The sequence below is a fragment of the Lathyrus oleraceus genome, chromosome 6, assembly GCF_024323335.1.
Source record: "Lathyrus oleraceus cultivar Zhongwan6 chromosome 6, CAAS_Psat_ZW6_1.0, whole genome shotgun sequence".
Classification (NCBI taxonomy): domain Eukaryota; kingdom Viridiplantae; phylum Streptophyta; class Magnoliopsida; order Fabales; family Fabaceae; genus Lathyrus; species Lathyrus oleraceus.
This window is the reverse complement of record NC_066584.1, coordinates 350,403,398-350,547,576: the sequence shown is the minus strand read 5'-3', so window position 1 is coordinate 350,547,576 and position 144,179 is coordinate 350,403,398. Positions and strand designations below refer to the sequence as shown.

General features: G+C 38.5%; 3 protein-coding genes and 1 pseudogene across 3 annotated transcripts; 2 read left to right on the top strand and 2 right to left on the bottom strand.

Annotated features, from left to right (window-relative positions):
* The first annotated feature begins 88,858 nt into the window (after positions 1-88,858).
* On the top strand, positions 88,859-95,564 carry LOC127091915 (ABC transporter B family member 21-like; annotated as a pseudogene).
* Positions 95,565-98,472: 2,908 nt separating this feature from the next.
* LOC127095584 (uncharacterized) lies at positions 98,473-126,504 on the bottom strand. Its single transcript, XM_051034255.1, has 3 exons — positions 126,275-126,504; positions 99,361-99,433; positions 98,473-98,694 (listed from the first exon to the last, which is right to left on the bottom strand). Exons 1-3 carry the CDS (start codon positions 126,502-126,504, stop codon positions 98,473-98,475), a joined length of 525 nt encoding a protein of 174 aa, XP_050890212.1.
* A 5,061-nt stretch (positions 126,505-131,565) lies between these two features.
* Positions 131,566-132,888, bottom strand: LOC127095583 (uncharacterized). The gene has a single exon (XM_051034253.1). The coding sequence runs from the start codon at positions 132,886-132,888 to the stop codon at positions 131,566-131,568; it is 1,323 nt and encodes a 440-aa protein (XP_050890210.1).
* Positions 132,889-133,367: 479 nt separating this feature from the next.
* On the top strand, positions 133,368-135,089 carry LOC127095582 (uncharacterized). The gene has a single exon (XM_051034252.1). It carries the CDS (start codon positions 133,368-133,370, stop codon positions 135,087-135,089), a length of 1,722 nt encoding a protein of 573 aa, XP_050890209.1.
* The last annotated feature ends 9,090 nt before the right edge of the window (positions 135,090-144,179 follow it).

The window sequence follows — 144,179 nt, the reverse complement described above, 5'->3', positions numbered from 1 at the left end:
AATGTGTGCCTTGAGGAGTAATAATCACTGCCCCAATACCATTTCCATATTGATTTACAGTGCCATCAAACACCATGCTCCATCAAGAACCAGGCTCTGGCCCTTCATCAAGTGTAGGCTCATCGCAATCTTTCATTTTCAAATACAGAATCTCCTCACCTGGGAAGTCGTACTGAACTGACTGATAATCCTCAATTGGTTGATGTGCCAAGTGGTCAGCCAAGATACTACCTTTAATAGCCTACTGAGCTCGATACTCAATATCATACTCAGACAACAGCATCTGCCAACGGGCAATCCTTCTAGTTAAAGCAGGCTTCTCAAAGATATACTTGATTGGATCCATTTTGGATATCAACCAAGTTGTATGATTCAACATATACTGGCGTAAGCATTTAGCAGCCCAAGCCAAAGCACAACATGTTTTCTCAAGCATTGAGTATCGAGACTCACAATCAGTGAACTTCTTACTCAGATAGTAGATGGCATATTCTTTCTTCCCTGATTCGTCTTGCTGACCCAGGACACAACCCATTGAGTCTTCAAGGACTGTCAGATACATAATTAAGGGTCTCCCTTCCACGGGTGGAGACAGAATCGGAGGCTCGGACAGATACTCTTTAATACTGTCAAAGGCCTTCTGGCAATCCTCGGTCCAATCATGACGCTGATCTTTCCGGAGGAGCTTGAATATCGGCGAACACGTGGCAGTCATGTGGGATATAAATCTGGAAATATAATTCAAGCGGCCAAGAAAACCTCGGACTTGCTTCTCCATTTTGGGCGCAGGCATTTCTTGTATTGCTTTGACCTTGGCAGGATCAACTTCAATACCTCTTTCACTGACAATAAAGCCCAATAACTTGCCGGAACGGACTCCAAATGTACACTTGTTAGGAATCAGACGAAGCTTATACTTCCTCAAACGCTGAAAAAGCTTCAACACGTGCTTCACATGTTCAACCTCCGTTCTTGACTTTGCAATCATATCGTCAACATATACCTCGATCTCCTTGTGCATCATATCGTGAAACAAGGTAGTCATAGCTCGTTGATACGTGGCTCCGACGTTCTGCAAACCGAAGGGCATCAGTCGATAATAGAATATTCCCTAAGGTGTTATGAATGTTGTCTTCTCCATATCCTTAGGTTCTATTTTAATTTGGTTATATCTGGAAAATCCGTCCATAAACGAGAAGACATTGAATTTAGCTGTATTATCTACCAACATATCGATATGTGGTAGAGGAAAATCATCTTTTGGACTAGCTTTATTCAAGTCTCGATAGTCCACACACATTCAGACTTTTCCATCTTTAATAGGCACGGGCACAATATTGGCCACCCATTGAGGATATGTAGAAGTCACCAGAAACCCCACATCAATTTGCTTCTGAACTTCCTCTTTAATCTTCACTGCCATATCAGGATGAGTTCTTCTGAGCTTCTGCTTTACAGGCACACACTCAGGCTTCAAAGGTAGGAAATGTTGCACGATATCAGTATCCAAACCAGGCATGTCTTCATATGACCACGCAAAGACGTCGACGTATTCTCGTAGCAACTCAATCAACCCCTTCTTTACAGATTCTTCCAGGAATGCCCCAATCTTCACTTCACGAACACAATCCTCAGATCCCAAGTTGACTGTTTCCAGATTCTCAAGATGTGGCTGAATGATCTTCTCTTCGTGCTCAAGTAGACGGGTAATCTCGTCAGGAATCTCTTCAACATCATCTTCCTTGGCCTCAAATACAGGGAACTCAAAGTTGGAAGATGGTGTTGGATCATTATGTTCAATGGGTTTGATCAACCTGCATAATGATTTTGGATATAAAAGAGATTTTAGAATTCAAACAAGGCAAATCATTGTGCAGATGAAAAGATTAATTTTATTCTATTTTTAGGGTTTTATGTGATCACCAATTTCATGCAAAAAGCAAAAAGTGAAAATAATTTGGAAAAACAAACATTTAACATGAGTTTATTGAATGAAATATCATTGTATTTATGAGCCAACAATGTTATCACTCCTCCTTTTGGCATGGGAGAAGGGTTTTTAAACAAAATGAACATTACGTTGACTTATGGACAACTGTCGGAACATCAACAGCGACCCAGTTATTGCAGACCCATCCAGGGATGACAAAGTTGCCAGAATCTTCCTCTGCATCCTCTTCCACAATAGCAACAGCTTCCTCGTCTAGGACGGTGTGGATGAACCTACCACTCTGAAACAGCCCACGCTTGTTGAAAGCGTCAGAAGAATACCTTATGCTAGCTCGGGATTTATTGTCTTCTATCTTGATCATTTTCCCTAAACCAGTAGTTGTGCCATGCTCAATGGCCAACTTCGCATCATTGTAGGACGCAAATGAAGAAGTTCCTTTCTTAGAAGGCTCAACAATAGATAAAGCTTGGAATGGCGTTCCAACTTCATCCTCGGCGTCAATATAAGAAAAGGAAGACAAACGGATAACCAGGAGAGCCTTCTCTCCCCCTACCACCACCAGCTTTTTGTTCTTGACAAATTTCAATTTCTGGTGTAGGGTGGATGTCACGGCGCCTGCCTCGTGAATCCATGGTCTGTCCAACAGACAGCTATATGATGGGTGGATATCCATGACCTGAAAAGTGATCTGGAAATCACTTGGTCCAATCTTGACTGGGAGTTCAACCTCACCAATCACAGTCTTGTGGGATCCATCAAAAGCGTTTACCACCACTCCACTCTGCCTCATGGGAGGGCCCTGGTATGACAATCTGGCCAGAGTGGACTTTGGCAGCACATTCAGGGATGATCCAGTGTCTACCAGCACATTAGACATGGCATCATCCTTGCAGCTCATAGATATGTGAAGTGCCAAGTTGTGGTCTCTTCCCTCCTCAAGGAGATCAGCATCACAAAAACTCAAATTGTTACAAGCAGTACTGTTTTCTACAATACTATCGAATTATTCTATTGTGACGTCATGGTCTACATACGCCACATCCAACACCTTCTGCAGAGCTTCACGGTGTGGTTCTGAATTCATTAGCAAAGATAGCACAGAGATCTTTAACGGTGTTTGTAGAAGTTGATCTGCAACGTTGTATTCACTCCTCTTGATGAGCCTCAGCATCTGATCACAGTCTTCTTTCATTGTGCCATTCTGGCCAGCAGAGACAGGAGTTCTTACAACGGTGGCAGGTTTATTGGCAACAAGTGTCGGATTCGGAGCAACAACAGCGTTTCCAACCGGACGAACAACGCAATCAGCAACATCAGCCCTTCTGATGTCAGCCTGGGGTTTCGGAGGAGCCGAGAAAACGCGACCACTGCGGGTTAGGCCGCTGACATCAGCGATATTAACAACAGAGATAGAGGGCAGGGGCACCTCCTTCCCATCTTCCAATGTCACAACATTGTAACGATAGGGGACCGCCTTATCAGAAGAATATGGCACAGGGCCAGCTGGTTTAATTATCAGAGAGGGAGAAGCCTTCTATTTTCTACCATCATATTGGATGACAACAGGCTTTGGGATCCGAAATACTGGTGATATCACATTGACTTCATCATCTTCATCGCGATTCTGAAGTACTTCAATTACACCTTCATCCAGCATTTCTTGGATGTCTTTACGACTTAGCGACATCCCCTCTGATTGACAGTGCAGACACGGCATCTGTCATGGTCGTGCTCATAGTGATTGTATTCACACAACAGTCTGTGCATCTCGACCAATAATTGTCGAATATGGCTGACATATTTGACCTTATATTTACCATGGCAGCCCTGGACCATATTGACAGCAGATTTCCCATGCTCGGGTAATGGGTTCTTCTTAACATTGGGACCTACGTCCTCGAAACACAAGATACCACTTCTCACAAGGTCTTGAACCTTGGTCTTCAGTGGGTAGCAATTTTCCACGTCATGTCTGGGGGCACCGGAATGATAGACACAATGTAGCTCGGACTTATACCACCATTGAGGGTTGGTAGGTATAGCCGGTGGGTCACGTGGAGTAATCAGTTTTCTCTTTATCAAAGAGGGATATAGCTCTGCGTAAGTCATAGGAGTAGGATCAAAAGTGACCATTTTCCTCTCATAGCTTGTACTGGTCTGATTATTGTTTCGAGGCTGGTAGGTCTGCTGTTGAGGACGGTGTTGTTGTTGTTGATATTGTTGATGTTGCTGTTGCTGGTTATTATTATGCTGATAGTGCTGGTTTTCCCTGAAAACAGGTGCTATGTGAGCCACTTGATGCTGATTACCGGCGGGACGCACGGTCTTCCTCCTCACAAAGGGTCTTTTGGGTTTGACATGGGAGGTCACAGCATGTGCCTCACCATCTTTCTTCTTTCCAAATGCCCCATATAGTTTGGCAGAAGAGCCTTCTTCTCTAGTCAGGCGACCTTCCCTGACTCCTTCCTCCAAACGCATCCCCATGTTCACCATCTCGGTGAAGTCAGAAGGAGCGCTGGCAATCATCCGCTCATAATAAAATGAGCTCAAGGTCTTCAGGAAGATCTTGGTCATTTCTTTTTCTTCCAGCGGAGGCACAATCTATGCAGCTAGTTCTCGCCACCTCTGGGCGTACTCTTTGAAAGTTTCCTTGTCCTTATGGGACATGGCTCTCAATTGATCCCTATCGGGAGCCATGTCCATGTTATACTTGTATTGCTTGACGAAAGCTTCGCCAAGATCATTGAAGGATCGGATGTTCGCACTGTCCAAGTGCATGTACCATCTCAGGGCAGCACCGGACAAGCTGTCCTGGAAATAATGAATGAGGAGATGATCGTTGTCGGTCTGAGTCGACATCTTCCTTGCGTACATAACCAAGTGGCTGAGAGGACAAGTATTTCCCTTGTATTTTTCAAAGTCAGGTACTTTGAACTTCGCAGGGATCTTGACATTCGGAATTAGGCAGAGTTCAGCAGCAGACTTGCCAAAGAGGTCCTTTCCTCTGAGAGTTTTAAGTTCCTTGTAGAGTTCAAGAAACTGATAATTTATTGCATCCATATTTTCATAAACATCTGGGCCCTCAAACGGCTCAGAGTGGTAGATGATGTCGTCTACTCTTGGCATAGTATGCACGACCGGAGGCGGAATGGCAAGGACTGGGCTAGATGCCGGCAGAGAAGCAAACGTTGGGGCAAGACCCTCGGGAACAAAGTTTGCGGGCATCCCCTAGGGAAACCCGACTGGCATAGCAGTTGGCGCGAAGTGGGCGCTGGCAGCAGACACTATTGAAGAGACAATCTCAAAGATGACTGTCCTCTGGGGAGGAGTTGAAGGCGTTGGAGACGACTGGCTTTGGGCGGCCATGAAAGACTCCATCAGGGTAGTCAATCTGGCCACTTCCTCCTTGAGTTCTCGGTTCTCTTGTTCTAGATGATCCATCAGTCTTGAAGTGTTGGCTCGAGTGTAGTATCGGTGAGTCAGCTTGTCTTCAAAATAAATGAAGAACACAGAGTTAGACCATTGAACAAGAAGCCTGGAGCAAAACCTGCTTATGCACATGATGCATGCAATGCTTGTGCATATGATTTATTTTATTTATCAGAGGAACTTTAGAGTCCTATTTGCAAATATTGAAAATATTAATCATTTAGACATATATGATAATCTTATATCAATAATATCTGGAAAGCATTTTTACACCAAAGAAGTACAGTCTTGGTAACCAAATATAATACAAGAGAGAAGGAAAATGAACATCCTATGGAACCCTAGACACAATCGTTTAAAGCTCTGGAGACTGGAAGATAAGCTGCATGAAGCCTCTTCACCTCCCTCTCGTAGGCTGCCTCCATATCCGCCTTCTCTTTGGAAGATAGGCTGTCTCCAAAACTTGGAAGACTGAGGAAGAAGAGAAGTCACCACATCATCAGGCTCGTCGATAGCCTGATGCTCAAGAAACTCTATCAATGCATCCTTATCTCTAAGCTGCTGAAGTAGCTCTTCTCGTTCGCGGATCCAAGCACGCGAACGGTCTTCGTCTCTCAACTCCTCTACTCCTTGGTTAGGGAGGGTTGAAGGCCCAGCCACAACCAAAGGTGTAGGTCTTGGATACTCATAAAGGCATAAGGTACTCGGAAGCTCTCCCCCTCATCCACGAGGTATAGGGTTCCAAAGCAATACAGTTCTTCGAACCAAGCTCTTTCCTTCCCTTCCTATGAATCTTGCGCCAAGCGCGGACCATCCTGCCCTTCAAGCCTTGGGGATCTTTACCCTCCTAAAAGAATACACCCTCTAACAGAATGTTATTAGGTTTATCCTTTAAGGGGAACCCAAGCTGACGACGTGCCAAAATAGGGTTGTAGTTAATCCCACCACATGTACCAAGAAGAGGCACATAGGAGAATTCACCACAAGAGTCAATAATCTGCACACCATCATATACACGGTTGTACCAAAAGATATCATCATTAGTGAGAGACATGAGCCTCGTGGACCACCGTAGACATCCTTTGTTCTCCTTGAAGGCGACCGTCTGCGGCAAGTGCGAAATAAACCACTTGTACAACAGAGGCAAATAGCACACAATGGTACCACCACCCTTCGCATTCCTCATATGCAAAGAGAAATAAGTGTCACCCAACAGAGTCGGAACGGGATTAAGAGTAGAGAAAATCCTAATAGCGTTCACATCCATAAATTTGTCGATGTTGGGGAATAACACTAGCCCATAGATGAGAAGTACAAATATGGCCTCAAAGGCGTCCTCACTCATGGCCTTCCCATACAAAGTAGCTTGAGCAATGAGGAAATCAGAAGGGAGACCTTGAATTCCACCTTTGGTAGTCATATGAGCACCAACCAGAGATTCATCTAAATGCAGCATATCAGCAATCTCTTTAGAAGTAGGAACTCTCTCTAAGCCACTGAACGACAATTGATCCAGGATAGGTATACCTACAAGGTGAATAATATGAAGGAATTCCCATAGCAAGCAACAATGTCGAGGGTGTAATAAAGGTGAAGGTTGAACTTAATAAGGAGTTCGATATGAAGGATTTGGGAGAATCATCTAGGATTCTTGGGGTTGATATCCAAAGAGACAGAAAGCAGCCACAATTATGCTTATCTTAAGAGACGTGCCTACGAAAGATTCTCAACAAGTTTGGTATGTCGAATTAAAAGCATGTTGTGACTCTGACAAACCCTCAATTCAAGTTAAGTACAGATCAGTGTCCCAGTACTAAGGTCGAAAGAGCTTATATGAATAACATCTCATATGCTAACATAGTAGGTTCTTTGATGTATGTTATGGTTTGTACTAGACCCGACATAACATATGCAGTAAGTCTTGTAAGCAGGTACATGGCAAATCCTGGAAAAGCTCATTGGCGAGCATTGAAGTGGATTCTAAGGTACATGAATGGGTCTCTGAACAGAGACCTGATTTATGGTGGAGCATGTGGTGAAAATAGTAAAGCAAAAATAGAAGGGTATGTCGACTCTGATTATGCAGGTTGTATGGATTCTAGAAAATCTATTTATGGATATGTCCACTATGTTTGACACAACAAAAAGTTGGAAAGCAACACTTCAGAAGGTTATTTCCTTATCAATTACTGAAGCGGGATATATCACCCTCACTGAAGTTGTGAAATAAGCATTGTGGCTTGAAGGTTTTGCTAAGGAACTAAAACTTCAAGGTTGAGTTATCACTATTAAATGTGATAGTCAAAGTTTTATACACCCGTAGAAGAATTCAACCTATCATGAGCGAACCAAGCACATCGATGTGAGGCTGCATTACGTCAGAGGGGTAATTGTAGCAAGGTATTCGTTACCTTTAGATTTATTGACTAAATCAAAAGTAAACCATACAAGTCGAGTCGCCACCGCACTTCTATTTATCCAAAGGAAAGGTTAGAAAGCGAACAAAAACCGAGAAGTTTTATCGAATCAAAAACTAATAAAAATGTCAGAGATCGGGGTAAGGGGGTTGGTTATGCAATGGGAAGGTTTTAAGCATCCAAAACATCCTAGGTACTCCTAGGGAGCCCTTTTCAAAATTGTTATAAGGTAGGTTGGTATTTTGTGAAAAATTATTTGTGCAAACATGATTGAGGAGATGAGAGAAGAATGTACAAATTATTTACAATTTTGTGTTTGAATGGATAAACCCATTGCCTACGTACCATCTTAGAAAAGATTAGGATCAAAACCTCGTAGTTCGGGGTAAAAATCTCAAAACAAGTTGGTGGATTGATTGGTCCAAAATCCTTAAGGTCTTTTGTTATCAAAGGGAGAAAACTCAACCTAAAACCACAAATCCACCATGTGAGGATAGCTTCAACATGCTAGTGAGGGGTTAACCCTATAATAAGCATGGAAGACTCATTGTCCATCACTAAGGATATAGGTGAGTATTATATTTACCTCAAGGATAACTCAAACCTAATAGCTAAAGTTTATGAAACGTTTTGATAAGAAAATGGCCATTGAAACCACACAAGAAATATTTGAATGAGTTATATTTACCAATGAAAAGTATTTACAAAATATGGTCAAAGTTGACTTAAGGATTCAATTCAAAATAAGTGTTATAAAAAGAAAGTTTGAAAATCAAAAGCATAATGCTTAGGTTTCTAATGTTTGAAAACAAATGTTAATGTTTGCACAAAAGTTTTGGCTTGGGTTAGAGTGGAGGGAAGAAGAACAATGGCTAAGTCCTATACATACAAAGATGAAGGAAGAGAAATAAAACCACAAATGGAGTTCCCTTCTTGAGATCATATTGATGATCCAAGTAGCTTCCATCCTTTGGAATAAGCGAGAAAATAAGTGTATACTCAAGAAATCAATTAATCAAGCAAGCTCTTAGGGATCCTCCAATGGCTCTTATATCTCTCACTTTAGAAGCTCATGACAATGGTTCTTCACTTAGGCTCAAGTTGGAATCCCTAGCACAAGAACACACACATCAAAAAGTTCTATAAAGTAAACAAAGAATGGATAAGAGGGAGTTTAGAGAATATTTCCTTTCAATTCCTCTTCAACATTAAGCATTCTAAAGGCAGGAGGCCTAGTTGCTCTTTGACTTTTATAGCATTCTAAAGGCACAAGGCCTAGTTGCTCTTTGACTCCATTTTTGCATAGGGAATGTCCTAAAGTCTAAGTCCTTTTGTCCATTTTTGCAATTGGTTCACAACAATCAAAAGAAAATACAAGCACAATAGTATATACACAATTATGTGCTCAAGTGAGCAAAAGGAAAATTGCATTAACATAAACATGTGCTCAAATGAGCAAAGGGCAAAAGAAAATGAATAATATGTACAAGAATAGTATATTGCATAAATGTAAAGTGCAATAATTAAATGTTAATGGTCAATAGTTAGTGTTAGTGTGCCATAAGGCAATTTAGCGCTATGTTAAGCAATCGTAAGTGGACTAATGTAGTAGTCACACCTATCTGAGGTCGGTCAATAAAATATAGGCAACAAACACAAGTTAGAGATCTTGATTAGTGAATCAAGCTCCTACAACTTGTCATGCCAAAAGAAGATGAGAAATGATCTTGTATTGATTTAGGTTCTTTGCTTGATTAAGAAGCAACCTATCCTTAATGCAAAGCCATTCACTTGATCTATGATCAAGATGAATTAGATTTGAATCAAGGAAGGTTAAACCTCCCATTCATCAAGACTAACCACCAATCTTTAACTCATTGATCAAAAAAGAAAAAGATGAAGAAGGAGATGAATAAGAATGAACATTAATTGAAAATTCAAATGAAGTAATCAACATACATTGACCAAAGATAGATGGAATCAAGGTCAAACATTAGTAAACAGAAGCAAGATGAAGTTTAGAAGTCAAGAAACAAATAAAATATTTTTGGTATTTTTCAAAATTAAAATAATACTTGAATTAAAATAAACAATTAAAGGTCAAACTTCAAATCCATTTCAAATCAACTTTGAAAAGTCCAAATGGATCATCCTAAGTTCAACAAGGTCAAACAAAGTTTGACAAAAAATTTCAGCATTTTTAGAAACCAAAAACTATTTTTAATCAATTAAAAATGCATAAAAAATAACCTAATTGAATTAAAATCTCAAATAAATCTCAAATCAATTAATAAATTGATGAGAATATTTTTCATATATCCATCAACATTCAAAGAGGTTGGGAAAATATTTTTGTATTTTTTGAATATCAAAAACTATTTAAAATGAATTAACAACAACCAGAAAAGAGAAAATTCATAAAAAATATCAAATGATAAAATAAAAAATATTAAAAATCATTTTTAGAAACTAGAAATTAAAAGAGAAATAATGCAATTGGTCTCAAATTTTTTGGACCAATAATGAGTGAGATATGATTTTTTGAAATGAAATGGAATAAAAGAAATAAAATGAAAATTAAAATCATAAATTAAAAATAAGAAAAATTGTGAGGCGTTGGATCAGGAGCTCATTAATTGAGCTGGCACATCACACGGATCATATGCGCGCATCCACCATACACTCAAGTCAAAGCGAAACATATAGCATTAAAAAAAGTCATAAAAGGGAGTGGTCAAGATTAGATCTGGAAACAAGATCCAACGGCCACGACTTAATCTGGCAACCAGACGGTGGTGTACACCACCGTCTTCTCCGGCGAGACCTTCAACTCCGGTGAGAGTTGCAGAGATCAAAGCTTCACCGTATGAGGCGATCTATACAGCAACGGAAAGTTGGGCTGATGTACATCACCCCTGTGCCAACTATTTCCACTCTAGACTTCCATGGAGAGAGAAATCAGAGGTTGAAATTCATGGTGTTCAACTGAAACTTAGTGTATTTGCATAATTCAAAGCACAGTTATGTTGCCTCTGATGAGAGGACTTCAACCAACCCAATAAATGCAAGAAAACAACAATAATCAAGGATTTTCGAAGAAAATAAGTTTGAGCATAAACCTATGAAATGAGGATCTTGAGAGCATGATTCTTCAAAGCTTTTGGTTGTAGTGTGATGTTAGGATGAAGATGAAGCAAGGCTCAGGAACTATGAGTCTGAAAATCAATCAATGAAATTGAAATTCAGATCTGAAAATTTGAAGAGAAAAGAGAAAGTTCCTTTAAGTGAGGCTATGGAGGGATTCTTGCAGCATAACAGGCGCCTTCAGGTTGCCCTATTGTGAAGCCATGCACTCCTATATATAGCAATTGGCAAGGTAGAAGCATGAACAAAGCATGTGCATGGATGAAGAGGGCCTCCATGCATGGGCCTGTACAGGCGCATGAAGGGCCCAATTCTGATTGGAAATGAATGCTGGTATCATATGGAATTAAAATGGACGTGCAGAAGTAATGTAATGAGCTCATGCAATGTGTTTTCAATAAGTTTCCAAAAATGCACTAAAACTTTCTCCTCTTCGAAAATGACATTTCCAAAAATGAAACATAGCCTTATGGGTAATGGTTGGAAAGCTCTTGGCATGAGGATCAATTTTTATGTTGGGCAAAACTTCATTTGGAATTGGGAAATTGGTGAAAATTGATCATAAAGTGCAAGGTGCAAAACATGTACATGTGAAAATTTCCAAAATGGCCAAACTTCAAACCCTTCTGTTTTAGTTATGAAAGTTCCAAATGACAAAACCTTTAACATAAAAGTTGTATATCTTTTCAAGACAATCAATTTGGACTTAAAGTTTGCATCATTTGGATTTTTGATGAGAAAGTTATGGGCACTTGAAGTTGGACTTTTTCACATTTCAATGCCTTTGGTCCAAAGTGACCTATAATGTTTTGCATTATCACATGTATTTCTTTTAGGATTATGAAAATTTGCTAAACATAAAAAATGAATTAGACAGCTTAAACTTTCCAATTCATTTTATACCACCCCAAAATCATGAAAAATGAATGAGTTATGTTCTTGGGAAGTTGACCCAAAATTAGGGTTTCAGTCAAAATGACCTATAATGTTTTGAAATGGATGATGACTTTCCAAGCTTCAAATAAATTTTTGGTGAACATGAAAGTTGTTCATATGGTTCTTAAGAACATTTTTCGTCTTGGTATCATCTCCATTTGACAAACATATCAAAAGTTAGATCTCAGTGTACTTCAAAATAGTTAGATGAATTGACTGATCAACTTCTCAAGTCCATACCTCAAATCTTGATGAATTAATGATTGAGGACACTCATATAAGCTCAAATATGTATGAAATGATGAATGAAAGAACTCCCTTTTATTGTATTTGATCATGGGTTGAGGTTGCTTTATGAGCAAGGCATAGTTGATGCATAGATGAATTAGGGTTTCCTTGGGAAACAAGCCTCAAGCCCTTTGGTTTGCTTTTATCAAAATGATGATTTGAGATACCTGGGAGGCATATTTGATGGAGGAGAGCTTTGGGAACAATTGTTATGCTTGATTTCATCTTCACCTAGCCATATCAATGAGCATAGGGGCTTCTATGAGCCTTGGATCTTGTGATTGCTCAAGCTACAAAACAAAAGATGTTAGTGACATATTTTTGTGCTTTTGGTTAGTAAACAAAATAAGAAAAGAAATAATATACAATTCAAGCATGCTTGGTGATCTCAAACCAACTCACAAGTGTTCCCACCCAAGGGTTAAGGAGCCAAGATGCTAAGATCCTTGAGGCAAGATGCAAATGCAATGTTATGATGCCATGAGGGATCTTAGGGTCAAAATTGGGGTCTTACAGTAATCGAGCATGCAGAAGTCAAAGTGTTGAAGGTTTCGACAGAACACAATGTTGCTGATATGATCACCAAGACATTACCAAGTTGAAAGTTTTTCCACTGTATGTAGTTGATAAAGCTGCATAAAAAAGCTAGTTTGTTCCCTTGATGTTATAGAGTTTGTTTCAAGGTGGAGATTTATGAGATATTGGATCGAACTCTAGTATGGTCGAAGGGTAGCTTCTTGGTTCGACAATTCGACAGGACCTTAGCATGTCGTCTAAGTCTGTTCACATGATGTATTCGAAGTATGTTGGGATTGTTAGCATGTCAAATTGGGTATGTGTGTTATGCCCAATTGTTTAAGTTAGCTTGTTCTCTAAGTTAACTTGTGTAATGGTCATGTGTGTAAAAGCCCATTAGTTTAGTATGTTAGTTTTCTTATAAATAGTATACTAGTATTCCATCATCGAAAAAATGCAAATCCTAATTAGGGTGAGAGAGATTATTTGCTACTCTATAACACTTGTAATCTTGTTTCAAAGAGAAAGTAAATAATAGCAGTTTATAACTAATTTCATTGTGTTCGTATTGTTTTCTTCTTTTCTACCCTTGTGGGTTTCTTCCCGATCAAGAAACCAATTATACTTTGTAATTACGACATCGTTTTCACAACATAACCTTATGCACCTTCTGTAACTTGTGTTAAAAATAAATGTGAGGGAACCATATTTATAGCTACCAAACCTTAACGTTGAAGGTGCAAGAAACACAAAAAAATGGAGGTTTGAATTAAGTTTCAAGATTTAAAACTTGTGTTACCTAATATGTCAAACAACAAGAATAATGATAAAGATAAGAGCACAAGTATGTTTATTCTAGTTCGGTGTTAACGAAGTTAGGTCGAGTTCACCCACCTGAGTGATTTTGCCTTAGAAAATGACTTAATCCAGTAATCAACTGGATTAGAATTACAAAGACTAACCTTCAATGTCTTCTTGAGAAATTCTGACTATACCCTAGTATCTTAAGGAACAAACTCAAAGACAAATTGTCTAATACATCTTGAGTATTAAGACTAACACTAGTCACTCAAGGACTTAACCAAGGTTAAGAAATCGTTTTGTTTTTACAAAGGTTGTTTCTCAAAAAAGCGGATAACACACATTGTAGTTCAAATGAATACACTTAAAATAATATACAATGAAATCTCTAAGTGTTTATCTCTTCTCTTTTCTTTTTTGCACATATGATTTTTCTTTGTTCTTGTGCTTTGTTGCTTCTCTCTTTGTCTTATGGTGTTGTAGCTTCGGTGTCTACGAAGACTCACACACTCTCATACCCTCTTTCTCTCACTATTTTCCATATTCTTCTTCCTCTAAATATATAGAAGAGGAAATAGACTTGTTGGAGGGTAGAATAGGAATTGTATTCAAAGTATCAATTGTATGAAGGTCACTTCATATGCAACACTATTGTAGTGCTTGCAGTAGAGAGTTGGTGATGATGGGACGTGAGAAGATACTTTAGTACAGTCCTTGAAGATATGGCTTGTCAGTCCTTCTTAGGAAATCCCTTTTTAATTGTACTTTCCTTGAGTATGCTACTCGTCATAATCAAAGGTTATGAGAAATGAAGTGAAGCTTGATCAAAGTCCAAAGGCTAGATGATGTACACTACAAAGTTTGTTCAAATTGAAGCTTGAAATGTATCAGAGTCCAAAGTAAATCTGAACAAGAAATGCAGAAGCATTTACTAGTTTGTTCAGAAGTTGTGGTTGTTAGAGAAACATTTCCTTTATTCATTGAATTTTGTTCAGATGCTTCATATAAAAACTTGTTGAAGCTTAACTAAAATTCAGAGGCATGATCTATCAGAGTCTTTTGCCATAACTACTAAAAATAGTTCCTTGCAGAAGTGTTGACTTTGATGATCCTAAAATTTGTCTTTGCTTTAAACACATCTTTGTATTCTTCCTTATGTTCATAGTGTGTCTTCACTTTAGAATCTATTATCAGTTTTCTTTAGACTTTGTCTATTTTTGTATTTGACTTCTTCAGAATCTGAATCTGGTTTATACTTTCAAAATTATTTCTTCAACTTAAATCTATAGAGTGAGCTTTACAAGTTTCCCCTGAGTTTAAGATTCAAAATAATTTTGGTTTCAGTGAGACTTCAAACCAGATAAATATGCTAAAATTTAGAGTAAGGTTTGTAAGCTTCCTCTGAGTTTTCAGACTATCAAAATTCTTCAGCTTAAGTACCGAGTGAGGTTTACAATCTCCCTATAAGTACAAGACTTAGATTTTGATTTCATGAAACTCTTGATAACTTTTTCATCAGAGTTGTTAAATTAAAATCTTCAGAGTTATTATCCTTGACTTCTTTAAATTGTTAATGTTGACACACTCTTAAGAGTAAGACTGTTTGGGATATTATCAATTGAATAAAAATGATCAAAAGCATTATGTTTCTCCCCCTTTTGTCATTAGTAAAAAAGAATCATAAAAATATCAAAGAAATTCAATAGAGAAACTAAATTATTCAATAAAAGAGGAGAAAAATACATAACGGTTGGTGGAAAAACAAACAACAAAAAGAGACAACAATAACCAATAAAACAAAAGAACAATCAACCAGAGACTCTTTCAAGGGTCACACTTCCTCTTCTTTTGAGTCTCCAAGCCCGTAACTCCTACAAGCTTCTTTCCCAAGAGGTCTCAACGTTTAAGTTAGACATGTCATTTGTACTTCCTTAACTATCCCTTTTGAACAATTTCAACCGAGATCAAAATGTTAAACAAAACGAACAAATTATCACAGTTATTTAAACTAACTATAGTTAGCATAGCCTCTTACCTTCAAATGTATTTAATAACTCTAGTACACAGTTTGTTAGATTTTTGTATAGATATATATACTCTATAACTACCTCTTGTTAGAGAGTTGAATTCAGTTTTCATCAATACAGAAAGAAGCTTTCTTCACTTTCTCTCTTTTCACCATGTGTGTGTGATACTAAGATGGTATCAGAGCTCAAATATTAAGCTCTAGTTATGTCATCATCCTCGATTTATTTCTGATTCTTCCAATTGAAATTGATTGTTTCAATTTCCTTTCAACCGGCTTCGTTTATTCAAATCCCTAATTTTCTTTTTTTCACAATTGAATTTCAAAATTCCTTACTTCTTAATTTAGTTACGATGATTTTGAACCAGAATATCGATCCATATTACGATTTTGCGACGAACAGTACTGTTGCTACCAGGATTCACGATAACGAAACCGAGACTAAAGAGATGCCAAAGAGAGAAAAAATCAGAAGAGTCACCACCGAATTTTATTTAGTTTACCTCTATCGGAGAGGAGAGGGTAAATAGTCGATAAAACCCTCGAAAAAAGAGATGCGCACGGGAAGCACTAAAAGAGAATAAAGAATTGGTCTCACAACCGAGATTTGGGTTCGGAAGTCGGTTACGCAAGGGAAAGGTGTTAGCACCCCTCACGTCTATGGTCCTCCATGGGAACCATTTGGGTTGTTTTACATACATGTGATTTATCTATTATTGTTTTATTTTCAAAAGAATATGTGTGAAAAGGGGGGTGTTTTTGTTATTATAGTGCTCGCCAAGGAATGGGGCCCTTGTGCCTACGTATCATTCATTCGGGAATGAGGAATCAGAGCTCCGTAGTTCGGAGTAGAAAATATTTGTGGGTTGAATGATTTTACCATTGAGAAAAGGGTTTTCAGGAAGATGCTCTAAGGCGGAAAATGAGTTTTGATGAGTTGCACTATTTTTACCTTGAATAAGGGCTTTATGAAATGAATGTTTGTGATTATATTGCACTAAAGTCTATGGGCGGAGGTGATTATTCTAAATAACAAGCCAAGAGTCTTACGTCCAAAATAATCAGAGTAAGGGTAGGAATGCTCCATTCTTACTCATTCTCCACCATTTAAGGCTCGTGGCGCATAATAACAGTCGTAATTATTAAGTGTTTTGAATTTGATTATGAAAGTGCCACTTGACGTTGAATCAAGGGTTTGTTTATTTAATTATGAAATTTGGCTTATGCAACATGAATGCAAAGTAACCAACAAGAAATTAAATGGTCTCATTGTAAGGTAGCCCAAGAGAAAGCCTTTTGTGTGCAAAAGTGACCTAAGCTAAACAAAGGATAATGGTGTTACAAACATGCCCCCCTAAGGTGGTGTCATGATGTCATTCTTACAACATGTATGTAAGTTACAAATAAAATCCAACATTTACAAAGTATCACAAATATAAGGAAAATGTCTCCAAGCAAGGGTCCTAAAATGAAATCCTCTAACTCCAAGTTGATTAAGAGTGGAATGAATATTTTTGGTCTTATCATTTTATCATGTTTTTGTTGTTTTTAATGTATGATGACAATAAAATAAATAACAAGTAAATAAACATGCATGATGAGTTTGTACAATGATGATGATAATGAGTACTTGAATGTAAATTGCAAGGTAATCCCATGAAAGTAAAGCACAAGATAAAGAATGACAATATCATAATAATAATGATTGGTGAATAAACAAAAGTAGTGAAGTATAATTAGTGGTTAGTAATATGTACAAAATGAACATCTTGAGGACTATTTTTCATAGGTCAAAAAGACTCAAAATATGACACATTAAGGGATAGCTTATCATTGATGCAAAGTATTGAATATGATTAAAAAATCAACTAATAATAGATTTGTAATAAAGAAAGTTATGCAACCCTAAGTCCATCTATCAATATTTTAATAAGTTATGATTTGTTCTCTTTCTTTTGTTTTTACTCCTCTTTTATTTAGCAAGATAGTAAGGTAGTAAATAAATTAGCATAATGTAAATGATATAGTTAGATAACAATAAACATAAACGTAAAATACTCGAAATAAAGTGAACAATAAAATAAATTACAAGAAAATAAAGTGCAATAATATAAATGTTAGAAGTTAGTAGTTAGTGAACATAAACATAAAGTAAATGAAATAAAATGAACAATAAAATAAATTGCAAGGAGTTAAAGTGCAATAATATAAATGTTAGGAGTTAGTAGTTAGTAGTTAGTAACAATAAGAAAATGGATTAACAAGTTAATGTAAAGACATGGTTTCATCTATGCATCAAATGACTCAAATATGGTTGAAATAGATGCAATCTATCAATGCCTCAAAGTATCATGAATGATCTATTGATCAACCATTAATAGGTTTGAAACATTGAAGATTTAATTAACTCTAAACAACCATGGCCATGATCTAATAGACCTCATCAATCAAACAAATACAACAACAAGTCCACAATAAAAGAAAACGATAATAATCATAAAGCAAGGCTAAAAAAGGTGAATAAAAAGGTAGTAAGAGCAAGAAATCTCAAAAAAGGTGTGTAAACCAAAGTTAACCATTTTTTTCAAACTTGAATCTAAACTCTCTCAAAAGATCAACCAAGAACTAACAACCATTTTTCAACACAAAACAGAACCAAAAAGTTAACAAAGTTTAAGCTAAAATCGTTACCCAAAGATGAGAAAAACTAGGTTGAAAGAGTGTTGAACTTGAATGTGAAGCAAAGGGGTTTGGGATGAAACTATTTAGGATGAAAGCTTAGTGAAGAGGTTGATTTGTGAATGTTAGAGAGTGATAAGTTTTGAAAAAAAAATGTGAAAGAGGACAAAAAAAGTTGGTGGGGTGACTTTTTGAGAGAGAAAGATTTTTTGTTTTGACCTAGGTTTAGAGAGGAGGGTGAATGATACTTGGACAAAACTTTTGGGGGCTAGGAAGCATGAAAAATGAGGGGAAATAGTACCCCTATTTATAGGGAAAGTAAGTGGGAAAGGGGTTGAAACAAAATGTACTCTGTGTAAAAAACAGAGTTATTGTTGCTGTCCTCGCAGGTGTAATTGATTACCAAGGTTGGTGTGATCGATTACAGGCACTAAAAATGGTTTGGGAACCTGATTTTTGCCAAGTAATCGATTACCATGGTTTGTGTAATATATTACAGGCACCAAAAATGGCATGGGAGCCTGATTTTTAGCCAGGTAATCAATTACCAAGGTTGGTGTAATCGATTACACTGTCCAAAAGGTGAATTTTTCCTGTTTTGGTGGTGTTTTCTCAAGTATGATTGCCATGCCTTGAGCCCGTAGAACATGCCTTTGGTTTTGGATGTTAATGCAATTAGGGTGATGGAACGATGAATGTATTTAGGGGTAATAAGGACATGGATCAGATGAAAGTTGTATGGGGGTAGGGTGATGGGTTGAATGAAAGTTGTATGGGGGTAGGGTGATGGATCGAATGAAAGTTGTATGGGGGTAGGATGAATTTTGGGGTATGACAACTGCCCCTATTTTATTTTTTCGGACCTGAATATATTGATAGTGACGACTTCCAATGTGTTCATGGTAAGAGAGGATTAAATACTAATGGGAGTAACCAGAAATTTTCCCTGCCAGGGGATGATAATGTGAGGATTTGTTAGGGATTATGCATGGTTATGATGATTATGCATGAAATGTGATGTATACATTCTAAGTATCTTATTAATGATAAAAGTTTGATGTCAAAAACCCAAGAGAATTGAGGGAAGAAAACTTCACTAGGGAATGAGAAAAAGGGTGATCACTCATAGTAACGACTGGGGAAAAACGATACAATGTTCCTTAGCAACGGCTAGAACACCTAACATCTATTGGGGGTTAAATAAACGAATTCAGTGATGATTCTTAGTAACAGCTATAACACCTGACTCGATCGGAGATGCGACTTTTCCACAAAGGTACAGTGACGATTCTTAGCGATGGCTAGAATACCTGACTCGACTGGAGATACAATTTTTCCATGAAGGTACAATCATGATTCTTAGCGATGGCTAGAATACCTGACTCGACTGGAGATACAATTTTTCCACGAAGGTACAATGACGATTCTTAGCGATGACTAGAATACATGACTCGACTGTGAAAGTAAAAATTTTATGAAGGTACAGTGATGATTCGTAGTGAAGGCTAGAATACCTGACTCGATTGTGAAAGTAAACTTTTCATGAAGGTACAGTGACGATTCGTAGCGAAGGCTAGAATACCTGAAATCCTCTGGGAAGATCAAAGAGTTCAGTGACGATTCTTAGCAACGGCAAGAATACCTGACTCTGCAGGGAAATTGGAAAATATGATGATGACTTTCTGGGGATAGAAGAAGTACATCGATGTTTCCCAGCATCGGCTAGAATGCTTGACTCCTCTAGGGAAACTTGAAACGAAACGAAACAGTTTAGCAATGATTCCTACCCATGGATGGAACACGCGGCTGTGTTTGAGGATGAACGTTTATTAGGAAAAAAATCCTAACAAAGGTTGGGAAATTCGGAAACTCTGATGAGTTAATTTGAGTAAGTTAAGGAGATACTTATGATGTGATGTTATGTATACCAATGCGTGCTTGGGCTTTCACGGGGGAATGTATGAAACGCAGGGTTTGCAAGTTATGCCAAGTATGTTTGGGCTTTGTGGGGGAGTGTATTTGGGGCATGCCAATGGTGATTGGGCTTAAAAAGGGTGATTGGGGAAAGTGTAATGACTTTCCGGTACTTTGAGAAATTGGAGTTCGACGTCCAAGCAAGCACTGAAAGTAATATTTGAGAATTCCCGATGGGGAGAGAAATGACTGGCCTAGTCCCAGGAACTGTGTGGCACCCTCGGGTTGGAAATTCTCAAGGTGTTTTGATTACCTTTAGCAAATTTCTGAAAGAAATGTAATTCGATGTTGTCTCTCTTATAGTTTTTTTTTTTTTGAAAAAGGGTCTTTTAATATAAAAAATCCCATGTAATTTTATTTTAGAAAAAAGTCATATTTCGCAGACAGAGCAGGAAAAGTAAAAATATGGAGCACATGTGAGAGAACTGATTTTTATTGACAAGTGGTCCCAAAAATAGGGAATTTGTATAAAGGAAAGTAATTCCTAAAACAGGTGATTGCGAAAAGAAAAATGATAATTGTAATAGCAATGAAACATCTTGGGTTTCCACCAAATTCTAACTCTGCTATAGCCTTTATGCCTTTGGTCGTCCTTTGATCTTGTTTTCAGAAGGAGGGTGATAGGATTGACTTGTTGGGGGACCCACATAATTGATTTGTCGGGGAATGAAGAAGGATTCCTTGCGGGATGCAGCCTCTTGCTCTTGTTAAATCCCTAATTTTTGCCTAGACCGTCCTTTCGGGTTTTCAGTCTACCGGGATACCCATTTTTTACATAAGTTTCTCTTTCGGGTTTTCAACATATCGGGCTTTCTCTTTTTTTTATTAAGTATAGTATTTTTTGACTACATCCGCATTTACCGGGGATGGAAGATCTTCACCATCCATATTTGCAAGGATTAAGGCTCCTCCGGAAAAGACCTTTCTTACAACGTACGGGCCCTCGTAGTTTGGCGTCCATTTTCCCCTTGGGTCAGTATGGATTGGGAGAATCTTTTTCAATACAAGGTCTCCGGCCTTTAGGCTGTGGGGGAAAACCTTTTTGTCATGCGCCCTCTTAATGCGCTTTAGATAGAGTTGGTCGTGGCAGATGGATGCCAAGCGCTTCTCATCAATGAGGTTTAGTTGGTCGAATCGAGCTTGTACCCACTCAGATTCATCAAGCTTAACATCGGTCAAAATCATTAAGGAAGGAATCTCTACTTCGACTAGAAAGACTGCATCCATGCCATACACAAGGGAGAAGGGAGTTACCCAAGTGGAAGTGCGTACGGAAGTACGATAGCCGTGTAATGCGAACGGGAGCATTTCGTGCCAATCTTTGTAGGTTTCAACCATCTTTTGCACGATCTTCTTGATGTTTTTGTTAGTTGCCTCAACAACGCCATTCATCTTAGGCCTATAAGGCGATGAGTTGTGGTGGTCGATCTTGAAATCTCGGCATAGCTCTTTCATCATTTTATTATTGAGGTTAGATCCATTATCAGTAATGATCTTGTTGGGGACCCCATAACGGAAAATGATTTCTTTCCTAAGGAATAGAGTCACCACTTGTCTGGTAACATTGGCGTACAAGGCTGCTTCTACCCATTTTGTCAAGTAGTCAATGGATACAAGGATGAAGCGGTGTCCATTCGGGGCAATTGGCTTTATGTGACCAATCACGTCAATGCCCCACATGGAGAAAGGCCAAGGTGATGTTAGGACATTGAGAGGCATTGGTGACACATGGATCTTGTCGGCGCAGATCTAGCACTTGTGGCAGGTTTGGACATGGAGACGACAGTCAATCTCCATAGTCATCCAATAGTAGTCGGCCCTTAAGATTTTCTTTACCATAGTGTTCCCACTGGCATGCGTCGCAATGGATCCTTCGTGAATTTCCATTATAATTTGGTTTGCTTCTTGCTTGTTCACACATCTAAGCAGAACCGAGTCATAATTTTTCTTGTATAATACCCCTCCACTTAAGAAGAATTTGGATGATAGTTTCCGAAGATACTTCTTGTCGGTGATGGATGCATCCATGGGGTACTCTTGGCTCTCTAAGAATTTCATGATGTCAAAGAACCAAGGATAACCGTCAGCTTCGCCTTCTGCCGCTAGGCAGTAAGCCAGTTCGTCCAAGTAGTTAAGGTGAAAGGATGACGCTTCGTTCTTCCACTTGACCTTAAACATGGATGCTAAAGTTGCAGAGGCGTCAGCTAGCTGATTCTCTTCTCGAGTGATGTGGTGGAATGTAAATTCATTGAAGTAGGGGACTAGCTTCAAGACATGCTCTTTGTAAGGAATGAGCTTATGATCTCTAGTATCCCAATCTCCTTTGACTTGGCTGATTACCAAGGCTGAATCTCCATAAACTTCCAGGACTTTGATCCTAAGATCGATAGCAGCTTCAATATCAAAGATACAAGCCTCATATTCAGCCATATTGTTTGTACATTCAAAACATAATCTGGCGGTGAAGGGGAGGTGGAAATTAGTTGGAGAAGTGATTACTGCCCCAACGCCATTTCCATGAGCATTAGAAGCTCCACCAAAAACCAAGGTCTATCGAGATCCAGGCTCGGGTCCTTCCTCGGGACCGGGGATGTTGAAATCCCTAATCAACATGATATCCTCATCGGGGAACTCAAAACGCATAGATTGGTATTCCTCCAAGGGATGTTGTGCAAGATAATCAGACAATACACTTCCTTTGATGGCCTTTTGAGTGACATGTTGGATATCGTACTCGGTTAAAGCCATTTGCCATCGGGCTACTCTACCGGTTAGAGTCGGCTTCTCAAAGATGTATTTGACAAGATCCATCTTAGAGATCAAAAATGTTGTATGAGTGAGCATGTACTGTCTTAAACGTTTGGCAGCCCATGCTAGTGGGCAACAAGTCTTTTCAAGCATCGAATACCTACTCTCGCAATCAGTGGACTTCTTGCTCAAGTAGTATATTGAATGCTCTTTTATACCAGTCTCGTCATGTTGGCCGAGGACACATCCTATAGATCCTTCGAGAATGGTAAGATACATGATAAATGGTCTACCAGCTACAGGAGGCATTAACACAGGAGGTTCTTGCAAATACTCCTTTATTTTCTCAAATGCGTCTTGGCAAACATCGTTCCAAATGATGGCTTGATCCTTTCGAAGAAGTTTGAAGATTGGATCACAAGTGGCAGTGAGGTGAGATATGAACCTAGCAATGTAGTTCAATCTACCTAGGAATCCTCAGACTTCCTTCTCGGTTTTGGGTGCAGGCATCGCTTGTATGGCCTTCACTTTCTTGGGATCTACTTCAATACCACGTTGGATGACGATAAAACCTAGAAATTTGTCGGATCTTACCCCAAATGTGCATTTGTTAGGATTAAGCCTAAATTTGAACTTCCTTAACCTCTCAAACATATTTTCTAGATTGACAAGGTGTTCATCTTCAGTTTGAGACTTGGCTATCATATCTTCGACGTAGACCTCGATCTCTTTATGGATCATATCATGAAAGAGAGTGACCATGGCTCGTTGGTATGTGGCGTCGGCGTTCTTCAATCCAAAAGGCATCACCTTGTATTAGAAGGTTCCCCATGGTGTTACAAAAGTGGTTTTCTCCATATCTTCTTGAGTCATGTGGATCTGGTTATAACCGGAGAAACCATCCATAAAAGAGAAAATAGAGAACTGAGCAGTATTGTCTACTAGTACATCAGTGTGTGGTAGTGGAAAGTCATCTTTAGGACTTGCTCTATTTAGATCTCTATAATCTACGCACATTCTTACTTTTCCATCCTTCTTAGGTACAGGCACAATGTTAGAAATCCATTGAGGATAATTGGAGACTGCTAGGAAGTCGGCGTTGAGCTGTTTTTGTACCTCCTCCTTGATTTTCATAGCCGTATCGGGGCGGGTCCTTCGTAGCTTTTGCTTTACTTGAGGGCATTCTTTTTTAAGAGGAAGATGGTGGACCACAATGTCGGTATCGAGACCGGGCATGTCTTGGTATGACCATGCAAACACATCTTTGTACTCCTTCAAGAGTTCGATCAATTTTTCCTTTACCTCGTCTTGTAGAGCAGGGCCAACTCAAACTTATTTTGCTTCCTCGTTTGTCCCAAGGATAATCACTTCCACTGATTCTTCGTGCGGTTGGATGACTTTTTCCTCTTGCTTGAGCAGCCTTGCCAATTCTTCAGGGATTTCGGCCTCTTCCTCACACTCTTCATCGGCTTGATTAATCGGGTTGTCAAAGTCATATAGGACTGTAGCAGAATTATCATTAGTGGTTGTCAAGGATGATCTGCATGATTTAAGGTTCACGACTTTTATTGAAATGAAAGAAATGATGATTTGAATTTTATTTTTTTAAAAGAAAATTGCCATTTTGAAAAAAGTGAAATAAAATAAATGAAAGACAAGGATCTCAAAATTGATTGCGAACATGGACCTTTTTTCATTGATTAATAAGGAAATTTGATGAGGCCCTACAAATGATTCCCCCATACCTTGGGCTTGACATGGGTTCTTTTGATAAAAAGGAAGGAAAATAACATTGGGAATTACATTTTAATAGGGTCACTTTAGGTATTTTAATCTCGGTCCATTTGGTGGCCCCCTTTCCATCAGTCTTTGTGAAGATCAATCCGGCATCTTCTTCTTCGTCTTCTTCCATGGTGCAGATACGGTTGTCATCAAGGTAACCGACGCTCGAGAAGTTTTCAGATAACGGGAGCACTGATCCCTTTGTAGGTATCGGCGCGAGCTTCTTCAAATTCTGGGAGTTGTACCCTAAACCGCTATGGTCCTTATTGGCAGAAAGTTCAAGCAATCTTCCCCATCCTTGGGGGTGTCCATCCTTTATGATGGTCAGGGCGTCCTTAAGAGATTCCATTGGATATTAGGCATCTTTTGGTTCATCCTTTGTTGGGAAAACCATTTCAACATTGATAACTTCAAATGACTGGAACGGGACTTCCCTCATCTCCCCTTCTCCTTCAACTTAACGGAAAGATGCGAGGTGACTTACCACAATGTCCTCCTCACCCTCGACAACAATTAGTTTATCATCAGCTAAGAATTTCAATTTTTGCTGGAGCATTGAAGTGACTGCACCAGCTGAATGGATCCAAGGCCTTCCAAGCAGACAACTGTAGGCTAGATAGATGTCCATTACGAAGAAAGTGATAAGGAAAGTATGGGGACCAATCTTCATAGGCAAATTCACCTCACCGATTACAATCCTCCTAGTCCCATCAAATTCTCTTACTATAAGCTCACTCGGCTTCATTACAAGTCCTTCAACAGTTAGCTTAGCAAAAGAGCTCTTAGGCATCACATTGAGGGAAGACCCAGTGTCTACCAAAACTCTTGATAGGACTGTGTCCACACACTCAATAGAAATTTGGAGAGCCTTGTTATGATTCCTCCCCTCGGAGGGAAGCTCTTCATCACTGAAACCCATGCTTAAGCTAGTAGCAATATTATTAACTACCCCTTCAAACTGACAAACTGAGATCTCTTGCGGTACGTGAGTTGTCCTCAGAAATTTTACCAAAGCATCCCTATGGGCCTCCAAGCACATTAATAAAGACAACATTGAGATCTTCGAGGGTGTCTGATTAAGCTGATCAACTACTCGATAATCGCTCTTCTTGATAATGCGTAAGAACTCGTCAACTTCATTGGAAGGTGCAGGGTCTTATCTTTGCTGAGCTCCATCAATTTGTTTGCCTTTATCTGAAGTTGAAGGATTGATAGCCTCAATTGGAGTGGGTGTCGGTGTAAATATCCTTCCACTTCTCGTAATTCCGCTAGTTCCGGTGATATTGATCATTGGATCACTAGACTTTAACGGTTCTTCTTGAATCTTTTGTACATGAATGTATACTGAGGTGTCATACACCCATGGGACTGCCTTGGTGTCAACATATGGGAATGGTGTGGGAACTGCTATTATGATCGGAGTAATAGGATTTGTTATCAGAGTTAACTGAGAGAAGTTATATGGAATTTGCAGAGGGGGGACTTCATCGTATGGTATGTCGAGGGTAGACACATCTTCTTTTGTGGACGGGAAATCTACCACCAAGATCCCTAAGTCCATTAATTGTTGTATGACAGACTTCAACATTCTACATTGTTGCGAGTTAATCAGACAGCGTTCATAGTCATTATTACATATGGAAAATGCATTATCCTTCATTAAAGCATTCTTGATCTCGATGAGTGGTGTTTTTAACTCGTCCACACAGAACATCAATCTCCTTCCATTATCAACTTCCATCATATTCACGACTGCATTATTGTGAGGAGGCATTGGGTTGTTATTTACATTCGGCCCCTTGGGGGAGAACGTGATTGCCTTAGAATCAATAAGATCTTGAACCTTGTACTTTAATGCTTTACAACTCTCGATCGAACCCAGGAGCGCCAGTATGAAATTCACAACGGGCATTTGCATCATAATTGGGAGGAAGAACCGTTGGTGGGGGTCCTATCCCCCTTAGTTGTACCAGTGATCCCCTCAATAAATATGGTAGAATGTGGCTATACGGCATAGGAATCGTGTCAAATCTTCTCTCGGGCCTCCGCATCCTTTGTTGTTGTTGTTGATACTATGGTTGCTGACGTTACGGTTGTTGTTGATACCGTTGTGTCGCATTACGCGAAAAAACCGGCGGGAAAACGAAACAACAGAGTCGCCACCGTGCGTTATTTATCCCAAAGGAGGGAAAGGAAACGCTCGAAGTAAACCTGGAAAAGACATGGTCTCGCGACCAGAGAGAGATGGGATCGGGAGTCGGTTATGCGAAGGGAAGGTATTAGCACTCCTACGCATCCGTCGTACTCGACGGGATCCACGCTCAAAAGAAAGGATAAAGGTTGCTAAAAACTGCTCAAACATAACACATTGGCTGAAAGAGACACAAAAAGACAAAAGAAACTAACTCGGCAGGATATCGCATCTTGGGCCTACGTAGTCTGTCAGGCACAGACATCAGAGTCGACGTAGTTCGGGACAGGGGGAAACGTGCTCGCTAGGATGTCGCATCCTATGCATACGTATCTTCTTTAATTAGAGAAGAATCAGAGCACTCGTAGCTCAGCTAACGCACGCCAAACAAAACCCACATAGGAAACCGACTGCCAATCGCTGGACTTACGTCAGACTCCACACAAACAGGCAAACATGGAAACCGAATGCCAATCGCTGGACTTACATCAGACTCCGAACCAACAAACACACACAAGAAACCAACTGCCAATCGTTGGACTTACGTCAGACTCCAACAAGCAAACAAGACACAGGAAACCAACTGCCAATCGCTGGACTTACGTCAGACTCCAACACACACAAAGGGTTTGAAAAAAGAAAAAGGGCGCCCGGAGAGATCAGCTCATCTCCTGCCTAAGTACCTCATCTGGTATGAGGATCAGGGCGACGTAGTTCCCCTACGCAGGGAAAAAGGACTAGCCTAACCAGATACAAAGGGAGACACAAACTACTGGGGAGACTACGACTCGAGCCTAGAAGTTGTCATGCATACGATCCCTAAGTTAAGGTTTCTATCTAACTTGCACAGGGAGCAAGCTATCCTAAACAGCACAGGCAAAGACAAACATTCACACAATTAGCATACACTATATACAAACAAAGTGGGCTCACACAAGGTTAGGTTGTGAAACACAAGCCAACTGGAATCGGGTGTAGTTAGCTCTTAACCCTAACATTGAGAGTTAGGGTGAAGCAGATGAAATGGGAAGTGAGGGTAAGACCTCACAGCTCTTATCCCTGGCCTGGGAGAGCTTCAGACAAATGAAAGTGTGGGAGTTAAGAAAGTTGGAACTCTTCTCCACATATGACTGACACAACAAAGATCTTGGGGTTAATATCCACAATGCATCAACACAAGGTGTGTGAGCAAAGTGGATGACACACTGAATAGCAGGAGATGGATTGCACATCTCTTTTATCGGCCAATTGCCTCATAGAGGTCTTTTCTTGCTTGGCACAAAAGTAAACAAACACAAGCATTGCCTCTTAAGGAGGGCTTCAGAGAGGTGCCTGCCCAAGTAACAGGACAGGTCTTCCAGACTACATGAAGTCAGAGAGTTATACCTCAAATGGTTAAGCAACCAAGCAAAAGCAAAAGCAAGTTCAAAAGAACTTAAGCAACTTATGTACCTGAAAAAAATCTAACCCAATCAGTATACAAGTCAAAAGTCAAACAGACAACCAACAGTCAACAGTACACAGTCAAACAAGCAATACAACAATGTGCAAGGCACAAGCTCAAACTCAAATGAGATAACATCAACCTACAAAACAAATCAAGGTTATTCAACATCAACCACTTAATCAACTCAAGAGAGTGAATCAATCCCATCATAGCAATGTGCTTCTTAACCTGAAATCAAAGCTCAACTGTGAGTCACAAACCACTAGGGCAAGGCCTAGGGTCAAAGAGGGAGAAAAAATCCAAAACAGAACATGAAATTCAACATGAATCAACCTCAATCAATTAAGAACACACTCCAAAAGGTACCATATCATTATCATTCACCAAATTCATTTTATGAACCAAGTATGGCAAGGTATGCAAGTTGCAACCACATTGTGACAACAGAATGAAAAAATGCACATTAATTCAAAAATGATTCAATTAATCTCAATAAAATTCATGGGTAAATAGAACATACAACACGATAATCAAACAAAAAATTAGGGCAATTGGGCAACATTAGGCATGATAATCAAATTGCATAAGTCAAGGCAAGCACAATCAAGCACAAAGGTGACACAACTTGGCACACCAACTTAGCACAAGCCTAAAACAGGAATGGTAATTGGTAAAAACCTCAAACCAAAGCCAAAACAACATTCAACACGTCTATAAATAGTGTGCAAAATTTCACATCCATAAGATAAACCACAAGCATTTCATGATCAAATGAAAATCAATGCAATTCAAAAGCTCACATGTGACCATCTAGAAAGAAAAATCTCAATCAAATCAGAAATCAATCCAAAATTCCACAAAAAATCAAGAGCAACCACAACATTCATATCAAGCATCATACAAAAAATCAAGTCATTTGGAAATCATTTGGCATGGCAAATACATCCAACAAGTTGAACATCATAAGGTGTGACACACATTGTCACACCTAACTTCACATGATCATAACACAGAAACCACAAATGGTAAAAATACCAAATCAACACCAAACTATCAAGCAAGATGTCTAGTTTCAACATGTCAAATTTCATAGGCATTGGATAAACAACCATCATTTCACAAAAGATATGGTAAGGTAAGGTCAAGAATGGACACATGTACACAAACCCTAGGCAAAATAATTTTCCAGCCATGCACAATTCATGGAAAAATAACCAAAACAAACTAGACACAATAAGGAAGGCAATGCAAAAATCCTCATATATTTTTGGAGCATTTATCAATTATTTATGAATTTTAGAAGTGAGAAAAAAAATAAAAAGTGAAACAAGCATGTATGTGAATATATGAGGAAAAGGAAATAATGTGAATGGCATTTTGAATAATGGTACAGCCAGGATTCGAACAGCAGCGAATTTCAAATGATGGCGCGCTAGTAGTGAAACGCACCGTTTCACTAATCCTAGGTGGCACGGCCAAGCAATAATAACCAATCAAAATGCCATGCAGATGATGATATGGACCAATACATGAGCGTTATACCAAAAACACATGCAAAACTCAGGCAGCGCGTTCTAATGGATCAAAACATGTTTCTGGAAAATATTTCTATCATCTTCATCATGTTCATCGTGTACAGTACATGGCTCAAGAACATTTGTTTTCAGAAATCAAAAATAAGCACATCAATGGATAGATCCTTCATCACACATCACGAATCCAGGCATGGTTAAGGTTAATTCATCCAGACAAGATCAAATCGAGCAAAGCAAATTTCATCATCAAAACTTTAATTCACCATATCTAACACAATAATGCATGGAAATTCATGAAATAAAGCTCAGTTTACTCAGCAATGCAAGATCTACAACAATCACATAATAATTTCAAGAATTAAAGAGATCGATTCAATGACCTCTTGAAGCTACAGAACTGGAATTGCTTGATCCAAGGCTTTGCAATGCTCAAAAGCTCCTCTAGATCACTTGCATGGATGAATGGATGAAGACTTGAGGCTTAATCGTGCTTGCTTCCATCAGAATTTGCAACTGCCATGGATGAACTTCAAGCTTTAAGCTGCTTCCAACTGCACGAATTCCTTTGGTTCCAGCTTCAACCTTGCTCAAATATGCTTCCAGGTGAAGAATTGATCAAGAAAAGTGCAATGTATGTGAAGAAATTGAAAGAAAAAAGTGAGAGAAAAATTTGTGAAACTTGGATCTAGATCTGAATTGTGATTGTCATCCGATGAAAACAGTTATGCTTTAGGCTTTATACTCCCTCTTAATCATGCCTCTAATCAGGTTTAAGCCTTTGGTAATTGGATTAGCAAAATAGGAGTGCACATGCAAATTGGACATTTCACCTTATGCATGGAAAATATGAATGGAACAGTACACGAGCTGCATTTTAATTCACTTGAAATTTCATTTTAGAGCCAATGCAAGTGGTAGAATGTTCAAATATTTGACCAATTTCAAACTATAATTTTTCCCTCCAAAAATCAAGTGAAATATCAAGTGTTCATGTGATCATGATTCATGAAATGCAATGCATGATTTGGTAAGTAGAGGTCAAAACATGAACAATGCAAAAAGAACCACTTAATTTGGACATTTGGTTTGAAAGTTATGCACATTTGAAGTTCAAAGTTCACTTGGCCATGATTGATCCATATCTCTTCAACCATACATGAGAAATTGATGATCTTGGACTTTTTGGAAATGGGAGAGAAAGATCTTCAACTTTCATGTTGGACAAAATTTCATTTGAAACTTTCTTGATGATGTAATCTTGAGTTGAAAACCTTTCCATTTTTGGCAAATTCAAATTACAGGTCACTTACTATTTTTGGAAAGTTTTGATCTGACTTCAAATCCTTCAATGTTGATGTTTGAAATGTCAAATGAGACTTGTTCCCACATGAATGAGGCATCTCTAACCATCTCCCACCTCCAAATCCATGGTTGAATTGACAGTTGACTTCTGTTGACTTTCTAGGGTTTCAGATGAACTGATCATTGACTGATGACTTGGTGGACTATGCAATGGACAATGCAATGTTAATGACCTAAACATGAAAATGTATATACAAAATGGGAGGTGCAAATTTGAGGTGCTACAGCTGCCCCTATTCAATCAGCTGGGAACCTGAACGGTTGAGAGCAACGGCTGTCAGACCTTCAAGGTACATAGGGATTGAATACCAAAGAACCGTAGAAATTTGCACTCTGCGGGGATCCAAGAAAGGAAAATTCACCAACGACAACTTCTATTGGGATCTGATATTTGTCACCGAATCAGTCAAGATGTTTACCAATGACTCCACTGGGGATTTTGATTTGATTTTTTCTTTTTTTTTTTAGAAAAAAAGAACCACATCCAGACATCGAAAGACGGTGAATGGGAACGAAGAAATCACAACTAGACGCCAACGGACGACTAGGAAAAACTCAACGTTTACCGAAACCAACGGAGAGGTGACCAGACATCAACGGATGAATGGGAATATATACAACTAGATGTCAACGGACAACTAGGAAAAACTCAACGTTTACCGAAACCAACGGAGAGGTGACCAGACATCAACGGATGAATGGGAAGATATACAACTAGATGTCAACGGACAACTAGGAAAAACTCGACGTTTACCGAAACCAACGGAGAGGTGACCAGACATCAACGGATGAATGGGAAGAAAGGGATACCACCATACGTCAACGGACGAATGGGAAAAACTCGACGTTTATCGACACCAACGGAGAAAGGTGACCAGACATCAACGGATGAATGGGAAAGACTCGACCAGACGTCAACGGACGAACGGGAGAAGCTCGACATTTATCGACACCAACGGAGAAAGGTGACCAGACATCAACGGATGAATGGGAAAGACTCGACCAAACGTCAACGGACGAACGGGAGAAGCTCGACGTTTACCGACACCAACAGAGAAAGGTGACCTTACTGGGGAAAAGCTAATCACAACCAAACGTCAACGGACGATTGGGAAAAACTCAACGTTTACCGAAACCAACGGAGAGGTGACCAGACATCAACGAATGACCTGGGGAAAGAGATACATCTAGATGTCAACGGACAACTAGGAAAAACTCGACGTTTATCGAAACCAACGGAGAGGTGACCAGACATCCACGGATGACCTGGGGAAAGAGATACATCTAGATGTCAACGGACAACTAGGAAAAACTCGACGTTTATCGAAACCAACGGAGAGGTGACCAGACATCAACGGATGACCTGGGGAAAGAGATACATCTAGATGTCAACGAACAACTAGGAAAAACTCGACGTTTATCGAAACCAACGGAGAGGTGACCAGACATCAACGGATGACCTGGGGAAAGAGATACATCTAGATGTCAACGGACAACTAGGAAAAACTCGACGTTTATCGAAACCAACGGAGAGGTGACCAGACATCAACGGATGACCTGGGGAAAGAGATACATCTAGATGTCAACGGACAACTAGGAAAAACTCGACGTTTACCGAAACCAACGGAGAGGTGACCAGACATCAACGGATGACCTGGGGAAAGAGATACATCTAGATGTCAACGGACAACTAGGAAAAACTCGACGTTTATCGAAACCAACGGAGAGGTGACCAGACATCAACGGATGACCTGGGGAAAGAGATACATCTAGATGTCAACGGACAACTAGGAAAAACTCGACGTTTATCGACACCAACGGAGAGGTGACTCACTGGGGAACTTACTGGGGAGAATCAACCTGAACGCTGTCCGGAGCAACTGTAGCAAACGTGCTGTACAGATGTTGAACAAAGATCCGCCTCTGCCGGGGATACGGTCTGATTAGGTGTGACATATGAATGCATATGTTTGATTTTTTCTATGGCGTAATGCTCCATATCGAATGGAAATGCTACGCGATTTGAGGATGCAATGATTACTACATGCAATAATGCAAAAGGATGAACTCCTGCTAGGGAGCAAGCTGATCAGATACTCCAACTCTGTGGGGAGACTCTGTCTGAGGAATGCTCTGCGGGGACGTAACACCGACTTCTCACTCATGCTGGAGAATAACACTGCTGCTGGGGAAAGGATCCCAATCCACTCGGGGACTCTGCTTGGGACACAATCACTGTGACTTCTCTGGGGAGAGCTGCTAATCCAAGAGTAGGATAAACTCTGCTGGAGATAATTTCCGCCGGACCTGATCCACTCAGGGAACCTGCTGGGGAAAACCATCAACACCCACCTTCTGCTAGGGAAAACAAAACTCTGGTGGGGAAAAGCAATATACCAGACCACGCTGGGGATAAACCACAACAACCCTGCCGGGGACAAGCGCTCACGATCGCGCTGGGGATAACATTACTTCACACTAAGACTGCCGGGGAATCAAAACTCCACTCTACTGACACCTCCGCTGGGGATACAACATCCTTCCAACTCAGTAAGGATAATCAATCTTCAGACTCAGCTGGGAACTTAACAATCTCTAGCTCTGTTAGGAAAAGAAGGCACTATCCACATACGTCTCTGCAGGGGAGAAAAAAATGGCTCAAATAGCCTTCAGACTCGCTTGGGGACAGCCACTTCCAAGCTTGCTGAGGAAAGCACCCTTGGCTTAACCATGTTGGGGAGACAAGTCTCGAACTTGCTTCATCCGCTGGGGAACATCCCCATCCTCTCACACTGCTGAGGAAACAACCGTGGCTTATCTGCTTCAGCCAGGAAATCAACAAGTAACAACCTGCAAAACAGCACAACATACATGCCCCAGGGGTTGCATGGACAAGATACACTCAAGTGTCCTCGACATTCAAAATGATTTTCAAATGTTTTATCTTTCTGCACGTTATTGTCTAGCCTTCATGTTTTTATGCAATGTTTATCAACAATTCGGACGTTTTTGCAAACAAAACAGTAAAAAATAAACATAAGAGAGCAATTTATCTGAATAACGACTTTTATTGATTGAAAATGGGCCTGAAAAGGCGAATACATCGGGAAGCAATTCCTAGAAAGAGGTAATTGCGCACAAAAAGGAAAAAATCTATCCTAATGGCAATGTGAACACGGCATCCACTATTTCCCAATTCTGTTATAGCTCACAGATCATCAGTATTCCTCCTAACTCCTTGCTTTCTGAGAAGAAGGACTGGACCGATCACATCTTTGGAGATGGCAAACGACGAAGCGCGATGAAGTACAGATAACTCAGACCGTAGTCTTCGCCTTAATCCCTCTTTTGGTTGGATCGCCCTTTCGGGTTTTCAATCCACCGGGATACCCATTTTTGCCTAAGCTGCCCTTGCGGGTTTTCGACTTACCGGGTGTACAAATTCTTTTCATTCTTTATCCCTAACTTTTGCCCGAACCTTTTCTTTCTTTCTTTTTTTTGGTTCGCCGGGATGCCCTTTTTTGCCTAGACTCTTTTATTCTTTTTGTCCAGCGGGTCAATTTATGTGAAGTATTTTTTGACTAGTCTGAGTTAACAGGGGACGGGAAATCTTCACCATCCATAGTTGTAAGCATCAAGGCTCCACCGGAGAAGACCTTCTTCACAACGTATGGACCTTCATAATTAGGAGTCCATTTGCCCCTGTTATCTGTACCGGGAGGAAGGATCCTCTTCAAAACTAGATCACCAGTTTGATAGCTTCGAGGACGCACTTTCTGATCAAAGGCTCTCTTCATCCTTCTCTGATACAACTTCCCATGGCACACAGCTGCTAGCCGTCTCTCTTCGATAAGACTTAACTCGTTAAACCTTGTTCGAATCCACTCGGCTTCGTCAAGCTTGACATCCAGCAAGACTCTCAAAGAAGGAATCTCCACTTCAACAGGTAGGACAGCTTCCATACCATACACAAGGGAGTAAGGGGTTGCCCCGGTCGACGTACGTACTGAAGTACGGTACCCATGCAAAGCGAAAGGCAGCATCTCATGCCAATCCTTGTACGTCACGACCATCTTCGGCACAATCTTCTTGATATTCTTGTTTGCCGCCTCTACAACACCATTCATCTTCGGTCTGTAAGGAGAAGAATTGTGATGTTCAATCTTGAAATCTTTACAAAGCTCCTTCATCATCTTGTTATTGAGATTCGAACCATTATCAGTAATAATCCTCTCAGGAACCCCATAACGACAGATGATTTCCTTCTTGATGAACCGGGCAACCACTTGTTTGGTAACGTTAGCATAAGAAGTTGCTTCCACCCACTTGGTGAAGTAATCAATCGCAACCAGGATGAAGCGATGTCCATTAGAAGCAGTAGGCTTAATCTTCCCAATCATATCAATCCCCCACATAGCAAACGGCCAAGGCGAATTCATGACATTCAGAGGGCTTGGTGGTACATGCACCTTATCAGCATAGATCTGACATTTATGGCACTTCCGAGCATACTTGAAACAATCGGATTCCATAGTCATCCAGTAATAACCGGCTCTCAACAATTTCTTAGACATTGCATGACCACCAGCATGGGTACCAAACGAACCTTCATGCACTTCTTGTATCAACATGTCTGCTTCGTGTCTATCCACGCATCTGAGCAGAACCATGTCAAAGTTCCTCTTGTACAGCACGTCATCCTGATTCAAATAAAAGCTTCCAGCTAGCCTTCTCAGGGTTTTCTTGTCATTCTTCGACGCACCTTCAGGATACTCCTGGCTCTTGAGGAAGTTCTTGATATCAAAGTACCACGGCTTTTCATCAACAACAGACTCGGCTGCAAACACATACGCAGGCCTCTCGAGTCGATTCACAGCAACATGTGGCACATGATTCCACCAATGAACTTTGATCATAGAAGATAAAGTAGCCAAGGCATCAGCCATCTGATTCTCATCCCGGGGGACATGATATAACTTCACTTTCTTGAAGAACGTCAGTATTCTTCTGGTGTAATCTCTGTAAGGAATCAGATGCGGATGATTGGTATTCCAATCTCCATTGACCTGGTTGATTACGAGAGCAGAATCTCTATAGATGTCAAGAGTTTTGATCCTTAAATCAATGGCTTCTTCTATCCCCATGATACAAGCCTCATACTCAGCCTCATTGTTGGTGACGTCAAAAATCAGCCTGGCAGCAAAAGGTATATGAGCACCTTTAGGATTAATAAGCATTGCACCAACACCGTTACCATTCACATTCACAGCCCCATCAAACATCAATGTCCACTTGTCATCAGGATCCGGTCCTTCCTCGACAAGAGGTTCTTCACAATCTTTCATCTTAAGATACATGATGTCTTCATCAGGGAATTCAAACATCATCGGCTGATAGTCATCAATCGGTTGCTCGGCAAGGTAGTCTGACAGAATACTACCTTTGATGGCCTTCTGCGACGTGTACTGGATATCATACTCAGTTAAAATCATCTGCCAACGGGCAACACGTCCGGTGAGAGTCGGCTTCTCAAAGATGTATTTTACTGGATCCATCTTAGAAATTAATAAGATAGTATGGTTCAACATATACTGCCTCAGTCGGCGAGCAGCCCAGGCCAAAGCACAGCAAGTTTTCTCGAGCTGCGAATATTTGATTTCACAGTCGGTAAACTTTTTGCTAAGGTAGTATATGGCATGCTCTTGTCGACCAGACTCGTCATGCTGTCCCAATACACACCCCATCGAGTTCTCAGTCACTGATAGGTACATTATCAGAGGTCTCCCAGGAACTGGAGGTATAAGGATTGGAGGTTTCTGTAAATACTCTTTTATCTTGTCAAAAGCTTTCTGACAGTCATCATTCCACCTGATTGCTTGATTCTTTCTTAGCAATTTGAATATTGGTTCACACGTGGCAGTTAGGTGAGATACAAACCTTGCAATGTAGTTCAATCTCCCTAAAAACCCACGAACCTGCTTTTCTGTTTTCGGTTCAGGCATTTCTTGAATAGCTTTGACTTTTGCTGGATCAACCTCAATCCCTTTCTCACTGACAATGAAGCCTAACAGCTTACCAGATCGCACCCCAAACGTACATTTGTTCGGGTTCAGCCTCAGTTTGAACTTTCTCAATCTGTCAAACAATTTCTGCAAATTGACCAGGTGCTCCTCTTCTGTCTGCGACTTCGCAATCATATCATCCACGTACACTTCAATCTCTTTGTGCATCATGTCATGAAAGAGAGTCGTCATAGCCCTCTGATAGGTAGCACCAGCATTCTTCAGCCCAAATGGCATCACCTTATAGCAGAACGTGCCCCAAGGCGTAATGAATGTCGTCTTTTCCATGTCTTCTGGCGCCATCTTGATCTGATTATAACCAGAAAAACCGTCCATGAAAGAGAAAACCGAGGATTGAGCCGTATTATCCACCAATACATCAATGTGAGGTAATGGGAAATCATCTTTCGGACTCGCTCTATTCAAATCCCGGTAATCGACACACATCCTGACTTTGCCATCCTTCTTCGGCACGGGAACGATGTTGGCCACCCACGGGGGATAAGTCGTAACTGACAGAAAACCCGCATCCAACTGCTTCTGAACTTCTTCCTTGATCTTAACAGCCATATCAGGGCTTATTCTGCGAAGCCTCTGCTTGACCAAAGGACAATCTTCTCTGAGAGGTAGTCTATGCACCACAATATCAGTATCCAACCCAGGCATATCTTGATAAGACCAGGCGAATATCTCCACATACTCTCTCAACATCTCAATCAACCTGCTCTTGACATCTTCTTTCAAAGCAGCCCCGATCTTAATATCTCTTCTAGCGTCCTCAGTACCAAGATTAATAATCTCCAACTCCTCCTGATGAGGTTGGATGACCCTTTCCTCTTGCTTCAACAATTTGACCAATTCTTTAGGGAGTTCACAGTCTTCCTCACTCTCCTCTTAATCTTGGTAGATGGGATTATTGAAATCATACTGAGCCATAACAGAATTGTTCATAGTGGATTCCGTGAGATCACTTTCTGTTTGAAGAGTAACTTGGACCACATCTTCTGCCGTCCAATTGTTGATCGTTTCCCCTGGTGCACACGGGCGAACCCAGTTGTCCAGATCACAATCGTTGTCCCCGTCTTCACTACTGGTTGCAAAGACATCACCGTGATTCATCAGCCCAGCGCTGGTAAAGGTACTCGGACCTGTCTGCACACTCTGCTCCGCCTGCAAAGGTTAATAACCAATTCCGAATTTGTCTTCTTTCACGGGAAAGTCCACCATCTTGCCCCAGCCTTCAGCATTGCCAGAGTTGACAACCTCTACCGCCTGCTTATACGATACAATTGAAGCACCTGGCTTCTTCTGCTCAGCAAAAGCCACCCTCTCAAGAGCAACAGTCTCAAATGCCTGGCATAAGGTCTCATGGATCTCACCATCCACCTCTACATATTTGAAAGAGGATAGGTGACTCACCAGAATATCTTCTTCACCGCACACGGTCACAATCTGACCATTCCAGATATACTTCAATTTCTGGTGGAGAGTTGACGAAACTGCCCCAGCTACGTGAATCCAAGGACGTCCCAACAAACAACTATATGCGGGCTGGATGTCCATCACATAAAAGACGATGTCGAATACCTCCGGACCGATCTTCACCGGCAATGTGACTTCACCAAAAACAGACCGTTTGGATCCATCGAATGCACGCACAATCAGGTCACTTGGAGCGAGGATAACTCCTTCCACATCAATCTTGCCCAAAGTCTTCTTAGGCAGCACATTCAGTGAAGAGCCAGTGTCTACTAACACGTGAGACAACACTGCCCCCTTGCACTCCATGGTGATGTGCAAGGCCTTGTTATGGTTACGTCCTTCAGGCGTTAAGTCCAAATCGGTGAACCCCAAACCATGCATGGTACTCACGTTAGCAATCACACCCTCCAGTTGGTTGACAGATATCTCTTGTGGCACGTAAGCCAGGTTCAGCATCTTCAACAGGGCATTACGGTGTGCCTCAGAGCATAAAAGCAATGAGAGGATAGAAATCTTGGACGGAGTCTGATTCAGCTGATCTACAATCTTGTAGTCACTCTTCTTTATTATTTTCATAAACTCCTCCACGTCCTTCTCAAATGAACCCTCAGGCGCCTCCTTCTGAGCTGGTTCTTCGTCAACCACTGCTTGTTTGCTTTTAGCCTTGGCGAGAGCCTCAGCATTGTTGTCCCTCAACGGTTGTGGAGCAAACAGACGTCCACTTCTGGTAAAACCTCCTGGTCCTCCAACATTGTCCACAACTGGACCAACAACCACAGGAGTTTTACCAGGCACACCAATAGTCACAGGAGACTGATTCACCGGCCTAGTCCGACCTTCAACCCTTCGATTGCTGCGGTAAGCATTGTCATATTTCCATGGCACATCCCTACTATCGACATCCCTTCTACCCGAAGCACTGACAGTTACAGGAGCGGAAATAGTAACAGGAGTACCACTAGCTGCAGGCGCATTAACAACCCTCTGGCCACGTCCCTCGGACGGTTTGAAGTAGATAGTGACGGTTGACACCATCCCACGATCTTTAACGGCCCGACTGAACTGTAAACAGCCCTCGTCAATCAAACTCTGTATACCAGCCCTCAACTGATTACAACCATTCTCTGACTCTGAGCAGTCTACACAGCCTTCACAACAGCCCAGGAATACTCCCCCATTCAACAAACGGTTCTTTACAACAAACAACGATGTCTGGACATCCTCAATACTGACCACCAAATCTTCAGTTTCCCCTCCTTCAACATTGTTCACTCTGTGTGCACCATGCGGAGGCATAGAGTTGTTTACAACATTCGGCACAGGAGCAAAATTGATAGTTTTAGCGTCAATTAGGTCCTGGACTTTATGATGAAAAGCCCTGCAGTTCTCAATGTGGTGTCCCGGTGCACCAGAATGGAAATCACAACGCATGTTGGCATCATACCCAGGTGGTATCTTTGTCAACGGAGCCATGGTTCTCAACTCCACGAATCCTAATCTGAGCAACTCAGGTAGCAACTCAGCATAGGTCATCGGTAAAGGATCAAAACATCGATCAGGCATCCTTTGTCTTGGCTGATACGGACGTTGCTGTTGTTGTTGTTGTGGTGGTGGTTGTTGAACTCTCTGTTGCTGTTGTTGACGAGGTTGAGGTGCTGGAATGGTCACAGCAGCAACCTGGCGATACTGATTTCTGTTTACATTTCTCCTACCCTGTTGCACAGCATTGGTTTCACCCTCTCTCCTGCGAGGTGCCCCAGCAAATGGTTTCTTCGAAGACGAGGACCCTGCATCCTGAATTTTCCCGGCCTTAATCAAACTCTCTGTCCTCTCACCACAAATTACCACATCTGAAAAACTACCGAAGGGGCAGCTTCCCATCCGGTCCATGAATACACCCTGCAGTGTCCCAATGAACATATCAGTAAGTTCCCTCTCCAGCATAGGGGGTTGTACTCTTGCAGCCAATTCACGCCACCTCTAGGCGTACTCCTTGAAGCTCTCTCCAGATTTTTGACAAAGAATCTGCAGCTGAGTTTGGCTCGGCGCCATATCCATGTTATGTTTATACTGCCTCAAGAAGGCCTCACCCAGATCTTTCCAGCATCGAATAGAATCTCTCTTGAGCTCCATGTAACAATCCAAGGAAGCCCCAGACAAGCTATCTTGGAAAAAATACATCCACATTTTCTCGTCATCTGTATAAGCAGAGATTTTCCTGTAGTACGCCTGCACGTGGGTGCGAGGACAAGAAGTACCGTTGTATTTATCAAACGAGGGTGCTTTGAATTTGTAAGGGATCCTCAAACCTTCCACCAGACCCATGTTGGTCACATCAAACTTAAGGGAGTTCTGACATTCCATAGCTCGGATGTTCTCAGCAAGGGCATCAACTTTACGGTCCCTCTCCTCAACTCTCACCACATCACCATCATCTTCACTAAGCAGAGTGAACATGTCCTCTTGTCTATCAACAATCGGAGCAGGATGACGAATCGGAGCCCGAGTAGCTCTGGCATTAACAGTCTCTGCAGCAAGAGGTTGTCCGTTGATTCTGATCCCCCTTAACTCATCACCCACAGCATAATCATTGGCGGGAGAAGCAGCAACATTCTCATGAACAGGCATACCTACTGGTGAAGCACGGTTGGACGGCGGAATCACAGCTTCCTGTCTCTGGGCTAAGGCACGCAGCTCCTCTTGCCCTTGAACAACCCCTTACGTCATTGTCATAAACTGGGCCATGTTTGCCCTCATCTCAGCCAATTCTGCTTGAACCTGGTCCATATTTGTCGCATCCGCAAAAAACAACCGGTGGGCTGAAACAAAAACAACACAGAGCCGCCACCGTGCGTTATTTATCCCAAAAGAGGGAAAGGAAACGCTCGAAGTAAACCTGGGAAAAGCATGGTCTCGCGACCAAAGAGAAAGGGATCGGGAGTCGGTTACGCAAGGGGAAGGTATTAGCACCCCTCACGTCCGTTGTACTCGACGGGATCCACGCTCTAAAAGAAAGAAAAGGTTTCTAAAACAAACATCACACACACACGCACTGAAGACAACACAGGTGGGGTAAAAGAGGAGAGGGCTCGCTAGGACGTCGCATCCTATGCCTACGTATCTCGTCTGGAACGAGAATCAGAGCTGCCGTAGTTCGGCTCACGCACGCTAAACAAAACACACACAAACACGGGCAAACATGGAACCCGAATGCCAATCGCTGGACTTACATCGGCTTCCGAACCAAACAAACACAATCAGGATACGGACAGCCAATCGCTGGGCTTACATCCATATCCTGACACACAAGAGGGTTAACAAGCAAACAAGCTACTAGGGAGTCGGGAACTCGAGCCTAGCAGCTGTCAAGCAAACACACACAAAAAAGGAAAAAAAGTGCCCGGAGAGACCTCGCACGGTCTCCTGCCTACGTACCTCATCTGGTATGAGGATCAGGGCGACGTAGTTCCCCTGAACGGGAAAGAAATTCTAACCAGATACAAAGGGAGACACACTACTAGGGAGCTGTACTCGAGCCTAGGTGTTATCATGCATCATTGCCCTATGTTATGGTTCTCTATCTACTTGCACAACAGCAAGCTAATCCTAACCAGGAAAAAGAAAAGCATGCAAGCATAAATAAAACAAAGCAAACATTCACAAGTAGCACACACTATATCCAGTCAAGTGAGGCTCAAACAAAGGTGAGACTGCCAAGGCAAGTCAGCTGTACAAGGTAGTGTTCGCTCTTAACCCTGACATTGAGAGTCAGGGTGAAGCAGAGGAAAGGTGAGTGAAGATAAGACTTCACAGCTCTTATCCCTGGCCAGGGAGAGCTTCAGACAAAGGAGTGTGGGTTCAGGAAGCGGGAACCCTTCTACACTCAAGACTCTGACTCGACTGTACACTGTACAAGATCTTGGGTTAATGTCCCAATGCATCAACACAGTATTGTGAGCAGAGGGACGACTCAACAGAATAGCGGGGGATGGATTGCACATCCCTTGGGTTCCGCCAATTGCCTTAATCAAGGTCTTTTCCTGCTTGGGGACAAAGTTAAACAATCACAAACATCGCCTCTTAAGGAGGACTTCAGACAGTTGCCTGGCTAAATAACAAGCCAGGTCTTCCAGACTACATGGAGACAAGAGAGTCTACCTCAATTGGTTTATACAACCAAGCAGCAGCACAGCAAGTTCTTAAAGAACTAAAGCGACTGTGGTACCTGAAATCAATCTAATCCAGTCAGTATACCAATCACAAAGTCAAAACAGACAGCATAAAAGCTAACAGACAATGTAATCAAACAATGCAATGTGCAAAGCACAATCAACTCAAGTGAGCCAAGCATCCTACAAAACACACAAGTTAGTTTACAGCAAGCAACCAAACTCAATTTAATCAACTTGCATTTTTCTCCTTAAAGCATTTGCCTCTTAACCTGAAACACAATTCAAAAGTGAGAAACAAGACCACTAGGACAAGCCTAGGGTCAAAAGGAGATGAAAAATCCAAAACAGTAAGTGAAAATTAATCAAAATCACAATCAAACAAATTAGAAACAAATCCCATTGGTCCCATGCTCATATCATTCATCATCATCATTTCATGAAAGAAAAGGCACAAAACATGCAATTTGCAACCTCAAAGGACCAAACAGAATGATCACCATCAAATCATTATCAAAACATTTCAATAAATTCCACAAAAATTCAAGTCTCAACAGAACACATTCAATGAATAGCATATCAAATTTCAGCTCATTTGGACACGTGGAAGTAGGGAAATTAAATTCATAAAGTTCAGACAAGTTCAAGCAAGCCAACACAGGGCATCAAAACAATCATCAACTTCCATCAATCATAAAACAGTGACAAAACATGATAAATGAATGGGATCAAAACCACAATGACCTATAATGTGTCTAGAATTCACATGTCAAATTTCACATCCATCCAATTAATGACCAGAATTTCACAAAGCAAATACAAACATGTGTCACAAAAAATCAACAAATGACCAAATAGAAGATAAAATCCCAATCAAATAGGAAATGTCATCAATAAATCCAGAAAAATTCACATGTGTTCTCAACATACATATGCTCAATCATGCAAAAATTTGGCTCAATCCAATGTCCCTAAGCAAGGCAAATAAAATCATGAAATTCACCAAGCATGGTGTGACACAAATTGTCACACCTCTAATCAAAAATTCATATCTCCTCAACCAGGGAAACAAAAATTGCAAACCACATATCAAAATCACCATCAAAGAGTCCAGAACATGCACAAAAAATTTCAAGCATTTCTATGGAAGCATCATCATTTTATGAAGGAAATGGTAAAACATACACATGAAGCATACATCCAAACAATCCCTAGGCATTTTATTTTTTCACACGTGCACAAAAATCATAAAAATCACCATTAAAAACTACACATCACAAGGAGAATAATGCAAAAAACCTCACAAAATTTAGACAAGAAATGAAGTAGATATGGATTTTTGAAGTTCATGCATCAAAATGAAATGGAAATGAGAAAAAGAAAATGAAATAATGAAATGAATTAAACTGAAAATGGCAGTTTTGTAATTCTGAGGAACGCGACCAAAACGCGGTCGTTTCATTTATTTGTTGGCGCCATGCTATTGGCTCGGAAACGCGGTAAACAAAATTTGAAAATGAAACCAAGGCAACGAAGATCAAATGCGCGCTGAAGCAAGTTCTTCATCAAGAACACAACAGAAATTTCCAGAAAATGCTCAAGAACACTTTTCAACCAAAATACACATGCCATACACCAAAATCACCAGCAAACCACGTACATCATGAATACGAAACTAGTTTAACCTAATTCTACCTATGCTGCACGGATCGAGCGAAAAAACAATTGAGCATCAAACTTCCAATCAAGATTTCTCATCTAATTCTCAACCAAAATCAAAACCACAAGCATCATGATAATCTATGTTGAGAGATCTATCTAAGCCACATGATGATTCAAGCAATTAAAGAATTCGAGAATTTACCTTATGGAGATGGCAAATGTTGAATCGCGCTTTTCCAGGTGTAAAATGTGAAAACAGATGAAGCTTGTTGATGTAGGAGTTGAATGACACGAATAGCTCAGCTCAAAACAGCACCAGATGCAAGAATCTTCACTTTGCCATGGATGAATGAGCTTCCAACAGTTGCGAATCTCCACTCCTTTGGCCTTGAATGTGTGAAACAGTTCTTCAATGATGATTGTAGAAGATAGATCCAACAATAACCAGTGCAATTGATGAAGAATTTGATGAGAATTGATGAAAAATGTCAAAAAAGTTTTGGAGAATTTGGAGAGAATTGGAGGGAAATTCTGTTAGATCTTGAGAAATGTGAAAAGTGATTATGATTTCTGTTATAATTAAGCCTTTATACCAATGCTTAATCCACTTTCTAATCACAATTAGCAAAATTGAATGAATTAGTGCTAATGCAATTTTTAAGTGAAATGTCAAAAATGCCTTTTCCAAATTAAGCAATGTAACAGTGCAATGACAGTTCAAGCAAGTCTAAAATGATGTATGTGATATGTTGGAATGAGCTTTTTGTGCCAAAACCATGTATTTTGAAATTTCACCTATTTTCCCACCAATTTTCAAATAATCCACTTGAAAAATGACTTTTTGCCATGATTATTTTTGATGAAATTTGATGATGCATCATGAAAGTTCATGTGAAATGGGGTTTGCTCAAAGAAAGATCATCCCATTTGGCCATTCCATGCGAAAGTTATGCCACTTTGAATTTAGGTATTTTTGGAAAATGATTTGACCATATCTTGCCAACCATACATGAGAAACTCATGTTCTTGGACTTTTTGGAAAGGTGAGAGCAAGATCTACAACTTTCATGTTGAACAAAATTTCATTTGAAGCATTTTTGGACATGTAATTTTGAGGTGAAAAACTTTCCATTTTTGGAAACTTTCAATTACAAGTCACTTTCTATTTTTGGAAAACTTTCCATCTGATTTTATTTTCTTCATTCTTGATGTTTGAAATGCCAAATGAAATTTGTTTCAACATGAATGAAGTGTATCCAACCCTCTCCCACCTCCAAATCCATCAATCCTGGCACAGTTGACCACAGTTGACTTTTCTGACTGATAGATAAATTTGGTTGTGCACTGATCAAGTTGAGCCTCAAACTCCTGATGAAATGGCTCAAGGATGAAACCCTAGCTTCCATAAGCTCAATATAATCACATGATGACCCCCATATCCATTGTAGACCCCATCTTCTTGCCAAGCCCTGATTGGCCCATTGCAAATGATTAGGGTTGACCAGTGGTCAAAACCCTAATCTCAAGGTATCTGATCAATCTCTTGAATCTCTTGAATGATGACAAGACCATCATGATGATGATGTATCATTTCAACCAAGATAAAGCTCAACCCTCCTTGAGAACCAAGAAACCCTAATTGATGCACACACCCTCAGATGATTAGTGATCAATTCAATTAGACCTTAGCTTGCATCTTAACCTCTTTTATCTTCTGATCAAGACTTAGGAGGATGACTTGCTCAATGTAGCCACATGATATGCAATTATGCAATGCCTAATGACCTAAGAAATGCAATGCAATATGTTAAGCTAGTCCCAAGAGGGGAGGGCAAATTTTGAGGTGTTACAATATTCCTCTGATGATTTAATCTGGTTGAGAAGCGATGCGGTCGCTGATCAGCTATCCTGCCTGACACAGGAACCAGAGTGAGAAGTCACGAATAAGAACACCTGTTATGCAAAATGATATGAGTATGATGCTAATGCATATGATGCACATGATATGTTCATTTCTCCGGCATTCAAAGAGCCTAATTCATCTTCAAAAGATGGCAACCCTGCAATACACAACAAGGAAGCACCACAAGATAATGAACACAAGGTGGAACATCAACAACCTCATCTATAGATAAGAGCAACAAGGATCATACAACAAAGTCAACAAAGATCCAAATGATCGGAATACAACAATGAATCCCATCCAACAAGCCTGGAGGTGATTCTCACCATAAGCAACACAGATACAAGCTAAGACAAATGACTTCCCAGAATGAGAGTCTTCAAGTACTGACACTGGTCTATCAACAGGTCACACTCTGAACATTCTGGCAAGGGAGTGAGCTTCTCCTTCAATTGTCTCCTGAGCTCTACAACTTCTCCTCCAAGTTGGCTCTCTGATGCATGTCTCAAGTCAACTTCCTTCTTCAACTTGATATCTTTGTCTCTGAGTTTCTTCTCCAGGTCTCTTATCTTCTTCTGATAACCGGCTTCAACTCTCTGCAACCTCAAACACTCACGGTGTTCTGCATTCAACAAGTTCTCTATCTCTTCATAAGATCTCTTCTTGCTCTTTACTCCACTAGCATCTACACCCTGCAGGTCTCTGAGTTGATGAGTCAGGTTCAACCTATCAGCTTTGGCTTTGTAGAGCTCCATCTGGGTATCTTGTTCCTTCTCCTTCAACCGGAGATTCTCCATCAGGGCTTGCTTGTAGTGCTCAGCAGGTACACTCTCAGCAAGAATCAAAGGTGGTTGCTCTTGCAAAGGCTTTATCCTATCATAGGGCAACAACAAAGTTTCCACTCTCTTCTTGACCCACTCAGTGTAGTCAGGCATAGCAATGGCAAACTTCTTCCCTAGGACAACTCCATCCTTAACACCAATAGACTTCCAAGCTCTTCCCACTCGCTCCAAACTAACGGGGTCACTCCGCTTCTCAGAATACACACTTTCAGCTATCTCAGCATCAAGTGGTCTTTCATTCATCACAAACCCTAACTGGCGAAGAGAAAGAACCGGATTGTAATTGATGCAACCCTTAGTCCCTACAAGTGGTACATTCCGGAACTCTCCACAACTCATAATGACATTCCGCACATCCATCCGGTAAGACTGCCACCTGATATCATACGAGGTAAGAGACATAACCCTCTGAGTCCACTTATGAGTGCTCTGAGCATCCACAAAAGGTCCACTGACTGGCAGAAGAGACAGGAACCATCTGAGCAAAAGTGGGAGACAGCATCTGATAGTTCCACCCTTACCATGCTTATTGTGGATAGCATAGTAAGTGTCAGCTAACAGAGTAGGAACCGGGTTTCCTCCGATGAAGATAGTGACTGCAACGTAATCCACAAAGTTGGGCATACTCGGGAACAAGACAATCCCATAGATCATGATGGCCAACTGAGCATGAAAAGCTTCCCAATTTCCCTTCTCTGCTTCTTCTCTAGCTACTCTCAACAAGAACTTCAAAGGCAACCCTACAACATCCCCATTGGACTTCCAATTATCACTGACTTCTTTGATACCCAAATGAAGAGCTCTGGCAACGACTCTGAAATCAACCTCCTTAGGCACATCCAAGAAAGGAACCTGATACCGGATCGGGACATTCAACAGAATGGAGTACTCCTCAAGAGTAGGCGCCAACTGATAATCCTGAAAGGTGAAGCAACGAAGCTCTGGGTCGTAGAACTGTAGAAGAGTCTGCAACGGCACTGAATCTACCACCATCTTCAACAGTGTCAACAAATCCCCATACTGATCAACATACCCCTTCTGATTACCACTAGTCACAAGGTTGCTCAACTCTACCAGGGACGTCAAAGGCTCACGGTGAAAACTGTAGGAGCAAGTCTTCCGCTTCAACTCTGGGACGGATGCCATCTCTATCAATGAATAGACTCCTGAATGAACCTGAGAAATGATATGCATGCAGAGATTAGCTTTTTCTTTCTCTCTTTTTTTTCAATTTTTTATTGCGTATTTTTTTTGAAAATAAACATGCTATGATGCAAATGATGCAGACAAGACTGGATGGCTGTGCATCTCGGAACACAGGATCACAGCTTCGGCTTGAACTCGGGACCACAAATTCATCTGAAACCCAAAGTCATCTGAGACCCCAAAATTCTGAACCAAGAGTCACCAACAGGATCACAAGTCACCAACAAGTCACCGACAAATCACCAACAAGTCACCAACTGTACCTGTAATAATGATCATTCCCTTCCCACTCACGGGTGTCATCTAGGCCAGGGTAAGGTCGAGAGAAACGCACCATAAATAAACCTTTCATAGAATATCATCATATACACACCCGAAGTATGTAACGATAATACCCCATCAGAGTCTGAACTGCTCGTGATATCAATGTTCCGCTAAGTGGCGCAATACCACCCGCTTCCCATGAATCACTCTATTCCTAGGTATCCTAGATTTCACTCATAGCCTGGGTATTGGGCCTTTTACCTCATGTAACTCCCACCCCCAACAGAGAGACAAACACAGCACAGCCAACACAGATGGATATGAATGAATGCAAACATAAATGCAAACATAAATAAATGAATGCAATAAATGAAACAGCAAAAGCAACCAAACCTTATCCTAGAGAGCGCTAGGAGAGACTCGCTTAGGGAAGATGGACCAGCAAGAGGTCAACTTCTCTATAAATCCCCAGCAGAGTCGCCAGCTGTCGCATTACGCGAAAAAACCGGCGGGAAAACGAAACAACAGAGCCGCCACCGTGCGTTATTTATCCCAAAGGAGGGAAAGGAAACGCTCGAAGTAAACCTGGAAAAGACATGGTCTCGCGACCAGAGAGAGATGGGATCGGGAGTCGGTTATGCGAAGGGAAGGTATTAGCACCCCTACGCATCCGTCGTACTCGACGGGATCCACGCTCAAAAGAAAGGATAAAGGTTGCTAAAAACTGCTCAAACATCACACACTGGCTGAAAGAGACACAGAAAGACAAAAGAAACTAACTCGGCAGGATATCGCATCCTGGGCCTACGTAGTCTGTCAGGCACAGACATCAGAGTCGACGTAGTTCGGGACAGGGGGAAACGTGCTCGCTAGGATGTCGCATCCTATGCATACGTATCTTCTTTAATGGGAGAAGAATCAGAGCACTCGTAGCTCGGCTAACGCACGCCAAACAAAACCCATACAGGAAACCGACTGCCAATCGCTGGACTTACGTCAGACTCCACACAAACAGGCAAACATGGAAACCGAATGCCAATCGCTGGACTTACATCAGACTCCGAACCAACAAACACACACAGGAAACCAACTGCCAATCGCTGGACTTACGTCAGACTCCAACAAGCAAACAAGACACAGGAAACCAACTGCCAATTGCTGGACTTACGTCAGACTCCAACACACACAAAGGGTTTGAAAAAAGAAAAAGGGCGCCCGGAGAGATCAGCTCATCTCCTGCCTACGTACCTCATCTGGTATGAGGATCAGGGCGACGTAGTTCCCCTACGCAGGGAAAAAGGACTAGCCTAACCAGATACAAAGGGAGACACAAACTACTAGGGAGACTACGACTCGAGCCTAGAAGTTGTCATGCATACGATCCCTAAGTTAAGGTTTCTATCTAACTTGCACAGGGAGAAAGCTATCCTAAACAGCACAGGCAAAGACAAACATTCACACAATTAGCACACACTATATACAAATAAAGTGGGCTCACACAAGGCTAGGCTGTGAAACACAAGCCAACTGGAATCGGGTGTAGTTAGCTCTTAACCCTAACATTGAGAGTTAGGATGAAGTAGATGAAATGGGAAGTGAGGGTAAGACCTCACAGCTCTTATCCCTGGCCTGGGAGAGCTTCAGACAAATGAAAGTGTGGGAGTTAAGAAAGTTGGAACTCTTCTCCACATATGACTGACACAACAAAGATCTTGGGGTTAATATCCACAATGCATCAACACAAGGTGTGTGAGCAAAGTGGATGACACACTGAATAGCAGGAGATGGATTGCACATCTCTTTCATCTGCCAATTGCCTCATAGAGGTCTTTTCCTGCTTGGCACAAAAGTAAACAAACACAAGCATTGCCTCTTAAGGAGGGCTTCAGACAGGTGCCTGCCCAAGTAACAGGACAGGTCTTCCAGACTACATGAAGTCAGAGAGTTATACCTCAAATGGTTAAGCAACCAAGCAAAAGCAAAAGCAAGTTCAAAAGAACTTAAGCAACTTATGTACCTGAAAAAAATCTAACCCAATCAGTATACAAGTCAAAAAGTCAAACAGACAACCAACAGTCAACAGTACACAGTCAAACAAGCAATACAACAATGTATAAGGCACAAGCTCAAACTCAAATGAGCTAACATCAACCTACAAAACAAATCAAGGTTATTCAACATCAACCACTTAATCAACTCAAGAGAGTGAATCAATCCCATCATAGCAATGTGCTTCTTAACCTGAAATCAAAGCTCAACTGTGAGTCACAAACCACTAGGGCAAGGCCTAGGGTCAAAGAGGGAGAAAAAATCCAAAACAGAACATGAAATTCAACATGAATCAACCTCAATCAATTAAGAACACACTCCAAAAGGTCCCATATCATTATCATTCACCAAATTCATTTTATGAACCAAGTATGGCAAGGTATGCAAGTTGCAACCACATTGTGACAACAGAATGAACAAATGCACATTAATTCAAAAATGATTCAATTAATCTCAATAAAATTCATGGGTAAATAGAACATAAAACATGATCATCAAACAAAAAATTAGGGCAATTGGGCAAAATTAGGCATGATAATCAAATTGCATAAGTTAAGGCAAGCACAATCAAGCACAAAGGTGACACAACTTGGCACACCAACTTAGCACAAGCCTAAAACAGGAATGGTAATTGGTAAAAACCTCAAACCAAAGCCAAAACAACATTCAACACTGTAAGACCCCAATTTTGGCCCTAAGATCCCTCATGGCCCATATCATCTCATATCATAGCCTCAAGGATCATTGCATGCCTTTGCTTCCCTCCTAGTGGGTAGGTTGCCTTGTGTGTATGGTTCTTGATCACCAAGCATGTTTTGCATTTGTATATTATTGCTTTTCATATGTTTATCATCCAAAAAGTACAAAAATATTGTCAGTCTAACCTTGTTGCTTGCAGTTGAAGCAATTATCAGCAATTAGGTCAAAGACAGTCAACAGTCAGTCAAAGCAATGGATGATGGCCATTCTTGCAGAATTTGGGCACCATGACCAATAATCAAGAGTTCACACAACTTGGGACATCATTGGAAATCAAGGTCTCAAGGAATTAGGGTTTGGAATTCATCAGAAGTGGTTCAATCATGCAAAACCCTAGAAAAGTCAACAGAAAATCAAACTTGGTCAACTGGCCATTTAATCAGTGATTTGGTGGATGGAATTGATTTGAAGGAGTTTATTCATGTCTATACAAGCCTCATATGTCATGTCCAACCTCATCATGGAAGAATTTGAAGTCAAACAGAAATTTCCCAAAATGGAAACTGGGCCTGTAACTGAAACCTGCCAAAAATGGAAACTTCTTGATCCTCAACTTACATCATGATACAAGCTTCAAATGAATTTTTGCCCAACATGAAAGTTGAAGATCTTGTTCTCCCATTTCCAAAAAGTCCTAGAACTCTCAATTCCCATGTGTGGTTGGCAAGTTATGATCGAATCGATTTCAGAAAATCTTGAACTTCAAAAGGCCATATCTCCCAAACCGTTTGGCCAATTTTGGTGGGGTTTTTCCTACAAGTCACATTTGATCCCCTCTTTCCAAAAATATAAATTTCATGAGCCAAAACTTCACCAATCAAAATGGCATTTTTTGACTTTTCTCATTTAAATGCAAGTTTGACCAATGTTTGACTTTTTGATATAAACCTCTTTCTACCATTTGGCCAATTGGAGCAGCTCAGAAATATCATTTTAAGTGTGTTTGCAAGCTCAAATTATGCAGTACTTGCACCCATCATGAGGCCATTGCTTGGTTGCTTGAATTGTAAGGAAAGTACAATTACACCATGCCATCCATACTTGCATTTTAGCCATGCCTTGTACTCATCAAAACAGAGTTTTTAGAGGCCATTCTCTGTCATTTAGAGCCTCATCTTGCAGCCTAAACCAACAACAATAGAAGGCCATGCTTAGTTGCTAAAAATTGGGCAAAAGTACATGTTGTCACCATGCTTCCACAACCATGCTTGTACCACAACATAGCAGCAATGGTGCAGCATTTTTTCTGTCATTGTTTGGATACACTACTAGCAGCAAAACCAACAGAAATTGAGGGAGGCTGAAAAAACACTTTGGCCTTTCTTTTTCCAAAAAGAGCTGTCAAACATCCAACAGTATGAGCCTTGCCATGCTTGGTACTGCTCATAGCAGACCAAGGCCATAATTTGCTGTCACTGGTAGCAGCAATTGGAGCATCACAAAAAAACCATTTTGGCCAAGATGGGAAGAAAAAACTGTCAAAGCAGCATACCACAAAGAACCTTCACTCATTTTTCCAACCAAAACCCTTACTCGCATTTCCTATTTTTTTTTTCTATCATCACACTATACATCCTGCAGATTCCAACTTTGTTGAAAATGGAGAAAAGAAACAAAAAGGCCTGGCATCCATTCAAAAACAAGCTGCCACAAACCAACATAACACTGCAGCAGAAAATCATCTACCTTGCTTTTGACACTTGCAACTTCCAATAAAGATTTCAAAAACCTTATTTCCTGTCATGAAGAATTAGGGAACCACACAAGCCACAAACCATTTTGGCCCAAGCAGTGAAAACACCCTGCACACATCATTCATTCAAAAGGTCATTCACTTACTTTGGCAATTTTCTGTAAAAAGGCTGTCAAGAGACAAGGATGGCACAATACCAAGTACCATTTTCCTCACCACTTCCTGTCATGAAAATGAACTAGCTGCAACCAACACACCCATAGATGGCTTGGCATTTTCCAATTCTTTCTGTCAAAAAACCCCTGAGGAACCAAACCTGGTTTTGGCTTAACACCATGTCTTCCTCACTTTTTGGCATGGCATTAGCAGCAGTTTCTAAAACTGCATAACAGTACTCTCCCAACCCTGACCCTGCTCTTTTGCATTTGACCTTCCCTGACCAAAACACAATGGCTTCAAACATGACAGCCACATAGCAAACCATTGATCACTCATCCTAAAACTACCTCACCCTGCTATCTGCATCTCACTTTTTCTGTCAAAAACACAACAAACCAAGCCTGGCAGAAAAAAAGGAACCAACAGAAGCAGCCATTTGACAGCAGAAAAAAGCCATGGCTCACTCACCCTAAAAACTGCATTCACCTTGTTTTAGCATTTTCTGCTCAAAATCTCCAAAGGCCTCGATCAACTCTTTCTTCTCTCATGCTTTAGCCATCTTTGTGAGCTCATTTGAACTATCAAACCCTTGCTGTAACTGTATCTTCCTGCCCTGTTTTCTTCAAGTCACAACAATGGTGAAATCGAGATTTGGGAGTTTCAAGCAAGTGTGAGCTGGTTTTCTTCAAGCATTCAACATTGCCAAGCATAAGAGCCACCTGTTTCAGCACAACAACCTCAAAACACCACTGCTTCCTCCATTTCTTCATAACCAAGTACTTTAGTTGCTTAAGTTCCTTGAACTTGCTTTGCTTTGCTATTTAGCAATTGCTTTTGAGGTATAAACCCTTCTTCTTCATGTAGTCTGGAGACCCGGTCTGTTATTTGACCGGGCAAACTGTCTGAAGTCCTCCTTAAGAGGCAATGCCTGTGTGTGTTTAAAATTGTCCCAAGCAGGAAAAGTCCTTCAAGTAAGGCAATTGGTAGATCAAAGGGATAAGCAACCTATCCCCTACTATTCAGTGAGTCCTCTCTTTGCTCCCATTACATGGTTGAAGCATTGAGATAAAAACCCAAGATCTAATCGAGTCAATAATGGGGAAAGAGTTCCATCTTTCTGAACTCCCCCACTTTCTATTATTTGATGCTCTCTCAGACCTGAGATAGAAGCAATGAGGCACACCCCTCATCTCCTTTTCATCTGCTTCACCTTAGCCTCTCAATGGCAAGGTTAAGAGCGACCTTTACCTATCACAGTGGACTTTCATAGTCAAACCCTCTTGTGTGAGCCCCCCCTTGTTTGGCTATAGAGTGTGCTGTTTGATATTGATTGATTGATTGATTGCCTCATATACACATGTTTGCTTTCATGCTTTGTGCACTCATCATCATTAATTGCTCATCAATGCATAATCATCTCATTTGTCTTTGTGACATTATCATTGCTGTTTACCCATTCAGGACAATTGTAAGACCATCCATTGGCCATTGCTCCTATGATATGGAAGTGAGTATAAGACCATCACCTTGGCCACTCATCTTATCTTTGCCTGATGCATTTACTTGATTGTATGTGAGGAAGCAACTGTAAGTCCCTGCAAGTTGGCATTTGCTCTCCTATGATCACATGTTGTTTTGTTTGTTTGTATGTGAGGATACAACTGTAAGTCCCTGCAAGTTGGCATTTGTTTCCTAGGATCATACTGTGTATGTGAGAGTAAGCCCAGACAGATTGGCATCTAACATCCATGTTTTGCTTTTGTTTGTTTATGTGAGGATGCAATTGTAAGTCCCTGCAAGTTGGCATTTGCTTTCCTATGATCATATGTTGGATATTGGTATAAGTCCAGACAGATTGGCATCCGGTATCCAAGTTTCATTTTGTTTTAGGAGATTAGTATAAGTCCATTGAGTGGCCTCTGATATCCAGTTTTGTTTTAGGAGATTGGTGTAAATCCATCTAGTGGTATCCGGTATCCGCTTTTGTTTGTGAGATTGGAGTAAGACCATTGAATGGCATCCGGTATCATTTGTTTGCTTACATTATTATTATTCATTACCTATTCCAAAGGACACACTTGAATCATCTTCTATATGATTTCAAGAAGTGAACCTTCTAAGAAGTTTTACAATCCCATCCTCATCCATTCATCATCCATTATGTCCTAAACCTTTTCACACAATATCTTTCAAACTTGACATAAGTGTTGTGCAAATATCTTCATGTTTTCCAAACTAAAAACCTGGACCCAAGTCCTTGACTTTTTCAAACTCCATTTTCATAATACTTCTTTCAAATCAATCTTAATCATACTTTGACTTCACTTTCATAATCACAATCAATTAACTTCACTCATTCACTTGTTTTGGCTTTGTCCATTGTTAATCTTTTCATGCATTAGCCATAGGTTTCAATTATCATTGCGGTTGATGTAAATCTTGCCTATCCTTAGTGAGTCGACAGTAAGACTTCCGTACTAAAAACAGGGTTAACCCCTCCAGTACGTCGAAGCTATCCTCGCATGGTGGATGTTGGTTTTGGTCGAGTTTTCTCCCATTGATAATGAAAAGCCTCAGTGCTATTGTTTAAAATTGAATCCATCAACCTTTCTGAAATCTTTTAGCCGAACTACGGCGTTTTGATCCTTACCTTTGATGGAAGGTACGTAGGCAGCGGGTTCATCCGTTCAAACCCAATAAAAATTGTATATTCTTTTCTCATCATCCCAATCATGTTTGCACAATGTTTATGTCATAACAAAAAACAATTTAGTACAACAAGTGTGAAAAGGGCTCCCTAGGAGTACCTAGGACGTAGTGGGTGCCTAACACCTTCCCATTGCGTAATTTACCCCTTACCCAGACTCTCTGATCTTTTATTAGTTTTCTACGTGTAAAACTTCTTAGGCTTTTGTTCGCTTTTTAGCCAGTCCTTAGGATAAATAAAAGTGCGGTGGCGACTCGAAAATCATTGTATGCTTTGCTTATGGTTTAATCGATAAATCATATAGCGACGAATACACCGCTACAGAAAAGTGGCGACTCTGCTGGGGAAACTATCGATCCTTGGTGGTATTGCCTACTTTTCACCCTTGTTGTGCTATATTATTATCTGTTATTTGACATATTTTTGTACAATTTGGGATAACTGTATTGATTGTAATGTTTGAATTGCTTGATATACAATTGCTGTTTGCTTTGGTGATCTGTGAGATGAGTTCTATACCCGAACTCGAGTGCACTCTAGGATAGGAGAATGGCATAGTCTTGTTGACTGGTGTGGAGTATTCCTTAGCCAGTTGACTTGCGAGTCCATTCACTTGGTGGAGGTCATGTTGAACTAATAATGTCACACAAGTTATTTGTGGTTAGGCATTATTCTTTCAATCATGTGCCGCAGAAGCCAAGGACCTTAGTTTACCAAACCCATCTTGGCCTATTTTTAGGACCGTAGTGCGGAGGTCGTTCAGATGTCAGTTCTGATACGATTGTTACGCGATACTACACTCATAAGAGTTTCTCTTGAGAATATTCTTGGAATACGAGTATTCGTTCCTCCGATAATATTCGAAAGATGGAACGATGACTATGGGAACCTCTGATAGAACATGTCTGGCAGGTTTAAACCCTAGTACACTCCCTTTGGGTGGTTCTTAACCGAGACTCCATGATCGTGACTCTCAACAAACCCGTGATTCGTGGTTGAGTCGTTCAAACATTGTTAATATCAATGGATCCCGGATCAGGTGTAAAACCTAAAATCCACCAAAGCGGCTGGTTGATATTAAGAATGTCTGAACCGGTTCATGTACCGTTAATATCAATGGAACTTGGGTGTCGATAAGGTGAAAACCTAAATCCACCAAAATGGATGATTGATATTAGGGATACATAGAGCTTTCCCACGACCTTTGTTTGGTGTGCTTTGCTTGATCCTTGAGTGTGTTTGTTGCATTCATGCATTCACGCATTCATCCGCATTCGTGTCATCACAAAAAGAAGATTTTCAAGGAACTTAAAAAGGGTTTATTTGCAAAATTTTCAGACATGGAAAGACCGAAGAGGCATACAAAGAAGTACAGCTTTAGACAGCCCGATGTAAAAGAGTTAAGGAATCTGACATCGTATGTACTAGATCCCTTGGGTTTCAAAGCTCGCTATGGGAAGCTTCTACCACTGCTCACCACTCAGGTTGACGAAGGGTTGATGAGTACTCTGGCTCAGTTCTACGATCCGTTGCATCACTGCTTCTTATTTCCGGACTTCCAGCTATTGCCAACCTTGGAGGAGTATTCTCGTCTCATTGGGATTCCAATTCTGGATCAAGTGTCGTTCAGTGGCTTAGAGGATATTCCATCTGCTCGAGAGATTGCTAGCTTGTTGCATATAGATGAAGATCTGATTAGAGCTAACCTGACTACCAAAGGCGGAATTCAGGGTTTTCCTTCCGAGTTCCTCATTGCCCAAGCTACCTTTTATGGGAAGGCCATGAGTGAGGATGCCTTTGAGGCTCTCTTTGTATTACTCATCTATGGATTGGTGCTATTTCCCAACTTCGACAAGTTCGTGGACATGAACGCCATTAGGATCTTCTCGGTTCTTAATCCAGTTCCGACTTTGTTGGGTGATACATATGTCTCCTTGCACCTGAGGAATATGAAGAATGGAGGAGTCATTGTCTGCTGTTTACCCCTGCTGTACAAGTGGTTTATTTCGCACTTGCCGCAGACAGTTGCTTTCAAGGAGAACAAGGGATGTCTACGGTGGTCTCAGAGACTCATGTCTCTCACCAATGATGATATCACTTGGTATGATCGCGTGTACGATACCGTCCAGATCATCGACTATTGTGGTGAATTCCCTAATGTGCCCCTTCTTGGTACATGTGGTGGGATTACCTACAATCCTATACTTGCACGTCGCCAGCTTGGGTTCCCCCTAAAGGATAAACCTAATAGCATTCTGTTAGAAGGTGTGTTCTTTCAGGAGGGTAAAGATCCCCAAGGCCTGAAAGCCAGATTTGTCCGTGCATGGCGCAGTGTTCACAAGAAGAGTAGGAATGAGTTGGGCCCAAAGAACTGCATTGCTTTGGAGCCATACACCTCTTGGGTCAGACAGAGGGCTGCTACCTACTTGATGCCGTATGATTATCCAAGACCTACACCGTTGGATGTGGCTGGGCCTTCAACCCTCCCTACCCAACGTGTAGAGGAGTTGAGAGAAGAAGACCTTTCGCGTGCTTGGATCCGTGAGAGGGAGGAATTGCTGCAGCAGCTCAAGGAGAAGGACGCTATGATTGAATTCCTCGAGCACCGAGTGATCGATGATCCGAACGACGCTTGGACTTCTCTGCTTCCTCAGTCTTCCAAATTCTGGAAGAGGAGGTATGATCGACTTGCAAAGGAGAAAGCTGACATGGAAGCGGCCTATGAGAGAGAGATCAAGAAGTTGTGCACTTCTCGTCTTCCAGCATCCCGAGCTTTTAGGGATCCATAGGATGTCATTTACCTTTTCTCTTTGTAATTTAAAATGCTGTACTTTTTGTCTTGATGTATTGAATGAAATATTTTCCATGAGGAATCAAAAATGCTTAAATTAATCAAAATATTGCAAAAATACCCTAAGGGTTCCTTGAAAACAAAGCATTTGCACAAGCATTTCATGCATCATTCTTGCATAAACAGGTACCCTTTGTTTCTGGTCTTCTTGTCCTAACCTCTGTTCTTCATTTATTTTGAAGACAAGCTGATTCACCGGTATTATACACGAGTCAACTCTGCAAGAATCATGGAGCAGTTGGAACAAGAGAACAGAGAATTGAAGGAAGAGGTCGCCAGACTTGGCGCTTTGATGGAGCAACTCCTTGCCGCTCAGAATCAACCTGCTCCGACGCCTGCAACTCCTGCTCAGAGGACAGTCATTTCAGAGGTAGCTACTTCTACAGTGCCAGTCAGCACCCACGCGCCCAATGCCATGCCGCCCGGGTTTCCTTGGGGCATGCCCCCAGGTTTTATGCCAGATATTCCTGCGCCAACCTTCGCTCAAATGCCGGCGTCTAGCTCGGTCCCTATCGCCGCTCCTCCTGTCGTGCATACCATGCCAAGGGTAGACGACATCATCTATCACTCCGAGCCATCTGAGGGCGCAGACGTTCATGAAAAGATGGATGCCATGAACGATCAATTCCTTGAGCTGAGAAAGGAATTGAGGACTCTTCGAGGCAAAGACCTATTCGGCAAGTCTGCAGCCGAACTCTGCCTAGTTCCCGGTGTCAAGATACCGATCAAATTCAAGGTCCCGGACTTTGAAAAATACAAAGGGAACACCTGTCCGCTTGCTCACCTGGTCATGTACGCCAGGAAGATGTCAACACAGACTGATAATGATCAACTCCTGATTCATTATTTCCAAGACAGTCTATCTGGTGCCGCGCTCAGATGGTACATGAGCTTGGACAGCGCCAACATCAGATCTTTCAATGACCTTGGCGAAGCTTTCGTCAAGCAATATAAGTACAACGTCGATATGGCGCCTGACCGAGATCAACTCAGGTCCATGTCCCAGAAGGACAAGGAATCGTTCAAGGAGTACGCCCAGAGATGGCGAGAGCTGGCAGCTCAAATCACTCCACCGCTGGAAGAGAAGGAAATGACCAAGATCTTTCTGAAGACTCTTGGCTCATTTTATTATGAGCGGATGGTAGCAAGCGCTCCCTCTGATTTCACCGAGATGGTGAACATGGGGATGCGTCTCGAAGAAGGTGTCCGTGAAGGACGGTTGGCTAAGGATGATAGCTCTTCCTCTAAACGATATGGGGCATTTAAGAGGAAAGAAGGTGAAGCACATGCCGTTCAATCTCAGCCCAAACACAGAAGACCCTCTGTTCAGAGGAATCCTGCACGACATGTCAGTCATCAGCACCAGGTGGCTCACGTAGCACCTGTTTTCAAGGACAATACTCCTCAACATCAGCAATATCAACATCAACAGTATCAGCATCAGCAACAATATCAACAACCGCAGTACCAACAACAACAATCTCGTCCACAGCAACAGGCTTACCAGCCTCGTGGGAGTACGAGTAATCAGGCAAACATGGGTTACGAAAGGAAGAAGATCAGTTTTGATCCGATTCCTATGTCGTATGCGGAGTTATATCCCTCTCTAATAGAGCGGAAGTTGGTTTCTCCGAGAGATCCTCCGGCTATACCGGTCAACCCTCAGTGGTGGTATAAGCCTGACCTACACTGTGTCTATCATTCTGGTGCTCCGGGCCATGATATAGAATTGCTTCCAGCTGAAGACTAAGGTGCAAGACCTTATGAGAAGTGGAATCCTGAGTTTTGAGGACTCAAGCCCGAACGTCACCAAGAACCCATTGCCTGCGCATGGGAAATCTGTCAACATGATTCAAGGATGCCTTGGGAAGTACAAGGTCAAGTATGTCAGCCACATCAGGCAGTCGTTGGTTGATTTACATAAGATGCTGTGTCAGTACAGTTATTTGGAGCATAACCACGACAAGTGCCGCGTTGTTCGGTTAATCGTCTGGGTTGCGATCAAGTACGCAGAGAACTTCAGAAGTTGTTGAATGAAGGTACCATTGAGATTCTGCAGAATCGCAATGTTGATGAAGTCGAACCTGAAGTGAACGTCATATCACCAGTGTTCAAGCTGCCCGAGCCAGTTGTTATCCGCTATAATAGCAACAAGCCGAAGGCTTCCCCTTCCTTGGTCATTAAACCAGCTGGCCCTGTGCCCTATTCATCTGACAAAGCTGTACCCTTCAGATACAATCCTGTTGCTGTCCAGGATGGGGTCGAAGTGCCTTTGCCTTCAACTTCCGTAACCAATATTGCTGATGTCAGTGGGTTGACCCGGAGTGGTCGTGTGTTTTCCGCACCTGCTAAAGCCCCTGTTGCTTCTGAATCCGTTGAGCGCCCTGTGGGGACCGCTGTGAATGTTCAGAATCCGGCACTTGATGTTGCCCAGCCTTCCTCCTCTGTACAAAAGACTCCTGTTTCTTCAGGTGGCCCGAGTGGCATTGTTGATGAAGAGTCTGATGAGATGCTGAAGCTCATCAGAAAGAGTGAGTACAACATTGTAGACCAGCTTCTACACACGCCCTCCAAGATTTCTATTCTTTCTCTACTGCTGAATTCAGAACCCCATAGGGAATCTCTGCAGAAGGTCTTGGACCTGGCATATGTTGATCACGACGTCACCCTGGAACAATTTGATAGCATTGTTGCAAACATCACCGCTTGCAACACTTTGAGCTTTTGTGACGCTGATCTCCCCGAGGAGGGAAGAGACCACAACATGGCTTTACACATATCCATGAATTGCAAATCTGATGCAATGTCCAATGTGTTGGTGGACACTGGATCTTCTCTTAATGTGTTGCCAAAATCCACACTCTCTCGACTATCATATCAAGGTCCTCCTATGAGGCAGAGTGGGGTTGTTGTGAAGGCGTTTGATGGGTCGCGCAAGACCGTGATTGGGGAAGTTGATCTCCCTATCAAGATAGGACCAAGTGATTTCCAAGTCACTTTCCAAGTAATGGATATCCACCCATCTTACAGCTGTCTCTTAGGCAGACCATGGATTCACGAGGCTGGCGCCGTGACATCCACCCTACACCAGAAGCTGAAATTTGTGAAGAACAAGAAATTGGTTGTAGTAGGGGGAGAAAAGGCTCTCCTGGTTAGCCATCTGTCTTCTTTCTCGTACATTGACGCAGAGGATGAAGTTGGAACTCAGTTCCAAGCTTTATCTATTGATGAACCAATCGAGAAGAAGTCTCCTTCATTCACTTCCTACCGTGATGCTAAGCTGGCCATTGAATGTGGTGCAGTTGCTGGTTTGGGGAAGGTGATTGAACTTGAAGACAACAAATCCCGGGCTGGCATTGGCTATGGTTCTGGGGCATGCAATGAGCAAGGTCTGTTCAAGAGTGGAGGGTTCATTCACGCCAATCAACCTGAAGAAGAGGAAGCTGCTGCCATCATTGAAGAGGAAGCAGAGGACATGAACAATTTTGTTATTCCTGGTGGTGTCTGCCACAATTGGGTCGCTGTAGATGTTCCTACAGTCATCCATAGATCAGAGTAAATTGTTCATTTTGTTTAAAACCTTCTCCCATGCCAAAAGGAGAAGTGATGACATTGTTGGCAGCATTTAATACAATGATGTTTTCATTCAATTAATGCATTGTTTAACATTTGTTTTTCCTTTGTTTTCACTTTTTGCTTTTCTGCATGAAATCAGTGATCACAAAAAAAACCCTGAAAAACAAAAACAACATTTTTCATTTGCATAATGGTTTGCTTGTTTAAATGCTGAAGTTTTTTCCTTAACCAAAATCATTATGCAGATTGATCCTAAAACCCATTGAACATAATGATCCAACGCCATCTCCCAATTTTGAATTCCCTGTATTTGAGGCAGAAGAAGATGACGTTGAGGGGATTCCTGATGAGATTACCCGTCTCTTGAGCACGAAGAGAAGATCATTCAGCCACATCTCGAAGACTTGGAAACAGTCAACTTGGGGTCTGAGGATTGTGTTCGTCTGGTGAAGATCGGGGCACTTCTCGAAGGGTCTGTCAAGGAAGATTTGATCAGTTTGCTACGAGAATATTCAGATATCTTTGCTTGGTCCTATGAAGACATGCCGGGTTTAGATACAGATATTGTGCAACATTTCCTGCCTTTGAAGCCTGAGTGCGTGCCTGTGAAGCAGAAGCTCAGAAGAACTCATCCAGATATGGCAGTGAAGATCAAAGAGGAAGTTCAGAAGCAAATTGATGCGGGGTTTCTGGTGACTTCGACATATCCTCAATGGGTGGCCAATATTGTGCCTGTTCCTAAGAAGGATGGAAAAGTCCGTATGTGCGTTGACTACAGAGATTTGAATAAAGCTAGCCCAAAAGATGATTTTCCTCTACCACACATCGACATGTTGGTAGACAACACAGCCAAATTCAAAGTCTTTTCCTTTATGGACGGATTTTCCGGTTATAATCAAATTAAGATGGCACCAGAGGATATGGAGAAGACAACATTCATCACACCTTGGGGAACATTCTGTTATCGAGTGATGCCCTTCGGTTTGAAGAACGCCGGAGCCACGTATCAACGAGCTATGACTACCTTGTTTCATGACATGATGCACAAGGAGATCGAAGTCTATGTTGATGATATGATCGCTAAGTCCCGAACGGAAGTTGAGCATGTTGAGCATTTGTTGAAGCTTTTTCAGCGTTTGAGAAAGTTCAAACTTCGCCTGAATCCGAACAAATGTACATTTGGAGTCCGTTCCGGCAAATTGTTGGGTTTTATGGTAAGCGAAAGAGGTATTGAGGTTGATCCTGCAAAGGTCAAAGCAATACAAGAGATGCCTGCACCCAAAACTGAGAAGCAAGTCCGAGGTTTTCTTGGCCGCTTGAACTACATTTCCAGATTTATATCCCACATGACTGCCACATGTGCGCCGATATTCAAGCTCCTCCGGAAAGATCAGTCTCATGATTGGACCGAGGATTGCCAGAAAGCTTTCGACAGTATCAAAGATTATCTGTCTGAACCTCCGATTTTGTCTCCGCCTGTGGAAGGAAGACCTCTGATCATGTACTTAACAGTTCTTGAAGACTCGATGGGTTGTGTACTCGGTCAACAAGACGAATCAGGGAAGAAGGAGTTTGCTATATACTACCTCAGTAAGAAGTTTACTGATTGTGAGTCTCGATACTCTACACTTGAGAAGACGTGCTGTGCTTTAGCTTGGGCTGCTAAGCGTTTGCGCCAGTACATGATAAATCATACAACTTGGTTGATATCCAGAATGGACCCAATTAAGTATATCTTCGAGAAGCCTGCTTTAACTGGGAGGATTGCCCGTTGGCAGATGTTGTTGTCTGAGTATGATATTGAGTATCGAGCTCAGAAAGCTATCAAAGGTAGTATCTTGGCTGACCATCTAGCGCACCAGCCGATTGAAGATCATCAGTCTGTTCAGTATGACTTCCCTGACGAGGAAATTCTGTATTTGAAGATGAAAGATTGCGATGAGCCTACACTTGATGAAGGTCCAGAACCTGGTTCCAGATGGACGATGGTGTTTGATGGCGCTGTTAATCAATATGGAAATGGAATTGGGGCAGTGATTATCACTCCTCAAGGTTCACACATTCCGTTTACAGCAAGGCTAACTTTCAAATGCACGAACAACATGGCGGAGTATGAAGCCTGTATAATGGGACTTGAAGAATGCATTGATTTGAGAATCAAGTATCTTGATGTCTATGGTGATTCGGCCCTAGTTATCAATCAGATCAAGGGTGAATGGGAGACGAACCAGCCAAGTCTCATTCCGTACAGAGATTACGCAAGGAGAATTTCAACATTCTTTACAGAAGTTGAATTTTATCACATTCCTCGAGAGGACAATCGGATGGCGGATGCTCTTGCAACGCTTGCTTCCATGATAGTGGTCAGACGGTGGAATGATGTCCCCAATATTACTGTGATGCGCTTGGACAGACCAGCTCACATATTTGCAATCGAAGAAGTGAAAGATGACAAGCCTTGGTATTTTGATATCAAAAATTTCCTCCAGAACCAGGTCTACCCGCCTGGGGCATCTGTGAAAGATAGGAAAACTTTGAGAAGGTTGTCAGGCAGTTTCTACCTCAGTGGTGAAGTGCTGTATAAGAGGAATTTCGATATGGTTTTGCTCAGATGCGTGGATAGACACGAAGCAAACCTATTGATGACTGAGGTCCATGAGGGTTCATTTGGTACTCATTCCAATGGACATGCCATGGCTAAGAAAATGTTGAGAGCGGGCTATTATTGGCTGACAATGGAGTCTGACTGTTGCAAGTATGTGAAGAAATGTCACAAGTGTCAAATTTATGCGGATAAGATTCATATTCCTCCGACACTCCTGAATGTGATTTCATCACCATGGCCTTTCTCTATGTGGGGAATCGACATGATCGGCATGATTGAGCCGAAAGCATCCAACGGGCATCGGTTTATTCTCGTAGCGATTGATTACTTCACCAAATGGGTTGAAGCCGCTTCATACGCGAATGTAACCAGACAGGTGGTTGTGAAGTTTATCAAGAACCAGCTGATTTGCCGTTATGGTGTGCCAGAGAGGATCATTACTGATAATGGATCCAATCTGAACAATAAGATGATGGATGAGTTGTGCGCTGAATTCAAGATTGCACACCATAACTCCTCTCCTTACAGACCTAAGATGAATGGGGCTGTTGAAGCTGCTAACAAGAATATCAAGAGGATCATCCAGAAGATGACTGTCACGTACAAAGATTGGCATGAGATGCTGCCATTTGCTTTGCATGGATACCGTACGTCTGTACGCACTTCAACAGGGGCAACCCTTTTTCTCTTGTTTATGGCATGGAAGCCGTTCTCCCAGTAGAGGTGGAGATCCCATCAATGCGAGTCTTGATGGAAGCCAAGTTGACTGATGCTGAATGGATTCAGAGTCGTTATGACCAGTTGAATTTGATCGAAGAGAAGCGATTAACTGCCATGTGTCATGGTCAGTTATATCAGCAGAGAATGAAGAAAGCATTCGATAAGAAGGTCAAGCCTCGTGTGTTCCGAGAAGGTGACCTCGTGCTCAAGAAAGTTTTGTCTTTCGCGCCCGATTCCAGGGGCAAGTGGACTCCAAACTACGAGGGTCCATATGTTGTTAAGAGAGCCTTTTCAGGCGGTGCTTTAATGCTTACAACAATGGATGGGGAGGATTTCACTCGTCCTGTGAATTCAGATGCAGTCAAGAGATACTTTGCCTAAAGAAAAAAAAGTATATGCAAATGAAAAAAAACAGAATAGCTCGCTAAGTTGAAAACCCGAAAGGGCGGCTTAGGCAAAAATGAGCGTCTCGGTGGAGAACCCGCAAGGGTAATCCAGGCAAAAATTAGAGACCTGAAAAAAGAGAATATTTGCATCCCGCTAGATTGAGTACCTCACCCTGGGGCAATCTAGGCAAAAATTAGGGATTTGGCAAATAACTGCATCCTGACAAGATTTTCTGGTTCATCAGTCGTCATTTCGTCAGAAGATTCTCGATTCATCGTCAACCGAAGCTTCGGATACATCGAGATTCAAATTGGTAGAGAGAGGATCATTATGTTCAATGTAGCCCTCTTCCAATATATATCACTGATTTCAAATTTGTACAGATCTATGGAGTCTTGCCATTTGCAGACTACCATTCTATCAAATCAATTTGAGCTTTTTATCCAATTATTTGCACTCCTATTTGTTTCAATTCAACAAATGTTTTGCATGTTTTAAATTGATAAAATATCATTGTTTTAAACAAATCAAAAATTTTCAAAAAAAAATTGTTTTAAACAAAGTGAACATTCACAAGATTGAAAGGGTACTCAAGAATATCTCAGTGCTCTCCCGAGGGTGGCATGATTTCCAACAGGTAGGACATTGGTTCATATTCCTGGTTTGGTGGTATCTTCTTTCTTCAGATCTTTGTTGGGGTTGTTCCTCAAACAGAGTTGTTGGTGGGGTTGTTCCCCAGTATAGTCGCAAGCAGAGTGTTGTTGAAGACTTCGTTTTTCTCCAGCAGCAATTTTTCCCTAGCATGGGTGTTTTCTTGAGAAGTTTCGGCGGTTAATGGTTTGTCATCCTGATGCCTCGTCACTTTCTCCAGTGGGTCGTATGCCCCAGACTTTATTTGTCTCCTCGGCAGTCATGAGTAGAGCTGTTATTGATATCCCCATCGGATTCGCGAGCAGAGTTGTTATCACTCTTCCCAGTGCAGTTGCCAGCGGAGTTGTCTGTTTCCTCAGCACGATCGTTTTCTTTTGAAGACTCGGTAAGCCGGCGGTTTGATACCCGGTACTTTACCTTTTCCCCGGCGAAGTCGTCTGCGAAATTGTTGCTATCTCTCCATCAGAGTTTGTTCTCTTCAGCAGAGTAGGATTTATTTTCCTATTCAGCGGTTGATTGGGTCGACATCCCAGTGTTTTCAACCATCTTTTTCCTCAGCATAGTCTGCAGAGTATTTGTTATGGCAATTTCGCCTGTTGAGTACTCCTTCAATCCCCGGTATGGTCGGATGATGGCTCTACCATCCAGAGAACGGATTGATTTCCTGACTGTTTGTGATCCCCAGTAGAGTGGCTTATATTGCAGAATCTACTTGTTGTAATCAGTTTGCTATGCATATTCTTTCCCAAGTAGAGTGGTTCGTTGCAGAATCTACTTGTTTGATCTGTCCTCCCTCAGTGGGTTGTTCCCCAAGAGAGTAGCCGACAGTTTTCCCCAGTAGAGTTGCTTATGCAGTTAGATTCTATTTGGATGATATCACTCTCCCTCAGTGGGTTGTTCCCCAGCGGAGTTATGTGGATTTGCTTCTATAACAGTTCGTGCTTGTGCAATGCATCCTTTTGTTTCTCAGTTGACACTGAGATCCCCTGCAGATACTTTGGGACTTCTCTTGTTCCCCTACAGATTCGTCTTGGTGGCTGCTTTGCCCATTGTGACTTTCTGTACCCTGATTGGGTTGTTTCCTGATATCTCTGATCCTCTGCTTCTTCAGCAGTACCCGCAGATCTTTGCTTTACAGCATGAAGATCTCCGCAGATTGGCTCTCCAGCTGGTTGTTCCCCTGGAAGTATAATACCGGACGTTTTGATTCCTGAACCTGTTTGTGTTGGAGTTGTCTGTTTTGTCAGCATTCATCAAACATAAATCACGCATATTCATGCATACTCAAAAACATTCAGATATTCATGTTGCATTTCTTGCCATATATCTTTTGTTTGTCGTGTCTCCTGCAATGGGCAATACAGATCTCTTTATAGATCTCCCCAAGCAGATGTCGGGTGTCAAAATCTCTCCATATAGAGTCAACCCCATAAGCAAAAATGTTGTCTTTCCTTCTGCAGTTCCCCACCGAGATATATCCTCGTGGATGACGGTTTCTTCCGTTTCCTCCCAACACATATATTGGGATGGATTTTCCTATTTGAGTTACATCCTCATTAGGACATGTCTTGATTCAGTCCGTCTTTTCGGATTATTCCCGAATTGGCTATTTGTCAAATGTCTTGTGCTTCCCAGTGGGTTGTTCCCCAGCGGAGTAGTTTTGGGCCTCTACCCTCATACCTGTGGTTATAAGTCCTACTTTTCCTGGCTTTCTTGACAGAATTTGTGGTTATACACCTTTTATTCTCCAGCCAGAGTTTTGGTTTTCTACCTAACAGTCGGTAGTTGTAAATCCTATTTTCCTGCTCTCCAGCAGTTTGTGGTTTGTTATAAACCCTATTTTGGTTTCCCGTGCGGATTTGTGATTCGTTCTATCCCCACGTGGAGTTGTTGGTCTTCTATCCCGTATTCGGTAGATGTAAACCCTAATTTTGTGGTCATCTCCACCCTTTTTGGCCCTCTGCCTACGAACCAGCAGTCGTAAGTCCTATCTTTGCGGTTTTTCTACTTACAAACCGGTAGTCATAAACCCTGTTTTCTCCACTTGCAGAGTTAACTTTGTTGTTCATCTCAACCGATGACAATTTCCCTTGTGGTTATCTTCATCTAGTTCTTGATGTTGATTTTCCTTTGCTTGGATAAGTCGCTCAGATCAGTACTTATATCCCTCGCAAGTCTTTTGTGGACAATTGCCGTATGCTAGCAATTTTATCCCCAGTAGGTCCTTTCACCTTGTGTCAGTGATTGTGTTCCCTGGATCATTGGTTTTCACCAGTGAATCCTCAGCAGATCGCCTTTCATTTACCCTTTTGTCGGTAATGTCTGTTGCTCCTTTTGATTGGTCATCATTATATACCTATTCTGGTATCCTGATGCCTTTCTTTTCGGATTTTTATCCTATAAACAACCTACAACCCGGTTAAGGATAATCTTCCATGCGAGGTTATTATTCACGTTTTGACGGCTATGAATAATATGTCTCATGCGCTCTTTGGTCGGAATCCTTTGTTGATCTTCCCCACAGAGTCAGATTCGTATTCCTTGTGGAATCGAATGTCCATCCTATAAACAAGTCTGCTGTTCTAGCTTTCTTCAGGGTGATGAGTGTTTTGGAACACAAACCAATTCACGTCTTCGGATTTTATCCTACAAACAACCTACAACCCGGTTCAGGATAACTTTCCATGCGAGTACATTATCTACGTTTTGACGGCTATAGATAATATATCTCATGCACTCTCTTGTCGAACACTTTGTTTGTTTCCCCAACTGAGTAAGATTTGCATTCTTTACAGAATCAAATATCCATCCTATAAACAAGTTTGCTTTCGCTCTCTTCAGGATGATGAGTGTTTTGGAACACACACCAATTCACGTCTTTGGTCGGTCACCTGTTACATACCTACAACCCGGTATCCTTGGTGTTCCTTCCTGATTTTTTGTTACCCTCATACCGGTAACACCCCATTCTTTGGTGCTTCCTCAGTGAAGTTTTCCCGTTGCTTCTCCCCAGGAGTCAGCTTGTGTCTCTCCAATGGATTTATTTTCCTTTGGATTTCTTTTCCCAGTGTGAGCCCTTCACTCCCCAGTGAGGCCTACAGTCTGTTTTCTGTTATCTTCTAATCAGAGTCGTGTCTTGTTCACGCTGTGTCAGTGTTGTTTATCCCCAACTAAAGTCTTGTCGGAGTCTCTGTTCCGGGTGAGTGTATTACTCCGATAGGATCGTCTTTTCTTCTGTGTTAACCATATTCCCCACAGAATTTGTGTCTTTTGCATACATACATTTGCATCATGAGGTCTCTTAGGGACCAAAATTTGTCTCATTACTGTTATTTAAGCCCATTCTACCGCGTCGAGATGAAGATTTCTAAACTTCACTTCTCCGGCTAGCATGACCTTAAATAGGGGCATCTGTAAGACCCCAATTTTGGCCCTAAGATCCCTCATGGCCCATATCATCTCATATCATAGCCTCAAGGATCATTGCATGCCTTTGCTTCCCTCCTAGTGGGTAGGTTGCCTTGTGTGTATGGTTCTTGATCACCAAGCATGTTTTGCATTTGTATATTATTGCTTTTCATATGTTTATCATCCAAAAAGTACAAAAATATTGTCAGTCTAACCTTGTTGCTTGCAGTTGAAGCAATTATCAGCAATTAGGTCAAAGACAGTCAACAGTCAGTCAAAGCAATGGATGATGGCCATTCTTGCAGAATTTGGGCACCATGACCAATAATCAAGAGTTCACACAACTTGGGACATCATTGGAAATCAAGGTCTCAAGGAATTAGGGTTTGGAATTCATCAGAAGTGGTTCAATCATGCAAAACCCTAGAAAAGTCAACAGAAAATCAAACTTGGTCAACTGGCCATTTAATCAGTGATTTGGTGGATGGAATTGATTTGAAGGAGTTTATTCATGTCTATACAAGCCTCATATGTCATGTCCAACCTCATCATGGAAGAATTTGAAGTCAAACAGAAATTTCCCAAAATGGAAACTGGGCCTGTAACTGAAACCTGCCAAAAATGGAAACTTCTTGATCCTCAACTTACATCATGATACAAGCTTCAAATGAATTTTTGCCCAACATGAAAGTTGAAGATCTTGTTCTCCCATTTCCAAAAAGTCCTAGAACTCTCAATTCCCATGTGTGGTTGGCAAGTTATGATCGAATCGATTTCAGAAAATCTTGAACTTCAAAAGGCCATATCTCCCAAACCGTTTGGCCAATTTTGGTGGGGTTTTTTCCTACAAGTCACATTTGATCCCCTCTTTCCAAAAATATAAATTTCATGAGCCAAAACTTCACCAATCAAAATGGCATTTTTTGACTTTTCTCATTTAAATGCAAGTTTGACCAATGTTTGACTTTTTGATATAAACCTCTTTCTACCATTTGGCCAATTGGAGCAGCTCAGAAATATCATTTTAAGTGTGTTTGCAAGCTCAAATTATGCAGTACTTGCACCCATCATGAGGCCATTGCTTGGTTGCTTGAATTGTAAGGAAAGTACAATTACACCATGCCATCCATACTTGCATTTTAGCCATGCCTTGTACTCATCAAAACAGAGTTTTTAGAGGCCATTCTCTGTCATTTAGAGCCTCATCTTGCAGCCTAAACCAACAACAATAGAAGGCCATGCTTAGTTGCTAAAAATTGGGCAAAAGTACATGTTGTCACCATGCTTCCACAACCATGCTTGTACCACAACATAGCAGCAATGGTGCAGCATTTTTTCTGTCATTGTTTGGATACACTACTAGCAGCAAAACCAACAGAAATTGAGGGAGGCTGAAAAAACACTTTGGCCTTTCTTTTTCCAAAAAGAGCTGTCAAACATCCAACAGTATGAGCCTTGCCATGCTTGGTACTGCTCATAGCAGACCAAGGCCATAATTTGCTGTCACTGGTAGCAGCAATTGGAGCATCACAAAAAAACCATTTTGGCCAAGATGGGAAGAAAAAACTGTCAAAGCAGCATACCACAAAGAACCTTCACTCATTTTTCCAACCAAAACCCTTACTTGCATTTCCTATTTTTTTTTTCTGTCATCACACTATACATCCTGCAGATTCCAACTTTGTTGAAAATGGAGAAAAGAAACAAAAAGGCCTGGCATCCATTCAAAAACAAGCTGCCACAAACCAACATAACACTGCAGCAGAAAATCATCTACCTTGCTTTTGACACTTGCAACTTCCAATAAAGATTTCAAAAACCTTATTTCCTGTCATGAAGAATTAGGGAACCACACAAGCCACAAACCATTTTGGCCCAAGCAGTGAAAACACCCTGCACACATCATTCATTCAAAAGGTCATTCACTTACTTTGGCAATTTTCTGTAAAAAGGCTGTCAAGAGACAAGGATGGCACAATACCAAGTACCATTTTCCTCACCACTTCCTGTCATGAAAATGAACTAGCTGCAACCAACACACCCATAGATGGCTTGGCATTTTCCAATTCTTTCTGTCAAAAAACCCCTGAGGAACCAAACCTGGTTTTGGCTTAACACCATGTCTTCCTCACTTTTTGGCATGGCATTAGCAGCAGTTTCTAAAACTGCATAACAGTACTCTCCCAACCCTGACCCTGCTCTTTTGCATTTGACCTTCCCTGACCAAAACACAATGGCTTCAAACATGACAGCCACATAGCAAACCATTGATCACTCATCCTAAAACTACCTCACCCTGCTATCTGCATCTCACTTTTTCTGTCAAAAACACAACAAACCAAGCCTGGCAGAAAAAAAGGAACCAACAGAAGCAGCCATTTGACAGCAGAAAAAAGCCATGGCTCACTCACCCTAAAAACTGCATTCACCTTGTTTTAGCATTTTCTGCTCAAAATCTCCAAAGGCCTCGATCAACTCTTGCTTCTCTCATGCTTTAGCCATCTTTGTGAGCTCATTTGAACTATCAAACCCTTGCTGTAACTGTATCTTCCTGCCCTGTTTTCTTCAAGTCACAACAATGGTGAAATCGAGATTTGGGAGTTTCAAGCAAGTGTGAGCTGGTTTTCTTCAAGCATTCAACATTGCCAAGCATAAGAGCCACCTGTTTCAGCACAACAACCTCAAAACACCACTGCTTCCTCCATTTCTTCATAACCAAGTACTTTAGTTGCTTAAGTTCCTTGAACTTGCTTTGCTTTGCTATTTAGCAATTGCTTTTGAGGTATAAACCCTTCTTCTTCAAGTAGTCTGGAGACCCGGTCTGTTATTTGACCGGGCAAACTGTCTGAAGTCCTCCTTAAGAGGCAATGCCTGTGTGTGTTTAAAATTGTCCCAAGCAGGAAAAGTCCTTCAAGTAAGGCAATTGGTAGATCAAAGGGATAAGCAACCTATCCCCTACTATTCAGTGAGTCCTCTCTTTGCTCCCATTACATGGTTGAAGCATTGAGATAAAAACCCAAGATCTAATCGAGTCAATAATGGGGAAAGAGTTCCATCTTTCTGAACTCCCCCACTTTCTATTATTTGATGCTCTCTCAGACCTGAGATAGAAGCAATGAGGCACACCCCTCATCTCCTTTTCATCTGCTTCACCTTAGCCTCTCAATGGCAAGGTTAAGAGCGACCTTTACCTATCACAGTGGACTTTCATAGTCAAACCCTCTTGTGTGAGCCCCCCCTTGTTTGGCTATAGAGTGTGCTGTTTGATATTGATTGATTGATTGATTGCCTCATATACACATGTTTGCTTTCATGCTTTGTGCACTCATCATCATTAATTGCTCATCAATGCATAATCATCTCATTTGTCTTTGTGACATTATCATTGCTGTTTACCCATTCAGGACAATTGTAAGACCATCCATTGGCCATTGCTCCTATGATATGGAAGTGAGTATAAGACCATCACCTTGGCCACTCATCTTATCTTTGCCTGATGCATTTACTTGATTGTATGTGAGGAAGCAACTGTAAGTCCCTGCAAGTTGGCATTTGCTCTCCTATGATCACATGTTGTTTTGTTTGTTTGTATGTGAGGATACAACTGTAAGTCCCTGCAAGTTGGCATTTGTTTCCTAGGATCATACTGTGTATGTGAGAGTAAGCCCAGACAGATTGGCATCTAACATCCATGTTTTGCTTTTGTTTGTTTATGTGAGGATGCAATTGTAAGTCCCTGCAAGTTGGCATTTGCTTTCCTATGATCATATGTTGGATATTGGTATAAGTCCAGACAGATTGGCATCCGGTATCCAAGTTTCATTTTGTTTTAGGAGATTAGTATAAGTCCATTGAGTGGCCTCTGATATCCAGTTTTGTTTTAGGAGATTGGTGTAAATCCATCTAGTGGTATCCGGTATCCGCTTTTGTTTGTGAGATTGGAGTAAGACCATTGAATGGCATCCGGTATCATTTGTTTGCTTACATTATTATTATTCATTACCTATTCCAAAGGACACACTTGAATCATCTTCTATATGATTTCAAGAAGTGAACCTTCTAAGAAGTTTTACAATCCCATCCTCATCCATTCATCATCCATTATGTCCTAAACCTTTTCACACAATATCTTTCAAACTTGACATAAGTGTTGTGCAAATATCTTCATGTTTTCCAAACTAAAAACCTGGACCCAAGTCCTTGACTTTTTCAAACTCCATTTTCATAATACTTCTTTCAAATCAATCTTAATCATACTTTGACTTCACTTTCATAATCACAATCAATTAACTTCACTCATTCACTTGTTTTGGCTTTGTCCATTGTTAATCTTTTCATGCATTAGCCATAGGTTTCAATTATCATTGCGGTTGATGTAAATCTTGCCTATCCTTAGTGAGTCGACAGTAAGACTTCCGTACTAAAAACAGGGTTAACCCCTCCAGTACGTCGAAGCTATCCTCGCATGGTGGATGTTGGTTTTGGTCGAGTTTTCTCCCATTGATAATGAAAAGCCTCAGTGCTATTGTTTAAAATTGAATCCATCAACCTTTCTGAAATCTTTTAGCCGAACTACGGCGTTTTGATCCTTACCTTTGATGGAAGGTACGTAGGCAGCGGGTTCATCCGTTCAAACCCAATAAAAATTGTATATTCTTTTCTCATCATCCCAATCATGTTTGCACAATGTTTATGTCATAACAAATAACAATTTAGTACAACAAGTGTGAAAAGGGCTCCCTAGGAGTACCTAGGACGTAGTGGGTGCCTAACACCTTCCCATTGCGTAATTTACCCCTTACCCAGACTCTCTGATCTTTTATTAGTTTTCTACGTGTAAAACTTCTTAGGCTTTTGTTCGCTTTTTAGCCAGTCCTTTGGATAAATAAAAGTGCGGTGGCGACTCGAAAATCATTGTATGCTTTGCTTATGGTTTAATCGATAAATCATATAGCGACGAATACACCGCTACAAACACGTCTAGAAATAGTGTGCAAAATTTCACATCCATAAGATAAACCACAAGCATTTCATGATCAAATGAAAATCAATGCAATTCAAAAGCTCACATGTGACCATCTAGAAAGAAATCTCAATCAAATCAGAAATCAATCCAAAAATTCCACAAAAAATCAAGAGCAACCACAACATTCATATCAAGCATCATACAAAAAATCAAGTCATTTGGAAATCATTTGGCATGGAAAATACATCCAACAAGTTGAACATCATAAGGTGTGACACACATTGTCACACCTAACTTCACATGATCATAACACAGAAACCACAAATGGTAAAAATACCAAATCAACACCAAAATGTCAAGCAAGATGTCTAGTTTCAACATGTCAAATTTCATAGGCATTGGATAAACAACCATCATTTCACAAAAGATATGGTAAGGTAAGGTCAAGAATGGACACATGTACACAAACCCTAGGCAAGATAATTTTCCAGCCATGCACAATTTATGGAAAAATAACCGAAACAAACTAGACGCAATAAGGAAGGCAATGCAAAAATCCTCATATTTTTTGGAGCATTTATCAATTATTTATGAATTTTAGAAGTGAGAAAAAAAATAAAAAGTGAAACAAGCATGTATGTGAATATATGAGGAAAAGGAAATAATGTGAATGGCATTTTGAATAATGGTACAGCCAGGATTCGAACAGCAGCGAATTTCAAATGATGGCGCGCTAGTAGTGAAACGCACCGTTTCACTAATCCTAGGTGGCACGGCCAAGCAATAATAACCAATCAAAATGCCATGCAGATGATGATATGGACCAATACATGAGCGTTATACCAAAAACACATGCAAAACTCAGGCAGCGCGTTCTAATGGATCAAAACATGTTTCTGGAAAATATTTCTATCATCTTCATCATGTTCATCGTGTACAGTACATGGCTTAAGAACATTTGTTTTCAGAAATCAAAAACAAGCACATCAATGGATAGATCCTTCATCACACATCACGAATCCAGGCATGGTTAAGGTTAATTCATCCAGACAAGATCAAATCGAGCAAAGTAAATTTCATCATCAAAACTTTAATTCACCATATCTAACACAATAATGCATGGAAATTCATGAAATAAAGCTCAGTTTACTCAGCAATACAAGATCTACAACAATCACATAATAATTTCAAGAATTAAAGAGATCGATTCAATGACCTCTTGAAGCTACAGAACTGGAATTGCTTGATCCAAGGCTTTGCAATGCTCAAAAGCTCCTCTAGATCACTTGCATGGATGAAAGGATGAAGACTTGAGGCTTAATCGTGCTTGCTTCCATCAGAATTTGCAACTGCCATGGATGAACTTCAAGCTTTAAGCTGCTTCCAACTGCACGAATTCCTTTGGTTCCAGCTTCAACCTTGCTCAAATATGCTTCCAGGTGAAGAATTGATCAAGAAAAGTGCAATGTATGTGAAGAAATTGAAAGAAAAAAGTGAGAGAAAAATTTGTGAAACTTGGATCTAGATCTGAATTGTGATTGTCATCCGATGAAAACAGTTATGCTTTAGGCTTTATACTCCCTCTTAATCATGCCTCTAATCAGGTTTAAGCCTTTGGTAATTGGATTAGCAAAATAGGAGTGCACATGCAAATTGGACATTTCACCTTATGCATGGAAAATATGAATGGAACAGTACACGAGCTGCATTTTAATTCACTTGAAATTTCATTTTAGAGCCAATGCAAGTGGTAGAATGTTCAAATATTTGACCAATTTCAAACTATAATTTTTCCCTCCAAAAATCAAGTGAAATATCAAGTGTTCATGTGATCATGATTCATGAAATGCAATGCATGATTTGGTAAGTAGAGGTCAAAACATGAACAATGCAAAAAGAACCACTTAATTTGGACATTTGGTTTGAAAGTTATGCACATTTGAAGTTCAAAGTTCACTTGGCCATGATTGATCCATATCTCTTCAACCATACATGAGAAATTGATGATCTTGGACTTTTTGGAAATGGGAGAGAAAGATCTTCAACTTTCATGTTGGACAAAATTTCATTTGAAGCTTTCTTGATGATGTAATCTTGAGTTGAAAACCTTTCCATTTTTGGCAAATTCAAATTACAGGTCACTTACTATTTTTGGAAAGTTTTGATCTGACTTCAAATCCTTCAATGTTGATGTTTGAAATGTCAAATGAGACTTGTTCCCACATGAATGAGGCATCTCTAACCATCTCTCACCTCCAAATCCATGGTTGAATTGAAAGTTGACTTCTGTTGACTTTCTAGGGTTTCAGATGAATTGATCATTGACTGATGACTTGGTGGACTATGCAATGGACAATGCAATGTTAATGACCTAAACATGAAAATGTATATACAAAATGGGAGGTGCAAATTTGAGGTGCTACACGTTGTTGTTGTGGTTGTTGGTAGCGTTGTTGTTGTTGAGTTTGAATAGGAATTGTAAATGGTTGTTATTGACTTGGTTGGACGGGCGCTATGGCGGCTACTTGTGGATAAGAGGCATTTCTTGTTCGAATGATAGAGGTGGCATTGGTCTCGCCTTCTTGTTTTTTACCGTAGGGAACAAAAGGTTTCTTCGATGCACTGGAAGTACTAGCAGAGTTCTGGATCTTTCCTATTTTAATCATATTTTCTATTCTTTCACCGGCTAAGACCAAGTCGGAAAATCCCGAAGAGGTGCTCCCTACCATTCTGCCAAGGTATGGACCTTGCAGGTTTCCCATAAACATGTCTACCAGTTCTATTTCTAGCAACGGGGGTTGTACCCTAGCAGCCAATTCCCTCCATCGTTGGGCATACTCTTTGAAGGACTCCTCAAACCTTTGAGTCAAATTTTGCAACTGTGTGCGATTAGGTGCCATATCAGTGTTGTATTGATCGTGCTTGAGGAATGCCTCGGCCATTTCCCTCCATGTGTGAATATGGTTGCCCTCGAGTTGTATATACCAATCCAAAGATGCCTCACTGAGGTAATCTTGGAAAAAATGCATTAAAAGTTGATCGTCGCCGCAATAAGCAACCATCTTTTGGCAGTACGCCCTAATATGAGTCCTAGGGTCGCTATTTCCCTTATATTTTTCAAAGTCTGGAACTTTGAACTTGGCCGGAATGATGACCCCACCAGACACATTTTTGCTGCATCAATGCCTAAAACATCAGTGTTCCCCATTTCCTTAAGCTTTTCCTCTATAGCCTTTACCTTCCTCTCCACCTGGTTGGTTGCTGAACCGAAGGCGTCATCTTGAGAAGCAGCCCTTGGGCTGAAGAACGCATCATGTTGGTCGTCTATTTCAAAAACATGAGGACGAGGATTGCCTTCTAGAACACCGTCGGGTGCATTAATGTTGATTGGAGGATCAACTGGAGTCGAGGTCTCGACCGCTGGAGGTGTAAGAGGATTGGTAGTACTGGCAAGTTGATTCATTTCTTCTTACATCTTTGCCATAACCTCTTGGCCTCTTGCGACTGCTTGAATAGTCTCCATCAACAGCCGCATTTGGGGCCGCACCTCGGATACTTCCTCTTGAAGGACAACTTTGTTCTCTTGGAGTTGCTCCATGACAGCTTGTCGACGTCCTCGTGTATCGTATCGGAAAGTCAGCTTCGGAGAGTGGTTTTGGTCAGAAAAAAAGGGTGGGTGGGTGAGTTTTTTATGTTTCTGTGTTTCGAAAGATGCAAATGACGCATGAATGTTTTTTATGTTAAAGCAAAGCTCTTTTAGTTATTCGTGTTTATTCATTGCAAAAACTACTTGACGATTCACGTTCACAATCATAAATAAAGGAAAACACAATAGAGAGAATCACAACTTCCATTCATCCTTTGAAGGGAAAATAGACCACAATACATAGAAGTTTCAAAATACAAGTAACGGAAGCAAATAAACCAACTAGATATCCACCCTAAAAGTGATCCATTGAGACTTGCGGAGAGCCTCAATGTCAGTGATGAGTTCGGCCATCGTCCTCTTGCATAACTTGACGAAGTGGTAGACCTCTTCGGGGGTATTATCTGGGCACATGATCAAATCCGCCTCCTTCAACTTGTCGGGAAAGTCTTAAAGGGCATAGTTAGTTAATACCGTCATGTTGGTCTACTTGTCCCTCCATTCTTCGTAAAGGGCTTGGAGATTATGGATGATTTCATCCCTTTGAGCAATGGCAACTTCGAATCCATGACAACGCTCCTTCCAATGTCTACAGTTGTTTTGCAACTCTACATAGACTTGGTCATAGATTCCCCTCTTCAGGTTCTTGATTTGCTCGCAAGCTCGTCCAAGGTTGAACTGCTCACGCATGAAGCTTCGGTGAATCTTTTCCTTCTCTAGTTGTTCCTTGGCTAGAAAATCCTTATACTCTTTTAGAGTGGTCATTCGAGAATTTGGGCCTCATAATATTCCCTCGCTTCCTTCTTCATGGTATTAGACCTCTCGCAGTATTTTCAAGGTCCTTGATGATTCGGGACACTCGATCCAACTCGTCGTTGTGGAAGTCTAGCTCAGAATTAGCTCCTTGTAGAGCTCCATCAACCCAAACTCTTTGTCCCTCTGCTAATCAGAGCCTCTTCTTGTTGTTTTCAAATTTCTCACAAACTTTATTACTCTTATCCTCCAAGATGTGGTTACGTTCCTTGGCACAATTGAGTTGGACTCGTAATTGAGTGTTTTCCAACTCAAGCTCTTTGATTTGGATGGTAAGTTTGTCCATGTCCTCTTGTAGGATAGGCTCGGGCTCGGGCATCAACGGGAATGAAGAGGGATCAAATAGAAACAACATCTTAACAACCCTAGCCCTCTCTTTTACCCACACATAGTAGGGTTCCTTGGCTAGGATGTTTTTCTTACCCCATTCATGGTCAATACGGACTATGCTTGTCCAAGCTTTTCTCACTCTTTTCACATTTGAATCAAGCGGATCCACGATATTGATGACAAATGGAATGAAATCTCTTTCCTCAAGAGGAATCGTCATGGAGTACCCTAGTTGTCTCTTGAGTATAACAAGGTTGTAGTTGATGCAACCTTGCGTTCCTATTAAGAGCACGTCAGAGAACTCTCCACATCTTGCGATGACGTCCTTTGTATCCCACTCCCTCTTATACCATAGAATTGAGTTGGCAGATAGAGATGTGAACCTTTGCGGCCATGTCAGTTTGTTTTCAGCAAAAGGTACACTTTGAGGCATACGGGGCCTCATCCAAAGATGTAACATAGGAGCGCAATAAAGGAAAGTACCTCCCTTCTTCTCATGCCTTGTATGAAAGGTATGGTAGAAGTTGGCAAGTAAAAAAGGCACTGGATTCTTTGTTAGAAAGACTTTAACTACTAAATGATCCACGAACTTGTCCACATTTGGGAAGAGGATAATTCCATGAATCAAAAGTGCCAAGGTTGCACTATAGAAGTCGGGTCTTCCTTTTTTAATCATTTCCCAAGCATGGTCTTCTAGGAACTTTTGGGTTAAACCTTTGATGGATCCTTTAACGCCCCAATTGTCCACTAGCTTGTTGGTGTTGATACCTAAGGTGAGTGAGAGCTCGGTTAAACAGAAGCCTTCTTCCAACTTCGGGAAAGGGTTGTACTCTTTGATTGGTCGATTGAGGAGTCTCTCGAGGTCTTCCAACGTTGGAGAGATTTGGAAGTTGGGGAAAGTGAAGCATCTTAAAGGGACGTCATAGTATTGGGACATTATAGTGATAACACCATAGTCAACCTTCTCGGTTAGAAGATCTATGATGTTCCCAAAATTGGCTCTAAACTTATTATCATTGAGAGCTACGACCTTTGAGTAGAGGACCTTTAGTGAACTGATGTCGGGACTCTTGAAGCGGAACGTAGAGGTGTTTTTCCTTGTTGAAGTATCCATGATTGTGTCAGAAAATAGTCTTGTAATTCTACGTTCGAACAAACGAAAATTTTAAGAGCTTTGCTTATTATTTTGATGATGAATGAATGTATGAATGAATGATTGGTTTATTATTTCTACAGGATTTTAGGCATGGGTTCAAGGTTTTGGACCATCATGATGAAGCATGGAGTTAATAATGACTGCTTAGAAAACCAAGGTTCTCGCTTTGTGTGATCTAAGGCTTTTGGAAAATTGGGTGTAAGACACTGCCCCTAGAGTCATGGACTTCCCTTAATGGCAGTCGCTTATGTCAATTTACTTGCCAGGAGACTGCTTCATCAAAGACATCTACTCTAAGTGAGATATTTGTATCAACCCTTACGAGGAAGGCACCTTGGTGGCTTATACAACGCGACCATCGGTCTAGGCTAGCCATAGATTAAAGGTTCTAAAAGGGGTCTTAGGGTCATTGACTCTAGTAAAAGAAAAGATGCTTACGCCGAAAGCACGACGGTCATTAATCCCCTTAAGAGAATCTACCACTAAGTGAGGTTCTCGTACGACCCTAACGAGGAAGGCACCTCGTGGACCAATACTACTCAACCTCTCCTATCTCAAGCAAAACTCTCAGACTCGGGTGGAGAGTCTTTCACACAAGGTTTTTTCTTTGCAATCATTATTGCTTCCAAAAATTCTTCGTCATAGAGCCGAAGTTTCTGACCAACAGGCAAACAAAGAAAATATGTACCGGTTAGTAACAAAAGCAATATATGCATAAAAATATAGATAACGGATAAATCTCTACGTATGTAAAAGAGAAACAACCCAAACTGGGCTAGACTTCCTTAGGGAATTTTGGTGTCCCCAACAGAGTCGCCAGCTGTCGCTACAGGGATTTCACGATAATGAAACCGGGACTAAAGAGATGCCAAAGAGAGGCAAAATCAGAAGAGTCGTCACCAGATTTTATTTAGTTTATCTCTATCAAAGAGGAGAGGGTAAATAGTCGATAAAACCCTCGAAAAAAGAGATGCGCACGAGAAGTGCTAAAAGAGAATAAGGAATCGGTCTCGCAACCGAGATTTGGGTTCAGAAGTCGGTTACGCAAGGGAAAGGTATTAGCACCCCTCACGTCCATGGTACTCCATGGGAACCATTTGGGTTGTTTTACATATATGGGATTTATCTATAATTGTTTTATTTTCAAAAGAATATGTGTGAAAAAGGGGGTAATTTTGTTATTATAGGGCTCGCCAAGGAATGGGGCCCTTGTGCCTACGTATCACTCATTCGGGGATGAGGAATCAGAGCTCCGTAGTTCGGAGTAGAAAATATTTATGGGTTGATTGATTTTACCTTTGAGAAAAGGGTTTTCAGGAAGATGCTCTAAGGCACGAAAATGAGTTTTGATGAGTTGCATTATTTTTACCTTGAATAAGGGTTTTATGAAATGGATGTTTGTGATTATATTGCACTAAAGTCTATGGGTGGAGGCGATTATTCTAAAACAAGCCAAGCGTCTTGCGTCCAAAATAATCAGAGTAAGGGTAGGAATGCTCCATTCTTACTCATTCTCCACCACTTAAGGCTCGTGGCGCACAATAACAATCGTAATTATTAAATATTTTGAATTTAATTATGAAATTTGACTTATGCAACATGAATGCAAAGTAACCAACAGGAAATTAAAGGATCTCATTGTAAGGTAGCCCAAGAGAAAGCCTTTTGTGTGCAAAATTGACCTAAGCTAAACAAAGGATAATGATCTTATAAACATGTCCCCTTAAGGTGGTGTCATGATACCATTCCTACAACATGCATGTAAGTTACAAATAAAATCCAATATTTTACAAAGTATCACAAAGATAAGGAAAAGGCCTGCAAGCAAGGGCCCTAAAATGAAATCGTCTAAGTCCAAGTTGATTAAGAGTGGAATGAATATTTTTGGTATTATCATTTTATCATGTTTTTGTTGTTTTTAATGTATGATGACAATAAAATAAATAACAAGTAAATAAACATGCATGATGAGTTTGTACAATGATGATGATAATGAGTACTTGAATGTAAATTACAAGGTAATTACATGAAAGTAAACCACAAGATAAAGAATGACAATATCACAATAATAATGGTTGGTGAATAAACAAAATTAGTGAAGTATAATTAGTGGTTAGTAATATGTACAAAATGAACATCTTGAGGACTATTTTTCATAGGTCAAAAAGACTCAAAATATGACACATTAAGGGATAGCTTATCATTGATGCAAAGTATTGAAGATGATTAAAAAAATCAACTAATAATAGATTTGTAACAAAGAAAGTTATGCAACCCTGAGTCCATCTATCAATATTTTAATAAATTATGATTTGTTCTCTTTCTTTTGTTTTTACTCCTCTTTTATTTAGCAAGATAGTAAGGTAGTAAATAAATTAGCATAATGTAAATGATATAATTAGATAACAATAAACATAAACATAAAATACTCAAAATAAAGTGAACAATAAAATAAATTGCAAGAAAATAAAGTGCAATAATATAAATGTTAGAAGTTAGTAGTTAGTGAACATAAACATAAAGTAAATGAAATAAACTGAATAATAAAATAAATTGCAAGGAATTAAAGTGCAATAATATAAATGTTAGGAGTTAGTAGTTAGTAGTTAGTAACAATAAGCAAATGGATTAGCAAGTTAATGTAAAGACATGGTTTCATCTATGTATCAAATGACTCAAATATGGTTGAAATAGAGGCAATCTATCAATGCCTCAAAGTATCATGAATGATCTATTGATCAACCATTAATAGGTTTGAAACATTGAAGATTTAATCAACTCTAAACAACCATGGTCATGATCTAATAGACCTCATCAACCAAACAAATACAACAACAAGTCCACAATAAAAGAAAACGATAACAATTATAAAGCAAGGCTAAAAAAGGTGAATAAAAATGTAGTAAGAGCAAGAAATCTCAAAAAAGGTGTGTAAACCAAAGTTAACCATTTTTTGAAAACTTGAATCTAAACTCTCTCAAAAGATCAACAAAGAACAAACAACCATTTTTCAACACAAAACAGAACCAAAAAGTTAACAAAGTTTAAGCTAAAATCATTACCCAAAGATGTGAAAAAACTAGGTTGAAAGTGTGTTGAACTTGAATGTGAAGCAAAGGGGTTTGGGATGAAAGTATTTAGGATGGAAGCTTAGTGAAGGGGATGATTTGTGAGTGTTAAAGAGTGAGAAGTTTTGAAAAAAAAATATGAAAGAGGACAAAAAAAAGTTGGTGGGGTGACTTTTTAAGAGAGAAAGATTTTTTGTTTTGACCTAGGTTTAGAGAGGAGAGTGAATGGTACTTGGACAAAACTTTTGGGGGCTAGGAAGCATGAAAAATAAGGGGAAATAGTACTTATAGGGAAAGTAAGTGGGAAAGGGGGTGAAACAAAATGTACTTTGTGTAAAAAAACAGAGTTACTGTTGTTGTTCTCGCAGGTGTAATCGATTACCAAGGTTGATGTAATTGATTACAGGCACCAAAAATGGCTTGGGAACCTGATTTTTGCCAAGTAATCGATTACCATGGTTGGTGTAATCAATTACAGGCACAAAAAATGGCATGGGAGCCTGATTTTTAGCCAGATAATCGATTACCAAGGTTGGTGTAATCGATTACACTGTCCAAAAGGTGAATTTTTCCTATTTTGGTGGTGTTTTCTCAGGTATGAACGCCATGCCTTGAGCCCGTGAAACATGCCTTTGGTTTTGGATGTTAATTCAATTATGGTGATGGAACAATGAATATATGTAGGGGTAATATGGACATGGATCAGATGAAACTTGTATGGGGGTAGGGTGATGGATCGAATGAAAGTTGTATGGGGGTAGGGTGATGGATCAAATGAAATTTCTATGGGGGTAGGGTGAATTTTGGGCTATGACAAGTACCAATCCATTTTACCTTCATCCTAGTGAAACTCTTGCGGTGGTGCTTGTTACTCTGTTACTTGAAGGTACGCAGGAATTTTAGTCTTGGATCCTTTCGATGCGAGTAGATTTGGTTTGTAAGAACAAAATATGGTTTGTTGATGGAATGATTCCTACTCCTGGAAAACAAGAGGCTCATTATAATTAGTGGCTTCATTGTAATAGCATGATTTCTGGCTTGGTTGCAACGATCATGTTCACCTCCTATGCAGAAATCCATTTTTTTCTTTCATACTACTGCAGCGGCTTGTAAAGATCTACATGATCGCTTTGATCAAGATGACATGTTCAGAATTTCCGATCTTCATGAAGACATTTGTAAGTTGTCTCAAGGTAGTCGTGATGTTTTAGATTATTTTAATCAATTGAAATCCCTTTGTGGTTAATTAGAGAGTTTTCAACACTTACCATAATGTAAGTGCTCAATTCAATGTTCATGCGGTGCTCTACAATCAATTAGATTGTTTAGGGATCAAGATTACACTATTCGATTTTTGAAAGGCCTTAATGATGATTATTCACATGTGAGGTCTTAAATTATGATGATGGAACTGTTTCCTCCCATTAGTAAGTTTTTTTCTCTTATTGCTCACAAGAGAGGGAATTTCATATTTCAAACGTTGATACTTAGATAAAAGATCTAAGCGTTGATTCTGGTAAAGCTTACAATGTCACTAGAAATTATTCTAATTAATCCAACATAGGAAGAGGATATTTTCACAATAGAGGTCATGGTAGACAAGGTGGATCTGGTAATATAAATCAAGGTGGAAACGGGTTGTGCACACATTGTAATAAAACTAATCATACCATTGATACATGTTACTTTCTTCATGGATTTCCTCCTGGTTATCAGACTAGAACCACTACCAACAAGTTTGGTTCCTTAGTCAATTTGGCTTTTGGAACCACAAAGATTGATGAAGACCATAAGTCTGCATAAAATGTTGCATCTAATGGTGTATTGTTATCTCAGGAACAATACAATGGACTCATGGAACTACTTCAGTAGTCAAAGTCTCAAGCTTCTCTTCGACTTCTGCTAACACTGTCATGGCTTATAATACTAATTGCATTGCTTTAAATACCATACCTCCTACTTCATTTGGTAAGAATCCTACCTCCTAGATCATTGATACAAGGGCCACCAATCACATCACCCATGCCATGTCCACTCTTATTAACTGAAAACCTATTAAACCTTTTAGAATTGATATGCCAAATAATACTTATGCAATTGCTGAATTAGATGGAATTGTTATTGTTTCCACTGATTTATAGTTACACAATGTATTGTTCATTCCTAATTTTCATGTAAATTTAGTTTTTGTGCCACAACTCATTTCTGATAGCAATTGCTATATTGTTGACACTAAATAAACTTTTTTATTTTTACAGAACAATACCAGGAAGATGACTAGTTCAGCTAGGCTATGCCATGGACTTTACATGGTGGAGGTTCCTACGTCTATGTCTGATCATAAGAGTTCTAGTTTTGTTTGTAATGTTTCTCCACCCATTTCTTTTTGTAATTCCATTTCTAAGATCTCTAGTGATATCTATCTTTGGCATATGAGGCTTGGACATCTTTATCATAAAAGACATCATAATATTTCTATTCAATTTCCCTTTATTTCCTTTCATGTCAATAAATATCCTTGTGAAGCTTGTGCATCTGAACTTACTATTTATTGGAAACCATGCTATCATAATCTACCTTTGACCATCTTGAAAATGTGGTTCATATGCTTATATGTCATTAGTATCTGTATTTATTATCTTTTTGTTGATGACAAAAGGGGGAGAAAATTATGAGAATATTTAAGAAGGTTAAAAGTATTTTTTAATGCTTTTAATTAATCTGGAACCCTAATTATTCAGTTATTTTGATATTAATCTCTTCTGAACATTTTTATATCATAATATGTTTAAAATTAACTTGGATAGAACTTAGAGGGAGCTTACAAAACTCAAACTATGGACTATTAGACTCAGGGGGAGCTTACAAACCTCAGACTCTGATGTTGTCAAGTTAGTTAAAACTGATCAACCATTGTTCTTAAATATATTTGTTTATCATCATCAAAAATGGGGAGATTGTTGGAACAAGATTGTTCATATTCCTTAACGTTTGGATGATAACAAAGTATTTAAAAAATAAATGGGTATACTAACATCTTTAGTATGTTCTACCTTTTGGTAGATACCTAGTACTCCATTTGTCTCATAAAAAAATGTCTTATTTGAACAATTCATGGTTCTTAAGGAAATGATTGGATGTGTTGATTTTGATGATAAAACTAATATCATTTACTAGAATACCCCTATTAACTATAGTTAAAAGAGTGGTTGGATAAAGTGGAAGTTAATAAATAGGGGTATGATAGTGGAAAAATAATAATAAATATTACATTGATATTGTAAAAGGACAATTACTTTGAGATAGAAAAAAAGTGCAAATGAGATACTTTTTATGAGACGGAGGAAGTACTTCGAAAGATACGACATCTTCAGTATGTTCTACCGTTTGGTAGATACCTAGTACTTCGAAAGATGTTGTGAGTAATGCTATTATTCAGTGGACAAAGCTCATGACCAGATGCTAGCCTCCAACGTCTCTCTTGACATACTTTTTCACTAAGTTTGCTCATTATGTTCAAACCCTCAAACGTCTCTTTATCAGTCTCTACAAAAGGAAGCTTAAGACTCAAAGGAAGGTTACAACATCACAACGCATTTGAAAGATCTTAAGCACAACTCTGAACTGTTATTTCTTGTAATTGTTATTGCCTAAAGATCTTAATTTTTTTTATCTTCGTTTATCTTAGAAATATTAAGAGGTTGTAAAACCTTTGTGATTGTTGCACAACTATTATACTTCTGATTATGTGTCAAAGTATAATAGTTATCTTTTCTACTAAAATTTTGTTTAAAGTAGAGGAAGTCTCTTGCCTGTGTGCTTGAGTAAGAAAATCTCTTGTCTGAGGACTTGAGCAAGGAAGTCTCTTTCTAGGTTGATTGCGCAAGGAAGTCTCTTGTCTGAGGACTTGAGAAGAAGTCTCTTTTTATGTTAATTGAGTATTGAAGTCTCTTGCAAGTGTGTTTGAGCAATTTGTAACTTATTTGGTTATAGTGACAAGCGCTTGTTGAGACAATGAAATTGGACTACTCTCAGTTGAGGAGAGGAACCAGAATCATCTTTGTGTGTTGATTGCACTTACTTCAGAATATTTTATTTTCACTGTTGTGATTGATGTTGATATCAAACTCTGAACTTGCTGGTTCAAAAGTGAATTCGATTTTTGACCATACACAATTCAACCCCTACTTCTTGTGTATTTTTCTCACCTTCGGAAAAGTGTGTCTTCTTCCTCTTCTGAGACTAAATACATGATTTTGGCCAAACTTACAAGGAAAATCCAATGGTTTCACTATATTTTGGCAGATTTTCAAGTTCTTGCTACTGCCCCTTCTATTTTATACTGCGACAACAAATAAACTATCCACCTTGCACATAACCCCACATTCCATGAACACACCAAACACATCAAAATTAATTGTCATATTATTTACGAAAAGATTCAACAAGATATCCATATAAAACACGAGGATTCATAAAGTTGTTGTCAATTCCTTCCGCTTCTCAACTTGCTGATGTGTTCACAAAACCCTTACATGCCACATCTTTTCGATCCTTTATATCTAAGTTAAGATTTTATAATCTACACATTTCAACTTGAGGACTTGAGGGAGGATATCACAATTATTTAAATTAATTATAGTTAGCATAATCTCTTACCTTCAAATGTATTTAATAACTCTAGTTAGAGTTTTTGTATAGATATATATACTCTCTAACCAGAGAGTTGAATTCAGTTTTCATCAATACAAAATGAAGCTTTTTCATTTTCTCTCTTTTCACCATGTGTGTGTGTTATACTAAGACAAACACTAAACCATAATCCCAAATTTAGGTGGATAATCAGAATCAAATCTTTTCCACCTGGATCAAATGCAAAATTAAAGTACTGTGAAGGATTTGCAGAGATCAGGTCCGTGCATCCGTCAATTTCCGCAGTTACGTTGAAGCTCAAAATGTGCGATCTGTTTGTAGCTTCTTAATTCTTCTGTGCAATCTTCTAGAAATTCCACTCAATGTTACCAAATTTGATATCACATTGGCGGTTCTCGATTTCAGATGCAATTGCAAATTCTGGAGACAGTGACTGTTGTGAATGCTTCTTGCTGCGTAGGAAAGTTTGAATTTGTGTTCATATTTTTTGAGTGTGAAAAACTTCCGAAAACAAGATTGCACTCCTAAGTGATTGCATATTCAAGACCAGAGGTTGGAAATGAATTTCATCTATAAATTTGAAGCTCTACAACCTGAGACCGGTGATACCATTAGAGATGAAAAATCATCTCATACATAAAATAAGCCTGAGAGCTTGAATTAATAGAGAGAAAAAGTCTTTAGAGTTCATATTGAATAATTGATAAAATGAGACACTTATTTTTACCCTTGATTCATCCTGAACATGATTCTGGAATTAGTATTTTGTTAATTCTAAGCAATCTTGTGTGTAATCCTCTAGGCTTTGTTTGGATTGATGGAACCTGATGAAGCGGAATGGAATGATATTCCTTTGTTTGGGTCTTTTAAAATTCGATGGAACGGAACGGAATTGAGTGGTATAGATTCAAGTTGAAATATAGCTTCAAGTTGAAATCAGTTATAGACTCAAAATCAGTTATACTCAATTAATTCTGAATGTTTTTTTCTTGCTGCATATGTGTGGCAGTGGTATGATAAACATGTATTCTAATTTCTTGTGCTGTGTATATTTTCAGGTTGCATCCTTTACTGGTGAAAAGCAAGCAGTATCTAGTTATAGAAAATTTCTTTTGGATGCTTACAAATCAGAAGTTTTTGAAGGTTCTATAGCTGGAGCAGGCGTAGGCACAGTTATGTGTGTTCTTTTATGTGGTTATGCTTTGGCTGTATGGTTTTGTGCAAAGATGATAATCGAAAAAGGATGTAATGGAAGCACGGTGATTAATGTGGTTGTTGCTGTGTTAACTTCTTCCATGTAAGTACCATCCGTAATTATTGTTGTATGCAAGGAAGTTTGAATTAGTTAGATAATTTTATTTGATATGGGTATGTGTTTTTTTAGATCTCTAGGCGAGGCATCGCCATGTATAAGTGCTTTTGCGGCAGGTCAGGCGGCGGCTTACAAAATGTTTGAGACAATTAGGAGGAAGCCAGAGATAGGTGCTTATGATCCTAACGGGTAAACATTAGAAGACATTCAAGGTGAAGTTGACTTAAAGGAAGTTTGTTTCAGTTATCCCGCAAGACCTGAAGAGCTGATATTCAATAGATTCTCTCTTCATATACCGAGCGGTACAACTATAGCATTAGTTGGACAAAGTGGAAGTGGAAAGTCCACAGTTATCAGTTTGGTAGAAAGATTCTATGATCCAATGGTATGGCAGGTGAAGTTCTTATTGAAGGTATTAACTTGAAAGAATTTCAGCTCAGGTGGATCATAGGGAAAATTGGTCTTGTCAGTCAAGAGCCAGTATTGTTTGCATCCAGCATTAAGGATAACATTGCATATGGGAAGGAAGGTGCAACAATTGAAGAGATAAGATGGGAACTTGCAAATGCTTCCAAATTCATTGATAAACTGCCACAGGTTCTATATTCCAACCTAACTTTGATACCATATTACTAAAATATCTCATTATTGATAACTTGATCAAATTGATCAACTATGAATACAAGAGAGCCTATTTATACATGAGTCCATACGAAAATGAAGAAGATTTCAAGGATAAATAACCTAACTAACTGTTAGCTAACTATTAACTAACTTTATCTCATCTATAAGGTGTCAACTTAGTGGTAAGAGCTTGACATTGTAACCTTTTCCAATCTCATATAGACCATTGTAAAATGATCATTAACTTCACCTTTTCCATTTTTGGATTCGTTTGAAAGAATTTTAGTTTTTAGTTTTTAAAAATTATTTTGTAGATTAATTTTTAAAAAGAGTTTTGAAAAAAAATAAAAGAGAACATGTTTCATAATCTAACTTTTAAAAATTGTTTTAAAGTTGATCAGTTAAAACAAATTTGTCATTAATAAAAAGTGTAACAATTTTTTTTCTAATTTTCAAAATTAAAAATCAAAACCAAAAACTTCCAAAACCTATCTTAATTTTTTAGTTTTTAAAACTTTCAAATAGGAAATAATTTTGTAAAATTAGTCTACCAAACAAATTTTTATAATTTTCAAATTTTAAAAATTAAAAGCAGTTTTACAAAACCAAATCTAACTAGCCATTTATCTGGTTTTTTTACAAAAATAACCCACTTTTTCAAGAAAATTCCCAAAAGACCCTAAATTTCAAAAAAAATCCCAAACTACCTCACTTTTAGGAGGAGTCGCCAATTGAATTGGAGACTCCTCTTAAAACTTGAATGGAGGCGCCAATTGGATTGGCTAGGGCAGGTGCCCTAGCCAATCCAATTGGCGCCCCTGTGTAGGTTTTAAGAGGAGTCGCCAATTCAATTGGAGACTCCTCCTAAAATGCAGTTTTTTGTGTTATATGGTATACGTGATAGATAAATTTGATATATGACCACTTGATATTAATAAAATTTGCCGTTTACACAAAGAAACCTAATGGTGATGATCGGGATCACCTAACCGACCTCCGGTCCCACATCCTCTAGCTACCCTAACCCGTGGCCCTAACCCACGTTGACGATTCTGTACCGGTGTTTGATCATCTAAGGGGCCAGGAGAGTCACTACCAACTACAGGAGAAGGTCTGTTGATGTATTCAGACAAGTCGGCATAGTCTTCAGTATGCATCGATGGTGTACCGCCGTAGCTGAGCTCATGACCCATGCCAGAGAAGTTGGGATGTGGTTGACTCATTGATGGGCGACCGGGACGGTTGAAGAGAGACATGAGTGTGAACGATGCGTCGAGGAAAGGTTGGAAAGGTTGTTGGGGTGTTTGGTAGAGATAGGGTTGTTGGATGTTTTGGTTTTGTGATGTTTGGGCTTCTTGGCTACGGTAGGAGGAGGGGCGGTTGGTGTTGAATGATCGTTGGGTGTTTTGGCTTAGGCGACTTTGGTAGGGTGATGGGGTGGGTGCGAAGCGATGTTGAGTCTCAGGTTGATGGTCAATTTGTTGCTGGTGGTATGGGGTATGCTCTTGGTATTGGGGTTGGATGTATGGAATGTTTTGGTTGTATGTTTGTGTGTTGGTTGAACGGAACGTTTGACGGATAGGGGGTTGTGTGTATCCGGTCTGGCACTGTTGTTAGGGGTTTGATGTTGAGGTGTCAGGTGTGTAAGTCATCTGACGTGGGTCGTACAAGTACATATCCTCGGCAATGAATTGAAAACCAACCAATCTGTACCAAGCCATATAAGTACGACTTGGTTTTTCTTCAGTTGGCATGACTGCGTCAGTTAACACATGGTCATGACGGTGCTTCCATTTGCGACACTCCGATCTTGCGAAGCTTTGCCATGAATTGAAGTTCCATTGGTCGTTAACTTTGCGCAGATGCCATTCTCCTAGGCTAACTGGGGGATCTGGGATATTTTGGAGCATACCGAACTGCAGCTTCACACGATCACTATTGTGCATCTCCACAGTTGTGAACCGTATTATCGGTGTGCATGCAGTCCATACGGCCGCGTCTTCAGCGTTGACCTCATGGTCATGTCTACAATCCGCCTCAACATATGACAAATATCGATCTTCACGACGATGAAACATCCAACGGTGTTTTCTATCATCCGTATCCGAGTCTTCACGACGATGAAACATCCAACGGTGTTTTCTATCATCCGTATCCGAGATCAGAAGGCGAATTAAAGGTGGGAGACATGTTTCGTACCAAAGAAGAATGTGTTCTGGCTATCAAATAATTCCACATGAACAACTTTGTTGACTTTATAGTGAAACACACTGATTCTAGAAGGTATGTTATCGAATGTCGTAACATGCTTTGTAAGTTTCGTTTGGATGCGTCTTACAAGAAGAAAAACGACTCTTGGGAGATCGGTTCAATAGACCCACCTCACAGTTGCATTGTAACTAACGTTGAACAAGATCACCGTAAACTAAGCGCATCGTTGATATGTCAAGACATTCTGCCGTTGGTTAATAAAGATCCATCAGTGAAGGTGAGTATAATTATATCCCATATCAGATCAACGTATAATTATACTCCATCTTACAAGAAAGTCTGGATTGCGAGGACAAAGGTTGTTGAACAAGTTTTCGACAACTGGGAGGATTCATACTAAAGACTATGCCGACTTGTCTGAATACCTCAACAGACCTTCTCCTGTAGTTGGTAGTGACGCTCCTGGCCCCTCAGATGATCAAACATCGGTACAGAATCGTCAACGTGGGTTAGGGCCACGGATTAGGGTAGCTAGAGGATATGGGACCGGAGGTCGGTTAGGTGATCCTGGTCATCACCATTAGATTTCTTTGTGTAAACGGCAAATTTTATTAATATCAAGTGGTCCTATATCAAATTTATCTATCACGTATACCATATAACACAAAAAATTACATTTTATGAGAAGTCTCCAATTGAATTTGCGACTCCTCTTAAAACCTACATAGGGGCGCCAATTGGATTGGCGCCTCCATTCAAGTTTTAAGAGGAGTCTCCAATTCAATTGGCGACTCCTCCTAAAAGTGGGGTAGTTTGAGATTTTTTTTGAAACCAAGGGTATTTTGGGAATTTTCTTGAAAAAGTGGGTTATTTTTGTAAAAAAACCCATTTATCTCTAATAAAAGTTGTTTAGTACTTAAAGTAAATAATAATTGATACTTCGGGACTCTTAACCTTGAGTTTTAAAATTATTTAATCTAGGGATTGGATACAATGGTTGGTGACCATGGAACTCAACTGTCTAGTGGACAGAAGCAACGCATTGCCATTGCAAGAGCAATCTTGAAGAATCCAAGAATTCTACTTCTAGATGAAGCTACAAGTGCACTAGATGCAGCATCTGAAAGGGTGGTTCAAGAGGCTCTAGATAGAGTAATGGTCAACAGAACCACAGTTGTTGCACATCGCTTGAGCACAGTGAGGAATGCTGACATGATTGCTGTAATCCATAGAGGGAAAATGGTTGAGAAAGGTACCACGTAATTTTAGTGAAAAACACAATTTCTTTTCATTCATTGAGTCGCCACAAAAACTCTCTCAGGACTTAAATATCAGAAAAAAAAATATGTATTTAACTAGTCCAGATAGAGTATTCAATTGATGCATATTAGAGATTATTATTATTATTTTATAACATTATTTGCACGTTGACCAGGAACGCACTCAGAATTACTTAGGGATTGTGAAGGAGCTTATTCTCAACTCATACATTTACAAGAAGTAAATAGGGAATCTGAAGAAACTACAGACCATCACAGCAAGAGAGAACTTTCTGTGGGATCCTTTAGACAGTCAAGTGAAAGGAAGTTGTTTCAATGGTCAACAGGAGTCAACGTCACTGATCCTGAACATGAAAATTTACCAACCAAAGAAAAAGAACAAGAAGTTCCGCTAAGCCACCTTGCTTCCTCATCAAGCAAGAGATTCCAGTTATTCTTATTGGATATTTAGCTGCCATGGGAAACGGTGTCATATTTCCAATATTCGGTGTTTTGATTTCTAGTGTCATCAAAACATTTTATGAACCATTTGATGAGATGAAGAAGGACTGCATGTTTTGGGCAGTAATGCTTATGCTCCTTGGTCTTGCATCATTGTTAGTGATTCCAGCTAGATCTTACTTTTTGTCGGTGGCTGAATGCAAGTTAATCCAACCTATCAGGCTAATATATTTTGAGAATGTTGTGAGCATGGAGGTTGGTTGGTTCGATGAGCCTGAAAACTCGAGCGGATGCTGCTTCCGTGCGTGCCTTTGTTGGTGATATACACTTGGACTGTTGGTTCAGAATTTGGCATCTACATTGGCTGGTTTGATTATTGCTTTCATTGCGAGTTGGCAGATTACGTCGATTATTCTCGTTTTGATTCCTCTCATTAGAGTCAATGGTTATGTTCAAATGAAATTCCTGAAGGGATTCAATGCAGATGCAAAGGTAGGCTAGTAATAATTCTTTTCTTAGATTATTACGAGACAAATTTTCAATGTAGTGATGAGAATTGATGTTGAGAAGCATGATAGATCTCAACAGCAATAAAAAATAAATTGAGGGACATTGATTATTTAAAATTGTTAGAATAAGAAAAGTTAATTAAAATTAGTGTAAGATACTCATTATATAGTCCAACTTCACACAAGTACTAAAACATAGGAGGATATAATTATAATTGCATTGGAACACCACTCAAAAACTGATGTCCCACACTAAAGAAACAACAAATAATGTCCCAATTTTCTTTTTGAAATCTGGTGTTGACACGAGCTAGGCTAGCAAGCTACTAAAAAATAATTAGAAAGTGGAATCACCAAATAAATAAATAAATTAGAAAGTGGAATTCAATACGCCGAATGTCTACTTTCTATTGTTGCACTTTATACTATTATGATATTTACCGAAAGTGGAATTCAATATTATAACCAGAAAATTGCCTTAACCAAAAAGAAATATTATAATCAGAAAGTTGAAAATAGTCGATGATACAGATGTCAATGGGATCTTGTTCGCCTCGATGCTTGCCACTAACGTAACATGTTCATTGAAACAAGATATGAAATGGATTATATTCAGTTTATCAACAACTTTTTTTTTATCAAAATATTCTTAATTAAATTTTTAACCGACAATGATATAGTAATAGTATAAAAGAATATCTCCTCATTCTTTTTTAAATATTATTTTTTAATTTCTTATATATATTAAAAAAACTACTCAATCCATCTCAAAAAAAAATATTTTATTTGAATAATTCATGATTCTTAAAAAAAATAATTGGACGTATTGATTTTGGTGATAAAACTAATATGATTTATTAAAATATTTTTATTAATTATAATTAAAATAATTTTTAAATAAAATAAAAGTTAATAAATAGGGGTATGATAGTGAAAAAATAATAATAAATGTAGCATTGAAATTGCAAAAGGATGATTATTTTAAGACAAACAAAAAATACAAATGAGACATTTTTTATAAGATGAAAAGAATAATAATTATTATTACTTTTTAAATAATAATTCTCATTTTATCTATCATACCATTAATTATTTATTACTTTTATTATTTTTTTCTGTAATAATTATTTAGGAATAATTATAACAAAAATATATACAATACTATCTTAAATTTTATAAATGATAATTAAAAAAAAATTCAAGAAAATGATATTTAAAAAAGAAACCGTAGTTAACTATTTCATTAAAGTGAACTTTAATAATAAATATTTTAACAAATTAAGACTCAGTTTTTTTAACAAAGCGAATTTTAATAATAAAGCTTTTTAAAGAATTTCTCATTCATTATTCATTTTTTATTGTAAGATTCTCTTTTTATATTTGTTTGCCTCTTAATATACTAGTATAAGATTTTATTAAAAATTTCCTGTGTTCACAATTTATTTTTTAAAACGTACTGCAAAACATATTACTTTTCTTTCTTTTATAAATATGAGATTAATTGAAATACACTGTCAGTGTAAAAAGTTTTACACCGTCGATTCATTACCATCATCCGTTTATATTATTTTATAGATTTTTAAAATAAAAGTCAAACTTCTTTTAATATCTGACGCATATGATTAACTGACAGTGTAAAATTCTTTTACATTGTCGATGTATTTCAATTAAACTCTATAAATATTAATAATTATAAGAATTAACTTTTTTCTAAAAAATTTAAAGCTACAGCTACTGTAAACCTATAAATTCTATAAATTTACCATTTTCATATTTATAAAAAAAATTATTTAAATATATTGAATTATATATATATATATATATATAAATATATATATATATATATATATATATATATATATATATATATATATATATATATATATATATTGATTATTTAATGAATTTAAAAATAATTATTTTTGTAAATACGATTAGAGAAAGTATTAATATAGTATAGTTTGTTATTGGTTTTTTAAAAATATTTTTTATTAAATAAAATTAGTAGTTGTACATAAATACTAATTGATACAATGGATATTCAAATCTACAATATTTCACTTATTTATTTGAAACTATAATAATTAAATTATTAAGTCAAATATTTTTTTAAAATTATTTTTTATGAAACATTTTTAAAAAATAAAAGAATTTATTTTAAATTTATTTTTCATAGAATAAAAAAAATATTTGACGTCAAATAATAAAAATACTCACTACTAAACTTTTTAACATGAATAAAATTACTTATTTAAAAAAATATATTTTTTATAAAAAATTATCCAAAATAGTTTTAGATTAAATTAAAATTTAGAATGTCTTATATTTAAAAATTATTGCAAAATGATAAAATATCTAAATTAATATTTCATAAAAATCATTTAAATCATTTTTTTATTGGAAGTTATTTTAATATAATAATACTATAAAAATCTAGAAACCATGATACTGCCAAATTTAAATTTTAAACTTTATTTCATTTATTAGTGTTCATATAGGAGACAGATAGACAAAAATGATAAACTATTTCTACATTCAATCATAACACACTGCTTACTTGCAGTCTGCTTTTTATTTTCAATCATCCAACTTGGTGATCAAAACAAAATAAATCACATCACAAAAAGCTTCAATAAAAATAGGCGAAGCCATCGGACCTAACAACCATCATTTTCTCTCCAAGTCTCTTCATGATCCGTAATGCCAATGCCATCAGAAGTGGTCAAAACAATGTACCGAAGCTGTCTAGAAGGGAGAATATAACAATTTAATAAATAACTAATTGATTTTTTTATTGTATTTAAGTTAACAGATATTATGGTCTGCAGATGGGTAGGAAACAAACATCAATGTGTAGATTTGATTGAAATTCTTTCACGGGATTAAAAACCTTAGTTTAGTGTGAGATAAATATCTCTCAAAATTGCTTCAAATAAAATGGTTAAATATGAGAAAACGCGTTCTAACAATCAAACATGTTTTCTTATCTATTGTTTTTGACACTTTTAATTTTCTAACACTATAAGCTGCAGATCTTTACAGAGTACAAAGACTCGTGTAATTTTTCCATCCAAAAAAGAGTTTACACGTCTTTTTTAAGAGCCTCACATCCATTATGTGGCATAGGAGTTACATCCCCTATAATCTTTAATAGTATTAAACTTTTAGGAATAGATGATAATGCATCATATTTTCCTAGACCAAGACCTTTTATCATGATTTCTACTTGTTGCATGCATTTATCGATTACAGTTCGAATAACATTCCGAACTAAGATTTGAGCCACAAATGGTGTCTGTAACACCTACATATAATATACATATAAAAAATACATTATACATTAGTGTAATTAGTACTGATACACATAAGAGTCTATCGGCAACGTTATATATACATGTCCAAAATAAATAATATACATAGATGGCACATGATATACAAAGGTGCCTAAACAAAACTAGGATCTAAAAACAAAGTCCACATGATTCACACTAAAAGATCATAATCCAAAAAATTTGATCGCCAAAACATCATCAAGCAAGCTTATCATTGCCTTTGTCCTGCACAAAACTACCTGAAATAACAACAATAATAGTGGGGTGAGATATTAATTTCACTGGGTTCCCCTATCTTATGGATCCCCTCTACTCTAAAGAGATTTCTTATTGATTCTTACTTAAGCCATTTCATTTTGTTCTACTTGTGCACACTTACACAATAGAATAAAAATTTAAGCATCTAAGGAAATTTACGCTTCATATGAAAAACACACAACATGAGTTCACATAACTCAATGAATCACTATTTGGGAATGCATAACAAAGTATATTTTCCTAACCGATCCTACGTCTATGACTATGGACACGGGTAACAAATCTATGCTTCCCCAGACAATTTCTCCCCAACCGATTTGAACCCATTGACTATAGACACGGGTCACGATTGTTTTCACAACAAGTATTATCTCCCTGACCATTTGAATCCACAAGTTATGGTCACGGTTCATGGACTTTCCCATAGCGTGGAATACCTCTTTTTTCGGCAATCTGAATCCACATAATTATTTACATGGGTCACGATAACCACCAAATAATCATTTATCTTCCCGGTTACTACTCTATATGAGTCTCGAACTTATGATACACATGAATATGGGTTATTCTCATACACACGATTGGTTCATTAGTCACCACATGATTAATCTCATTAAACATTTGTTTACTAGTAAATTTGGTAAACAAAACAAGTTTCTATTAATACTTAAGGGGTCAAACTCGAAAATCTTCCTGAAAATATTTGTGTGAATTTAAACCTTTGAACATCATATTATGATTGAAATCGAAAACATAATATGAAGATAATAATATGAAAGTTTGAGAAGACTTGGAATGTAAAAGATTTTGAAGACAAAGATAACTGAAATCAAAATGTAAAAATGAAGATAAAATAATAAATGATCGAAATGTAAGTGAATGCAGAAAAAGGCTTGAATGTAAACGTGTTTGGAATTTATAAATATAGAACGCATACGTACATTTTATTCACTCGTTTTTCAATTACGCATATACTTTGAGTATGTAGAAATATAAGTACAATTACGGACCCCTATAATGTAAACATGTGTCCTCTTATATACCAATCTAAAATAACCACCTACAAACGGTCGACTAAACAAATCACAGCACATTTTACTTCTATGCATTCGTTATCTTCGAAGAGCCACCACATGTCTTCAAGTAACCATTTGTTATAATCCAATTCCCGTTATTTCAATTGGGCCAAATAACCAATTAGAACATTTGAAATTTACACTAAGTTCACAGACTCCACCAACGCTCCTCGATCTTCATCATGGATGCGTATGGATACACGTATGGCCAGAGGGGAAAATGCCTACTTATTTTTTGGTGTCTTGATAAAGGTTGTAGCCCTTGATGTTAGCTTTCATTTGTCACTGGTCCCATATCAATCAAAGTTATGACGCTTTAGATATGATCAAAATACCGCACATACATCATGATTTAAAACGTGTTGAAAAATAAACTTTCTGAAAATTCATCGAGTTCATTTTTCGGCCATTTCTTTAACTTCCTTCGACCTAAAAAATATGTTAATCCTTTTCTAAAACAACAAATTATATATTAAGAAGATATTCCTAAATTTTTGTAAACCTAATTATTGATAAACTTGCAAAATTTACTAAGTTTATTATTCAAAAACACTAAAAGGTCAACAAATTCAATGTAAACTTAAGCATAAAATATAGTAAAATGGTGACTAATCATATTCTCTAAAAACAAGTCATTTAAGAAGTAGTTGAAGCATACAATTTATACATCGAACACATAATTATCTCTAGTCTGTTAGGATTAATTCATTTTCAGTAACTTGTAGACAAAGTTTGTTAGAGAGTATTTTAATATTTCTACTTAAGTTCCACTTGTATTTAAGAAAGTGAGTGGTGAGAACAATAATATCCTTCTTTTGAAGTATGTGTAGTGTAGCAGAGTTGTGTATGTGTGTGTGTGTGTATGTTTGCTATAAGTGTTTTAGAGTAGTGGAAGTTTGTTATTATTCTCTTTTCTCTCTCTTGTTCCATCGTTCATATATTATCACCTTGTGCACCAACAATTGGTATCTAAAGCTCTGGTTCAGATCCACAAGGAAACACTACGGGAAACACAAGTGAAACGGTGAGGCGTTGTGTGATTGATTTCTGTTCGGAGAATTCGTGTTGAATTTCTGATCAGAATTGTAACAGAATCACATATCTTGATTCTACGGGATTGGGAAACACTGTGTTTAGGTGAGATCTGAGTGTATTGCAAAAGGTTGAAGATGAACAGAAACAGCAATCTGAGTACCAAGCTTCTAGTGTTCGATGGAAAGAACCAGAATTGTTGGATGATTTAGATGCATGTGTTGTTTGGAGCTCAAGATGTTCTTGATCTCTTCAACGACGATTACGGTGCACTTCTAGAAAATGCAATGGATGCGTAGATAAATTCTCAACATGATATGAGGAAGAAGGATCAGAAGACTTTGTTCTACATCCATCGGTGTGTGGATGTGAATATGTTTGAGAAATTCGCTGATTCGCCTACAGCGAATGTTGTATGAGACACAATGGTGCGTGCTACGGAGGTGATGCATCAATGAAGTAGGTAAAGCTTCAGTCTCTACGTAAGTAGTATGAGAATCTCAACATGAAGAACAATGAGAAGGTACCTGACTACATCTCCAAAGTGATTCTGGTCATAAATAAGATGAAGTCATGTGGAGAAACTCTCTCTGAAGAAAGTATCATTGAGAAATTACTTAAATATATTACTCTTTAGTTTAATTTCATCGTTGTAGCAATTGAACATTCTAAGAATCTGAGCACCATGAGAATAGAAGAGTTGCAAAGTAGTCTAGAGGCGCAAGAGTTGCATCTTACTAAAAGAACCTATGAGAGAGAGGTAGAGCAGGCTCTGAAAGCTTCTTTTATCAAGAATGACGAGAAGCAGTCTTGGTTAGAAGCAAAGAAAAGACATGGTAGGTCTCAGAAGTCAGAAACCTTAACTTTTGGGAGTCAGAAGGGAAAGGAGAAGTATGACAAGAGAAAAGTTCAATGTTACTATTCTAAGAAGTCTGTCCACTTCGCTGCAGATTGTTGGTAAAACAAGGAGAGAAAATCAGAATAAGCGAATATAGCTAGAAGTTATGATGATGAACATGTGCTATTAATGGCTTCTAATTCTGATAGTGCGTCTCTAGAAGACTGGTGGTATATGGACCCTAGTTGTTCAAACCATCTTACTAGAAATAAGAAATAGATGGTTGATATTGACTATGGGAAGAGGACCAAGATCAGATGTGTTGATGATAAGTATCTGAATGCTGAAGGAATGAGGAATGTTAGAGTGATTCTGAATAATGGCAAATCTACGTTAATTTAAAACATCTGGTATGTTCCTGGCATGAAGAGCAATCTGATGAGTGTAGATCAATTAATTGAAAAGGGATTCTTAATTACCATGAAAGACAATCTTTTAAAGTTGTATGGCTATAATTAGAAGTTGATTATAGAGTCAGAACAGGGAAGGAATATAACATTCAAGGTGAATGTTAAAATTGCAGAGTATGAATGCCTTAGCGCAACAAGTGTTATGAAGGAAAGTGAGTTGTGGCACAGAAGATTTGGTCATTTTAACTTCAGAAGCTTAAAGCATCTGAATTCAAATAAAATGGTAAGTGGAATTCCTACAATTAAGAAACCAGAAAAGTCATGCAATTGTGCATGAGAGGGAAGCAACAAAGACTGCCATTTGCATCAGAAGTAGCTCCAAGAGCAAAACATGCTTTGGGAGTAGTGCATTCTGATGGGTGTGAACCATTTCCAGAACCTTCACTAGGAGGAAATAAATACTTTGCGTCATTTATGAATGAGTTCACAAGGATGACATGGGTATCCCTTATAAATTTCAAACACGGGGTGTTTGCTGAATTTAAGAAATTCAGAATCAAGGCCGAGAAACAGAGTGGTCAAACTCTGAAGATTCTTAGAAATGATGGTGGAGGTGAGTATAACTCTAAGAGTTCAAGAAGTTATGTGAGGAGAATGGAATTTGTTAGACGATAGTACAGATCTAGAAGGGGGGTTGAATAGATCAGTTTTTGAAATTTAGCGCTTTTTAAAAATGTTTTTAACGGTTGCGGAAGCACCCTAGATTATAATCGTCTAAACTATCCGTTAATGGAAAGATCGGATATGCGTGAAACCGAATGGAATAACTACGATAGAGATAATCAACCATAATCTAAATCAATCGATTAACCACTATAATCCTTGATATCGTTACCTCTAATAACGCTTTAACACAATAAAAGAGAAAGTAAAATATTACTAGATTTGTTTTATCGAACACTTGGTGAGCACTCCATACAAAGTTTCAATTTCACTCAAATTGAATGCGCAGAATTTTACTCAGTTGCAATCAAAGTGATTGCACCAATTTATCGAACAGTTACTATGCACAACAATCAAGCGATATTGATTTTACTATTAATTTCACACAAAATGTAATTAATGCAGAATTTAAGGTTAAGAGATAGAGAGAACAATACCAGATTTGTTGAGGCAGTTCCCATATCGTCCTCGCTTATGGTACGTCTACCCTCAATTCTAAATCTAGAAATGAGATGTTTTTATTTATACGTTACAAAGTCAATACAAGAGAACAAATGATCACCACCAATTAACCCCTAGTGTTATTGCAGATCCTATTCGATTCTCTCCCCTTGATTCGAGTTGAACCAAGTCCGTCAAGCGCTTCGAACAAACCTCCGGTTACAGCTACCTTATTGCAAGAACGCCACGTTCTCCAAAACTTCAGCTCGGCTGATTTCGAACGTAAGTCACTTGAACCCTAAGCTTTCTTCACAATCCTCTGGTTACCGTTACTTGTTTGACCGAACCCACCGTTCTTCAAACTTTTCACTCAGTTGAATCTACGAAGCAAAGGTTAGTGCAAAAAACCCCAATTCTTGGAGGACAAAACTCCAATGGTTTTATTCAAGAAAAACTCACACAAAGCCTCAACCCAAACTAAGATTACTCAATCTTATTTGGACGTTATCACAACAACAATGCACAATGCTCAACAAAGATTTTTATGTGTGATTATTGGGAAATGCAATGAAAAATGAAGATGATGAGCACTTTGGTGTATATCTTTCACTTTTCTTGTTAAATGTTGAAGAAGAGACTCTAGAATATTTATATGATGCATGAACCAAATAACAGACATAACCGAATTATTTTGCAAAATTACACAACAGAATATTGAGTCCAAGCGGTGACCACTCAACCTGTTCATATAGGTCACTCGACCCGTATGGACCCGAGGCAAAATTATTCAAGTAAAATAGGCGATGAGTCGACTCAAACAGGGGATGAGTCGACTCAAACAAAGTTTTTCTAGGGTTGAGTCGACCTATGACTCGACCTGTTCAGACCTGTGACTACATGGTTCAAATAAAATAGGTAATGAGTCAATGCAACATGTGGATGAGTCGACTCATTAAGTTTTCCCAGGATTTAGTCGATCTGTTCAGACCCGAGAGTTATGCTCTGAGTCATGAGTCGACTCACAGTTCTTAAACTCCCAAAAATGAGCTTTGAGATGTATTTTGACCAATTTAAACCAATCTCTTATGAACCTAGGATATTAATGATGATCAAGTGCATGATTCACATCTATGATATGCTCATATATGCCTGGACACGTTGAACTTATATTTTGAACATGTTAGAGGATGAATGCATTCTATGATATGATGATATTGTCCAAAGTACACATTATGGGCGATTAGAGAGGTTTGACATCATTAAAATAAGGACTAGGCATATTTGCCCTCACATACTCCCCATTTCCTATGATGGCAAATCGTGGCACAATCGTGTACTTTGACAGACATCCTCCCCCTGATTTTATGCATGCCTTCAAACATTCTGCTATTATCCTTCTGCTAAATAAACTATTATGTTTGTTTCCATTGCTTCTCCCCCTTTGACAACATCAAAAAGAAACAATGAAACGGTCAACATGAAATAAACATATTCAAAAGCACTTACTCAACAACTTTGCAACATATAGACATCAACAACCATGCATATAAAATGAAGTCAATGGAAGAAGTATAAGCATAAATATTTCACAGAGCAAAAGAAAATAAGTAAATAAGATTGCAATAATTGTTCAACATAAACTTTAAGACAAATAAGTAAGTACAATAACATGTAAACATAGGAAATGAAAATGCATGTTAAATATGATACCTAAGAAAGTTCAAGCATAGAAATGGATCAAATTTAGTTCAAACCAGAAAATGAACATCAAGAATTACATAGAACAAGTATATACATACATAGCTGATCAATATAGGTCAAATGGATAGGAACGATATTACATCCAATGGTGATAGACGACGAGTGCCCTCACATAGCCACACTTATAAATCAAGGAATAGACAGGCATAATATATGTATCTAAACGCGATCCGATATATCGAGAACACCAAGTTCCCTACGGATGTGGAAGAAAGGCTCTGTCGCAAGTGGTTTTGTGAAAATATCAGCAAGTTGATTTTTGCTATCAACATGCTCGAAGACAACATCACCTATTTTTTACTTGATCTCTAAGGAACTGATGCCAAATTTCAATATGTTTAGTGCGCAAATGTAGTATAGGATTTTTGGTTAAATTGGTAGCACTTGTGTTGTCACAAAAATGGGAATACATTCAAGTTGAACATTGAAGTTGAGTAATTGTTGTTTGAGCCATAAAATTTGAGCACAACAATTACCCGCATCAACGTATTCCGCCTCGGCTATTGACAAAGCAACTGGAACTTGCTTTTTGTTGTGCCAACTCACTAAGGAATTTGAATAAAAATGACAAGTGTCACTAGTGCTTTTCCTATCTGATTTGCAACCATCAAAGTCGGAATCAGAGTAGTTAATCAAAGAGCAATCACTTCCCTTAGAAAACCAAAGTCCATACTTTGAAGTAACACAGAGGTATCTAAGTATGCGCTTGACGACTTTTAAATGTGATTCTTTGGGACATGATTGATACCTAGCACACATACATACACTAAACATAATGTCTGGTCGAGATGCGGTAAGATAGAGGAGAGATCTGATCATACCTTTATACCTTTTTATATCTACGGCCTTACCATTTTCATCCTGATCCATATTTACAGCAGTAGGCATTGGAGTGTCGATTACCTTGGAGTTTGCCATATCGAAGCGCTTGAGTAGCTCATTACAATACTTCGTTTGGATCACAAAAGTTCCTTCTTCAAGTTGCTTGATTTGAAGTCCGAGGAATTAACGTAGCTCCCCCATCATGCTCATTTCAAATTCTCCCTGCATCAACTTAGAGAATTCCTTGACCAAATTTATGTTAGTAGATCCAAAAATAATATTATCTACATAGAATTGAACTAAAATAGAGTGTTTTCCTTGATTCTTAATAAAAAGGGTTGTATCAACCTTCCCTCTTGAGAATCCTTGTTCTAGTAGAAATTTGTTAAGACGCTCAAACCATGCCCTAGGGGCTTGTTTGAGACCGTACAAAGAACGTTTAAGCTTATAAACATAGTTAGGATGCTCATAGTTTTCAAAACCAAGAGGTTGAGATACATAGATCTCTTCATTAATGGGACCATTTAAGAAAGTGTTCTTAACATCCATTTGAAATAATTTGAAATTTTAAGAACAATCATATGTAAGCAAAAGGCGTATAGCCTCGATTCGGGCAACCAGAGCATAAGTTTCCTCATAGTCGATGCCTTCCTCTTGGTTATACCCTTGAGCAACAAGGCAAGCCTTGTTGCGAGTTATAACTCCATTTTCGTCTAACTTGTTCCTAAACACCCATTTAGTGCCGATTGCTCGATGGTCTCGCGGAGGGGGAACAAGATCCCACACCTCATTTATTTTGAATTGATTAAGTTCCTCTTGCATCGCTAAAAACCAATGTTCATCAAGTAATGCGTCTTTGGAGTTTTTAGGCTCATTTTGAGAGACGAAAGCGAAATGATAACAAAAGTTACTTATCTTTGACTGTGTGGTAACTCCCTTTGAGATATCTCCTAGAATATTATCGATGGGATGATCCTTAGAAGATTTCCATTCCAAAGGAAGATCATTGTTATTAATAGAATGATCCTCCTCTTTCTTTTCGGAAATTTGATCCAGCTCCTCCTTAGCTTTTTCCGGATGGGGTTCAACATGCTTTTCTTCTTGATCTTTTATTATGTCTTCTGAAGGAACAACTGCACCATCAACAATAATACCTTCTCCGACAGTTTTCGGATAAGATTCATCAAAGGAAACATGCACAGATTCTTCAACAATAAGTAACCTTTTGTTGTATACTCTATATGCTTTACTAGAATGAGAGTATCCGAGAAAGATACCTTCATCGACTTTTGAGTCAAACTTACCAAGGTTTTCTTTACCATTGTTTAATAAAAAGCATTTACATCCGAAGATATGAAGATGTGAAACATTAGGCTTCCTTCCCTTTAGCAATTCATAAGGTTTTTTTTAGAATAGGGAGAATGAGTATCCTATTCAACACATAACAAGCCGTATTTATGGCATCCGCCCAAAAATATTTAGGAAGACCGTTTTCATTGATCATAGTCCTTCCAAGCTCTTCTAAAATTCAGTTTTTACGTTCCACTACTCCATTTTATTGTGAAGTTCTTGGAGCAGAAAAATTATGATCAATGTCGTTTGTTTCACAAAATTCCTCAAATAGGTGGTTTTCAAATTCACCTATGTGATCACTCCGAATAGTAATTATGCTAGTGTTCAATTCGTTTTGAGACATCTTGACAAACTTTTCAAAAGCAGAAAAAATGTCACTTTCACTTGCTAAGAAGATAGTCCAACAAAATCTAGAGTAGTCATCTACTATAACAAAACCATAGTAGTTTCCACCTAGACTTTTAATTCTAGATGGCCCAAAAAGGTCCATATGGAGAAGTTCAAGGGGTCTCATTGTGGAAACAATATTTTTAGATTTAAACGAGATCCTTGTTTGCTTTCCCATTTAGCACGCATCACATAAGTGATCTTTTGAAATTTTGATTTTGGGAAGACCAACTACTAGATCTTTTGCGACAACTTTATTTAGCAAGTCAAAGTTGACATGCGCTAATCGCCTATGCCAAAGCCATGAGTCTTCACCCATGGAGACGAGACATTTAGTGCTAGTCAAACATACTTCATTTAAGTTAAGCATGTATACATTATTTTCCCTCCAACCCTTAAGCACATCATTCTTATTATCATTATGTTCAATCATGCAACAATCTTTTGAAATTGATACTTTATATCCTTTGTCACATAATTGGCTAATACTAATAAGATTGTGCTTGAGGCCTTTAACTAAAAGGACGTCTGAGATAGTAGTAGAGGAGAGATTACCTACACTACCTTTTCCGAGTATAGCTCCCTTGTTATTATCACCGTAGGTTACAAACCCTTTCTTCTTAGCCACAAAGTCAAAGAACAAGGAAGTGTCACCCGTCATATGTCTTGAGCATCCACTATCGAGAACCCATGTTCTCTCCGTATCCTCAAGACATTCCACCTACAAATTTAAACAAGGGAAGGAGGTACCCAATTTTCATTGGGTCCTAGTGTGTGAGTTAAACTTTGGTTGCATTTGGGCAACCATTGAAAAATGCCTTTAGGGACTAGAAATCTCATAAATCGACATTTAGCAATAGTATGTCTCCTTTTGCAACAATATAGACAATTTAAGTTAGGATGAGAGTTGCTTTTGCTAACTTGATCCTTTACCACATAAGCGTATTTTTGATAAGGATTATTCATGTTACTTCTAAAATATGATTGATCAATAGCAAAGGTAACTTTAGATTGTAAAGCCTTGTATAATTTAGCTTGAAGAGTTCTAACCTCTCTCTTTGCCAAATGTGACATGTTTCACATCCAGACCATCTAAACCAAAATCCCTTATCATCTTCAATTTTGCCTTTAGTAACCTCTATCATAGATTTCTTAAGAGTTTTTAATTCCTTTTCGGAATCAGAAATCTTCTTTCCTAAATAACTGGAAATTTTCTTATTTGAGGCTAGGCGTTTGAAAGCTTCCCTGGCCTCATTGTGTAGAGTACTAAAGGCATTTTGCAAATCACAATAAGACATTTTATCAACATGATCATATTTAGAATGACTTACATTATTTTTCTTCTTTCAATGAGTTGTGTCATACCCCAAAACTTGCCTGTTAATTTTTATGATAAATTGATTCATGCATGGCATTCATTTCACATTTGCATTCATTCATTAGCATACATTCTCATATAAATTATAAATTTTAATTTATTTATTATGTGATACAGATATAAAAAATAATAATAATTTTGGTTATCTGTATGATATAAATAAATTTTATATATAAAAAAAATAGTTTTAATTTAATGATAAATAAAAATAGATTTGAATTTTAATTGTATAATTAAAATTTTAAATTAATTTTATTTGTTAAAGCTCATTAAATTATAATAACTATTTTTTATGATTTAGTGACTCATGTTCCATTTATTCATTATTTATAAATAGTATTTATTTAGTAATTCACGTTTTTTACTTAATAAAATTTATTTATAAGAGTAACATTTTTTAAAAGCCCATAAATTATAAAATAATTTTGGTTGATATAAGTAAGAATAATTTTGATTTTTTTTAATGATGAAAGTAAAAATAGAAATAGGTTTAAATTTTAATTCAATTATGTAACTAAAATTTAAATTAATTTTTATTTGTTAAAAGTCATTTAAATTATTCATTATTTATAATAATATTTGTATTTAATAAATATTTAGCAAGGTTAAACCCTAACTCTTCTAAAGTATAGGAAGGGATCCAAATATTTAGCAAGGTTAAACCCTAAAGTATAGGAAGGGATCCAAATATTTAGCAAGGTTAAACCCTAAAGTATAGGAAGGGATCCAAATATTTAGCAAGGTTAAACCCTAATCCACACCATTATAAATACTTCATATGGCTGCAGCAAGGGGAGGAGACGGAAAAGAGGAGAGATACAGCAGAAGAAGATACACAAGGCAAGGCAGAAGCAAGAAGATTCACGGGCAGGGAAAAGAGAAGCAACCATAAAGCACTCATAGCATGAATAAGAATAACACACATACAGTTAGCAAGCCAGAAGAATCAAATCCCCAGTAAGTGTTCATTAGGGAATTTGCATTCAGCATGATTACCTTGCAATACTCCTTAATTCATGCATGAATAATATTGGTTTAATATATATATATATATATATATATATATATATATATATATATATATATATATATATATATATATATATATATATATATATATATATATATATATATATATATTGAGATGATGTATTCATGGTTTGGTGGATGTTGATATTGCTTTATTCAAGTATGCATATGTTCTTGATATGTCATAGCATGTTGGAGAAATTCTGTTTGCATGATTAAAGAATTATATCTGCCATTTAATTATTATTATATGAGTGTTGTTTCTAGCATGATTATGTTTATTTCACATGCTGTTATTACATAATATTAATGATGATGATATAATGGTGATAATATAAATCCTTGGTTGTATTTAACATGTATGTGTAAGGTTTGTTTTATCATTATCACTTGCAGTAAAGAGAACTAATACATGAGTAAAATAATATAAATTATCGAATTTAGATAAATTAATTCAAGATAATATATCCGAATCCAATCATTTCCATACTTGCACCTCTAGGGTAACCCTCTCTTTGTTGCCTTACGATATTACGGTCATGTCCCGCGAATGTGGGGATACCCTTAGCAAAGACCCTTTTGATTAAATCATCATCATCCCTAAACAGATAAGTCATAGTCCCTTCGATCAAAAGGTCAATGTCCCTACAAGATAAATCATAGTCCCTCGAATGTTGCCTTCGAATATATGACCTTGTCCCTCGAACGTTGCCTTCGAATATATGACTTTATCCCTCGATGACCCTTCGTTGTAGCCTACGATTAAATGATGATCGTCCCCTTCGAATGCTAAGGTATCCTTACAAATGTTGCCTTTAATGACCAATTGACGATCCCACGATGTCCCTTTACATCCAAAGGATAAGACTACTTACTTCTCAATAGTAAGGACAGTTTTACCCTCCTAAGGATAGGAAATACCTATAAAGACCTTGGTTAGGTATAACTCTTAAATGCTTGCTCACAGCTTAAAATACTTTTCACACCTCACACTTTTCAAAACATCTTTTAGAAAATCACCACTTGGTATACATTCGCACCAGAATCATCGCCGAGTTATATTTTTCTAAACATCTTTCAAAATCAAACGAGATAAACACTTTGTATACATTCGTATAAGAATCATTACAAAGTTAAACTCTCCTTTCAAAATATTTTCTAAACACACCACATTTCTCAAACACTTTATCAAACAAGGAAAACATAAGTGAGTTAAGCAATTAAGAGCCCATGGATAACCATGGATACAAAGGGTGCTAACACCTTCCCTTTGTATAATGTACCTCCCGAACTCAAAATCTAATCAAGGTCTTTCCTGTTCTTTTCCTCCTTTCCTTATTGGATAAAAGAAAAGTCGGTGGCGACTCTTGCTATCCGCAACATAGCTTTTCAAAGCAAAAACACAAAGTCAGTTCACCATATCACAGAACTTGCGACTTTGCTGGGGAATCTTAAAAAGAGAGGTTACCTTAAAGATAAGATCACTTATGTTTTCGAATTGTTTCTTTGTCTGATTTACTTTTAAGGGATTGTTTGGGTATTCTATGCTTGAGTGAAAGATCCTACACCCGAATCTAGTGTACCTTAGGTTAGTAGCTAGAGATCATCGCGTCTGTCCGACGTATACTGGAATGGTTAAAATGATGGCTACGGTTAATGTGACACTTTGGATGTCCTGATGTTCCTCATGTTTACTTGAGGAAAAATTTGGCGTCTGCGTGGTGTCATCAAAGCATTAACCAGACCTTTAGAACCCTAATTGACTCATCCTAGCCATTAGAAAGTAGTGAGATAACTGACTTCGGTTCCGACTGGGGTTGGTTGATACTCGATACTACACTCTTTGAGATTGGACTTTAGGGAAATTTTGGTCAACCGCTTGGTGTTGCACTGAAGTGGACTTAAGGAAAGGTCAATGATTTGAGATCCTTCTAGAACTCGGTTACTATTCTAGGACAGGTTGAACCAACCAAACTTCAGTGGGGAGGGTACTTACCTATGGAACTCATGCAAGCCTTAAAACCTAGGAATGATTATGGTGTGACTTGTTTGTGCTTGTTACCTACTTGATATCATAACATCATAACATCATGACATCATGGCATTGTACTAACCATTTCGAGGACTTAGGGATTTAACTTTGCTCTGTTTTGTAGGGCTATGGCTTCCCGGAAGACCATCCGGATCAATTTTGTAGCGACCTCTCCTCAACTCAAGGATTTAGTGTCGGAACTTCCCGATCATGCTCAGTTCATCAAGAAACATGGTTATCTCCTCAATTTAGTTACCGTCGGTTTCAAGGAAGATATGATGAGAGTTCTATTCCAGTTCTTCGATCCTAAACATCATTGCTTCACCTTCCCGGATTATCAGTTGGTACCCACATTAGAAGAATTTTCCAGGTTGCTTGGGATACCTATCCTTGATCAAACACCTTTCAGTGGTTTAGAAAAGATTCTAAGGTCTGAAGAGGTTGTCGCGGCTTTACACATGACAAAGTCCGACATTGAAACTAATTGGGTAACAAGAAGTGAAGTTAAGGGTTTACTTGCCAAATTTCTGATAAATAAGGCCCGAGAATTCCTAAAAGCTATGAGTGTCCACGCTTTCGAAGATGTTCTAGCATTACTAATCTATGGTTTGGTGCTATTTCCTAATCCGGATCAATTCATAGACATGAATGCTGTTAAGATATATCTCACTCATAACCCTGTGCCCACCTTGCTTGGAGACATTTTGCATTCCCTTCACACTCGTACTATGAAAAGGAAAGGGACTCTCATGTGCTGCGTACCTTTATTATCTAGGTGGTTTATTTCGCACCTTCCTCAATCAGTCTTGAAGAATGAGCAAAATTTGAAATGGTCTCAAAGGATAATGTCGCTCTCCCATTCAGACATCCATTGGTGTCCCCAACCCAAAGAAAATGTTATCATCATTGACCGTTGTGGAGAATTCTCTAACGTACCACTCCTGGGGATAAGAGGAGGTATTACTTATAATCCTGCTTTAGCCCTATGTCAGTTTGGTTATGCTCGAAGAGATGGTCCACATGAAATAATTATCCAAGGCACTGTGTTTGACTATGACAACGATTCTCAAGGTCTCCGTCAAAGGTTTGTACGAGCTTGGGGCATGGTGAAAAGAAGTACTTTAGGGCAGAAAAACTCTATTCCTATGGAACCTTATCTCAGATGGGTACGCGCCAGAGCTCGTGAGCTTATCATGCCATATCTTACAATCAGACCTCTGATTGTTGATCCAAAAGTTGAAGGAGGTACCCCTCAGATAATTCCTTATCCAGATATGCCTACCAATGTTGAAGAATTGAAGAAATCTTGGATCCAGTTGAGAGAGGAAAGGGATACTTTTGAAGCTCAGTTCTGTGATGAAAGGAAGAAAGTATTAGAGCTCACCAGCCAGCTTAATGAGGAATGAAGTCTCAATGCATATCTCCGCCCAAAAAGAAGCCGACCCTGGGAGACTTGAGCTTTCATTTTTTCTTGTAATGAACATTGATTAAAGAAATTATTAATAAAAGTTCCCCTTTTTGGTGGTTTACGCAAAGTTAAATTCCAAAAGTCCTTGAAAACATTTCATACATTGCATAGCATAACATAACATTGCATAACAGGTACTCTAAAGGATCAATGTTCTCACGGTCTTCCTCTCAAACAGAAAAATGGCCCTCGAACAAACTGTCAAGGATCTTCAGGCTCAGAATGCTCAATTCCAGGAGATGATCTTGAACTTATCCAAGGGGCGGGAGGAACTGAAGACTCTATTGCTCGAGAAGAAGAAAGACAAGAAATCTGTGAGTTACATTAACCCGGGAAGAAGGCTTGAAGGACAGGCTCTAGGAGTCAAGATTGGAATTCCAAAGGATAAAGAAGATGAGATAGAAAATGATTCGGAAGATGAGAATGTTGATCCCTTCAACCCCGAGGACGACTATGAAAATTATGAAAATGAACAGTACTCTCCGAAAGATGATAAGTATAAGTTGCTGGAAGAACGTATGCTAGCTATGGAGGGCCAGAAGGCGCCCGGTCTGGATTTTGAAAGCTTAGGTCTGGTCTCTGATGTGGTCATTCTTCGCAAATTCAAGGTCCCCGCTTTCACTAAGTATGATGGTGCGTCTTGTCCTCAGATGCATCTGAGAGCTTATGTGAGAAAGATCCAGCCGTATACCACTGATAGGAAGCTATGGATCCATTTCTTCCAAGAGAGTCTGTCTGGCACACAGTTAGAGTGGTATTATCAGCTCGAGAGCTCTAACGTCCGCACCTGGACTGATTTAGCGACAACTTTCTACAAGCACTACCAGTATAATTCTGAATTAGCGCCTACTCGGCTACAACTGCAGAATATGACTATGGGCTTTGAAGAAAGCTTCAAAGAATATGCTCAAAAATGGAGAGACTTGGCTGGCAGAGTCAAACCCCCTATGACTGATCGAGAATTAGTGGACATGTTCATGGGTACATTGACTGGCCCATTCTACAGCCATCTGTTGGGAAGTTCCTCATCGGGTTTCACTGAACTTATATTGACGGGTGAACGTGTTGAAAGCGGTATTCGAAGTGGAAAGATACAGACGACTACCTCTGCAAGCACCAAAAAGTCCTATCAAGGGAAGAATGAATCAAATGTTGTGTACGTTCAAAGGGGTCATAACAAGAAAAATTGTGACCATACTGTTGGAGCAGTTACGATTGCGGCACCGCTATCTCAAAACTTCCAACACAGACAAGACAGGCCAAGAAGGCAGTTTACCAAGATCAATATGACTTTAGCACAAGCACTGCATGGTATGCTAAAAGCAAATTTAATTACCCTCAGAGATCCTCCTGCAAATCCCAACACTACTTCTCCTCATTATAATCCTAATTCCAGGTGTGCATATCACTCCGATAGCCCTGGGCATGATACAAACGATTGTTGGTTGTTGAAGAATAAGATTCAGGATATGATCGACGCTGGAGAAATTGAATTTGATCCTCCGGAGACTCCTAATGTCATCACCGGTCCTATGCCTAATCATGACAAGACTGTTAATGCTGTGGATGACAATTCTCACATTACTAATGTAGCTGACTTAGCATCTCCTCTCCTGATCATCAAGAAGAATTTATTGCAAGCTGGTTTATTTCCAGGTTGTGCTGAAAATTGCGATCTCTGTATACTCCGACCCAATGATTGCTTGAAGTTGAGCAATGGTATTCAACGGCTGATGGATGATCGTACAATTCTCTTTGAAAAGATTCCTAAGGTGGAAAACCCTATTGAAGAAATATCTGTGATTGCTAGGTCCAAAGTTCCAGTGAAGATTATCGCTACTAGAGTGCCTATGAAGATTACTGCTGAGCCCAAGGTAGCTCCCCTAATTATTACTGCACCTGGCCCAGTACCGTATTCCTCAAGCAAAGCCATTCCGTGGAATTATGGAGGTGATGTTTACATCCACGGCATAAAGCAAGATGATAATTCTGCTAATCCTAATGACGTTGACATTGTTGGGACTAGTAAAATTACTCGAAGTGGAAGGATCTTCTCTCCAGAAATCTCACCTCCCGCCCCTGAAACTCGAGGAAAATGACCAGTAATCAATCCTTCTCAGTCAAAGACACCAGTCGTAGTTACTACCGAAGATGTTGCCAAGCAGGAAATGGAAGAAATGCTGAAAATCATCCGTAAGAGTGATTTTGATGTGGTAGAACAGCTGGGGCATACTCCGTCTAAAATTTCGATGTTATCCTTGTTGTTATCTTCTGAATCTCATGCCAATGCGTTGATAAAATTCTTGAAGACCGCTCATGTACCTCAGGAGACATCTGTCGATCAGTTAGAAAATTATGTTGCTAACTTGGCTGTTGATAATGGCATAGGCTTTTCTGATGCTGACCTGACACCAGCAGGAAAGAATCACAATAAAGCTCTGCATATCTCCATTGAGTGTAAGGGGATCACCTTGTCTCATGTGTTGATCGACAATGGCTCTTCTTTGAATGTGCTACCGAAAGCTATGCTCGATAAGCTTGACTGTAAAAGCATTGAACTGAAACCTAGTGACGTTGTGGTGCGTGCTTACGATGGTGCGAAGAGTGTTGTCCATGGTGAAGTGGTTCTCCCTATCAAGATAGGACCTCAAGCCTTCAACACTACTTGTTACATAATGAACATTCGTCCTGCCTATTCCTGCTTGCTGGGACGCCCTTGGATCCATGGGGCAAGTGTTGTAGCTTCGACTCTCCATCAAAAGCTGAGGTATCCAATTGAGGGCAAGATTGTCACTGTGTGTGGAGAAGAAGAGTATATTGTCAGTAGTGTGCATACCTTCAGATACGTCGAGATGGATGGTGAATTCTTTGAGACTCCTTCTTAGTCATTTGAAGTAGTTCCTCCGACCAGTCCTGTCCTTAAGCCAACTTCCCGTGTGCCCAAGGTTATTCGTGCTCCTCCTGCTATGATTTCTCTGAAAGATGCTCAAGCCGTGGTTGAAGATGGTGGTCGTACTGGCTGGGGTCAACTGATCGATGTACCGTACAAGTCTGATAAATTTGGCCTGGGGTTTAGCTCTAAAAAGATAGTCAAAGATCAGATTAATGCTGTTAAAGATGCTGATAGCGATTGCGACTTGGATAGCTGGATTTTCCCAACAATTGGTGACGGACTCAATAATTGGAAGGCTGAAGACACTATCCCGATTTCCTTTAGTCAGGAGTAATTATTATTGCTTATTTTAGTGTTTCAAATTTTGTAATTTTTATTATGAACAATTGAACTTCTTAAAGCATTGTGTCTATGCCCGGGGCACAATAGCTAATTTGTTAAGGGTTTTGTCATTTTCATAAGCATATTCACATTCAATAAATCAATGGACTTTTTGCATTCAAATATTGCGCTCTTTATCTTTCCTGTCATCTTTCAAATAAGTTATGTTTTCTTACACACACTCATGTAACAAATTGCAGATCCATATCCACTCTGGATCCTGTTGATAATAATTCTGCTACTGTTAATTATGGCTTTAAAAATCCGATCTACCAAGCCGAGGATGGAAGTGAGGAAGATTGTGAAGTGCCTGGAGAGCTTGCCAGACTGTTACTGCAAGAAGAAAAGACTATACAGCCGCATGAGGAATCAATTGAAATTGTAAATCTGGGTACTGAAGTAGACAAGAAAGAAGTCAAAATAGGAGCAGGCTTGGAAAACAGTGTCAAAGAAAGATTGATTCAGATGTTACATGACTATGTAGAGATTTTTGCTTGGTCTTATGAAGACATGCCAGGACTGGATACTGATATAGTAGTACATCATTTGCCGATGAAGGAAGATTGTCATCCTGTTAAGCAAAAGGTTCGTCACATGCGTCCTGAAATGTCTGAGAAAATCAAAGCCGAGGTTATGAAACAATTTAATGCAGGTTTTCTAGTTGTTACTTCTTATCCTCAATGGGTTGCTAATGTGGTACCAGTGCCAAAGAAGGATGGTAAGGTGCGAATGTGTGTAGATTACAGAGATTTGAATAAAGCAAGTCCCAAAGATGACTTTCCACTTCCGCACATTGATGTTCTGGTAGATAACACCGTTCAACACAAGGTATTCTCATTCATGGATGGATTCTCGGGTTATAGCCAGATTAAGATGGCACCTGAAGACATGGAGAAAACTACGTTTGTGACGCAATGGGGCACTTTCTGTTACAAAGTAATGCCATTCGGTTTAAAGAATGCAGGGGCAACATACCAGCGTGCTATGGTGGTTTTTTTCCATGATATGATCCATCATGAAATAGAGGTATATGTGGATGACATGATAGCCAGATCTCATACTGAAGAAGAACATCTCGATCATTTATACAAACTGTTCGAGAGGTTGAAGAATAACAAGTTGAGATTGAACCCGAACAAATGCACCTTTGGAGTAAGATCCGGTAAACTCCTGGGCTTTATTGTCAGTGGTAAAGGAATTGAGGTTGACCCGGCTAAGGTGAGAGCTATTCAAGAAATGCCAGTTCCCCGTACAGATAAAGAAGTCAGAGGTTTCTTGGGACGCTTGAATTACATTGCCCGATTTATCTCCCATTTGACTGCTACTTGCAAACCCATCTTCAAATTACTGAGGAAAAATCAAGAGATCGTATGGAATGATGAATGTCAATAAGCTTTTGACAAAATCAAGAAGTATCTCCAAGAACCTCCAATTCTGATGCCACCGGTTGAAGGAAGACCTCTAATCATGTATTTGACCGTGTTAGAAAATTCAATGGGGTGTGTGCTGGGGCTACATGACGAGTCTGGTCGAAAAGAGCATGCAATATACTACCTTAGCAAAAAGTTTACCGACTGTGAAACAAGATACTCACTGCTTGAGAAAACTTGCTGTGCTTTGGCTTGGGTTGCTCGCCGACTAAGACATTATATGTTGAATCATACCACTTTATTGATTTCTAAGATGGATCCTATCAAATATATATTTGAGAAACCTGCTCTCTCCGGAAGAATAGCAAGATGGCAGATGATTTTAACAGAGTATGATATCCAGTATACTACCCAGAAAGCAATCAAAGGAAGCGTGTTAGCTGATCATTTGGCTCATCAAGCAGTTGATGATTACCAATCTATGAATTTTGAGTTCCCTGATGAGGATGTTATGCTTGTTACTGATTATGAAGAACCTGGACCGGATGAAGGACCCGAACTGGGATCCCGATGGACTATGGTTTTTTATGGATCTTCTAATGCATTGGGCAATGGTGTTGGTGTTGTAATTATTTCTCCCAAGGGTTGCCATACGCCTTTCACTGCTAGACTATGTTTTGATTGTACCAATAATATGGCTGAGTATGAAGCATGTATTTTGGGACTCAGAGCTGCTATAGACCTGAGAATCAAGTTTTTGGGTGTGTACGGAGACTCAGCCTTAGTAATCAGTCAGATCAAAGGAGAATGGGACACTAAACATCCGAATCTCATCCCTTATCGAGAGCGGGTGTTGACATTAATCCCATACTTTGAAGAGATTACATTCGAACATATTCCACGAGAAGAGAAATCAGTTGGCAGATGCATTGGCTACCATGTCATCTATGTTCAGAGTCAGATGGGACAATGGAGCTCCCATGATCACCATTGAACGATTAGATGAACCAACATATTGTTATGAACTTAATGCTGATGAAGTAGAAGAGAAACCTTGGTTCCACGAAGTAAAAAGATATTTAGAAACTCAGGAATACCCTGAAGGGGCATCCATCAATGACAGAAATTTTTTGAGGAAGTTCTCCGCTAAATTCTTTTTGAGTAATAGAGTATTATACAAACGTAATCATGATTCGACTCTGCTTCGCTGTGTGGATAAAAAGGAAGCATAAAAGATTATGGAAGACATGCATGACGGTATTTTTGGGACTCATTCTAGTGGACATACGATGGCCAAGAAGATTCTGAGATCAGGGTATTATTGGTCTACCATGGAAGCTGATTGCCACCATCACTCCAGAATTTGTCACAAGTGCCAGATCTATGTGGACAAAGTACATGTACCTCCTGCTCCATTGAACGTGTTGACAGCCCCTTGGCCCTTTGCAATGTGGGGCATTGATATGATTGGAGAGATTAAACCTACTGCTTCTAATGGACATTGTTTCATTCTTGTTGCTATTGATTACTTTACGAAGTGGGTAGAGGCAACCTCATTTGCTTCTGTCACCAAGAATGTGGTGGCACGGTTCATCAAGAATAGTCTTATTTGTCGGTATGGCATCCCTGAAAGAGTTATCACTGATAATGGTACTAATTTGAACAACAAAATGATTACTGAACTCTGCACGTAGTTCAAAATAAAACACCATAACTCTTCTCCGTACCGGCCAAAGATGAATGGCGCCGTAGAAGCTGCTAATAAGAATATTAAGAAGATTATACAAAAGATGACAATAACATACAAAGACTGGCATGAGATGTTACCATTTGCTCTTCATGGTTATCGCACTTCAGTACGCACTTCGACAGGGGCGACTCCTTTCTCTTTAGTCTACAGAATGGAAGCCGTTTTACCAGTGGAAGTTCAGATTCCCTCTCTAAGAATTATGAAAGATGCAGGCTTAGATGAAGATGAATGGATTCAGACTCGACTCGATCAGATAAATTTGATTGATGAAAAGAGACTTGCGGCTGTTTGTCATGGGCAGATATATCAAAAGCGCATGACCCAGGCATTTAATAAAAAAAATCAAGAGACAGGTGTATCAAATTGGCGACTTGGTGATAAAGCGTATCATTCTACCACAAAGTGATCCTAGAGGCAAATGGACTCCCACATACGAAGGGCCATTTGTAGTTAAGAAGGTATTCTCTGGTGGAGCCATGATGCTCGCTACAATGGATGGCGAAGATTTCCCGCATCCCGTGAACGCGGACATAGTTAAAAAATACTACGCATAAAAGAGAACCGTTAGGTCGACATATCTAGGCAAAAGTAAGGGCATCCCGGCGAACCAAAAGGGTTCGGGCAAAAATTAGGGATAAACATATAAAAATGTACACCCGGCAAGTCGAAAACCTGAAAAGGCGGCTTGGGCAAAAAAGGGTATCCTGGTGGACTGAAAACCTGAAAAGGCGGTCCAGGCAAAAATTAGGGATTAAAGCGTATGACTATGTCCCGTTCTCGGTCAGCTTCACCAAAGTCGAAGAGGCTGAACAAGCCAATCACTTCTATCCGTCAACAAGAGATGAGATGCTTGAGGACATAATAGCAGTAGTAGAATTAAAATCAATATGACTTTTTTTTCATAGTTGTTTTTTCTTTGCTTTCTTGACAATTTCCTCTTACTAGGATTTCTGTCTCCTTGTATTAAAATTGCTTGCTTATAGGCCCTCTTTCAAAATCAATACAATTTTATTTCCAAAAAGATACTTTTGTTTTACTTTCTCCGTTTTGTTTGCATAAACGTCCATTGATTTAATTCGAATTAATATATGCATTTGAATATGATTGATGTTTACCGAAAATACATGCATAAAATAGAAATAGCAATTACTAAAAGACTTTAGGATCAAGGATAAGGTTTAACCATGCGTTCTAACAAATTCGGTTGCAAATCCTATTCCCCAGCAAAACCAGTTATTCCCAGAAGAAATTGGCACTACTAGACAGACTGGTCATCTCTTTTATCCCCAGTCAGGTTCTGTTGAATATTTCTACCATCAGACAGAAATCAAATATCCCCAGCTAAGAAAGGGTCATCAATACAAATATCTCCAAACCAGAATATCGGGATTTATTTTCCCATGGAAAAAATTTTCAGACGCATAATTCATTCATGCGTCATTTCACAGCATATACATGCATGCAATGTTCGCATTTATTTTCAAGCGCATAAAATATCTCATGCATCATGACATGGCATGAGGCTAACTCTTTTTTTTTCAAAGTTAATTATCCTCCTGATACAGTCAAAATAAAGATTCATTCAAACGGATATCTTTATCGATTACATTCAAGATTCAGATACATCTTTCAGATATAATCCATATGAATATTCATTCTGACAAGCATTCTGATATCCTCCTAATGATGACATCTTTAAGCCCATCCCAGACATTTATTGCAAATACAACATATACAAATATTATCAGATATAGCCTAACGTACGGCTCATTCTGATTTAGCCTAACGTATGGTTCCTTCAACTGTTCCAATACGGTCTAGCGTACGACCCATTTGGATATTCATCCCCTCAGATACTACCTAGCGTACGGTACATTCTGAAATGTAGGCTAGCGTATGACTACCCCTTTTATCATCAGATACAACCTAATGGACGGCTCATTCTGCTACTCAGATACGATCTAGCGTATGATCCATTTTGATCTTTTATCCTCAGATACAGCCTAATGGACGACTCATTCTGCAACTCAGATACGGTCTAGTGTACGACCCAGTCTGGCTCTTCTCATCAGATACTACCTAACGTATGGTACATTCTGAAATATAGTCTGGCGTACGACTACTTTTTATCGCCAGATACAGCCTAACGGACGGCTCATTCTACTACTCAGATACGATCTAGCGTACGATCTATTCTGGTCTTTATTTCTCCAGATACAGCCTAACGGACGGCTCACTCTGCTACTCAGATACGGTGTAGCGTATGACCATGATCCTTATCTCATCAGGTTCAGCTCACCCTAATATCACCTAATGGATGACTCATTATACGGTCTAGCGTACGACCCAGTGTGACACCCATGTCTTCAGATATGGTCTAATGTAAGACGCACTCTGAAGCTCTCATCATCAAACTTTCTGGATGACATCTTTAAGCCCATCTCCATCAAGACTATCTTTTAATTAACAAGTGCAAATTTTTGGGGCATTCTAAGTGTTCAATAATCTTCCACCTCCAGATCACGAATGGCGTACATACCATTCTAATTCTCTCGGTTTAAGAATATTGAACAGGGGCAGCTGTCATACCCCAAAACTTGCCTGTTAATTTTTATGATAAATTGATTCATGCATGGCATTCATTTCACATTTGCATTCATTCATTAGCATACATTCTCATATAAATTATAAATTTTAATTTATTTATTATGTGATACAGATATAAAAAATAATAATAATTTTGGTTATCTGTATGATATAAATAAATTATATATATATAAATAAAATAGTTTTAATTTAATGATAAATAAAAATAGATTTGAATTTTAATTGTATAATTAAAATTTTAAATTAATTTTATTTGTTAAAGCTCATTAAATTATAATAACTATTTTTTATAATTTAGTGACTCATGTTCCATTTATTCATTATTTATAAATAGTATTTATTTAGTAATTCATATTTTTTACTTAATAAAATTTATTTATAAGAGTAACATTTTTTAAAAGCCCATAAATTGTAAAATAATTTTGGTTGATATAAGTAAGAATAATTTTGATTTTTTTTAATGATGAAAGTAAAAATAGAAATAGGTTTAAATTTTAATTCAATTATGTAACTAAAATTTAAATTAATTTTATTTGTTAAAAGTCATTTAAATTATTCATTATTATAATAATATTTGTATTTAATAAATATTTAGCAAGGTTAAACCCTAACTCTCCTAAAGTATAGGAAGGGATCCAAATATTTAGCAAGGTTAAACCCTAAAGTATAGGAAGGGATCCAAATATTTAGCAAGGTTAAACCCTAAAGTACAGGAAGGGATCCAAATATTTAGTAAGGTTAAACCCTAATCCACACCATTATAAATACTTCATATGGCTGCAGCAAGGGGAGGAGACGGAAAAGAGGAGAGATACAGCAGAAGAAGATACACAAGGCAAGGCAGAAGCAAGAAGATTCACGGGCAGGGAAAAGAGAAGCAACCATAAAGCACTCATAGCCTGAATAAGAACAACACACATACATTGAGCAAGCCAGAAGAATCAAATCCCCAATAAGTGTTCATTAGGGAATTTGCATCCAGCATGATTACCTTGCAATACTCTTTAATTCATGCATGAATAATATTGGTTTAATATATATATTGAGATGATGTATTCATGGTTTGGTGGATGTTGATATTGCTTTATTCAAGTATGCATATGTTCTTGATATGTCATAGCATGTTGGAGAAATTCTGTTTGCATGATTAAAGAATTATATCTGCCATTTAATTATTATTATATGAGTGTTGTTTCTAGCATGATTATGTTTATTTCACATGCTGTTATTACATAACAATAATGATGATGATATAATGGTGATACTATAAATCCTTGGTTGTCTTTAACATGTATGTGTAAGGTTTGTTTTATCATTATCACTTGCAGTAAAGAGAACTAATACATGAGTAAAATAATATAAGCTTCTTGATTTGTGCATGACTATTTTTATTATTGCATGATGATTACATATGATTTTATTTTATGTGTGTGGTTTGATATAAGATGAAGTTACAGGTTTGTTATACTCACATGAAAGAAACAACATGAGAAAAAATAAAGTAGCTTGCCGTAAGAGAGAAAGTTGTAACATGCATGGTGGTGTTGTGTCAAAATGGAAAAATCCATGTAGAATTAATATATATTTTAATGAAGGCGAATAAATAACGAATGGACCAACATGGCTTGTTGGTAGCTCCCCCCTCACTGCAACGTATTTTCAGTGTTTTTACTATGTTTACTCCCTTTTCACTATAATTAATTCACCACTATTTTTCTATTATTAAAATAAAACTCATTAATTAATTTTCTAATTAATATATTATATTATTTATTTAAACTAGGATATAATTTAATCTAGTTTATTAATTAAATTTTCATATATCACTTAATTAATTAAAACGGGCTATTTTGAATAATAAAAATCTAATTATATTTTTTTTTCTTTTCTTTTAAAATTTCTATCAATTTAGTCTAAGTTTTCCCATAAATTCATAAAAAAAAAGTTTCTATTATTATACACTAAAAACATTCTTAATTCATTCTTAAATTTAGTTTATTTAGTTTTTTTTTATTTCTTTGTTTTTAGTTTAATTAGGTTTTATTATTTTGTATGCCCTTTTAATTTTGTACTCGTTAATTAAGGTTTAGATATTTTATATCCCCTTTTAAATTATGTACCCCCATCCCGAAGCCATGTAATAGCGTAGTCTTATTTTTCGCACTTTAATTTTTCCATACTGTGAATATAACTATCTGCATGTATGCTAACAAGATTGCATGGAAAGATAAATAATCGAACTTAGATAAATTAATTCAAGATAATATATCCGAATCCAATCATTTCCACACTTGCACCTCTAGGGTAACCCTCTCTTTGTTGCCTTACGATATTACGGTCATGTCCCGCGAATGTGGGGATACCCTTAGCAAAGACCCTTTCGATTAAATCATCATCATCCCTAAACAGATAAGTCATAGTCCCTTCGATCAAAAGGTCAATGTCCCTACAAGATAAATCATAGTCCCTCGAACGTTGCCTTCGAATATATGACCTTGTCCCTCGAACGTTGCCTTCGAATATATGACTTTGTCCCTCGATGACCCTTCGTTGTAGCCTACGATTAAATGATGATCGTCCCCTTCGAATGCTAAGGTATCCTTACAAATGTTGCCTTCAATGACCAATCGACGACCCCACGATGTCCCTTTACATCCAAAGGATAAGACTACTTACTTCTCAATAGTAAGGACAGTTTTACCCTCCTAAGGATAGGAAATACCTATAAAGACCTTGGTTAGGTATAACTTTTAAATGCTTGCTCACAGCTTAAAATACTTTTCACACCTCACACTTTTCAAAACATCTTTTAGAAAATCACCACTTGGTATACATTCGCACCAGAAGCATCGCCGAGTTATATTTTTCTAAACATCTTTCAAAATCAAACGAGATAAACACTTTGTATACATTCGTATAAGAATCATTACAAAGTTAAACTCTCCTTTCAAAATATTTTCTAAACACACCACATTTCTCAAACACTTTCTCAAACAAGGAAAACATAAGTGAGTTAAGCAATTAAGAGCCCATGGATAACCATGGATACAAAGGGTGCTAACACCTTCCCTTTGTATAATGTACCTCCCGAACTCAAAATCTAATCAAGGTCTTTCCTGTTCTTTTCCGCCTTTCCTTATTGGATAAAAGAAAAGTCGGTGGCGACTCTTGCTATCCGCAACATAGCTTTTCAAAGCAAAAACACAAAGTCAGTTCATCGTATCACAAGTTGTAAGATAAAGATTGGCATTTTCTTCTTCATCACTTGAGTTATTATCGCTTGAGGACTCACTATCGCTCTCCCATGCAATGTATGCTCTTCTAGTTTTACTAGATTTATTGTGACGTTTGTCTTTTCCTTTGTCTTTCTTCAACAAGGGACAATCCGGCTTATAATGACCAACCTTTCCACAATCAAAGCATGATCCTTTTGACTTAGTTGTCTTACCTTCCTCTTGAATCGGGAATTTTGATTGTCTTCTATAGTTGATAAGATTTTTATCCGAATGTTGGACTTCATTCTTTCTAAGGTATCAGTTATACCTCTTTATGAAAAGCCCTATGTATTTATTCAAATCTTTATCGTCATCACTTGATTCACTCTCACACGCATCATTGGTGGATGACTTATATCTTGAAGTCTTTAAAGCGATAGACTTCCTTTCGGTGTCCTTAGATTTCGCCTTCTTTTCCTTCTTTTGACTCTTCTCATGTTTCTCAAGGTTCATGTGCTCTTGGTCATACTCTTGAAGCTTACCAAACAATGTTGTCATGTCCAATGTTCTTAGATCATTGGCTTCCTTAATCGCGGTGAGCTTTGGTAGCCAATCCTTGTTAAGACATCTTAAGATTGTATTAGTAGCAACATAATTAGGAATAGTTCTACCAAGAGCACTTAACCGATTGATTAGATGAGAAAATCGCTTTTTGCATATCGGCAGTGGTTTCACCATCCTCCATATGAAAAATGTCACATTCTTGAGTTAAAGTGTTGATTCTAGATAGTTTGACATCATTGGTTCCCTAATGGGTAATTTGCAATGAGTCCCACATAGCTTTAGCACTAGTACAATGGGAAACCCTATAATACTCATCAACATCTAAGGCGGCTGATCGGTCACCATTTTCACTATGTTTAGGTTGCTTATCCTATAAGAAACCAAGGATGTTGAGACACTGTGTACGCATTATGGTACCTTTAAAGTTAATTCCCATTCTCGTAAGCTATTTAAGCAATGTTATTAATTGTCAGTTTTATTTTGTGTTTTTGTGATTTTACACTGTGGTTTTCGGGTTTATACCCTTCAGGTCCACGGAGAAGATCCAACGGACTCAATGCGAGAAAGTGGAAAGTTATGGCGGTCGAAAAAAGAAGACTTCACAGTTCAGGAGGCCTGACACGGGCCGTGTCAGGAGGAAGGCCAAGAAAGAAGAAGTAATGCCCAAGATAGTGGTCTGACACGGCCGCCCGTGTCAGTTGACACGGTCCGTGTTAGACTGACACTGCTAGTGTCAGCCTGACACGGCCAGTGTCAGCCCAAAACGCTAATTTTCCAGTTTTCGGGCTTTTTTCACTAGGCATAAGCTGTAGGGTTTTGGAGATTTCCACCTTCTGCCAAGGGATCTTCACTATATTAGGAGAGTTTCTACAATAGAAAAAGGGGGGATCTTGGAACGAGGCGAACACATTATTGTCAAATGAGCAAGGATTACAGAGGTCAAGGAATTCGGATAGCGGAAGGTTTTCATGAGCGGAAGCGATTGAAGATACAAGTCATCCAATTACTTGTAATGTGTATTTTTATTCTTGAATTTGTTTTGAACAATATGAGTATCTAATATATGTTTATGTATTTTAATTTTAATTTATATATTTTAATATATATTATTATATAAAAATATATGTTAAACCATTATGTATTTAATATAAATATTCGTTTATTTTAATATTAAATTTTTTATTTTTTATTTTTATATTTTAAAAAATATGATATTTAGAATTTATTTATTTATTTATAATAAAGATGCGTGTACTGATATACATATAAATACTTTTTATATATATATTATATATATATTATATAATATATATATATTATATATATATATATATTATATATATATATATATATAATATATATATTATTATATATATATATATATGAGATTAATTATTATACACTGTCAGTGTAAAAAGTTTTACATTGTCAATTCATCACAATCATCCGTCTGTATTACTTTTTAAATATTTAAAATAAAAGTCAAATCTTTTAAATAAATTAGTGGTTATGATTAACTGATGATGTAAAAACTCTTTACACTGTCAGTGTATATCAATTAAATTCTATATGTATATATATATAACATTTACTCAGATGTTAACTTTAACGTGTAAAAGAGTATGGATTCGAGGATTTTTCGAGGATTTTTTTAAATGATCGGATTGCACTGGACGTATTAAAAAAATTCTGATATCCAAATTTATACCTACTTAAGCACGAGAATTCATAATATCTCGAGAAACTATGCCAATTGTCATCTTTATAATATATCTATTACAAAGTGGTGCAATATTTTCCTAGTAATTGCAATGCCTTAATTTGAAATAAAAAGTAAAGTTGATAATACATTTAAGTTTTTGATACGTGTACTTTGAGTCGTCTATATATACTTTTTTAAGAATCTTGACCATTAATCAAGTTTAAGAATGGATATCGTGTTCATTTTCAAAAGAAAGAAATAACGGAATATCAAGTACTAATCCACTTTGGTGATGCGCTGTCAAAGAGTAGCCGAATTTGGCATCACATCAAGAAGTTGGCAGCACAATAAATAATCGAGGAATAGGGCCATTTAAATTTTGCTTAGGAAAGTCAAATGTAGAGATAATACTATTTTGTTTTTTATACAATTAGATATAATATTACTAAACTTTAAATTCAAATTTGATCTATGTATCATTTATGAGTTTATATTGATTTTTCTAATTTCTCATTTTTTAATAAATTAATTCTCAAAATTTTACATCTTAATAATAAATAGATAAAATGCATAGATGTTTGTTAAATTATACTATTAGGTAATGATTATACAAAGATATCAGAATTTGATGCGTAAATTTAAACACACACTATTTTATTTATTCATTTTTATAGACTAAGTTCCAATTACTAGAATATTTGATAAAATAAACGTGACTTATTCAAATTCAATAATTTTTATCTATAACTTTCACCTAAGTTGTTTAACTTAATTAATTTTTTTCTTTATTATGTCAGTTTTGTCTATTATTTTAAAAAATAATATTTATCCGATATTTCATTTATAGCATTAATCTATTTGTTTTAAATATGGTACGAAATAAAATAAATAAATTTAAATATATAATTTAATATTTGTTGACAAGTTTTATTAATATAGGTTTAATACATTCTTTATTTATTTAATTTTGTTTAAGGTTTCACTTTAATTCTTTATTTAAGTTCCTTAAATGCCATTCTATTAGTTATATTAGTCATGCGTGGCAGGCCAGTCCAATTGGTTCTACATTAGATGATACAGAGTTATTTTGTTTTATATTGATTTGAAATTTAAAATTTAAAAATAAAAGTAATTAAAATGTATAACTTATGAAGCAATTTCTTCTCTCTTCCTCAAACGCTAGCCACCATCTCTCAAACTTTTTCCTCTCTTTTCTAAAATTTAATTTTGTTGACTTTCCAACAATCATCTCAATCTGCTCAAGTTTGATGAGTCCAAATGAGTGGAGTCCAACGTTTTCGTGAGACTAGTTGTGCACTGATTTTGTGAGACATGGATCTAATGTTTTCGTTTTCAAATCTCAGAGTTATATCTAATTTCATTTTCGTTTTCAATGTTACCTGGTGATTCAGTGATAGGTTTACTCTTTTTGGATTTTAGGATTTTCTTTGTTTGAAAAAAAATCAATCTATTTTAGATTTGGAATCATGGACTTTTTTGTTTTGTGATTGCAATTAAGTTGTTTGAAGAATTTATTGAATCAGATGTTTGTTGGAATACTGTTTCGTATAACGTTGTTCTTCATTGTCTTTGTCAATTGGGTAAGGTGAAACTTTGAATTCAATAAATATATGAGAATTCAATTCTATATGGTGTTTTTTTAATCCGACGAATATGCTAAAATTTCTCAAATACAACATGTCATATTGATTTTGTTTGTAGTAACCTGATTTTTTATTTTATTTTAGCTTTACAAGTTCTAGAAAACCATGTTCCTCTATGATGATTTTATAGAGGCACTTAGAGAGTTTTTGCTTGAAATGCCCCATTTTTCGAAATTTAATTCCAATATACCCCCTTTTGGAAAAAAAAATCCCAATCTACCCCCTTTTGTAGTTGGGCCTCGTCACTTGATCTGACGAGGGGGTGCTGAAAGATATATTGCCTCATGGGCTTGGCAAATGGAATGACGAGGGCGTGGACGAAATTTTTTTACCTCAATGGCTCGTCACTTCAAGTGACGAGTAGATGCAGGTTTCAGTTTTTTTTTGTTTTTATTTTAAATAGTATTTAATTAATATTAATAATAATTAATTAATAGGAAGTGTAAATTGAATACTAAATCTATTAAATACTAATAATTGTTAATATAATTCTTTTTTAAATATTAAATACTAATAATAATTAATAAAATTGTTTTTTAAATATTAATTCTATATTTAATTAATATAATTGATTTAATTAAAAATAATAATAATTTGTTTATAAAAAAATATTTAAAATAAATAATAAATAATTTATAATAAATAGTAAATAGTAAAAATAATTTGTGATATTATTATTTTGAAATATTATTAATAAAAATGAATAATTTTTAGAATATTAATAATAGAAATAGTTGGTGTTTTATATATTAATAATAAAACTGTTATTTTTTCCTCCAAAATGTCAATCTTTTTTTGGGAGTGATATTTTTCCCGCCAAAAAGTTTTTGTGTTTTTACTGTCTCGGCCAATGATTTGCCGAGTATTCATTTATTAATTTGTGTATAAGTAGCAGAACTTGTAGAAATGTAACTCACACCACCAAATCCTTTCTTTAGTTCATAATGTCTGTTTGTGGTCTTGTATTTTATGGACACGGTGAAAAAATGAGTGTTTGCCTTGATCCGCAATGGAATTTCAGAACACTGATTTCTGCCATCCACACTGGCTTCCGACAGTTGGGCGGACGTCGTATGAAGGTGAGGAAAGTAGAGTATTGTTGTCCATACATAACGTTGACTGATGCAAGTCCCGATGGTACGTACATGTATTACCTGGATCGTATAGAAAATGATGAAGATGTCCAATGTATGTTTTCGGCACATAGTGGTGAAGTTAATAGAGGAGTTGAAGGTCCACTTGTGTTGGTTGTTGTTGTTGATTAGTTTTTTAATTACCAGTTGTGTTGATTGTTGTTGTTGTTTAGTTAATGTGGTCGTACTTTGTAACCAGAAGCCTTTGATTATCAAATGTATTTCATAAATGTTTGTTCCCAAAAGACATTAGAAATACAAAATGGTTTATATATATTATGTGCATAGTAGTTAATAAATAAATAAATAAATAAATAAATAAACATAGTCATCTGAACGGATATTTAAAACAACAAGATAATCATCTGGAAGGTCGTTGGGATGATCCTGCAACATTAGGACATTTCCTACGCATGTGTCCTATTTCGCGACAAATTCCACACCTTCTCTTCTCCTTCTCAACGTCGTCCATCTCGGTTCTAATCCTGGTGCTATTTGGGCGCCCTTTCTTCCTCCTTCTCATAGAGTCGTCGTGGCAAAGAGTATATCCTTCATATTATGGCCAATTCTCCTCATGGGGAAGTCCTAGGAAACTCTCCTGATAGACCTTGAAGACGTTACGAATTTTGAAGACGTCTGGAATGTGAATGGAATAGTCCTGGCGTATGCTCGAACATGCTGCGATTACATGAGAGCAAGGTAAGTGAAATGCCTGAAATTTCCCACAGTCACAGTGTTGTTTCCTTAGATCAACGCTGAACGTTCCGGTTGGTCGACCGTCGTTATGATTAATCTTCTCTTGGACCATGAAATAAAATCTCTCTCGGTCGAACTGCATGACGTTATGCGTGTTAGCTTTGATGACTTCCTCAGCCATCCCCTTGTTGCAGTTATCAGTGAAAACCTGCCCAGAGGCTAACATTTTTGTCCACTGATGGCCTCTTCTACCAAATAGTGATCCTAAACGATAGTACGTAGATTTGACCAACGCAGTGATTGGAAGGTTCCGGGTTTCTTTCAACACGGCGTTCATTGCTTCTGCTAGGTTAGTTGTCATGTGACCCCAGCGTTGCCCTCCGTCAAATGCCCTTGCCCACTTCTCGCGAGGGATGTTGTCTATCCATGATAAAGCGTCGTTGTTTGTTCTTCGGATTTCCCCCCGGTAGTAGTTAAACGTTGCCTCTGTTAATGCATAACCCATGTTAACAACCATTTTCCGCAGATCCTTGTCTTTAATCTCCCGCATGAAGTTTTGCGCGATATGTCTGATGCAATAGACGTGTGATGAAGGAGGAAACTGCCATCCATTTTCCGGGTTGTTGTATGCACTCTTTATTGATTCATGTCTGTCTGATATTAGGCATAGGTTTGGTTGGGGGGTAACATGCATTCTCAAATTCTTAAGAAAGAAACTCCAGGCTTCCTTTGTTTCACTTTCAACCAATGCGAACGCTATCAGAAATATGTTTCCGTTCCCATCATGTGCCACAGCCATCAGCAGAGTCCCTCTGTACTTGCCATACAACCAAGTTCCATCAACCTGCACAATTGGTTTACAATACGCGAAGCCACGTATACATGGTCTAAACGCCCAAAATGGACGATGAAATATCCTTTGGTCACCCAAGTATGAACCATCATTTGAAATCACAGGTAGGGTTTGTAATTCTATAATGGTACCTGTAAGATATGTTTTCATTACCAGTATCCACTGCGGAAGATCATTGTAAGATGTCTCCCAATTTCCATAGAGCGACTCAATCGCCTTACACTTTGCAATCCATGCCTTTTTGTATGATATGATATACCGGTATTTCTCAACAACATGAGCAATGATAACCTTCACCTTAAGAGAAGCGTCCCGATTTACAAGCTCCATTATGCTCTTGCTAATCATGTCTGAACTGAGTTTTGTATGGTCTTGTGACATGGAAGTTGTTGTGCACATATGAGGCCCACTAGACTTACCAACTCTCCACCTTGAGTTGCCCTTGCGCAAAGAGACCCTGCATTTGAAATTGCATGTTGCATTTCTACATTTGATGACAAAACATACACTATCAGATTTAACCACAGAGAAATCTAGACTACGTTTTATATGTCATTGTTGCAACGCCAGAAGACACTCTTCCTTATCTTCATACTCTATGCCCTCCTCAATTTCGTCAGAGTTGTGAGTTGGTATGAAACTGCCGAAAACGGAGCTTGGTTCGGCATCATCCAAACTTATATTTTGCATGTGCGCAGGTGGATTGTACAAACTAATTGGTTGCACTCTTAGTGCAACAGCCGGTGTGTCTAATATTAGTACAAACTAAGTTGAGGAGGTTCGATTTGAAGATCTTTTCGGTGTTAGCGATGACGATGGCAATTAGTTTGTACAATCCACCTGCGCACATGCAAAATATAAGTTTGGATGATGCCGAACCAAGCTCCGTTTTCGGCAGTTTCATACCAACTCACAACTCTGACGAAATTGAGGAGGGCATAAAGTATGAAGATAAGGAAGAGTGTCTTCTGGCGTTGCAACAATGGCATATAAAACGTAGTCTAGATTTCTCTGTGGTTAAATCTGACAGTGTACGTTTTGTCATCAAATGTAGAAATGCAACATGCAATTTCAAATGCAGGGTCTCTTTGCGCAAGGGCAACTCAAGGTGGAGAGTTGGTAAGTCTAGTGGGCCTCATATGTGCACAACAACTTCCATGTCACAAGACCATACAAAACTCAGTTCAGAGATGATTAGCAAGAGCATAATGGAGCTTGTAAATCGGGACGCTTCTCTTAAGGTGAAGGTTATCATTGCTCATGTTGTTGAGAAATACCGGTATATCATATCATACAAAAAGGCATGGATTGCAAAGTGTAAGGCGATTGAGTCGCTCTATGGAAATTGGGAGACATCTTACAACGATCTTCCGCAGTGGATACTGGTAATGAAAACATATCTTCCAGGTACCATTATAGAATTACAAACCCTACCTGTGATTTCAAATGATGGTTCATACTTGGGTGACCAAAGGATATTTCATCGTCTGTTTTGGGCGTTTAGACCATGTATACGTGGCTTCGCGTATTGTAAACCAATTGTGCAGGTTGATGGAACTTGGTTGTATGGCAAGTACAGAGGGACTCTGCTGATGGCTGTGGCACAGGATGGGAACGGAAACATATTTCCGATAGCGTTCGCATTGGTTGAAAGTGAAACAAAGGAAGCCTGGAGTTTCTTTCTTAAGAATTTGAGAATGCATGTTACCCCCCAAGCAAACCTATGCCTAATATCAGACAGGCATGAATCAATAAAGAGTGCATACAACAACCCGGAAAATGGATGGCAGTTTCCTCCTTCATCACACGTCTATTGCATCAGACATATCGCGCAAAACTTCATGCGGGAGATTAAAGACAAGGATCTGCGGAAAATGGTTGTTAACATGGGTTATGCATTAACAGAGGCAACGTTTAACTACTACCGGGGGGAAATCCGAAGAACAAACAACCACGCTTTATCATGGATAGACAACATCCCTCGCGAGAAGTGGGCAAGGGCATTTGACGGAGGGCAACGCTGGGGTCACATGACAACTAACCTAGCAGAAGCAATGAACGCCGTGTTGAAAGAAACCCGGAACCTTCCAATGACTGCGTTGGTCAAATCTACGTACTATCGTTTAGGATCACTATTTGGTAGAAGAGGCCATCAGTGGACAAAAATGTTAGCCTCTGGGCAGGTTTTCACTGATAACTGCAACAAGGGGATGGCTGAGGAAGTCATCAAAGCTAACACGCATAACGTCATGCAGTTCGACCGAGAGAGATTTTATTTCATGGTCCAAGAGAAGATTAATCATAACGACGGTCGACCAACCGGAACGTTCAGCGTTGATCTAAGGAAACAACACTGTGACTGTGGGAAATTTCAGGCATTTCACTTACCTTGCTCTCATGTAATCGCAGCATGTTCGAGCATACGCCAGGACTATTCCATTCACATTCCAGACGTCTTCAAAATCCGTAACGTCTTCAAGGTCTATCAGGAGAGTTTCCTAGGACTTCCCCATGAGGAGAATTGGCCATAATATGAAGGATATACTCTTTGCCACGACGACTCTATGAGAAGGAGGAAGAAAGGGCGCCCAAATAGCACCAGGATTAGAACCGAGATGGACGACGTTGAGAAGGAGAAGAGAAGGTGTGGAATTTGTCGCGAAATAGGACACATGCGTAGGAAATGTCCTAATGTTGCAGGATCATCCCAACGACCTTCCAGATGATTATCTTGTTGTTTTAAATATCCGTTCAGATGACTATGTTTATTTATTTATTTATTTATTAACTACTATGCACATAATATATATAAACCATTTTGTATTTCTAATGTCTTTTGGGAACAAACATTTATGAAATACATTTGATAATCAAAGGCTTCTGGTTACAAAGTACGACCACATTAACTAAACAACAACAACAATCAACACAACTGGTAATTAAAAAACTAATCAACAACAACAACCAACACAAGTGGACCTTCAACTCCTCTATTAACTTCACCACTATGTGCCGAAAACATACATTGGACATCTTCATCATTTTCTATACGATCCAGGTAATACATGTACGTACCATCGGGGCTTGCATCAGTCAACGTTATGTATGGACAACGATACTCTACTTTCCTCACCTTCATACGACGCCCGCCCAACTGTCGGAAGCCAGTGTGGATGGCAGAAATCAGTGTTCTGAAATTCCATTGCGGATCAAGGCAAACACTCATTTTTTCACCGTGTCCATAAAATACAAGACCACAAACAGACATTATGAACTAAAGAAAGGATTTGGTGGTGTGAGTTTTCATTTCTACCAGTTCTGCTACTTATACAAAATTAATAAGTGAATACTCGGCAAATCATTGGCCGAGACAATAAAATACAAAAACTTTTTGGCGGGAAAAATATCATTCCCAAAAAAAGATTTACATTATGGAGGGAAAAATAACAATTTATTATTAATATATAAAACACCAACTATTTCTATTATTAATATTCTAAAAATATTCATTTTTATTAATAATATTTCAAAATAACAATATCACAAATTAATTATTATAATAATAATAATTATTATTTACTATTTACTATTTATTATAAATTATTTATTATTTATTTTAAATATTTTTTATAAATCAATTTTTATTATTTTTAATTAAATCAATTATATTAATTAAATATAGAATTAATATTTAAAAAATTATATATTTACATAATTACAATTTAATATACTATTTAAAAAAAAACAAAAAAAAGAATTTCCTTTAGCAGCTCGTCACTTCAAGTGACGAGTCCATGAGGCCATAAAATTTCGTTCAATCCCTCGTCAATCCATATGCCGAGCCCTTGAGCCATAATTTCGTCCAGCACCCCCTCGTCACTTCAAGTGACGAGGCCCAAGAGAAAAAGGGGGCAATCTGAGAATTTTTTTTCAAAACAGGGCATATCAGGAAATTTTTTTCACATATGGGATATTTGGAGCAAAAACTCGGCAAACGTTGCAATTGTTGTATCAGTTAAAAAAATGATACAAAAGCAGTAGAATAAAAATGTAAAGTAAATTGTGAAGGGAAACGAGGACGCGTGTCTCAAGAGAATCTGTCTCGAAATTGCTTTATTGATTTAAAAAATTTATTAAATAAATATTGATTCGCAGTTTTATTAAAAATAAGTAAATAAATTATTGCACAGATCAAGAAGATATGCAGTTACTCGTAATATAAGTGAGATTTGTTTTGATTATTATATAGTATACGAGAAGAAAACATTAGAATAGTTGTCAAAATAAGTTGCCCCTTGTTTGACCAAAATTTCACGTGGAAACACAAACCGCCGGAACAACATACACATGTGCATTAGTCGTAGTACTAATTCTAGAAAAGATAAACTATTATTTTAACATTTGATTTCGAAAGCAATCTTATATTAAATAACGATTGAACTTTTTAAATCGAAGCTTAACAAATAAAGGTAATAAAGAAAATATTGATTAATTAAATTAGGCAAAGAATTTCAAGAATATAGATGACATTTTTTATCATTTACTTTTTAATAGGTAAAAAAAAAGTATTAACTACCAATGCATGTTCAAGAATTTAAAATTACAACATAAAAAAAATATCACAAAGCGAGATATATATATATATATATATATATATATATATATATATATATATATATATATATATATTATATATATATAATATATATATATAACAGAAAATAAGTAAGTTAAAAGATTTAGTTTCACGAATTGATAATTATAATAAAAAAATAATATATTTTGATTTTAACCACACAGTTGATAATTATAATAATAAATAAGTAAGTTAAAAGATTTAGTTAAAAGCTTTACTCTTTCAGAAAATGTCTGCAAGTGTTCCGCTTAATTCTAAAGAATACAAATATTTTCTTCTTTTCAAATAATCCAAATCATAGAGAGACAAACAATGTTAAGAAGCAACCAAATATTTTTCAAAAAATTACCTAGCCCACCAAACTCTAAGAGATTATTTAATAACTTTTCTTGAAATGTCGTTGAGAATCCTAGCCAATTAAATATAATAGGTCACAGTCTACCAAAAAATCACATTTTACAAACAAATGATATTTGTCTTCATCCACGTCATAATTCGCCAAACATCTTTAATTGTTCGTAGCAAGAATCTGCCACCTAGCCAAATTATCCTTCGTTGGAATACAATTCAGAAACAACCACCAGACAAAAATAGATACCTTAAGCGACAGAGTCTTCAACCATAAAATTTGAAAGTTAACTTGATTATTATTGTCGATAACTTCAGACAAATTTTTATGAGCACTGTTGACCGCTTAGCAAGACGAGGAATGTAAATTCCAAACCCAACGATATTCTATGTCCACCTGCAAAACATCAGAGATTAACCGCTCAATACACTCTTCCACTAACTCCTCCTCACACGCAAGTAACCTCATATGCCACTTCCATGCCTTACCGTTCTCCCCTCACCCCAACTCGTTCATTTATGCGACTCAAGCCATCTTATTCTCCTCTAAATCAAACAACCTACTAAATCTTGCTTTCAAAGAAATACCATCAAGCTAATAATCTTTCCAAAATAGAGTAGAAATCCCATCTCCTATCTTCCGATCAATCTAATCGAGCAACCACCCTTCATCAACCAAATTGACACCCTTCCTTATGTTTTTCAAAGCAGATCCACCACTTCCCCCAAAACATGATTGTATCATTCCTCACCATACCGAGCACACAATACCCTATACCAAAGACTTCCTGACTCATTAGAATCCTTTAACACCATTTATCAAGTAAGGCTAAGTTAAACTCCTTCAACCTCCTAACCCCTAAACCTCCATTTTCTTTTTTCAAACAAATAGTATCCCATTTAATCCAAGAAATTTTTCTCACTTCCTCACCCCCCCCCCCCCCCCCCCCCCCCCCCCCCCCCCCCCCCGTAAAAAAATGCATTAAAAAATAGATTAAAGAGAAGATATAATATTCGAGGGCGCCTTGAAGAAGGAAAAAAAGTAGACCAAAGTGGACGACAAGACAAACTTAATGAGAAGCAGGCGACCCCAGATAGAGAGAAAGTGACTCTTCCACCCCGACAACCTTCTTTTGGAACGGTCAATCAGCGGATACCAAATATTAGGATTTCTAGAATCACCACTAATATCCATCCCTAAATACAAAATGGTGAGCGACCATGGTTAGAGTTCATAACCAGTGCTACCTCATGCATCCAAGATTCATATATGTTGACCATAAACAACATACTTTTATGAAAGTTAACTTTAAAACCCGATATAGCTTCAAAAGGAATCAACACCGCCTTTAAAACTCGAACATTAGCCCAACTTTTAACCCCCGCCAATAGAGTATCATCAACAAATTATAAATAAGAAACAAAAGCAACATTTTGCGCCCCTACTCCATAACATGTATACAAACCTTTTACCACTAAATAATTCATCAAAACATGTAACCCTTCAATTGTTATCAGAAGAGAAAAGGGAAAAAGGATCACCTTGTCGAAAACCTCTTTCTAACTTAAACTCATCAGTTGGGCTACCATTAACAAGAACATAAACAGTTGTCGTAGAAATGCATTCTAAAATCCATTTCCGCCACAAAGTCGGAAAACTCATTTTACACATAACATCATCCAAATTCATTTTTCATTATTAATTTTTAGAAGATCAACATATATTTATATAATTAAGTTTATTTTTGTACGGATGAGATAAGTAGGTTATATATGGATGAAAATCCCTATACTCACAACTCAAAAAAATGCTCATACCCGAATTCACACTCACATGGACACCAATGTTTATATCCGTACATGTACCCTATGAATACTTAAGTATTTATATTCATACCTATTTATCCTAATTTTTAATAAGAAAATTTATAAATGATAATTTATCATATCATTTTAAGTTTTTAACAACATTAAAAAAAATTCAAAGATGTTATTGGTGAGTTAAGAAATAAACAAACACTTATATTAAAGCACATACAAATTTAGTAGTAATGTATTTGATAAAATTGATAATTGTTAGCTGATATTTAGCCTATCACATGTAAATATATTTAATGGCTTTTCCTTTTTTATTCTTACAATGTGGATAATGTAATATATATAGCCAATCACATTCTGTTTTAAACAGTTAGTTTTCCAATAACAACTTTTTGTTATCTTCTTCTTCTTCATTTCTGTTATCTTCTTCTTCTTCTTCTTGAATGTTTCTGGTTTTTCATTTTCTCCATATGAACACTATTGCAATTTTCTTTTCCACTGCACTGTTTCATATGAATGTTGATATGGTATCAGAGCTTCACCAGCTCTGATAGCCATTGTTCTTCTCCTTCCATCTTCAATCCACTGTATTTCTGTTTTTTTTTGCAGAATCTTAATACCTTCCAATCTCGGTTTTCATGGCTAACCAGAGCTTCACCGATTTTTCCACAAATTCGTCGAATCTGTATTACCTGCATCCGAATGAAAATCCTTCAATCGTCCTCGTTACACCTCTTCTTGATGATAAAAATTACCATACTTGGGCGAGATCGATGCACATTGCGTTAATCTCCAAGAACAAGGATAAGTTCGTTGACGGTACACTCACAAAACCTCTTGTTTCTGATCCCTTATACGCCCCATGGATTCGGTGCAACACAATGGTTCTGGCATGGATTCACCGTTCTATTTCTGAATCTATTGCTAAGTCTGTGTTGTGGATCGAAAGCGCAGCTGACGTATGGAAGAATTTGCAGCTCCGTTTTTTGCAAGGTGATATTTTCTGCATTTCAGATATTCAAGAAGATTTATAAAAATTCCGTCAAGGTTCCCTTGATGTTTCGAAATATTTCACTCAATTGGAGGTCATGTGGGATGAATTCGAGAATTATCGTCCCGTACTAGCATGTTCTTGCGCAATACCGTGTTCTTGTGGTGCCATTGGTTCAATCAAAAATTACAGAGAGCAAGATTATGTTATCCGGTTTCTTAAAGGATTGAATGAAAAGTTTACACATTCCAAATCTCAAATAATGATGATGCAGCCCATTCCCACAATTGACAAAGCTTTTTCATTGGTGATTCAACAAGAAAGAGAGATAAATTATGCAGGATCATCCATGGCCATTCCCACTGTTTCAACCGCCGAAGAAGCAACTGCATTTCAGCTCCACAGTTCTCATTCAGGACATGATAATGGCAAGAATGGTCAGTTTTTCAGAGGCAAGCCACAAGGTGGAGCTCGAGGACACAATCGTGTTTGTACACATTGTGGGAGAACTAATCACACGGTTGAGACCTGTTTCCTCAAGCATGGATATCCACCTGGCTTCAAAGGCAAAGGTAAAAAACAATCTTCTAATACTTCAAATCAGAATGTTATTGCATCTGTTCATGCAGGGTCAGACGAATCTCAACCAAGTTTTAGTTTTACACAAGATCAATACAACAACATTTTGGCCTTAATCCAACAGTCTCAACTCACACCTCAAGCCAACTCCATATCCTCATCCCCATTTGGCCTAAATTCTCATGCTTACAATGATCATGGTAAGAACCCTAATCTATGGATATTTGATACTGGTGCAACAGACCATATTGCCTATGACTAAGCCTCCTTTGAATCATATAAACATATCATTCCAGTTCATGTTAGTTTACCAGATAGTTCTCAGATTATTGCTTCTATGTCTGGTAGCATAGTTTTATCTCCCACCCTTACTCTTCATAATGTCCTATACATTCCAACTTTCCATGTCAACTTACTCTCTATTGCTAAACTTGTCAATAGCAATGTCTGTCATGTTAACTTCACTGCTAATTCTTGTACCATTCTGCAGAACCATTCCAAGGCATTGATTGGTACAACTAACCTACAAAGAGGACTATATGTACTTGATGCTACTCCTCAATCACAAGCCCTTCTTTCCAATACTGCTTTCTCTTGTAAGATTTGGCATATAAGATTAGGCCACATATCTAATGATGGTTTAAAATACATTTCCAAAGCTTTTCCTTTTATCCCTTATGTACACAATAATACTCCATGTGATTCTTGCCATTTTGGCAAACAAAAGAAGCTTTCATTTCCTAACAGCACTACTGTTACTTCCTTTCCCTTTGAAATACTACATGCTGACTTGTGGGGGCCATTTGCCACCACCTCTACATTAGGCCATAGATATTTTTTAACCTTGGTTGATGATTATACTAGGTATACATGGACTATATTCCTCAAAACCAAAGATCAAACAAAGAATAGCTTAATACAGTTTGTAGCATACATTGAAACTCAATTCAAAACTTCTTTGAAATGCCTTAGATCTGACAATAGAAGTGAGTTTATAGCCCTTACTAGTTACCTTCTATCTAAAGGTATCATTCACCAAAAGTCATGCATTAAAACACCCCAACAGAATGGGGTAGTAGAGAGGAAACACCAACACATATTAAATGTAGCTAGAACCCTATTGTTTCACTCTTCAATTCCATTAAACATGTGGAATTTCTACATCCAACATGCCATACACCTCATAAATTGCCTTCCTACTCCCCTACTAAAACTAAAAGGTCCCTATGAATTACTACATAAACATCCTCCCATTCTCATCCACTTAAAAACCTTTGGATGTTTGAGCTATGCCACCTCATTACAAGCTCATAGAACTAAGTTTGCACCTAGAGCTAGAAAAGCTGTTTTTCTTGGTTTCAAGGAAGGGACTAAGGGATATATTCTCTATGATTTACAACACCATAATATCTTTGTGTCTAGACATGTAGTTTTTTATGAAACTTACTTTCCCTTTAAAACCCCTAATACATCTGCACCTGAACCTGAAAACACTACTCTCATGGCCTGTCCCACCTATGATGATCCAGTTGTCCAACCTATTCCCTCTTCCATAACTCATGACAGCCTTTCACCTCAATCTCATGTACAACCTACTATTGGTACACCTCAGCAGATGGTTATTAATGACCAGTCCCACCTCAGTCCAAACTTATAACCTGTCATGAATGACCTTTCACAAATGTCCCACTCTAGCACTTTGTTGGATGCACATAGGTCTGATAATCAAACTATTCCTATCAGAACTTCTTTAACACCTTTATCATTACCTGATGGACAATCCTATGTTCCCCCTGCTACAATTGTTTCCCCTGCTACAATTGTTTCCTCTGCTGTACCAATCACAACACAACAGCCTGCTACCACTGAACAACCACATGTCCCTTTACCTGAACCAGAGCCAATAAATAATGTTGAAATGTTACATAATCGAAATTCTACTAGAGTTTCTCATCCTCCAAGTTATCTTGCAGATTACCATTGCTATTACACCATACGTCATTCTCCTATCTCTCTTAAAACCAAACCAAAACTTTCCACTGTTGCATATCCCTTATCCTCTGTGTTGACTTATGATCATTGTTCTCCCTCTTATAAACATTATTGCCTTTCTATATCCTCTCATGTTGAACCAAAGACATTTAACCAAGCCAATAAACATGACTGTTGGAAGAAGGCAATGGATGCAGAGTTGATTGCTCTTGAGGAAAACCATACTTGGCAGATTGTTGATCTACCTCATGGAAAAACACCCATAGGATGCAAATGGGTTTATAAAATCATTCATAAGCCAGATGGCTCCATTGAGAGATTTAAAGCTAGGCTGGTGGCAAAGGGGTATACACAAATGGAGGGTATTGATTACTTTGATACATTCTCTTCTGTAGCCAAGATTACTACAGTCAGAGTTCTTTTATCATTAGTTGCTGTTAAAGGTTGGCACTTAGAACAGCTAGATGTGAACAATGCCTTCCTTCATGGTGATTTACATGAAGAGGTATATATGACTCTCCCTCCTGGTTTATCTGGATATGGTGCATCTAAGGTATGCAAACTGTAGAAGTCCTTATATGGCCTCAAACAGGCCAGCAGGCAATGGTATTCCAAACTATCCACTTTCCTTATTTCTCTTGGATACACACAATCTCAGGATGACCATTCACTTTATATTAAGAAATTCAAACATGAATTTACTGCCCTATTGGTCTATGTAGATGATGTGGTATTGGCAGGTAATTCCTTATCTGAAATTCAACAAGTCAAGCACCTCTTGGATGAAGAATTTATAATTAAAGACCTTGGTCAGCTACGTTTCTTTTTAGGATTTGAGATTGCTAGATCCCCTACTGGCATTTTTCTTAACCAAAGAAAATATGCTCTTGAACTCTTGGAAGATGCAGGTCTCTTGGCAGCAAAACCTTCTGCAGTTCCTTTCAACCCAACCTTGAAATTGTCAACTGATGAAGGCAATGTTTTAGAGGATCCTTCTGTATACAGAAGGTTAATTGGCAGGTTGATTTATCTCACCAACTCCCGCCCTGACATTGCATTTGCTGTACAACATGTGAGTCAATATGTATCCAAGCCACGTGCTCCTCATTATCAGGATGCATTTCAAATTCTCAGGTACCTCAAATCTGTCCCAGCCAAAGGCATTTTCTTCTCCTCCAATAGCAAATTACAGCTTTTTGGCTTTGCTGATTCTGACTGGGCTAGATGCCCTGATACTAGGAAATCAGTTACTGGATA

Bases quoted from the DNA above. Each gene is read 5' to 3' on its own strand.
- LOC127095582 (XM_051034252.1), top strand. From the start codon at position 133,368: ATGACGATGGCAATTAGTTTGTACAATCCACCTGCGCACATGCAAAAT.
- LOC127095583 (XM_051034253.1), bottom strand. From the start codon at position 132,888: ATGGAGCTTGTAAATCGGGACGCTTCTCTTAAGGTGAAGGTTATCATT.
- LOC127095584 (XM_051034255.1), bottom strand. From the start codon at position 126,504: ATGACAACATTGTTTGGTAAGCTTCAAGAGTATGACCAAGAGCACATG. The intron at 99,434-126,274 runs GTATAACTGATA...ATGTGGATTCAG, and splicing joins ATAGGGCTTTTCATAAAGAG to ATTGCCGAAAAAAGAGGTAT. The intron at 98,695-99,360 runs GTCAGGGAGATA...TATTATATGTAG, and splicing joins ATAACTTGTGGATTCAAATG to GTGTTACAGACACCATTTGT.